The following is a 121,896-nucleotide window of genomic DNA, read 5'->3' as shown; positions in this document are numbered from 1 at the left end:
ATCACTATGTTGTCCAGTATCCGCCAACTGGTCCAGTATCCAGCAACTGATAACGGATGCTTAAGAGAAGGCACAAGAATCTCCAAAATGGGCAATTATAGAATAAACTAGCTGCTGAGTTTCTTCCTCACTCCAGGGAAATATTGGTTTTTGTCCCATGTAGATTTTAATATACCACACAATGGGCCTTCTAGAGCTTTCCTACAGGAAAGCATTCCATAAGCCTGTAGTTCTTGTTAGAAATATTTTTGTGATATTTATAGCCTAAATACTGCAGTAACACTAAGTTTACTCCTGGGGAATTCTGCAACAAAAAATTAAAAATTCTGCACACAATATTTTCGAATTCTGCAAAATTCTGCATATTTTATTTGTCAAAATAACAATATAACAACAACTGTTTCAATTATTTTTGGTCATTTATTTCAAAATACTTGGCAGCAAGTATGTCTAACAATGCAGACAACAAAAAAGATTCAGAAAATGTTTTTAGATGAATAGATTCCTTACTAGGCATATTAATACAGAACTTTGAGTAATAATTAATTTAAACTATAATACAGAACCATATTTACCACATCCTACAGAAGCAGTGCAAAGGCTGGGGAGAGTCAGGAGGAGAAGAGGAGCCTGGGTGTGAACTTGGAGGGCTGTTAGGTATGGGTGGGGAAAAAGTATGGAACAGGTTTTTTGGGGGGAGGTGGGAGGAAGGGACAGGACTGTTAGGAAGCTTCTCTCATGCAGACCCAGGCTGACTCCCATCCTCTCCCATTCAGTCAAGCACGTGTGTCCCTCCACCCCCAGTCAGACACTCACTACCCCCATCCCCTTGTGTCTCTGTGCCCCCACTCAGTCACTCCCCCATCACAATGTGGTCCTGCGCCTCCACTCCCATTCAGTCCCTGCCCCACTCTATCCTCCCCCACTAGCCCTTATGAGCCAGTCTGACCCCCCAGCACCCCACACTGTCTGTCTCCCAATAGCTCGTCTCCTGACCTGGCCCTAAAGGTACTGTGAAGAAGGCTCTGCAGGCTCTCTCTCTTCCTTAGCTGGCTGAGAGAGACTGCTGTGTTCTATTGCCACAGCACCCTCTGGTGGACAAAAAGCAGAACTGCAGCAACATTTCAGCAGAAGTTTTTTTGTGCAAAAAATTAAAAGTATGCGCAGTTCATTAATTATGCATGTGCACAGTGGTGCAGAATTCCCCCAGGGGTAACTGAGGAGTCTTCTATACAGCAGTTTAAGTGCATGGCAAGCTGGGGTGTAAAGCTATGGCACTCTAGCCTGCTGTGTACTAGCTAGCTGTTTGGACCCTACTGCCTCACACTGGAAGTTCTGTAGTATGCACTGACTTACTGCTGACAGGAGTACGTCAAAGCACAGCAGGTGACTTCTACTGCATGTCAGTAAGCCAGAGCAGTGGTTCTCAACCTTTCTAGACTACTGTACCCCTTTCAGGAGTCTGATTTATCTTGCGTACCCCAAAACTACTTGCTTACGAAATCAGAGATAAAAATACAAAAAAAGTGTCACAGCGCACTTACTGAAAAATTGCTTACTTTCTCATTTTTACCATCTAATTATGAAATAAACTGCAAGAGGTGCAAGAGGGCCTGCAAGAGGGTGCTTGTGCTCATAGCCCCTCCCTTAGCTACATGAGGTAGTGCTGCCTTGACCCCCCTCAGTTCCTTTGCACTGAACGCCCAAAGACTAGACTCCTTTGCACAGGGGATGGAGGATGGGTTGTGGAATACACGTCTTCACAGGGGATAGAGAGTGGGTTGTGGAATAGATATCTGCATCACATCTCAAAGAACCATAGTTACAGCAAGTAACCATTTCTTCTTCTTCAAGTAGATGCAGCAGTGTATTCCACTTAGGTAACTCACAAGCAGTACTCACAGGTGGCGAGGCTCAAAGTCTATCTAAACAAGGATTGCAGGGCTGCCATCCCAAAGCTTGCATCAGCTCTGGATGATGCAGTAATGGCATAATGGTTTGTAAATATATGTACTCACGACCACATGGCAACCTTGCAAATGTCCAATGTTGGGATGTCCAATGTTGGGATGTCATTGAAGAATGCTATTAATCTAACTTACTCCCTCGTAGGATGAGCTCACACCCGCTGACAGGGCGTAGTCTAAGCTATTTCATTTGCAGCTTTGATACAGGATATTATCCACTTAAGAGATTATTTGTGAAGAGACCTCTTGCCACTTCATATGATCAGCATATGACCTAAACAGATGAGGCAAAGCGTGGAACGTTTTAGTGCTGACATCTATGGAGAAGCAGCTCCTCTGGAGATAAATGAGGCTTAGGTAAATATATCACTTGGTTCAAAAGAAACAGACCACTTTAGACAAAAATTTGGGGTGCAGTCATAAAGTCATTTGGTCTTTGGAAAAGTGTGTGTAAGGAGGCTCTGCCATCAGAGGCTGCAACTCACAGACTCCCCCTGCAGATGTTATCACCACAAATGCAGTTTTCTGACACAAAAGCAGAAAGGAACAATACCAGAGGCTCAAACGGAAGTTCCTTCAAGGCCCCTAGGACTGTGTTAAGGTCCTACAGAAGAACAAGCTCTCGGACCAGAGTATCGAGACAAGCCCTTTGAAAAATCTTGCTACCATGGCATTATGAAAAAAAGACATCTTCTAAGAGCGCGGGGAATGAAAAGCTGAAATCACTGCCAGATGCACCCTCAATGATTCAAGTGCAGGGCCCAACGACTGAAGATGCAGCAAGTATTCCAACATGTCCTGGATAGAAGCCAGGTTCAGTTAAACTCTGTGGGCCAACCACCACACTGAAAACCACTTCCATTTCACCAAATAGGCCTTTCTCATAGAGGGCTTTCTACTATGGAGTTGCACCTGTTGAACAGACGCCAAACAATGCTCTTCCTCATTCAATCACAAAGCAGCCACGCAGTGACATGCAGGGAGCCAAATGCGGGATGCAAGGTGTGATTCCGTGAGAGTAGGCTGGGATGGAGAGGAAGGGATATAGGAGACTGAATCAACAGTGTCAGAAGATCGGAGAACCAACACTGCCTCGGCATGCTGGGGCAATGAGCCCAATCCACTTTCAGCTTGAGGATGACCTGTGAATAATTGGGATTGAAGGAAAAGTGTACAGGAGAGTCAAATGCCAGCTGATACAGAAGGCATCTGTCAGGGAGCCTGGACTGAAGCTCCCTCAAGAGCAGAACAGACATTTCCTGTTGTCTCTTGTAGCCAACAAGTTGATTATTGGAATGTCTCGACTTGCAAAGATGACCCACAGGACACTTGCCTTTAGGAACCACTCCTGACTCAGGAGAAAATTCCTGCTTAGATGGTCCACGAGATGATTCTGGAGCCTGCGCAAGTGACTGGCTATCCGAGTGATACTCTCCTCAAAGCAGAACTGCCAGAACCTGATTGCCTCCTGGCAAAGCACTCTGGAGTATGTTCCCACTTGCCTGTTCACATAATACATTACAGAAGTATTGTTGGTAAGTATGTGAACCACTGAGCCCGACACAGTCCAGAAAGGTGCAATAGGCATCGTAGATGGCCTGAAGCTCCAGCACACTGATATGCAGTCAGGCCTCCTGCTCCAACCACAGAACCTGAACTTTCAGTGACCCCAGATGCACTCCCCAACCCATAAGGGAGGTGTCAGTGACAACAGACCTGGTTGGTAAGGGCCAGATGAATATACATCCTCTGGAAGCGTCCATCACTGCAAGGAGTCCAGGATCAGCAGAGAGAGACCACCAATCTGTCTAAGGGGTTAAGAGTCAGATGGTAAACTGTCTTGAGTCACATCTGAAGGGGGCGAAGACTCAAACTGGACCACCTGCATGCAAGTGGACATGTGGCCCAAGAAACTCAGGCATATCTGAACTGTTGTGGAAGGCTGAGACTGCAGACCCAAGGAAAGGTGATGAACTGCCAGAAAACGCACCCTCAAACTTAGAGTATTAGGTCCAAATTAACTCAATTTTCTGAGTGAGAACCAAAGTTGACTTCCTAGTGTTTAGTAGAATACCTAGACAGTCAAGTGCAGTGTAGTGTAGTGTGTATGTGAGAAAACTTCCTCCCCGGACCTGCCCCTTGTTGTCTAGATATGGATTCCCTTCTTTCTGAGGAACGCTGTCACTACAAACATGCATAGTGTAAAAACCTGGGGGGCAGAAGAGAGGACGAAAGGAAGCACCATATACTGAAAACGGTGCTCGGCCACAATGAACTAGAGGAATTTTCTGTGGCTCAGCAAAACTGCCACATGAAAATAGGCTTCCTGAAAGCCCTTAGCAGCAAACCAGTTCTTCTGAGACAATGCGGGGAGGATAATCGATAGGGCGACTACTTGGAACCTCAGGTACCTGATACGTTTGTTGAGGCTGTGAAGGTCGAGAATAGGTCTTACCACTCCTTTAGATATGGGAACCAGAAAGTACCAGAATAGAAGACTTGACCCCAGTGTTCTGGAGGAACTTCCTCCTCAGCTCCCAAAGCCAGTAGAGAGCAGACCTGCCTGAGGAGCAGTATCTTCTGAGAGGGGTGCCTGAAGAGGAACGGGGAGGGTGGGGTGGAGAGGAACTGGATCGCACAGCCCGATCTAATGGTGCTTAGGACCTAGGTGTCGGTGGCAATCAAGCCCCAAGCATTGTGAAAACTAGCCAGTCTGTCCCTGAACTGAAGGGCTGGAGTAAAGGGTGTGGCGACTGAACCACTGCTCTGGACAAAGGAGTCAAAATGGGCACTTGGGGATACAGTAGAAGGGTGTGTTGAATGGTTGAACCCCAGACCTGAATGTCTCCTCCTCTGGGACCTAAGCCCCTTTCTGGGGTAGTCTTGCTGTCTCAGCGGAGGGAAAGGCTGCCCAAAGGTGCACTACGAACAGTATTGCTGCTGCTGCTGACTAGCATAGTGGCGCCTTTGCACTGCTGGTGTATAAACCCCCAAGGAACGTAAAGTAGCCCTAGAATCCTAGGAATGCAGAGTCTCACCTGTCTTGTCCAAAGAGAACGCTCGGCTGCCGAAGGGCAAATCCTCTACAGCCTGCTGCATATCAGTTGCAATGCATCCAGGATGTCCTTCTCATGGTCAGTCAGCACCAAGGCCATTGCTCTGGTCGAAGTGTCCATGACATCTAGCATGGACTTCAATCGTGTCTTTGCCACCAAGCAGCATTTGGTGATGAATGCCCAAAATTCCACCCTGGAGGCTTCAGGTCTTAGACAAACTTAGACAAACGTCCTATTCACAAAATCATCTTTGGACAATGCCTGCTGGTTCACAATATGCATTTGCAAGAAAGAGGAGGTATAGATCTTTCTACCCATTAAGTGCATCCTCTTAGAGTGCCTGTCCTTAGCAGTGGACTTAAATCTGCCTTGCCTCATTCACCACAGTTACAACCAGGGAATTTGGCACTGGATGGGAGTAAAAGTCCTTCGATCTTTGCACGGAGACAAAACGTTTCTTCAAACACCATGCAGTAGAGGACACCAAAGCCAGCATGTTCTAAAAGAACCTTTGTTGGTTCTAGGAACACATCATTAATAGGGAGGTTGACTCTCCCAAGGGGAGATGGCTGAAGAATATCCAACAACTTAGGGGAATACTTCTGCAGAGACTCTGACTGAAGGTCCAAGGAAGTAACCACATACCATAAAAGGTCCTGGTAGGCCTTTAAGTCCTCAGGCACTGAAGGAGAGGAAGAACCAGGCTCTGCTGAATCATCTGGAGGTGAAGAGGCGGCAGTTAACTGTGCCAGGGCCAGATACCACTCCTAGACTGGCAGACCTGGACAGAACAACTCCAGAGGCTCTGAAAAGGCAAGGCTCAATGATGCCTGAACCTGCACTGGATCAACTGTCCCTACCACTGACCTGCCCGGTGATCTCACCTTAGAGCACTCTGAAGAGAGCAACCTCTGTGACCGAGGAGCATGCCATGGATTCCATGGGGGCTATTGGGCATATGGATAGAGCATTGGTGGCGAATAGGCGCTAGGCCAGGGGCCCCCATTCTGACTGTGAGACGAGTACCAATCTTGGACCCATGGTGCTCCATTAACGGCCCGTGATGTGGACCAGGCTATGGAGAGCAGGAGAAGGAGGATCCCAACCTCAACCCCAAGGAGTCTCGAGTTTCCAGGAATAAAAGTGAAGCGAGCTCTAAGTGGTGCAAGTAAACAGTGTGGCTCACAACACCCAAAACAAGGGAGGAAGTGGTGCCAAATGGTGGAAATGGTGCCAACAGCACAGAGTATAATTCTGTTGTTCCCAGTGGCAGGAGCAGCATTGACCCCAAGGTCCGCAGAAGTACCAAAGTAGCTGACGGTGCTGAAGTGGAGAGTGATGAGCTCTGGGAGCGCAGAATGCAACAGCACCTGCCCCACTTCCACTGACTGTGGAAGGGAAACACCAGCGTGCAGTGCTGAGGACCCAAACATTCAGCAGCTCGGCCAGCCAAAAGGGCTATAAATGACACTGTTAGAGAAGCTGTCAGCCTAGAGTAGGTTTCTTGAACAAAGGCTTCCCAATAGCTTCCTTAAAAATGCTGATAACCTGCTCTTCCCTCCCTCTCCAATAGGAAAGTATTTACAATCTCAACCAACAACGGAACCACTGCCTCACTGCTAGCCTTCACCAGCCAAGGGCATGCTATGGTGGAGTCAAAGAAACCTCTCTGGTTGTTAGAGGTGCACAGAAGAAGACTTCAAAAATTGTTCATTCATAATCAGTACAACTGTACAAGACTTCTGCCATCTATGGTTCTAACCATCTTCTCCCTCCCTCATCATCTGTCAATGGTCATTTATAAATTATGGTGGGCCTTTTGAACTTGTACAGGATCTTTATCAAAGGCTCTAACAGAACTTTATAAAGGTAAGTACCTTCCTCCTGTAGTAACAGATGGGGAAACTGGGATGTATGAGGGTCCATGAGTTACTGAAATTCACACTGTAGGTCAGCAGCACAATTCAGATAACAACATGATTGTACAAGCCACTAGACACACTGACTCCTTGGGAATTTCTGCCTCCAAGCTCCAAGGAATTATTAAATCACCACTTCCACCCACCTACATTTAACACATGACTTAAATGAAGAAGTCAAAGTAACCTTTATTTGAACTGCTTGGGGGCGGAGGGAGAGACTTCCTTCAAATCTTGGGTACTTGTAACACGCAGTAAGTAAATACAGAACATAGTGTATTTATTAATGCTTTATCTTTTCCTGTAACACATTAGTAAAAATTATAGATCTTGTTTCTAAAAGAAGATTTGGTTCCTAACCTCACTCCAATGTACACTTGTCAGCAGTTGGATTCCCTGCATTCCAGTCAAAGTGGATTATTCATCACCATCAAAATCCTCAAAGCTCTGTTTATTTTTACATTTGTTCATATGGTTAAAAATTTAATTCTTTGAAAATCCCTTTCAAAATTCAGCATCTTAACAGGTTTTATAATGGGAGATGATGTGGGGTCCCAAGGGGTTGCTCTGTAAATACAGCACATATACAAATGATTTGTGGAGCCACTACATAAAGTGGGCAGTATTCATTGGCCTGACAACATTGTACATTTTGTCATTACATTTTAAAATTATATAGATTTCAAATGCTAAGTAAAACTGTGGTGTCAATGGGAATGTTTTATTTGAATATACTTTTCAAGCCCAAATACCAAAAAAAAAAAAAAAGCAGCTACAGGAAAGAGCATCTTCCCCTAATTTTGCAGTATAAAGGAAGGATTTTGGGAAATGGGAAGCAACAACACATCTAAAGATGAACATCATCAAAATGCAAAAAAATACATTTCAAATTATTTGCGAAGCTTTATATTGTACTTGTGGATTTAAAAAATGAAAGACTGTAAATCCCACTCACTTAATACAAAATAATCCAATGAACGAAGTATAAGTGCCAAACTTTGAGAAAACTGGCATTGTGAAAAAAAATCTGATGAGCATTTCCCCATCCCCAATACATTTAGTAAAATAAAACCCAACACCTTTAAAACCAAAATGAAACTTGATAGATCGTTACAACACTGTACAGTTTACTCAGAATTAAGATTGTAAATTGTGGGGCGAGGATGGGTCTAGCAGAATAAATCACGCTCCAAAAGGGATTGTTAACACAATATGTGGACTGTAAGTAAAGTGCATGAAAGGAAGCCTGCTCAGCTAAATGAAGTAGACTGAAAGATCAGAAGTCAAGGGTCATTCACCAGAGCGGCAGCAGGCCCGAAAACCACACTGCAAGTTCTGGCATCCACTGGCGGTTTCAGCATGAGGACCTGCATAAAAACAGAACAAATGTGAAAGGAGGAAAATAGGGTTTGTTCATCTTTAGGACTGTCCTGGCAACCTAGTTATTTATGAATTAGCTAATTTTGCACCAAGGAATGTAGATTTAGAATTGAAGAATTCTCAAAAAAATCTTCATCAGTATCCTTGTTTAAATGCATCTCACTGAATACTTCGGATTTTGCACTGGAAAAATCTTCACACAATGCCTTGGCCGGTGCCTTAGTCCCACCCAAACAACATACATTCGGAGATCACAAAATGCAGGCTGAAATGTGCAACATTTTCGGGTCAGCAAATTTAATAATATCCATTCTGCCAAAAATGAGCAGCCAGGAGTGGGATATTTTCAGAATACACATTTAACCTCCATTTTTAAATCACTCAAGCAGCTTTGTTAACCTTGTGGCACTATATAAATACACATTCTTCAAAACCTGTTCTGTTTATGTGGATGCAGATTTTAGCCTGGAACTTTTTCTGGGAAATGCTTCCATAATTAGCTAGACCTCTGAATTCTCACTTGACATTCAAGACCATACAGAAAGCATCCTCACCCTTTAGAATGCTTTTAGATCATGATTTCTTTTCCAAACATATTAAAGTATACAGAAGATTATTTGCAAGTTACATTTAATTTTTTTAGAAGAAAAAAACTAGGGCACTGTCAGAATGCAAAAATAAATTGAAAATGTAACCCTGGTCAACTTCAATAAACTTAAAAAACCTGAAATGTAACTTTACTCAACCTTGCAAGAAAATAACCTTACAGCTAACATATAAACATATGTAGTCATACAAAAACTGTAGAATAAAAAAATGCAAACTAGTAGTACTGTTGATCTTAATGGATTTTCAGATCTACCCAAACTAAAGAATCTGTCATTTGTTCATAAGTTATACATTTGTATTTCTCTCATGCAGACGTTGCATGAATTCAGATAGGAAACACTAGTATTGAAATTCTACCCCAGCATCACTTACTTTCACTTACCGTTACACCTTTAAATTAAAATATCAAAAATAGCATACAACACAGAAAGCAATCTGACTGCATTACCTTTCACACTACAGGATTTCATCTGAGATGGCTGTATTATTTTATTTTACCCTTTCAGAGACATGTACAATTTTTTTTTCCATTGAGATTCACTTAAGTCTGGCTTCCAACATAACGCAACCACACACGTTCAGTTTAAATAGTGTGAGATTGTGCAAAGCTCTCCAGAAAAACCCACCTCTTCCCCTCAATACACTGAAAATATAAACAAAAACACGAGATATCATATATTTTTAATACATTTTAGAATGTGATTACAGTCAGAAAAGTTATGCACTGACAGCAGCATTTGAGTGTCTTTGACACCATTTGTTCTCAAACAGTAACTTAAGTTAAAAGTAACAAGCTTCCAAGTAAAATGATTTTTGTAGGTTCCAGCACTGAAAGCAAAACCTGGTGTCTAGAAATCTGTTTTCTGCTTCATACTGTACGCCAACAAGCAAGAATATGGAGTAAAGAGTTTAGCTAGCAATTTTATTCATGCATAAGGCAGAATAAAATCCACCTGACATGTCTGCAGGATACTGGCTCCACGGTGCTGAAAACAAAAACTTGTGTTCATCAACAAACAACAGGTATCACTGGGAAGACAATGACCTGAAAAGGTAAAATGACAAAGAGCCATTTTACAGTAAATGTAAACTTCCTAATCACTGTGCCATATCTTGACCTTTGAATCTTAAGCACTTACTGTGAGGGACCCTCTAGCTTTTAGCAGTGGAGGAGGGAAACAGTGCATTTTGTATAGTTGGTTGGGGGAAGAAGAAAACATACTCTGGGCAGCAACACCTTTAAAGTATGTACCCACTGCTTTCCTGCCACTGCCCCGAGGTAAAGTCTGTGGCCACACATCATTTTAGATGATCTCTGAACCCCTACTATTACTGCTAGACCTCGTTTGAGAGAATGTGACCAGAACCACAGGATTCCAGGTGAGACCATACCATTAGTTTATAAAATGACATTAGTATACTTTCAATATTGTTTTCCAGCCTATTCTTCATGCATGTTAACACTGCTTGCTTTTGTCCCCGAGTGGTTACAGTTAATAAAAAACCCAGCAAATATATGAGTAGTTCCAAGTGTTCCTTCCGAAGTACATTATCTTTCACTTGTCAAAACAATTTAATCTGATACTGCACTCCCCCATTCTCCTAGCTTTGTTAGGTCCCTCTGAAGTTCCTCAAAATCTCCTCTATTCTTGATTAACTTAAAGTGTCATCTGAAAATTTTACCACCTCATTATTTTCCAAATCATTAGCAACTATATTAAAAACAAGAATAGTCCCATTCAGTGGTGGATTAGCCCCTGGGGCAACAGGGCCCGTGCCTGGGGCAACAGGGCCCGTGCCTGGGGCAACAGGGCCCGTGCCTGGGGCCCCCGGCCAATTGGGGCACCCCCGCATCCCACCCATAGCTCCTGCCAGGGACCAGGGAAAGCCTCCATGCCCCGATCCCATTTCCCCGGCAGAAGTGCCAGGGGGCCGATGGGGACTGTAGGCGGAAGACGTGGGGAGGAGTCCCCACTTGCCCTGTCCTAGGGCCCCACAAAACCATAATCCACCTCTGGTCCCAGTAACTTTAAGGTACCCTACTAACCTTAAGCCATGCTGAAAACTAACTCTTTTTTCCTTACTCTGTTTCTTAGCCATTTCCTAATCAATGACAGTATTTTCCCTCTAACACTGTAAGTACTTCATAGCCTATTGAAGGTCTTTGACAAAGTGAAACAGCTGAAATTCCAATTAAGTTATATTTAGTCGGTCCTCCTATACTGACTCTTTGCTGACATGGGGCTCCGTGGGTTGTTGACTTGAACTGGGTCCAGACACTGCGCACCGAGGCCAAGCTGCTCAGGGCAGAGTCTGGCCGGGAAGGCTCGGATGCCAGGCAGAGAGCAGCCTCCATGAGGAGGGCCCTCAAATGGATGTCTCACTCTTTGAGTTCCGGGATGAAAAAGTTCTTACAGATATGACACTTCTTCACATGTGATTCCCCCAAGCATTTGAGGCAGCTGTTATGGGGGTCACTAAGCATAAGCCTGTTACAATCAGAGCAGGACTTAAAACCCAGAGACGGGGGCATGCCCCACCTGAGGTGAAGTCCTTGCTGGGACTCTATCCTTAACTACGCTAATTAATTAACTACTGTAAACAAACTATTTAGAAAGCCTTAAGGCTCAAATACTGATAATAGCTCTTGCAAGACAAAGGAAAGGTGCTCCGACTAACCAGCTCGGGCAATAAGAAGGAACTGAGAGGGCGTAAGGCTGGCAGCGCCTAACATACTGACGCATGGGTGTAGCATTCAAGAGGGTGCTACAGCCGACCCTACGGATACTGTAAAGGCAAAAATCTCCAGCGGCCGTGCACATGGTCGCACACACCCCTAGAATGGAATCGACATGAGCAAGCACTGGAAGAACCACCCACAGATTCTCTCCCATTCTTCCTGGTTCTGATATACTTAAAGAATTTCTTGTTTGTTTCTTTAATTAGGATCACTGTATCTGAGTACCATTTATGTGTGCTACTTGCTCTTCATATTACCTCTTTACCTTCCTAATTTCAATCTTACATTTTATCTTCCATAGTTTATGTTCCTTTCTGTTGGCTTAATTTAGGTTGGATTTCCAGTTTCTGAAGGATCTCTGTTTGGCTCAAATAGCTTCTTGAATCTTGCCATTTAACCATACAATTTTTTTCCTGGTGGTATAAGCCCCAAGGGCTAGCGTGGATGCAATTATACCAATACAAAACCTGCGTGTAGACCAGGCCTTAAAGTGAGAATCTGAAAACTCCAAATGCGCCTACATAACTGACCCACCAGGCCCTCTATTAAGAGTCCCCAAATCAAGTGAGTGGAACTCTCCTGCAGTGGACAGGCAGCATCATTTATGAAAAAAGATCTGAAAATTGGTTGTGGTTGAAAGTAAAGCCCTCTGAATGCCATAAATGACAAAGAGAAGTCTGCATCATTCACAATGTGCTAAATACCATACTTCAGAGTCCATTTTGTGTGTTGAAAGAGACTGAGAATGAGGATTTTTCCCCAATACGATTCCAGAACACATCTTCCCCAAAATAATCCACGATAAAAAGTGATGAGAAGAGAAAGTATGAAATACTTAAGTTATTTTAAACAAACAGTTTAGTTTATTGCCAAGTATTAATTTTCCTGCAGTTACTTTGAGAAACACTGAAGTGATATAAGAATAACTTCAGCAATCACAGAATGCAACTGCCTCTGGAGTGGAATGTAGGACACTGCAACACCGCTAACGAGTTTTCAATAAGCAATGAAGAATATCCAACTGAAACTGCAGATCAGATTTAATGAAAGAGAATGTATTATCCAAATGAGAATGCTGCTGGGACACAATAGCTAGCTCTTTAAGCCCTTACACCAGCTAAAAAGGTTGTGGTCTTGATTATGCTCAGCTTAGGACTGTGGTTCTTAACCAGGTGTACAACGCAGAGGTCTTCCAGGAGGTACATCAACATAAATGACTAATCTAATTGCCTTCTATGACAAGATAACTGGCTCTGTGGATGAGGGGAAAGCGGTGGACGTGTTGTTCCTTGACTTTAGCAAAGCTTTTGACACGGTCTCCCACAGTATTCTTGCCAGCAAGTTAAAGAAGTATGGGCTGGATGAATGGACTATAAGGTGGATAGAAAGTTGGCTAGATTGTCGGGCTCAACGGGTAGTGATCAATGGCTCCATGTCTAGTTGGCAGCCGGTATCAAGTGGAGTGCCCCAAGGATCGGTCCTCAGGCCGGTTTTGTTCAATATCTTCATAAATGATCTGGAGGATGGTGTGGATTGCACCCTCAGCAAGTTTGCAGAGGACACTAAACTGGGAGGAGAGGTAGATACGCTGGAGGGTAGGGATAGGATACAGAGGGCCCTAGACAAATTAGAGGATTGGGCCAAAAGAAATCTGATGAGGTTCAACAAGGACAAGTGCAGAGTCCTGCACTTAGGACGGAAGAATCCAATGCAGCGCTACAGACTAGGGACCGAATGGCTAGGCAGCAGTTCTGCAGAAAAGGACCTAGTGGTTACAGTGGATGAGAAGCTGGATATGAGTCAACAGTGTGCCGTTGTTGCCAAGGCGGCCAATGGCATTTTGGGATGTATAAGTAGGGGCACTGCCAGCAGACTGAGGGAAGTGATCGTTCCCCTCTATTCAACATTGGTGAGGCCTCATCTGGAGTACTGTGTCCAATTTTGGGCCCCACACTACAAGAAGGATGTGGAAAAATTGGAAAGAGTCCAGCGGAGGGCAACAAAAATGATTAGGGGACTGGAACACATGACTTATGAGGAGAGGCTGAGGGAACTGGGGATGTTTAGCCTTCAGAAGAGAAGAATGAGGGGGGATTTGATAGCTGCTTTCAATTACCTGAAAGGGGGCTCCAAAGAGGATGGATCTAGACTATTCTCAGTGGTAGCAGATGACAGGACAAGGAGTAATGGTCTCAAGTTGCAGTGGGGGGAGATTTAGGTTGGATATTAGGAAAAACTTTTTCACTAGGAGGGTGGTGAAACACTGCAATGCATTACCTAGGGAGTGGTGGAATCTCCCTCCTTAGATATTTTTAAGCTCAGGCTTGACAAAGCCCTGGCTAGGATGATTTAGTTGGGGATTGGTCCTGCTTTGAGCAGGGGGTTGGACTAGATGACCTCCTGAGGACCCTTCCAACCCTGATATTCTATGATTCTATAAAAAGCACTAGCGAAGTCAGTACAAACTAAAATTTCATACCGACAATGACTTGTTTATACTGATCTATATATTGAAATGCAAGTACAATATTTATATTCCAATTGATTTTATAATTATATGGTAAAAGTGAGAAAAAGCAAGCAATTTTTCAGTAATAAAGTGTGACATTTTGTACTTTTATGTCAGATTTTGTAAGCAAGTAGTTTTTAAGTGAGGTGAAACTTGGGGGTATGCAAGACAAATCAGACTCCTGAAAGGGGTACAGTCGTCAGTAAAGGTTGAGAACCACTGGTATAGGAGATCATGACATCTCTCCTAAGAGTAAGAGCAATTTAGGCAATTACATTTTGTCTCCCTAAATTACCCCTGATGTAGTAATTGTTTACACAGCCTCCAAAAACGTGCTGGATGCTTTACAGAACAAACAGAAGGACATAGTCTCTGCCCTGAAGATTTTATAATCTAATTTTAGGTATGATGCAGTAAGTGAGAGTAAGGACCAGTACTAGAGCAGTAGGATTGCAAAATTACTCAAGCTTGGGCATGTACATACATCTCTGTCACAATAAGCAGCACTTTTTGGTTTTCAGGTGTTATTTTTTGTTGTTTGTTTCTTTTTTAAATAAGACGACTCATTTCTTGTGAGCATCATAAAAGAACCAAGACTTAATGGGCTGGGAGGAGTTGAAGAGACTGTTGTGTCTTGGTAGACTAGATTTAGGAAGGTGTTCCATGCATTGGGGTGGAAGTGGAAGACGACATGGAAACAGTGGCAGGTAAAGCACATGAACAGGTCATCAAGGCTGGCATCACTGGCAGAATGGAGGAAGAGAGGGGAATGACATAAGCAACTAGAGATGTAGGAGCCAGGTTTGCACAGGCCTTTGAAAAAGACATTGTGCAGAACAGGAAATCACTTAGGAATTTAAACGGGGGAGGCTGACATGATCAGATTAACCGACAAGGAAGATCATTTGAGCAGCTGCATCCTGGATCCAATGGAGGGAAGCAATGAGAGCACTGAGGAAGCCTGCAAAAAGAGGGTGCAGTAGCCGAGATGCAGGGCATAAGTAAGTATTGGAATAGTGAGCAAGGGTGGGTTTTCTTAAAATATTTACCTTCATCTCCAGCATTAGGGCCCAATCCAACTCCAGCTGAGGTCAATGCAAGTCTTTCCATCAACTTCAATGACAGTTGGATTAGAACCTCAACTTGTCAGTTGAGCTTTGCTTCTACTGTTAAAGCTCTGCCAAGTTCCAACTCAGAACTAAAGTAACATGCCTTCAGGATGAAAAGCACTATACAGATGAAGTTACATATACAAAAGAGACAGCGAGCCAGTGGGGATTGTTGATTTTTAAAGAATATTTAAATAATTCAGAACCATCAAATCATGCACAGTTAGCTTATATAACTCTGATCTCATCAATATTACCCTCATTCTCCTCTCCTGCCCTCCTCTTTTGTTACACTTACTTGTTGCAACTTGACTATATCAGAATACAGGTCGTTAGGAGCAGGAACTTCATGTAAATTTGTACTGCATCATGTACAGTGGGACTCAATTCTGAGTGAAGTTTTTGGGGATTACCAAAATATAAATAATATAGTATATACACTCACTAGTTCATCTAACCATCAAGATTTCCCCCCCAGTTTAGCCCCATCAATCAAGGTAGTACAAAGAGAAGGGTTAGAGGATTGGGCAAGTATATATCTATCATTCTGAGACAATAACTGCTCACATTTTAGAGAAGTGAAACACTCCTCTATGTCAGGTTTCAGAGTAACAGCCGTGTTAGTCTGTATTCGCAAAAAGAAAAGGAGTACTTGTGGCACCTTAGAGATTAACCAATTTATTTGAGCATAAGCTTTCGTGAGCTACAGCTCACTTCATCGGATGCATACTGTGGAAACTGCAGAAGACATTATATACACAGAAACCATGAAACAATACCTCCTCCCACCCCACTCTCCTGCTGGTAATAGCCCATCCAAAGTGACCACTCTCTTTACAATGTGTATGATAATCAAGGTGGGCCATTTCCAGCACAAATCCAGGTTTTCTCACCCCCCCCCCCAACACATACTCACTCTCCTGCTCGTAATAGCTCATCCAAACTGACCACTCTCCTTACAATGTGTATGATAATCAAGGTGGGCCATCTCCAGCATAAATCCAAGTTTAACCAGAACGTCAGGGGGTGGGGGAGGGAGGAAAAAACAAGAGGAAATAGGCTACCTTGCATAATGACTTAGCCACTCCCAGTCTCTATTTAAGCTTAAATTAATAGTATCCAATTTGCAAATGAATTCCAATTCAGCAGTTTCTCGCTGGAGTCTGGATTTGAAGTTTTTTTGTTTTAAGATAGCGACCTTCATGTCTGTAATTGTGTGACCAGAGAGATTGAAGTGTTCTCCGACTGGTTTATGAATCTTATAATTCTTGACATCTGATTTGTGTCCATTTATTCTTTTACGTAGAGACTGTCCAGTTTGCCCAGAAGTCACCTACTACAGGACAGGCCTAACAAAGAAAATAACAGAACGCCACTAGCCGTCACCTTCAGCCCCCAACTAAAACCCCTCCAACGCATTATTAAGGATCTACAACCTATCCTGAAGGATGACCCAATACTCTCACAAATCTTGGGAGACAGGCCATTCCTTGCCTACAGACAGCCCCCCAACCTGAAGCAAATACTCACCAACAACCACATACCACACAACAGAACCACTAACCCAGGAACCTATCCTTGCAACAAAACTCGTTGCCAACTGTGCCCACATATCTATTAAGGGGACACCATCACAGGGCCTAATAACATCAGCCACACTATCAGAGGCTCGTTCACCTGCACATCCACCAATGTGATATATGCCATCATGTGCCAGCAATGCCCCTCTGCCATGTACCTTGGTCAAACTGGACAGTCTCTACGTAAAAGAATAAATGGACACAAATCAGATGTCAAGAATTATAACATTCATAAACCAGTCGGAGAACACTTCAATCTCTCTGGTCACGCAATTATGGACATGAAGGTCGCTATCTTAAAACAAAAAAACTTCAAATCCAGACTCCAGCGAGAAACTGCTGAATTGGAATTCATTTGCAAATTGGATACTATTAATTTAGGCTTAAATAGAGACTGGGAGTGGCTAAGTCATTATGCAAGGTAGCCTATTTCCCCTTGCTTTTTCCTACCTCCCCCACCAGACGTTCTGGTTAAACTTGGATTTATGCTGGAAATGGCCCACCTTGATTATCGTACACATTGTAAAGAGAGTGGTCACTTTGGATGGGCTATTACCAGCAGGAGAGTGGGGTGGGAAGAGGTATTGTTTCATGGTCTCTGTGTATATAATGTCTTCTGCAGTTTCCACAGTATGCATCCGATGAAGTGAGCTGTAGCTCACGAAAGCTTATGCTCAAATAAATTGGTTAATCTTTAAGGTGCCACAAGTACTCCTTTTCTTTTTACTCCTCTATGTATTATCTAAGGACCTGTCCTTTATAGCATGTCCTCAGAATCCACATTTAACAAAGACAGTAGTGATGAAGAAATCTTTACAAGGTATATTTGTAAACAGTCCAGGGAAGATGACAAAAGCTTTTTTTTTTTTTTTTAAATGGTCATAAGACACTCATTCTACTACACTAAATGCATAACAATAGCTGCATCTGTTCTCCTAGGCAATACACCTCTCAATGCTATCGAAGTGGGCATATAGGGTCATTGAAGGTAGCCTACATCTATTCAATGTGCCTTCTCTGCCTCCTCATTAGCATAAAGAGGGTAGAAGTAGATGCAGAGGAGTCAGCATTGAGAACAGGCAAGGGGGATAACTAAAGTAAAAATGGGAAAGTCAAACATTCCCCTCAGAGAAACCCAAACCCTTCAATTATACTCAGTTACAAACCAACCATCCAGTTTCTCTGATGTGAAGCTGGAACCTAATTCTCTGTACAAAGCCTAATTCATGATCTTGGTACCGCTGTGAGCTTGTAAGGGGCAAAGAGCACCACATCTTCCACAAAGGAGGAAGTGCGACGTACAAAGGATCTCAGCATTAGCAACATTAGCACTGACCACAAGGGAAGGAGATGCCCTGTGTGAACACATGTACATCAATGCTCTAGTATTATGGACTGTTCTGCACATTGACCAACATGATCTCTCTCCTCCGTGCTACTAGCACTTAGCCTTATTCTCATGGGCCCACATGACTACAGTCACTACCATAAGAAAGCAATCCCACTGAGGGTTTGGGGTTTATTTGTGGTTGTTCATTGTGCTGAGGATAACTGATAAACCTGAGAGGTATTTCCATCCTTTGTTACTTACATTTAATTTAGATGCAAGATACAAGGAATCACAAATACTCACCTATACAATATATATGCTCACAAACGATTTGAAATTTTTAAAAATCCAGTGTAACACAGAAGAAACTGAGGCAAAGGCTAACCTGATAAACCACAGAACTCACTGTTATACAAAAAAAAAGTTTAAAAATTCCCTAAATCAAACAACTTTGAGCCCCCAAAAGTTATCATGTACTTTACAAAATGACATTACCGTTAATGTTGTCACAGTAGTAAAAGTGTTCATCGTTTAAAGAAGGGCATGCAGCAACCAAATCCTGCAGGCCCACACCAGTTATAGTAAGACAACCCGAGAGATTAAGGTGTTCCAAATGTGGCAGTCCTCCTCCCAGGGTCAACGCCCTATGATCAAAGAGAAAGTCAAAACGTGTTAAGACAGAACAAAGAACTGGATTGCCGTCAACGCAGATGCTTCAGCTGCGTTGCCAAGTTCATGGATTTTCTAAAATCAAGCAATGTTAGCATTGACACAAAGGAAGGTGATGCCCTATGTCAACACTCCTACGTCAATGCTCAAGTATTCTTTTTATAAAAATCAAAGGAGTCACTAATGCAGTGGTCAGCCTTGAACTTGCCAATTTTGTATTCAATAATTAGATGCGCTTACTTTAGCATTTATATTATTACCTGAGTGTCTACTGCAGATGCTAAAGCAAAGTTATTATGTAAGGCAATTAGAAAAACAAGAAACTAGAGCTTCTTCTTTCTCCTCCTTACATCAGGTCCCATTTTTGCCACTCTTTTCCTTTGAAAGGGAAGCTCCAGACTGCCCAAGTAACTAGACTGAGTCGGTTGGAGTTCTGCCTGTTATAAGATTAGAGCCAGCACAGACCGGAACAAAATTCCTCCCTCAGCTCTGCACGAACATCTGAACTCCGACCAGGGCTCAATCCAGATAGTAACTGTCCATTGCCCAGTTGGGGCTAGAAGTCAGACTTACTTTTTCAGAAAACCCAGAGCCAAACGATGTCTCCCAAACACATATTACTTTAGCCAGAGATGCTCAATTCCCTAACTTGTGGAACTGTTCCCAATTTCTTATCTCCAGAGAGTAACTTCCAGAAGTTTAACTTAGATTGTGTCCAGGTCCTCTCGCTACACAAGAGAAAGGTGCAGTTCCTCTACAGAGCCCACTGATCTGCACACAGAACCTTCATTTAACATTGGTGTAGTCTCTCGTTTTTACAGAGGAGAACAACTTTAAAGCTAGGTTTCAGAGTAGCAGCCATGTTAGTCTGTATCCGTAAAAAGAACAGGAGTATTTGTGGCACCTTAGAGACTAACAAATTTATTTGAGCATAAGCTTTCATGGGCTTCAGCCCACTTCATCGGATGTATAAAATGAAACATATAGTAAGAAGGGGGGCGTGTGTACACACACACACACTCTTCTTACTTTGTGTTCCATTCTATGCATCCGATGAAGTGGGCTGTAGCCCAAGAAAGCTTATGCTCAAATAAGTTTGTTAGTTTCAAAGATGCCACAAGTACTCCTGTTCTTTTTAACTTTAAAGTTGCAAGTCTGAACTTAACTCAAGTACTGTTTTTTGTAATACAATGTGGCACTATTCCCTAATAAGCACACCTTTTTGATTTTAAGAACAGGTGATTCCACATTTTATAACAAAGTTGATCTTTGTGCTATTTTATACTTCGTTATTGGATGACAGGCATTTAAGAAGTGAACTCAACGGATGTTTTGCAGAATAAGTACCACAAAACTAGCCACTGTGAATTAGATTCACCTCAGCATCTGTTGGTGCAGAAATAGTACCACACTGCAAAGTTCAGGGCCAGATTTGAACTTGTCCTAAATCCAGGCACAATAAGATCAAGAGTTTTGATTCAGTGCCTTCTCTAGGTATTGTGTAAATGTTTCATTCAATATATATACATTTATGGTGTTATGGTCAAAGATAGCTAGAGCAAATGATAGGTGCTCCTTTTAATTTAAGTAAAAACTGAAATTTTACGTATGTTTTTAAACAAGAATAGAAATTATTACACATACGCAGTCAGACTAAATTAAAGTGGCTATTGCAACCCCAACTTTTAATTATTTTAAACAATGCATTCTTAATGCTACATTCATTTAGGTTGTAGTGTTTAATTATCTGCTTAATGCGAGCCTTTATACACTCAGATTTAAAACCTGGATTCCTAAACCTGTATTTAAGAGTCTATATGCAAACTGAAACCAATGAGAGGAATGCGTTGCTTACACCTCTGAAAATCAGGCCAATGGGAAAATTTTCAAACTCGACAGACACTTTATAATAAATATTTAAATGTGCAGTATGTTGTAGACAAAACAAAAATTGCAGAAACCTTATAAAAAAATGACTAATCTACAGTCTTCTGCCACATCAGTCGTTTTCTGTCTTCTCCAAAGCAAGGAGTGTTTGTTTTTAAATAATATTATGTGTTTTGATGTTCCTCATGAAAACAGAGAAAGAGCTCCTTTCCCTACCCTGTCCTCTGCTCAGAGAGAACAGCAGCTCATGAGTCTGGAAATATGTACTGTGATGCCACAGAGAGCAAGCCTTGTTTGACTGAAAGTCTTAGGAGACTGCTATGCTGCATGTTCAGAAATGATTTTTTTAAGTCTTCGCTAAACTATTGGCACCAAGTCCTTAATGTCCATGTCAAGCTTCATTTGCTATGCACTATATATCATCTCATATACAACTTGTTCTTGTTTACATACAGAATTATGCCCAATACTATACATGAATATTTTTAAAGGAGACACTACTCTAGCTTTTCAGGTTTTCACACAGTAAGCCAATGAACCAGCCATTAATCTCTTGCTGAAGATATGTATACTTCTAAGGATTGATTCCAAAACCCACCTAAAACTGCTGTGCATAAAATGCTGATGCACCTTCAGACAGATAAAATTACATATCTTCTGAGGATTCAAAAATTCTTTCTTCCAGTGAAAAGCTACCGCTTAGATCAAGTGCCACGAAGCCAAAATTATATTAAGTCATAAAACTTGAAAAGTAACTACATAAAAGCTAAGCTTTAAACCTCTCCCACAATCACTACCAGGAAAATATTATGTACATCAGGCTATTAAAATTCAGTCATCATGTAACTATTGCTATGTATCTCTGAACAGGGAGCACTTTGAATTAATACATTTCATAATGTTTCTTATTTTTATAAGAATAACATACGATCTCATCTTGCACGCCTAATTTGACCCTGCTGCCTTCCTCATCACATTTGATAGCTTTTTCTTCCTTGAAAGCTAGGAAATTCTCTTTGATGACTGCAGTAGCTCAAAAATGGCTACTTACCTGAGACCGTGGTCTGTGATCTGATAACATCCAGACAGACTGAGGAACTGAAGAACTCGTGCAGTCTCTTGGTCTGATTTTTCACTCCCAGAGTATGCAAAGTCTTTTCCCTCTGACTGTCTAGTCCTTGTTGTTTTTTTACACAGTGCAGAGGACTCTGGAAGTGCTTGTATAGTTCTTAGTGCCATCCGAGCACAACAAAATGAGTGACTGCAATAAGTAAAGGCAGTAGAAGCACAATGCTGCTGCCAACAGACACTAGTCCTTAGTCCAACAATGTCTTTATTGTAACAAGATGCTGAACAACTAAGACTGGATGCTGGTTCCACCACACAAAGTCCCTCAATATTTCTGCGTCGCCCCACAGCAGCATCTTCAATATCAGCCAGATCATCTGCATCTAGCATCCACACATAGGCAGAGCTGAAACTTTCTGAGCTGACAGGTTTAGTCCAATAGTGCTCATTACCTTCTTCCTTGATAAGAGGTTCATTAGTTATATCATGCAAACTGTACTTCCTGTTGGACTGCATGGTAATGTCTTTATTTCTCCATACAGTCTTTGCACTTCGGTTTCTGCAACTTTTCAGAACTCCTTTGTTGTTGTGGGCTGATAAGATTCCCAAAGCTCTGGAAATCTTCTCCATGGCCACATCTGTGATTTTTTCACAACCAGACAGATCAAGATGGCGAAGACTCTGACAACAACCAACCCACGACCAACTGAAATCAGAAAAGGATTAATTGAACATACAGTTCTATGTATGTTTGTAAAGGCTCTTAATGAACAAACAAAGGCAGGTAAGTAGTTTCCTGACTTTTGTAGAGAAATTCGATACTGAAATTAATTCATTAAGTGTTTATACTACACGTGCCTCAGCTCTGAAGGGAAAGAAGAAAACAGTTGAATTAAAAAATATGATTTGGCACTCATCCTACAATGAGAAGTACTTTTATAAATGCCCAAAAAGAGTAAGGATATCTAAAGAAACATGGAATGAAACATGCACAGTAATGTTATTTAAAACACTAAGTAAGAGGTCCACAACAACAGTTTAATAATCTCCAAAATGATTTGTAAGACGAAGTGAAGCTACTGGAAATCTCTGTGGTTGAACAATTCTCAAAAGCAGTTCTTGTTGACATAGTTTCCAAAAGAGCTGTCCTAATCTACTGGAAATTCGCAAGCAACTTGAACACTGCAAGATCACGCAATGGCTTGAGCGAGCTGGCGAACATGGAAGAGATATTATACTCTGACATCGGAAAATATGAGATTGGGCTCTTGTTTTTAAGTCTTTAGCACTAATAGTTCTTGGTTATAATTCCTACAGTTACAGTTTTTCAAGCTTGGCTGTTGTTTGTATTAGTGTATTTAATATATATCCTCCTCTCGATTCCCTTGCATTCCACTTTAGTAAAGTATTTAAAACAGAGGATATTTGGATTCCAGAAGCTCTAGGAGCATATTAGCGTCACAATACGACTCCATAATTGAAGCTGAAAGATTAGACCTTGCACTGGAAACAATTTGGTCTTTTGACAACAAAAAAAAAATCTCACACCTTTTAGCCTGAAATTTCTCAACTTTAGTCTTAAACAAAAAAGATCTTTTTTTTTTTTTTTTTTTTTTTACATTAATGAAGGAAGTCATTTTTGAATTATGGACTTCTAAAAATGTGCTTATTTTTTCCATTGTTGGAGTAAAGATGTTCTTTTTTGCCTACCCATAACTAAAAATAAATTGCCCTGAAAGCTCAAATTTATTTAGATGTACTAAATCACATTTAGGACTAGTACAAATATAGTTTCCTAATTAAAAATTAGGAAAGGTAAAAAACGTAAGTTGAAACCTTCCAAGTACCTTGGCAAGGACTAACTTTCATCAAACGCTTGACAAATTTCATAGGAGTTACAAGCTCTGCAAGTGAATAACTTCCAGAGGGTCAGCATCCCTCATGGAAGTTCTATATGGCCGTGAAGAAGCAATGACATATTTTAGCACGTGACAGAGTATTGCCACCAGCTTGACATTTGAAACAGACTTTAAATGTTGTGCTAAAGAATCTTTCGCTCAGATGTTACATGTTCCACCAGCATAACTCTCAGAGCTTGTAACCTTCATTAGCCCCTCACTTATGACATATATGCTGTTAGAACATGCAATTTTAGCCCGATACTGTAGCAGGATCTATTAGTGCAGGCCCCGCATCCAAACAAAGCCGCAATGACGCCAATGGAACTTCTATAGCCTCATCTGTAAAACTGAAATCAACAGAACTCCACCCAAGCAAAGGGGTCCATGATACCTGATCATAATGCAGTATTTGAACCCTCTTACAATTAGTGCTCTAAGCATTACAAACTATGTCAGCTCTAGAGCTACAGGGAAAAAACCCGAGACACTCTTGACTACTACATGAAAGGAAAGATACTTACCTTATAATAACCAGAGTTCTTTGAGATGTATAGGCCCTATGTGTATTCAGTGTGGGTGCAAATGTGCTCTATGCACCCAGAAGTTCTTCAATAGCCATGTCCATTGGTCCACACCTGCACACTATGCCTCCTCATCCTCCCAACGAGGACATGAGGGGCGGAGTGGACCAACCACCTCTCTAATGCTTTCTCAACCGCGAATCACAAGAAAATAAAGCAGAAGGGAAGGAGGGCAGGTTGTGAATACCAATAGGGAACACACATCTCAAAGAACTCCAGTTACTATAAGGTAAGTAACCTTCCTTTCTTCTTTAAATGCTGGTGCTTATGGTTATTCACTGGGGTGACTCCCAAGAAGTGCTCATTGAGGAGGAGGGTTGCAGGAAACGTTCTGAACCACAGACTGAAGGATTGCTGAACCAAAAGGAAATATCTTCAGCCAAAGCTTAAATTAGGACATAATGCCTGGTGAAAGTGTGAATGGAGCCCTTGCTCTACATATTTCTGAGAGAGGAATTCCCAGTAGGGAAGCCACTAAAGCTGCTTGGGGTCTAGATGAGTGGCTCCTGACAGCCTGAAGTTGAAGGGCTTCCATAGGACTGTAAAAACGGGAGGCTGCAGTTTTGAAAGTCTTTGGGAAAAGAAAATTTCCCCTTTCTTTCTTTCAGCAATAGTGACGAACAATCTTGAAGACTTCAAAGAAAGGGTCTTGTCCCATGCGAGGATAAGACTAGAGTCCTGCATATATCCAGTGAGTGGAGCTATCTGTCCCCTGTGCTATGCTGAGGCTTGGGATAGAACACCAGAAGATGAGGTGAAATTCAGAAGGCAATTTAGGGATGAACTTGGGATGCAAACTCAAAGATACTTTATCTCTGTGAAAGACCATGTACGGATGATCCAGCAGAAGGGCCCCAAGCTCACCTATTCTCCTAGCAAAGGTAATCACCATCAGGAAGGCAACCTTCATAGAAATGTAGGACTGGGTGGGACCTTGATCGATCTAGTCCAGTCCCCTGCACTGAGACAGGACTAAGTACTATCTAGACCATCTCTGACAGATGTTTGTCCAACCTGTTCTTAAAAACCTCTAATGACAGACTCCACAACCTCCCTAGTAATTTGCTCCACTGCTTAATTATCCTGACAGTTAGGAAGTTTTCCTAATGTCTAACCTAAATCTCCCCTTGCTGCAATTTAAGCCCATTACTTCTTGCCCTGTCCTCAGTGGTTAAAAACAATTTATCACCTGTCTCTTTATAATAACCTTTTACGTACTTATGTCTCCACCTCAGTTCTCTCTTCTCCACGCTAAACACACACAATTTTTTCAATCTTTCCACATAGGTCATGTTTTCTAGACCTTTAATCATTTTTGTTGCTCTTCTCTGGACTTTCTCCAATTTGTCTACATCTTTCCTGAAGTGTGGTGTCTATAACTGGACAAAATACTTCAGTTGAGGCCTTATCAGTGCTGAGTAGAGAAGAAGAATTATTTCTCATGTCTTGCTTATAACACTCCTGCTAATACATCCCAGAATGATGTTTGCTTTTTTTGTTTGGAAAAGTATTATATTGTTGACCCATATTTAGTTTGTGACCCACTAACACACCTCTTTCCCCTCCCCACCCCCACAGATCCTATTCTGCAGTATGCCTTCCTAGATAGTCATTTCACGTTTTGTATTTGTGGGGACTGATTATGCCCTCCTAAAGTAATACTTAACATTTGCTCTTTTTTAATTTCATCCTACTTAAATCAGACCATTTATCCAGTTTGTCAAGATCATTTTGAATTCTAATCCTGTCCTCCTAGTACAGAGCAGGAGTCAAATGAGGACTCGTAAGTGAGGATGAGGTTCAGGTCCCAGGTATGAGGAGATTTAGATACTAGAGAGAATGTCCTTATGATACCCTACAGGAACTTCACAGTAGTAAACACTAAAGAATAGAAAGTATATATAAATAACCACCAAACATACACTTATGGAACTGATGCATAGGCCAGCTGTCTTCATCGAGAGAAGATATTCCACGATTACATGGATTCCTGATTCCTCAAGATTTTAAGTGGTGCTGATCACTCCACAGGGAGAATCACTTCTCTGTAGATAGTCTCCTGCTATTGTTAAGGACAGACTGGACATCCTATGAATTGTCCATCCAAGAACTATGCCACCAGATAGAGAGAGGCCAAGGTGCAGGTGGAAGTGGCTGATCTTGCCTTTTTTCTGAGACAGTAGGTCCGAGAACAGTTGTATGTGAATGCATGGGCATGAGGCCAACTGCAGGATGGTGGTGAACCAGAACGGCCTCAGGCACCAGGGAGATATCAGGATCACTGCAGCCCTGTCCAGCTTGATTCTTCTGAGGACACAGAGTTGTAAGAGGATGGGAGGGAAGCAGTACATCAGCAGGTCCAACCCCCACACTAGGAAGCCATCCCCTCTGGAGCTGAGGCCCAGAGCCACTCTGTAAAGCCCTTTTCATTCCACTGAATTGCAAAAAGCTCCCAGGATGGGACACCTCATAGATGAAAGATGTACTGCGCTACTGATGGGTGGAGCTCCCACTACTGCTGAGAGGGTAATCTGATGAGGTATACATCAGTTCCAGAGCTGGACCGCCTGTTTGCAGACTGGGATGGATCTTGAGCCTCCCTGTTTGTTTATGTAATAGACAATGGCCATGTCTGAGCTTACCTGTATATGAGAAAACCAAATAAGGGGTAGGAACATCTTGCATGTTTTGTGTACCGCCTGAAGCTCAAGAAGATTGAGATGTAGCCTGGATTCCTACAGGGACCAGGAATGCCAAGCTGTCTGGCTGAATAAGTGTGCTTCCCATCCCAGAAGGCAGACAGCCATGATGAGTGTTTTTGTAGGTGGTTTAGAAATAAAGAGGACCCCAACACACACTTTGTTCTTGGTCCCCCATTAAATAAGTAATGGCAACACGTTCTGGAGGAGCAAGACCTTCTTGTCCAAAGAGTCCCTGCTTGGTACATAGACCAACCTCAGCCAAACCCGTAGGCCTAAGCAGGAACAGACCACCCTCTGAGGGCTGAGATGAAGCTGGGCAACCAGGTCCGTCATTGTGAGGAATCAGTCTTGAGGCCCTTGCCATGATCAAGTTCAGTTTCACTCCACTAAGTTGTGTAATTTGTGAGGGCAGGGGAGGGGTAAGGTGGTTTTTCTGAATTTACCTGAAGCCCAAAAGCATAAGATAGTTCAAGTGAGGTGACTTTTGCTTGCACTTCCTGATACAATCATCCAGGTGGAGAAATATTGGGCCACCTTGTTTGTGGAGGTACACACCCACCACTCTAAGTACCTTCACAAAAACTCTCAGGACCATCAATAGGCAAAAGGGGAACACACTGTACTGAAAGTGCTCTGGACCTACAGTGAAATGAAGAAATCTCCTTCAAGCTAGGCGACTGTCCAAATGAAAATATGCATCTTTCAGATAGAGAGCAACAATCTAGTCACCTTTGTTTGTGGAGGAGATTACTGAGGCCAGGGAATATCACTGAATGAAGCAGACACTCAGCTGTTTGGTCCAGGATGGGTCTCCAGCCCCCGTTCTTTTGGGAGGTGAGGAAGTATCTTGAGTAAAAGCCCTTCATCTTGTGAGGAGAGGGCACAGGCTGTCTTGACCCCAACTGGATTAGGGAGTCCTCCTCCAGTTTGAGAATCCTCTCATGAGAGGAGTCCCTGAAAAGGGATGAGGAGGGAGGGCCAGGAGCAGGGGGTCAGACAAGACCTCTAGGATGCAGCCAGTTGAGGTGATGTCGAAAATCCATTTGTCCTATGTGATAAGGTGCCACATCAGGAGGAAACAGGCCAGGCATCCACCAAAAGGAGTGGAGATAACAGGTGGTATGGAGACTAGTTGATGGCTCTCGAGTATCCCAACAAAATGCCTCTTGGTAGGCAGTTAGGAACTGAAGAGGGGAGGGCGGTGGTGTGGAGTGCCTGCCCACGATGCACCCTCTGTCATTTTCTAAGGGGCTCCTAGATCCCTTGATGGAAAAATGACTGAGGTGGTGTGTGCTAACCAGAGGCAGCAGCCTGGAGTATTTCCTCAGGGGTACCAGGGTACATATCCCCAAATAGCAGAGGGTAGAGACGGGGCGGGCAAACTTTTTGGCCTGAGGGCCACATCAGGTTTCCAAAATTGTATGGATAGCTAGTTAGGGGAGGCTGTGTGGATGGTTGCGTGGCCCAGCTCCCGCCTCCTATCCAACGCCGCTCCCCCCTTCTCGCCCCCAGGACTCCTACCCCATCCACCAGCCCCTGCTCTCCATCCCCTCCTGGACCTCCCACCCCGACTGACCCCTGCCGCCCCACCCAACCCCCCACTTCATGACTGCCCCCACCCCCAGACCCACGCCCCATCCAAGCTCCCTGTTCCCCGCCCTCTGACCGCCCGGCCCCTATCAACACCCCCAACTCCCCTGCCCTCTATCCAACCCCCATGCCCCCCTGACTGCGCTGCCTGGAGCACTGGTGGCTGGCAGCACTACAGCCGCGCCGCCCAGAGCACCAGGTCAGGCTGTGCCTCTGAAACTGTGCTGCCGAGCTGCCCAGAGCGTGGCGCGGCGCGCTGAGGCTGCGGGGGAGGGGGGAAAGCAGGGGAGAGGCTGAGAGCTAGCCTCCCGGGCCAGGAGCCTAGGGGCCGGGCAGGAGGATCCTGCGGGCTGGATGTGGCCCGCAGGCTGTAGTTTGCCCACCTCTGGGGTAGAGCAGAAGTCTTTGTGAGTGTGCAGTGACTCCTATCTTTTCACTCAAAAAACTGTTACCACAAAGGAGAAATCCTGTACCATCACTGAACATTCTAGGGAAGCCCCAAGGACTGCAACCTGAAACCCATCTCATAACTACTGAGGCAGGCATGCAACATGATGCTGCGTCCACTGCATTCAGAAGTGCTTGGAAGGTCAACCCCCATCCAGGATGGCCCGAAATTGGGACCTAAATTCCTTCAGCAACTTAGAGAATTCTAACAGCTTATTGCAATTCATGAAGTCGTACTTGGACATCAATGCCTAGTAATTTGCTACGTGAAACAGTAGGCTAGCCAATTAAAAGTTCTGTTAAAGAGATATCTCTTGGTGTCTTTGTCAGGAGGGATGGAACCAGGCTGACACTCCATGACAGCTTGTCCCACTAAGGAGTTGGGATTAAAGGTGGGAAAACAAATATTCTGCTCCCTTGGGAACGAACAAAATATTTCTTTTAAGCCCTCCTCAGGGGCAGGGCACAAGTAGCAGGAATGTGCCAAATTGTTTTACAAAGCTTCAATAGGACCCTGTTCATGGGGCACACCACTTTAGAGGAAGCCATAGCTTGGAGAAAATCCAGAAATTTTTGGGTAAGATCCTGAATCAACTGTAGTGGGACTTGAAGAGATTAAGCCATCCTCCTCAGGAGGCCACAGCACTGCCTGTAATCATCTGGTGGTGAGGGAGAAGCTACTGTCACTGCCTCATCTGGAAGGATGAAGAAAGCACTGCCAGGGGATCCAGTGGTTCCCACTGTTCCTCCTTAACAAGTGCTTCTGTGGGGACTTCGGCTATTATTGGCAGTGATATCCGGGATCCTCATACGCTGGCACATGAAGATATTAATCCCAAGGGCCCAAGCAAGGTCAGTGGACGGTATCATAAGAGCGTGAAGGTGGGCCCCATGTGGGGTACTGTTGATCCCTTAGCAACACTGTGGTTCATGAAGACATTTGGAAGACTTTAGAAGCCCTGTTAGGGATAGCTCTTAACTATATTGTCAGAAGAACCCTGAGTACTGAGTCATTTTCATCCGACAAGTACGAATGGTCAGGCTCTCGTGGACAAACCAATGGGTGTGTATCCTGACCCTGACCAACCACAGATATGAGCTGATGAATCGTACATTGACAGTGCTGGAGCCTCCGCCTTATGGCTTGAGCTTGGGATTGGCAAATGTTGAGTTGGTAGTGTTGGAACATCTCTCAGCAGAATCGGTCCAAGAGGATCAGAAATTCTGGATACACACAAAATGCCAGATCTTCAAGCAGAGCATACAGAGATCTCACCAGAGGAGAGCTGGCAGGCATCCTGGTTGGATCTGTCAATGCTCTCTTTGAAGCAGCAGACTTCTGCTGGATTGGTGTTAACAGTGCAGAGGGCAAACAGTCCCTTCTGCCTCTGTGTGGTGTTGGATTGGTCCTGCCCGTTCAGCAGACAATTTCAGGACGCTGGTACCTCTCATAACCGTTGATAATGGCCCCTGCTCCCTGCAAGGTCTGGATGTACCCTTCCTGGGGCATCCGGTGGTGCCTGAGGAAGGGGAGAAATAAACCTCTTTTTGGAGGATTTCTGAGGTGATTTATCCCTCTTTTTGCGAGGGTGTTTACCCTGGCCTTCTTCATACCTCCATTTAGTTGTTGGATCATATTAAAGAAGTTCTGTATTAAAAATCACAAATGAGTTTGATTCCCCATAGTTTCAATTCCAGGGTATTACTAATTAAGAGGTCTCTTGGTTTTTGGTACTGTTTCTCTCCCTCTCTGTGTGAAACTTGCAAGCTGCTAATTGTGTTAGTACATTCTAAGACAGAGTCTGTTCTCAAAGCAATTCACAGAGAGAGAGACTCAAAGCAATACTCTAACAACAGAAACAGCACCCAGAGACTCCCCGCCCTTTTGTTGTATTAACAATTGTGATTAAAATAGAGATAGAGGATGTATGTGGATGGATGCTTGGTGTGGATAATAACTGAATGATCAGGGAGGTGCCAGCCTAAGAATCCAGTGTCCATCTGCTGAAGAAGGCGTCAAGTGGAAATAACCAGAGGACCCCCCCCCCCCCCGGAGGGCAGACTGGAATCCACCCAACAGCCTCAAGGATGGGAGAACCAAAGAACAAGATAACATCTTGGAGCCGTCAGGAATGTGCTATCTGCTGATTGATTCAGCAACAGCATGATGAAGCAATTCCCATAGACTGGCATAGGAAGAAATTCCTATAAAAATAGACTCTAAAAAGTGAGAACTTTGGGGTCTGATTCTGCAAACCAACTTCCAGGAGCATCAGATGAGCATCTGACAAGGCCCTGCTCCCTCCTCATGTCCAGGCCACCTGGCCAGTGGCTTGGCATGAGCAACTCTAAGGCTGGTAACTATGATAACAACCTTGCAGAACCTGTGTGTGTGGGTGTGTTTGTATGAATGAATGTGAGAATAAATATGAGATTGAATGGAATGTTATAGCTATAACTAACTGCTTACTATGATTCTTTCTGTATTCACAATAAATGTGGTATTTTGCCTTTTTCCCTTTAATAAGATCCTGCTGGTTTTTATTTTATTGGTATAACATAGTGGTGTGCTTAGATTTCTTGAAAGACTCAACTGAATGGCTGCGGTTCTGGAGGGATGACACCGGGAGGCTCAGATCCGGTAGATGTGGAGCAGGAGAGCCCCAGGTCCAAACAGGGCCTCAAAGAGAACTCCATAAGACACCTACAAGTCTGAATTCCTGAAACTGCCAAGTACACTGAGGAAAGGCATGGCAGACGTCATACCTGAGGGGGTCTGTGCTTCCCCAAGGCAGTACAGACAGCTCTCATGCAAGTCACTCAGAGGGAACCTCTGTGGGCAGGCCAGCCAGGCTTTGAAATCTGGAACTTTGGGCATAACAAGGTGCCCTAAAATGATAGGGGAAATGAATGGAGAGGAACCCACTACCCTCAGATTAATGAATATAAAACACCTAAAAAATTTATTTAAGGAACCGATCATCAAGCAGGGAAGTTGGAAAGGCTAGACAGAGAATAGTTCCATTCCAGACTGGAAGTGGTAGAATGGAACCGGAGAGGCTGTTGGCCTGCACAGCCCCCGAAGTTCTTGGTGGGGATCATGGAAGCAGCGAGGGCGCATTCACAAACAGCTGCTATTTTTGAAGAATTTCCAGTTACTGGCACACGGAGCGCATCCGCACCCAAAGCAAATGCCCAATAAAGTCTAGCGCTCAAGTAGTATGCATTACATTCATTAAGTGTTAACATTACACCCATAAGATTATTATGCAAGGGTTGCAACTCACTGGGGTTATGTGCAATGCTGAAACAGTTGAAACCTTTTCAAAATGTTCCACTCCATAGTTATAAGCTTTGCCTGCCATATTAAGTAGAATATTAATGCTGCTTTAGTTTGATTGTTGGTTATGGTTGAATGCACATTCTATGTATAATTACTATACTAGTCACAGTATGCTCTAGGTTTGGTTTTGTTTTTTACTGGAAAAGCTATAGATACCAAGTTTTTAAAAGCAAATAACTAACCTTTCAAATGCAGAGTCTGAAATATCAGTTTGAGTGAGATCCAGATGTTCCAAGTTAGGACAAAGTTCCAAGAACTGTCTAACCTAGGAAAGGAATGAAAAAAAGAAAATGCAAAAACCAGACAATTAAAGAGTCTCACAGCCAAGATGCAAATGAATGCTCATTTGAGTTGCAATTCAACTTCACTGACAATACAGACTCAAGCACACCAATTATATATTATTACTAATTATAGCCTACACACTCAAACATATTAGTGCTGACAATACATACCATTTTGTTAGAAACTGCAGAACTGTAGGCCAGTACTAGTGTTTTCACTGAAGTGCCTACATGTGGGAGAACATTATGAATTAAGCCATGGAGTAAATGCTTTTCCATCTGCGCTATGTTAATTGCAAGTGATTCTTCTGCAGCCTCTTCTGTAAAATAAATCAAAGAGAAAGTAAGATTTTACCATGTATTTAGAGAGATTTTTAAAGTTCATCTCCTCATATCACATTAAATACAAGATTTACAAAAAAAGCTATCCACCTTATGCAGTAACGATGGTTCTTCGAGATGTCTCCTACTATGGGTGCTCCACTGAAGGTGTGTCTGCATCCCTATGCTGCTGATTGGAGAACTTCATAGCAGTGTCTGTTAGGCCAGCATATGCGTGGTCTCTCCTTGTGCTGTGTCATAAGGCTAGTCAGCACGTGGGGCTAACCATCCCCAGTTCCTTCTCTACCACAGAGTCATAAACGAGAATTCCAAAGTAGAGGGGAAGAGGGTGGGTTGTGGACAACCATAGGGACACACATCTTGAAGAACCATCGTTACTGCACAAGGTGAGTAACAACTTCTTCAAGTAGTGTCCATATGGATGCTCCACTGTACTCCCAAGTAGTATCTCTTCTGGAGGACTGGGACTTCAGAGTCAGGTCAATTACAGATGACAGTACTGTGGAGCAGAGTATGGCATCAGAGACAGTCTCTCCAGCAATGGCATAGTGTTCTGCAAAAGCGTGGACTGATGCCCCTGTCAATGCTCTGCAGATCTCTGAGATAGGGACATCCTTGAAGAAGGTGACAGATGAGGAGATTGATCTTATGGAATGTGTACAGATCAAGTCTAGGAGGTGGGGGTCACGTTATGAATTTGGTAGCACTGTCTGACGCAATTCAAGACCCACACAGAGAGTCTCTTTGGGCTGATATTCCTGAGCCCTTGGATCTTCCCGTCACAGAGAGGAAAGTCTAGGGGACTTCCCGAAGGCATTTGTCTTATCAAGGTAGAAGGCCAGGGCTCTCCTAGCATCTGGGATATGTACTATAGCCTCCCTATTGTCTTGGTGAGGCTTGGAGTAGAAAATTCAATGGTGAATTGATTCATGTGAAATGGGGAGATTACCTGGGGAATGAATTTTGGATGCGGCCTGACTGTAACCTTGTTTGGAAAGGATACTGTGTAAGGAGGATGTGCCATCAGACCTGCTATCTCTGCTATCCTTTTGGGCAAGGTAATTGCTATCGGGTAGGCTGTTTTCACTGATAGGTAGTTAGCGAACACGTGGCCATGGATTCAAAAGGGGGCCTAGTCAGCCCTTTCAGTACCAGGTTTAGTTCCACATGGAGGAAGGGAGTTGAGGTTGAGGGAAGAGGTTTATTATACTCTTAAATGAATCTTTTAGTGGTAGGGTATGACAGCACAGAATATCCCTCTACGGGATGGTGAAAGGCTGTAATAGCTGCTAGATGGACCCTAAGAGAGTTTAGGGATAATTCTGACTTTTTCAGGGTCAGAGCATATTCGAGAATATGTGGAAGAGTTGCTGATATTGGAGAGATCTGTTGGGATCTGAAACCTAGACCATTTTTGCAGGTAAGTACATCGGGCAGAGGACTTTATACTGTGTAACTGAACCTCTTGTACTACCTTTGCGCATGAAATTTCTAGGTGCTGGAACCAAGCAGAGGCCATGCTTTGAGACAAAGAATCCCCCTGTTGGCATGTTGGGTACACCCTTAGGCTTGCGAGAGGTGGTGTGGAAAGGTCAGGAGAGAGCGGGCATGTCATGAGCCGTGTCAGATAAGGGCACCAGATCTGTCTCGGCCAAGTAGGAGCAATCAGGATGATGTGAGCTCCATCCCTTTTTATTTTTAGCAGGACCTTCAGCAGAAGAGGAAATGGAGGAGAGGCGTAAAAAAAGGTTCTTGTCCCAGTGGAGAAGAAGAGCACCACGCAGAGAGTGCAGTTCCATCCCTGCCCTGGAGCAGTAGCATGGGCACTTCTTGTTCTGGTAAGTGGTGCACAGGTCTATGGATAGTGTTCCTCATTGTATAACAAGTTGTGGAGTGCTGACGAGTGCATCACCCGCTTGTAATCGTGCAGGAATTTGTCCACTATCAAATTCTGCATACCCAGGAAGTAAGTTACGAGCAAAGCGACTTTGTGAGATACGCACCAGTTCCATAGTCTCATTGCCTCCATGCACAGAGAGGGTGAGCTGCCCCTCAGCCCTCCCAGCTGCTATGGGTATGTTGTCTGTTATGATCTTTGTATGTGATCCTGCGATCAGCAGGAGGAAATGGGCACAGACATGCTGACAGCTCTCAGTTTGAGGAGACTGATGTGTAGAGACATCTCTGAAGATGACCATTTGTCTTGCGTCATGAGGCCATTTAAATGTGCTACCTTCCCTATGAGTGATGATTTGTGGTAAGGACCAAAAATGGTGACATGTATGAGAAGGGGACCCCTGTCACATTTGTCAGGTCCTTCCACCAGTTTAAGGAATTTTTAATTCTGGTGGGGTTTGACCAAACTGAACCATAGCTGAAGGCATGGCATGTGGAATCTGGCATGTGGTATCACTGTCGTGCCTACTGCCACGTGTCCCAAGTTGGAGGCAGAGTCCGGCCGGAATTTGGACTGTATTGAATCGTGTCTATGAGCAAAGCCAGGGATAGGAACCAGTGGTGAGGCAGAAGGGCTTTGGCCTGTATGGCATCTAGGATGTCCCCAATGAATTCCAGGCATTGCACTGGGGGTAAGGGCTGACTTCTGGGTGTTGACCTGTAAACCCAGTTCTGTGAACAAGTGTATTGTAGTGTTGACAGCTTTGTGGGCCTCCTGGAGAGATCAGGCTCTGAGGAGACAATCATCTAGGTATGGGTAAATCATTATCCCTTGAGAGGATCAGTGAGTGGCTACCACTGAGAGAACTTTGGAAAATACTCTCAGGGTTAATGACAGCACGAAGGGGAGGACTCTGCATTGATAATGGTCATGTCCCAGAGTGAACCTGAGAAATCATCTATGAGCTGATAGGATCAAGATGTGAAAATAGGTGTCTTGGAGGTTGAGGGCATAAAAACAGTCTCCCTGTTCCAAACTTGGAATGATAGTCAATAAGGTGACCACCTTGAACTTCTGAGCCTTGACAAACTTGTTGAGAGCTCTGAGGTCCAGTAGGGGTCTCTAACTTCCCTTTCTTTTGGGAATTAGGACATAATGAGAGTAGAACTCCTTGCCTCACAGACGCTGAGGTACCAGTTCTATGGCTCCTAACTGGAGGAGATGATTTATCTCCTGTCATCGTAAACTCTCATGGGAAGGGTCCCTGATGAGGGACAGAAAGGGGGTTGTGGAGGGGCTATGGAGGTGAAGTCAATGGAGTTCCCAGATTGGACAATCTCTAAAACTCATCAGTCCGACATTTTATGTTCCCAGGCAGTACAGAATATTGCCAATCGGTGGCTGAATGGGTATATAATCACAGTCAGTTGTGGGGAGTGGTCTCATGGTGCCTCGACCTGCCTGTCAAATGTGGTGTTTAGATGCAGGGAGTTGGGACGAGACCAGACAGTTTGCACTTCAGGAATTTCCCTTTCTTCCTCTGCGTTTCGTAATGATGTTGAAGCTGATATTGAGCCACATATGGTCTGTGTTGAGATTGGAGACTAAAACACCTCTTTTGCCCCAGCGTATAGATTCCCAGTGACTCGAGGGTAGCCCTGGAATACTTCAAGATATGAAGAGAGGCGTCGGTCTTTTCGGCGAAGAGCTTCATCCCCTCAAAAGGAAGATCTTCCACCATGGACTGTGCCTCTTTTGGGAATACCGACAAGTGGAGTCATGGATGTCCATCACATCACCACTGTGGAGATGGACCTAGCTGCTGTGTCTCTGGCACTACAGGCCAATTGTAGCTTTGATTTTGCTACTAATTGTCCCTCTTGTATGATGCCTTTAAAGGATTCCCGATGTGCCAATACAGTCACTGAGTTCGTTATAATATATATAGTTACATTTGGTCGTGAGCGCCTGGTAGTTGGTGACATAGAACTGCAAGGTGGCAGAGGAATATGCCATCTGCCAAAGGGATCAAGGCTTTACTAGTCCCTGTCATATGGTGTAGCCCTGCACTGGTGCTGAGGATACTGAGCAAGAGAGAGATCATTTGTGGCTATCCATACACTCACTTATGACTTACGACTTCCCCACCTTCTTCTTGAAGAACTTAAGAGAGGACTCCCCAGCTTGTTTCTCTGACCCATTTCCCTTAGAAGTCGAAAGTTATGGGAAAGACCCACGTCCACCAGGAGATTGAGGTCACAGAGCTGCCTCCAGGAAGATAATTTTCTGGTGGAGCTCTGTCCTTGCGGGATCTCAGTCAGGGCTGCACAGGGACGCATACACATCTACAATGGAGCACCCACAGGGACACTACTGAAAGAACCACTAAGGTTTAAACTAAGATTTAAAACATCTACATATCTTGTGCCTAAAAAAATATGGATGTAAATGAAAAGTTTAACACAACACATGTTTAATGATGCACTTCAAAATTTGCTCGGCTCTGAGAAGTAGATTCTAGAGGTGTGGTTTTCTACTTGTCTATCTTGCTAGCTGTCCTATAGAGATAAACCCCAGAAACCAACAGAGCAACCAACCCAATAGAAAGCTATTACAACATTGCTCAAGAAGAAGGTTTCTTTCAGATTCTGCACCATTTAGGGTTTTACAGGTTGCTACCAAAAATTCAAAACGTACACAGACACGAACGGGTGAAATTCAGAATACAGAGTGTTATTTGGTCATAATGATCACCTCATTCCAAAGAGCAACACAGCATTCTGTACTAGCTGAAGCTGCCAATTACTTTTTCCACTGGTAACTGCGTAGAAGACGTTACAGGAATCAGTTACAGGTTACAACGGCAAGGATCCTGGATGTGGTTTACAAAGAGATAAATTTGCAGACTCTGGGCCAATAGTAGAGAAAGGAAAACTATTGTGTGTTACTGAAGTCAACTGGGCATCCAAGAGCACCTTTATATCTAACAGGATTCTAAGACTAAAAATTTGAAAATAGCAACATATTTTTAAAGTCAGTTTTATCTTGGAACTCACATACCAATTGGACACACTCTACTGAATGTGTCTTCAAGATGGGGAATTTCTGACCAACAGACCATATTAAAAAAAAACATGGTCTTGCCCTTCCCCAATGTTCAGCTCATGCTGAACTGAGTACAGAGCTGGAAATGGGATAGCCAAAACAGAGATAGGAGCATAATTCATCCAAGCCTTAGTAACACAAATAAGGTAAGATGTTGTCGCTATCATTAAATTGTGGACAAAGGAAGTTTGCGTGTGCTGTGTTTTGCATACCTCACAGAGATTGAACATTATGGGACATTGGTTAGGATGACTACTTGCCACTACTTTGCTTTAGTAAAAAAAAGTGTGGTTGCCTAACAAAAAAAAGTACCATATCTGGAAACATTTTATATCCATGTAATATGTAGATGACATCGACTAACTGCTCAAGAGCCAGTGCGCCTGTGTTCCTTTAATTGTAAGTATATTAGTTTAATCTTAATTCTACAGTTGTTAGTTGAAACTGTCCAAATTCAAAATATTTTCTGCTAGCCCAAGGTAAAAGTACATATTCCAGATTAAATGTTTCTTCATTTATTCATAATTGTAATATGTGTACTAAAATCAATTAAGAGAAAAACTGTTTTTAAAAAGTAGCTACATTTGCCTCTGTATAAAATTATAGCTATACGATTACATCTAAAGGGGGGTTTTGTATCTTCTTCATGAAAAGCTGAAAAGGAATTCTGCATAGCAATTTATTCTAGATTAGATTTTGCCTACCAGATTCATCTATGTCAGCATCTTCATCCCATTCCTGAAAAGCACGACTTTCATCTTTTCTATTTTTCACCCACTCCTCATCAGGTTCAGTATCAAGGTCAGTTGCAGGACCACTGTACCAGTCACCTACTCAGCCAAAAAAAGGAAATAAATGAAAAAGCACTCCAGGAAACATTTGATCTTTATAACTGAAAACTCCAGAAATTACTTGTTATATATTGGGATCCAATCCAATGATATAAGTAAAAGATTTTCTATTTTCTTCAACTGAAGTTGGATTGGGCTGTTACATATACATTTCTTGATGTTTATAATATATTTAAAGTGAATATTCAAAAGCTTTTAGAATTCCCTAAGACAATTTCAATATCTCCATTAGGTTAATTATTGTTATATTTCTTAATGAGGACTCTCTTTTTCATATTTCCCCACTAGGGTCCAGTATGAAAATGCAAAGTAGGACTGAAATAATGGTGCGTCTCATTGAAAAATTTTGATTTCCCGTTTCTAAAATTCTGTAACAAAATAAGTATATTTATATATACACAGTTCATTTAACAATTGGTGTAACCAACTATCGATTTACTAAGCAAAAAAACCTGCATGAAATAAACAAATTTCCTTTCTAATATGAAATCCTCACGATTTACTGGTCATGTCACCTAGTCAGGAGTTGATCAGTTTAGAATAAAAACACTTCCAACAGCTATAGATCATGAGTTTACAATTACACACTGCACACGTGACTCAGTGGTGTAGAAAACAAGCTTTTTCCAATGGACCAGTTGGATATGAAGTTTCTCTTACTAATTGTGGGGAAACAGTGAAATGCCAACTAGCCGAATGTAGCTAACTGCAAAGGAACAGGGGTTTTGTTGCTGCTGTGGCTTGTACGCTTTATTGGAGTCTTACAATATGTAAAGAGCCTCTAAAGGCTTTGTCTGTATACGAAAAGCCTGCAACGTAACAAAAATATGAAATATTTCACTTTTACTAACCAATTTCTCTGAATCCGCTGCAATAAGACTACTAATGCAGCCACATTATCACCATTTAGAACACAAGGATAGAGAATACTATATACTAACCTTACTTCCAATTACAAAGATGTAGTACCAATTAACATAATTGTTAGATCACATACGTGTTCGCATATTACTGTTTCACTTAACTTGGGTCCGTTCTTGTATATACTGTCTTTTCAAGACTACCAAAAAATAAAACATTAAACTAAGCTTGTAGTTGTTCCCTCTATCAAAATCAACTTCTATCACATCAAATTAAGCTGTGTAATGCCACCATGACCAAATGGAGCACCTACACTCAGTTAATCTAGATTAGTCACACAAAATACTAATTTATTATATTTTGCAATCTCCAAAGTCAGATCCTTGAAACGTTTTTAAAAACAGATGAAAAATTCAATCACCTACCTCTGGCCCACTGAACAGGGTAGAGGTGTTTCCAAAGAGATCCCGTTTTAACCAGTTGAGACCACTTAGTGCTTACTTGACTACACCGACACAACTCCTGAGGGCTAAGGTAACTGAAAATGGTCAGCATTACTTCAGGAGGAAGATGAGTAACATTTGTGGTATGCCCTGTCACTTCAGTTTCTGAAATATAAAACATGTGTGTTAATAAAGGGGTATGCGTGTATACTTCTGCAGTTAAGTGATAATGGTTGGACTCATTTTCCCCAAGGTGATGCAATGATAAAATGCATTAAAGCGAACATAAGAAAACATTCGATTTGTTTGGTAATAAGACCTAAAAGAATATTTCACATAAAAGTATTTGGGAGGGTGGAGGGAAGTGTTAAACGTTCTATATTATAAATGCCACTGAAGATCACAATAACTCAGTTCAATCCCTATCATTTCCTTTACCGAGTATACAGTCTAATTTCCTTTCCGAAGTCTGGCCAAGAAAGGAATCTGGATGCTACTCAAGCCAGGTGGAATGGAAGTAATATTTTGTGGTAGTGAACACTTATCGAAATGGGCAGAAGCAGCATTTGCACCTTTTAACAACATGTACGCCTGCCTTTGCCAAAACACAAACCATGGCTGCTCCTGGATTCTCAGGGTACTGTACTAAGCCACAGGGACTTTTCTCATCTGCAGCTAGCAAGGAAGCTGCAACTAGTCCTGTCCAATGAGGATCGTGTTTTTATTACCTCCAAGCACTCAGCTTTCTTGACTGGGGAAAGCCAACATAAGCACATCCTCTTTGCTTTAAGAATCAAATCTTTGCACTTGGCTCCCCATTCTCTTCTGGGTGCAATTAACTTGTATAGGTAATACCTTTTTAAACTTCTGAATGGTCAAGACTAACAAACAAAACCAAGTAAGTGTCTTACACAGTGCTCTGAAGCACATGTATCATATTTCGTTTTTAGTTTCTGTTCATGCCTAGTAAACAAGCAGTAGCTTTAACAAGCCTCACTGTGGGTGAATTTACGTAAAAAGTGTGTTTAAAATAATTTGTACATAACCATTAGCTGTTACAAAATAAATATATAGTAGTGGTGTGAAAAATTCAATCAGTAAGGAATCAGATTTTTAAAATGAACATTCATTACAAAAAAAGACCATGAGAAGTGGTACAAATGATTTGGAGGCTAAATATTTGTCTTTTTTTCTTCTATTCATTAACTTTAGTCAGAAAGGGAAAGCGATACTCACCTTAAAATAGATCTTTCAGACACCAGACCCATAGAGGCAATGCTATTATTTCCCATTACATCAAAAGAATAAGATTTTCTCCAACGGTAAGTGTGTTATAATGGATTCCCATTTTTACATGTGTGCTTCCAGAATGTGAGAAGACTGATTCTCATAGACCAAATTTCAAAAACAGTTCAACTACCTTACCATTCTGGAGTATCAGAGACACTAGTTTGTTATGAAAGAAAAAGTCAAAGTGATTTTTCCAGTAGTCGGTGACTTGCTTCCAGAGACTGGAAGCAGGCTACAACTTCTGAACCTTATGGATTCTTACACATCAGGATCAAGCCCAGTCTCAGGTTGTATCCCAGATTTCTAATTAAGTAAGCACAGAAATAGTACCCTCAATTCATGATGTTGGCTTGCAAACATTTAGCAACTGTTTGAATATACTATATTTCATTTAATACTGAATAGGAATGCATGTGTTTTCTTATCTGGACAACTGGTCAACCAAAGATATTACTAGGGAAGGGATCCACGAAACTGATCAATTCACCACAGGAATTGCTGGTGTCAAAGTTAGGCCTTTCTAACTTGGCATTCATATTCTGCAAGCTACCCAAATTTCCAACTTGCTCCCATAAAACAATTTGTGTATCTAGAAGACATACTAGATGTGGCTAAGATCAGAGCCTCCCATAATGACTGCACAATAAGGGAGATCACCTTGCAGGGTTCCACATTTAGTATCTTGGTCCCTTTAGGAATACCAATTTATTTGTATGCCAGGAGCTGAACTTCAAACCTGAAGTGCATACAAGACTTCAGACAAATGGTATCCCAGAAAACTGACAAAATGAAAATGAAGCCATGAGGTTTTATATGACTGTTCGGAGAGGGGCAAAGTCTCTTTTCCTGTGTCAAGAAGCCTCCGAAGTAAGTGCCGGATAAGACAAGGAATTTGTCCAACAAAATGTCCTGCTTGCCATTTCTCTGGCAGGAAAGGAAAATGCAATCATGCACAGGTTCACTTGATTGCCTAATTTAAGGTGTTTGTTATTCAGCAAAATCTTCCTCAGATGAAATATTTATATTTTGCTTTCTCTCAAAAGTAGCAGCAGTGCACAAGAAATAGACATCAGCGATGGATACTTCCTCCATTTTTTAAAATGGTTGGAATTTATATGTTTCCTTCAAAAAAATCACATACCTTCACATATGCTTCCCCCACAAATCCACTCTGATACCAAAGCAAACTAAACTCAAGACAGAAAAGTTGTAGAAGTCTTACTATCCCCAAATTCCCACTCAGAGATGGCAGGAGCTAATTCCAGCAGGCTATGTGTCTGCCATATTGGATTGGTCAGAGACCAAGATGTATTTTGCATTCTGACCCACTATCTTATTTTCTGTCAGCTTGGCCTATAAAAGTAGAAATTGATCAGTTTAGTGGTTCAAAGGAAGTCTCAAATCTTGTCACTGTTTGGATTACAGTCTTCAATTCAAGTTTGTTAGATTTTCATGAACAGATTCAAGTTGGAACAGTACCTTCTTTACCCTTAGTAGTCAGTTTCATGAGTATGTGCTGTATTTACTATCCCATTACAATATTCCTGATGTTGTGGAACAACAAAAGCCTCCTACCAAGCTGACTAGGCCACCTTCTCAGCTATGAGTATTTTTTACATTGAAAATTGTATTGATGCTCTAACATTCAAATTAAATGGGCAACAGGCCCTTATCAAGTGAACCATCCTATACTAAGTTTCATAAAGAAAAAGCAAGGTTGTGTTTCAGAATTGTCCGAATTTCATTCTAAAAGTGACGAAGTTTCACTTTGTTCGGTCATTCATCTTGCAGAAACGTTTTTCCGACCCTCTCCTTCCCTGCTTATCCTCCCATTTTGGCTCCTTGGACAAGGAAGGCCAAGGGGGAGTTCTATTACCTGGGATACTGTCAGCTGACTTAACTTCTGCTCTGTTGAGGATATACACTGAGAAACCTCCAGACCCCTGCCCTCAACCAGGCAATGAAAGCAGGGTCTGGAAAAAGAAAATACAATCTGAAATTGAAGCGTGAAAATAAAAGTTAAACACCAGACTGTGCATGTTTGCTATAATTTGGACAAAGCATCGCCAGGGGAAGAACGAGATATGCTTGAGTACACACCCACATTGAAACTTCTAAAAATCTACAACAGCAATATTCTTCCCAAAATATCACTGCAATTTTGAAGAAAGACACCGTTTTCTAACAACTACGCATGTAAAAGCACTCAGCAAATGTACAGTGACAACTCTTCACTGGAGTGATTTTAGTGGATTATACTTGCAAATTTAAAATTGCATTCAGTTTAATTAAAAATGGTTCACCTTGATCTGTTTTCTCATCCACAGAGCTCTTCAGCTGATTCCAAAGGCTAAGACCTCTAACAAGTTCTGCAGCTTCCTTCTGTGAGCAGTGTTGATCAATAACTTTCTTTTTAATGTCCTTCAATTCTTCATAAGTAAAATATTCCATCAACATGGGCTGAAAAACCTAAACCAATAAATGCCAGTTATCCACAACCAAACAAAAACCACACTGCTGCCACAATGTATTCAAAATGATACATATAAAACTTTTCTTATTTAAGGTTTACAACAGGAATTACAAAAGGAGCAACATGATGCACAGTAATGAATGCCAGGTGAGGAATCTGAAATTCCCAAATTCTAATCCCAAATCTGCAAACAGCTGATTGCATGACCTTGGGCAACTAAAATTGTGGGCTTGTCTAAATTTAAAATGCTACAGTGGTGCCATTGTAATACTTCAGTGTAGACAACTACCTACTTCCACAGGAGGGGTTCTCCCATCAGTGTAGGTAATCCTTCTCCCCAAGAGGCAGCAGCTAGGTCGATGGAAGAATTCTTCTGTGGATCTTGTGCTGTCTACATGGGGACTTAGGCCAGTTTAACTACGTTGCTCAAGGGTGTGAATTTTTCACACTCGTGAGTGACATATCTGGGTTGGCCTATATTTCTAGTGTACACCTGTCTTGTTTCTTCAGTTTCCCCATATATTAAATGGAGCTAAGAGTATGTGTTTAACTCAGAAGATATTATTAAGATCCTCATGTAGAAGACACTAAAGTATTATTATTAATAATACATGAGAGGTCTACTCTCTTGAGCAGATTTGGGAGGTTTAGTCTCTCCAGAGGATGTTTCCCAATTTTTGGATACACATAAAACAGAATCAGACTGGCAATACCAGTCTGTATATGTCAAATATATACGGCAGCTTGAGAGAAGCTGCTTAATTCATGGGCCACTGGTTTACTGCATCAAACATTTTTTGGTTTTGCTTTTAACATTGTAGATCTTTGGCCTGTTTTACTGGATCTTCTTTTAGAGAAGCTATTTTAAAATAATTGGACATTATGTTTAAAATTAAAGAAAAATACACACTGTACGAAATAATATTCTCATTACACTTAAGGTATTCCTTAAGAAAAAATAGTTATATTTTTTAACACACAAAGAATGCATTCCTAAGATACCAGTCATAGTATGAATACCTAGCAAAACTGTCAAATTGAAATGGTCCATATACATTACTCACTATTCCCATAATTTTATACAGAAAGTTTAAATTATAGAAACTGTTCAAATATCTTTAAAATTCCATGTTCCATTTACTAGTGAGGCTAAGAGGCAACCTATATATCAAATCAGCCATAAAATAAAAAGTAAGCATGCCTTGAACTTCCATAGTAGATGCCATGTATTCTTCATTTCTAATCCAAAATTAGGGTGAAATCCTGTACAATTTACTCAGTGTAAATACTTCTTATCAGAAAGACTCGTCATGCCAAAACCACTTGACTTCCACTATACATGGAATTTTAAATTATTTAATAAATATTAGAGACAAAATGGGTGAAGTAATATCCTTTATTCAACCAACTTCAACTGGTAAAAGGGACAAGCTTTCAAGCTTACACAGACCTCTTCTTCAGTTCTCAGGACCTGAAGACCAGCAGTTCCAAACATTCAGATAAGAAAACTGGTTTAGCTTTAAGAGATGAGTTCTACCTACCTCCTCCTCCTCTTTCATGTGAGGAAGGAAATCCCTGGTGAAGGCTTCCAACCTCTCTTTCAGCTGTTTAGCATAGTTTAGCTGTTCATATTCATTCTGAAAAGAAAAAGTATGATTTAACCAAAAAAGCTCTCCATAGGGTTTAAGAACTGAAACGTAGATCCATATCTCCCATAGCTCTCAAGATACAACCACTTCTGGAAAGGCAGAGTTAATTTTTAGAACATACTAAAAATGGTTAAACTTTTAGTATAGAGATCATTTGCGTATTTCTTACTCTCGTAGATGTCTTCTGCACTAGAAAAATTGTAATTTATTTCTGCTGTTGCAATCTAAAACGCATTATGTCATTAATCAGAAATAGCAGAACCTTGCTAACCCAAGGTCTACGAATCCTGAAGAACAGATAACATAAAATTTTCAGAGACGCTATATGTTCGTATTAACAATTTCATTATTTAAAAAACATAGTACACTGTGCAATGAAGTACCACAACTAAAACAAAACTACATTAGTCAACATAATAAAAGTACATTCTGTGATGAAGCATCCTTGATATTTTTAACCTTGTTTGTTCACTTCTTTGCTATTTCACATCAATAATTCATAAGAAGTCAATAATCCATCGTTAGTCAAATTAACAAATACTGTATTATTGTAATTCTAATCTACTTTGTCATCACATGAATTATCTGACTTCTACTCTGAAGTAATTGCAAGGTTTACATGAAAGTATTAAGATTGTTGTAGATTAAAGCCTACCAATCAGCCACAACAAAAAAGTTTAAAGTAATAAATTTAATCTAAAAATTTACATGTTCTATGGGAAATTCTGCATAAGTTATATACTAGCTTAGCTTTGTATTTTAAATTATATAAACTCTACATGAATTAACCAAATATCCCAGTTAAATCATAACTTGCAGTTTATAACTAACTAAATGTGCCATATAGAAACTTACTTTGAAACAGTCAGTTTTTAAAATACATACTTTACTTTAACCATTGTGGCTTATTTGCTAACAGACCTTTCTCATCTATGAATGTTACCCTTTCTGTATTCCGGTAATAAGAATCTGGCCCTGGAGTCTGTCCAGATTGTGACAGAAGGAAATTCTTTGCAGTGCATTTCGCAATAGTACGGGAAGGAGGCAGTAACCCAATCTTGCATCATCAAAAAATTTTTATTTATTTTTTATTTATTTTTTTACCAGTTCGGTGTTTTTTTCCCTCTGTTGGAAATGAAAAGTAAACAATGCAAGGCTAATATTCTTGTTCTGTTGAGCTACAATACCTAATAAGTGGACTGAGAAATTTTCAGTAGTGTATGATAGCCAATATCAGTAATGTGGTCATGGACTCAAATACAAAAAAACTAACACAGGAGAGAAAACATGCTGAAATCTTAATTTTTACATTTTTCTTAAAACTGATTTCTACAAATAAATGCATCTATTCAAAGTTAACATAACAATACTTCAGAGAAAAACATAAGTGCAGTCCAACCTGTTTAATTCAAACCAGATCAAATAGCTCTAGGAAAGTATTTACCAAAATTGTCCCAAAAAATCCCGTTTCTCCTTTTAGGTTAGTTTTCTACATGAGAAGCTAGTAAAAATTGATGACAATATCTGAGAAGCAAGAAGATGAAGATGGGGGTTGGTTGTTAAATGGTTATTTCCTTACTTTGTCATGTCAATTTCAGTAAATTGTTTCGGAAATGTCAGGCTAGATTCATAGCTCTCAGATTCAGTGGTTAGGACACTCGCCTGGGATGTGGGATATGCAAGTTTAAATCCCCATTCTGAAGCAGAGAGATTTGAAGCCAGATTTACAACATCCCAGGTTAATTCCCTAGCCACTAGACTATGGGTAGGTCCTTCTCAGTCTCCCCTGTAGAAGCCACTCCACTCTGTATAAACAAACATTCACTGGAGCAGGGACTGGAACCTGGGTGTCCCCCGTCCTAGGTGAGTGCCCTAACCACCAGGTTACACAGCCATTTTCTTGCTCTCTCTGGACCAGTTCATGATTAATTATTGATTTGAAGTGGAACTGTTTTCACAAGAGAATGAGCTAATAGCCTGGTGGGTATAGAACTCACTTGGGATGTGAAAGACCTGGGTTCATGTCCTTGTTTCAGAGCAGGGTTTCAAATGTAGGTCTCCCACATCCCATGTGAATGACCTAAACACCAGGATACTGGGTATAGTGGGGATATTCCCACTTCTGTTTTTTTGTTTTGTTTTGTTTTTTGGTAAATCCAGCCATTCATTACATATGTTTTTATTGAAAAATAGTTAAAACTGCCCAAAATTTAAACAAAATGTTTCATTTGGGATCAAAGGGGCTTTTTGTTTTGTTTTTACATAAATTGAAGTTTTCCAACTTTTTGATTAATTGAAAACTCAGAAAAAAAGAAGAATTTTGGGTTCATCTGAAAAAAAATTTCCTTCGATTTTTGAGACCTGTCACTGATCCCCCTCCCACTCCCCCCAAAAAAAACAAATGTTTTTTTCCCAGCTCTAGTCAGTAGTACAAAACATGTAGGTTACGTATGTCTGACAACAACTTCCTATATGGGCAAAACTCAGAAGTAAGAGATGAAACTTTGTTTAATCTGAGCTTGGTTTAACAGCATCAAACAACTAGGGTCACTTAGGACAGGCTGCACTGAGTTTCCACTGTCAGCCCAATTCTACCCTTCCCCACCCCAACTTCACAGTGACATGTACTGTCCTCCACTGGCAGGTTACACCAGGGGCCAAAGTAAACTATTTCTACACAATGCGAGGTGAATTGGACAAGGAGTTCCCAAAGTATGACAACCTTAGAAATACTGTTCAGAGTTCTAAAAGTCTACCTTTTTGACACACTGTAGCAACAAAAACACAAAAGTAGAGAAAAATGTAGTCTACTTGACTCCTTTTACTGAGACCGAGTATCCAGACTGACATTTAGTGACTATGATCAACAGCGATAAGTTAACATTTTTAACATAACTACAGAGCATCTGCTTTGGCAAGTTTAATATAGGATGTCAAATGATGGAATGGAGACCCAAGTTTTCATTCCAAAAAGTGAGTTGAAGGAAAAGAAGAATGGGAAGTGCGCAGCAGGGGAAATTCCACATTTGGAATGAAAAAAAAAATGTATCAAAAGGTTGATTTGAAAACAAACCAAAAAGATGGCATTTACAGCTACTCAGCATTTGAATGTTAGTAGCAGTCCTGTGCAAAATGGATTAGAGGGCCAAGTACAGGAGAAGTAAAAGATCATAACAAATGTAATTACCTACATACAAGAGATGTGTATATATGTTTAGAAAACAAAGAATTAGAGTACTCAGGCTTTTGGGGCATGATATGAAAAGATTTATGGTGTCAGTAAGCAGAAACTGAAGTGTATATTTAATCAAGTAACATAGCTGTTAAATTAATCTCATTTTAAATTTTCAAGTTTGAATTTTGTGATTTCAAAGAAAGGCTCCAAAATTTCTCCTAGATAATACTTACTAGTAATCTTCTAGGCTTTCCTCTGTGTTCATAACTATTCTCTTTACAACAAAAATATCATGCCAGTAGCGTTTTGCTTTGTAGCATTTTAATCTTTTATCTGTCTAATATATAGATATCTTCCTTTATATTTAATTCTAACAATCTTTATAATTTATGTTCAAGTTATATATATAAAATCAGAGAGAGAAAAAGATTCATTTAACAGCTATACTAAATGATGAAACTTGCACTGCAGTTTCTGCTTACTGAGACCATAAAGTTGTAGTAACATGCTAAGAAAGCCTGAGTATAATCTAATTCTTTGTTTTCTAAAGTTTCTCATCAAATAAATGAAGTAGCAGACTAATGACTACTCTTAGCAAGTTTCCCTTATTACACAATCAAAAGTTAAAGAAGTACTTCTTTTAGCCTATTTTTGGAAGCTTACCTTCACATTCTTCAGCCCTTTCTCAAAGAGACTAAGCATCTCAGAGAGTTTGTTGTCCGAGTGAACGTTATACACAGTCCGACTGCGCTGCTGAAGTAAGCCAATGATGTATTCATTTTCGATCTGCTCGTGCATTTTAAATTCCTTGAACGTGGCATACAGTGATTGCAGAAGAGCCCGAAAATCATTGTTGTTGGCAAAGTTGGTCTTGGAAAGCTAGAAGAAAGAGAGGCTAATTTTCCCTCTGGATTTTTTTTTTTTTTTTAATCCTTGCAAGTCAAGTTAGCATCTAAAGTAGTATATGCAACTCCCACTTCTCATATGTAGGGCCCTACCAAATTCATGGCCATGAAAAATGCATCTCCGACTGTGAAATCTGGTCTCCCCCGTGAAATCTGGTCTTTTGTGTGCTTTTGCCCTATACTATACAGATTTCGGGGGCAGGGGGGAATCAGTGTTTCTCAAATTGGGGGTCCTGACCCAAAAGGGAGTTGCAGGGGGATTGCAATGTTATTTGGGGAGGGGGGGCATAGTATTGCCACCCTCATTTCTGCACTACCTTCAGAGCTAGGCAACCGGAAAACAGTGACTGTTGGTCAGCACCCAGCTCTGAAGGCAACGCCCTGCCAGTAGCAGCATAGAAGTAAGGGTGGGGTAATACCATACCATTCCACCCTTACTTCTGTGCTGCTGCCTTCAGAGCTGGGCAGCCGGAGAGTGGCAGCTGCTGACTGAGGGCCCAGGTCTGGAGGCAGCAGAGCAGAAGTAAAGGTAGCACTACTGTATCATGCCATCCTTACTTCTGCACTGCTGCTGGCAGCAGCTCTGCCTTCAGGGCTGGAAGCCCAGCCAGCAGCTGCTGCTCTCCAGCTGCCCAGCTCTGAAGGCAGCACCGCCGCCAGCAGCAGTGCAGAAGTAAGAGTAGCAGTATTGCAACACCCTCCCCTGTCAAAATAATCTTGTGACCCGACCCCCCCCCACACACACACCATCTTTTTGGGTCAGGAGCCAACCCGTGAATTTGGTAGGGCTCTACTCATATGCACTGTTTGTTCCTCATCCCAGCTTTAAATTCAGCGGGTAAATAACCCATTACATAATATGATACTGATAGACCAAAACCAGGAGTGGCCAACCTGAGCCTGAGAAGGAGCCAGAATTTACCAATGTACATTACCAAAGAGTCACAGTAATAAGTCAGTAGCCCCCCTGCCCCCACATCAGCTCTTCCCTGCCCACTCCCAGAGCCTCCCACTGGCTGCCAGCCCTGCCAACCAGCGCCTTCCCCTCCCTCCCAATCAGCTATTTCATGGCGTGCAGCAGGCTCGGGGGTGGGGGAGCCAAGGAATGGCGGCTCAGGGGAGGGTGCGGGAAGGGATGGAGTGGGGGCAGAGCCTGTGGCAGAGCCAGGAGTTGAGCAGTGAGCACCCCCTGGCACCTTGGAAAATTGGCGCCTGTAGCTCCAACCCCGGAGTCACTGCCTATACAAGGAGCCACATATTAAACTTCTGAATAGCTGCATGTGGCTCCGGAGCCACAGGTTGGCCACCCCTGACCTAAACTAAAGAAGCTGAACCATATAATGGAGCAAATAATTAAACAATCAATTTGCAAACACCTAGAAGATAATAAGGTGATAAATGAAAAGGAGTACTTGTGGCACCTTAGAGACTAACCACTTTATTTGAGCATAAGCTTTCGTGAGCCACAGCTCACTTCATCGGATGCATACTGTGGAAAGTGTAGAAGATCTTATTATATACACACAAAGCATGAAAAAATACCTCCCCCCACCCCACTCTCCTGCTGGTAATAGCTTATCTAAAGTGATCACTCTCCTTACAATGTGTATGATAATCAAGGTGGGCCATTTCCCGCACAAATCCAGGGTTTAACAAGAACGTCGGGGGGGGGGGGGGTAGGAAAAAACAAGGGGAAATAGGTTACCTTGCAAAATGACTTAGCCACTCCCAGTCTATATTCAAGCCTAAGTTAATTGTATCCAATTTGCAAATGAATTCCAATTCAACAGTCTCTTGCTGGAGTCTGGATTTGAAGTTTTTTTGTTGTAATATCACAACTTTCATGTCTGTAATCGCGTGACCAGAGAGACTGAAGTGTTCTCTGACTGATTTATGAATGTTATAATTCTTGACATCTGATTTGTGTCCATTTATTCCTTTACGTAGAGACTGTCCAGTTTGACCAATGTAAATGGCAGAGGGGCATTGCTGGCACATGATGGCATATATCACATTGGTGGATGAGCAGGTGAACGAGCCTCTGATAGTGTGGCTGATGTTATTAGGCCCTGTGATGGTGTCCCCTGAATAGATATTTGGGCACAGTTGGCAACGGGATTGTTGCAAGGATAGGTTCCTGGGTTAGTGGTTCTGCTGTGTGGTATGTGGTTGCTGGTGAGTATTTGCTTCAGGTTGGGGGGCTGTCTGTAGGCAAGGACTGGCCTGTCTCCCAAGACAGCCGGGGGGGTTCTACTTTCCCCGCTGTAGCCCTGGGGCCACCTGCACCCCAAAGCCCCGATCCCCGGCTCCACTCCAGGGCCCGCACCCCCAGCCGGAGTCCTCACCCCCCCACATTCCAACCCTCTGCCCCAGCCCTGAGTCCCCTACCACACTCCAAACCCCTCGGCCCCACCCCCCCACTTGAATTTTATTATGTGCACCAATATGGAGGTGATGTATGACACATGATCTCCATATTGATGCACAAAACAAAATTTATTCCGCACGTGCGAGGGAAAAATTAGAGGGAACACTGCACATTCATGTGAGTCCATCTACCTGGACTGGGAGGATTGCTCCTAGCTGCAGTATAGACATATCCCAGTTGTCCAGTTCAAAAACTGACAGTAGACAGGATAGGAGACAAAAACCCTAGAAACCTTTGGATTTCTCCAAACCAGTCATCAGAAAGACATCTAGTTCATTTAGATGTCAACGTCAATCTCAGGATAAGGTTGGGAGAAGATGGGCATAATCCAAAGACTATCTAAATACAACAGACAAAAAGGCAAGACCAAACAAAGACCCTTAGCACACAAACTTTTGTAAGAAAACTGCTACGTTTCTCTTTACAATATAGTCACCACACCTTTTTTTGGAACTTGGAAGGAGGATGACTCAATGCAAAACAATGCCGGTAAGATCAATAATTAAAATGCATGTAGCACTCTATATATCAAGACTCTGGACAATTAGGAAGATAATCCTAGTAGCATCCCAGCGTAAAGAATTATTATCCCTGTTTTACAGAGGGGAAGGTGTGAGATCAAGTACAAGGCTACACAGCAAGTCAGTGGCAGAGGCCAGGATTAGAATTTAGCAGTTCCTGTCTCTCCTTCTTGAGCTCTCTCTAATAACCACACTTCTCCTAGATAAAGGAGTAGAGCACTCCAAGCTGAAAAAGCACTGAACTCATTTTAAAATTTTCCCTTATCTCATCCTCTAGCACCACCTGAATTTATTAAGTGGATTCTTAAATAATGAGGATTTTCCTTACACTTTCAACATTTCATTCATCTTGGATGACGAAGACAGACTAGTCAATTTCATACTCTGGGTGTCATGTGTTAGTAAAAGGTAGTAGTGATGGCATAAGCTCACCAGAGAGGAAGGATGGCCCTGTGGTTGAGGCACTGGACTAGAACGGTAGCTGAGGAAATCTAGGTTCAATTTCTGACTCTGCCACAGAATTCCTTTGAGCAAGTCATTTACTATTTCTGTGCCTCAGTTCCCTCATCTGTAAAACAGGAAGAGCAGCACTTCCCTACCCTACAAGGATGTTGATAAGGATAAATACCATGTACACATCTAAGATTTGAGAGGCATTCAGATACAGTGATGGAGGCCAGATAAGTACACAGGTCGATTCACAATGCTGTAAGGGTGTTAGGTAGTACAGCGGCATAGCTGCAACTTTAACTAGTAGTGCCCATGGTGTAAATACTTCCTGCACTGACAGAAAGATTTCCTTCCAACAATGTAGGTAATCAACGTCCCTGAGCAGTGGTAACCAGAGGTATGTCCACACTTAAACCCCAAGAGCAGCACAGCTGCTATACTGCAGTTGTGCCACTGTAACGCCTCAATGTAGACACTCACTGCAACAACAGGAGAGATTCTACTCCCGGGGGAATTCTGTGCCACTGCATATGCGCAGAATTCATGTCCCACACAGATTCTCTGCCCTCCCACCCCGGCAGAAAATACATTCAGCTGGAGAAGTGCTGTAGTTATGCCTTTCACCGACCAGGGGCTGCTCTGGCACCAGAACAGAGAGCAGCTGCTCCCTGGCAAGAACAGCCCTAACTGCAGATAGGGAAGAGAAGAGGCTGCATTCCTCACAGCGCTCTACCTATGGGGCCATATCAGGAGGCACAGGATATGAGGGGACAGACAGCATGGGGCCCATGAGGCTGCTGGGGGGGGGGGGGTCACAGACTGGAGTTCAGACAGGCTGGGGGGGGGGGGGCAGACTGGAGTGCAGACTGAATGAGCAAGGGTGGAAGGCCACATGGGGACAGGGATGGGAGTGCAGGGCCAGAGAGCGGGAAGGGGGAGGAGTGCTTAAGTGCAGGGACACATGGGGCCGTGGGCAGGAGAGGCAGCTGAATGGGGTGCAGGGACGTGTCTGACTGAATGAGAGGGCCTACTGGTCGGCCGGGGTCTGCATGGGGGAGGCTCTCTAACAATCCCCCCCCCACTTCTCCCTCCAACCCAACAACCCTCCAAGTTCACACCCAGACTCCCAGCAATTACTTCCCTCTCCTTCAGCTCCTCGGTTAGCCCTGACTCCCCCAAATCTCTGCACTGCTGCTGAGGGGGTGAATGAAACGTGTTTCTGTATTGTAGTTTAAATGAATTATTTCTCAAAGTTCTGTATTAATATGCCTAATAAGGAATGTGTGTCAAAAATCATTTCCGGAATCTTTTTTGTCGTCTATATTGTTACAAACATACCTGGAGAGGTATTTTGAAATAAATTACCAAATAATTGAAACTGGTGTGATTATATTGTGTTATTCTGACAAAATATGCAGAATTTTAAAATACTGTGCACAGAATTTTTAATTTTTTTGGCACAGAATTCCTCCAGGATTAAGATTCGCCCATTGCTGTAGCTAATCCACCTCCCCAAGAGGTGTTACTAGGTCAACAGAACAATTCGTCCATTGACCTAGCACAGTCTATACCAGGGGTTAGGTGGACATAGCTACGTCTCTGAGGGGGCGTAGATTTTTCATAGCCCAGAGACACATGCTATGCTGATGTAAGTTTTCAGCATAGACCAGCCCTTCTGTCGACCTAGCCACATCTACACTGGAGGTTACATCAGCCTAACCATGGCATTCAAGAGCGTGAATTTTTCACACACCTAAATGACATAACTAGGTCGATCTAAAGTTTAAGCATAAACCAAGCCTACTGTACCCTTGAAAATTACATCTGCACAGCTACATCAGTCGGGGAGTGAAAAAAACCCACCCCAATCAACATAATTATGCCAGTATACTCCCAAGTGCTTCTGTCAACGTAGCTAACTTTTGGAGAGGTGACGTTCCCACAACAACAGAAAAACCGCTTCTGTAGGCAGAGGCTGCATCTACACTACAGGGCTATGCAAGCATTGCTTTGCCAGTACAGTCTCCATAACGCAGACATATCCTTAGAGCTATTATTTCCAATCCCAACAGCAGGAAGGGGAGGGGAAGAAGAAAAAGCTTGCTTTTCTATCACCAAATAATATTGTCATGCAATTTATTACAACACTCCCAAAGCCTCAATTGGGTAGGTCATATTATCTAGACACAGGCACATTGCTCTGATCTTAAAAAGAAAAGTTCTTCTTCTAGTTGGTAGTTGACCAGTTCAGGTAAAACAGTAAAAATATGAAGAAAAGAGATGGGCAGATTACTTTATTCTCCCATAAATTTTGTTTTACCCCAGAATAGAATTATATAAAGTGCAGCTGAAGTGTGAAAAGTGACTAAAGATTGCATCATAAGACACTGTTTTCTTGTCTGAATTTTCATATGAAGTAGATTTTTTTTCTCAAAACTTTTTACTTCTGAACTAAGCAGAAGACAGGCAAACTCAGCCTGGAATCTGAAAGTCAAGGCTCTGTTCTTTCCTTCGCACATATCACCACAATTAAAAGTTTTCAATAGACCAAATAATGCCCCTATTGACACCCATGGAGCTCAATACATTTGCTCTTAGTAATTTTTACAGATATAACTGATTGGCCCCGCAACTGAAACTTAGTAAATAACTATACTGCCAATGACTGAGAAAGAATGGATTCCAACTACTCTGACTACGCTTGTTGGCTCAGAAAACTTAACATGATTTAAAAAAACAGTAAAAGCGTATTTTAGCCACCATAGGTAGATACAGCTTTGATACAACCAGCAAGCAGTTATGAATAAACTAGAATTCTGTCTTGGCAGAACTTGATTTTTTTTCTAATTTAGATTATTTTTATCAATTTATATTTAAGGGTTTTGGTTTTTTTTCCTGTTTTTAACTATATTTATTTTTACAGTTGTGCAGGGTAGAGCTGGGATCAGGGTTAGGGCAGTGCTGACAATGCTGCAGCAGGGGACTCCCTGTACAGCCAAGGGGCCCAAGACACCAGGGCACAAGGTGCAGGGGAGGCTGCAGTTGTTCTGGCCTTGAGTACAGACCCCCCAATCAGGACTTGAAGGAGGATGACGAGTACTGGCCAGGGGGAGGCCATACCAATGGTAAACTCTTCCTGCCCAGGGACAGCTCCCACACTCATGGCGAATGAATGAGTGGGGCCATGACAGTGGAACTGCAGCGGGGTGCCTGCAAGGCCACAGAGCTGGTGATACAGGTTCCCTCCAGGGACAAGGTGTGAGGAAGGCTGGGGTCTTGGCAGGCCACAGCTGAATGAGTGAATAGGAAGACAAATCCTCAGCTGCATGGAAGCCACCCTGCTACTGAATGACTCCTGCCGATGGCCAAAACTATTCAGCAGCGAGGTGGTCTCTGCGGCCAGGGATAACAAGGACTCTTCCTTGCACAGTCCTGGCCAGAAGCCTCTGCCCCGCTAGGCCAGAAGAACTGCAGCCTCCCCAGTACCTTGTGCCTGCCCCACAGCAGTGCAGGGAGCCCTCTGCCACTCCACTGTAATGGCGCTGTTTCCTCACTCCTGTGACAGCAAGGCAGAGGGCTCCTTCCACGGCCAACGCCACCCAATCCATAGGTACGCCCACCGTTATCAACTGTTTGGGGGGGTTGTTTGTGTCAGCTGAAATTGATGTTTACCAACAGCTATACATTAAAATCAAATTCTACCAAGCCTAATTTTAACATACTGTTCTACTATGAGAAGAAGTATCTTAAATCTTAGAAGTCATTAGACTATCAACTAGCCTTTTAACATATTCAATAATTCTCAATGTTCTAATTTTATGAAACACTAGAATGTGTGTGTAATTCAAAGCACTTTACAGGCATTAGTGAATTTATCATCATAACTCCCTTGTGCAGTGACTAAATACTATTATTTCCATTTTACAGATGAAGAAACTGAGGAACAGAATAAGGACAAGGCTCGAGGTCACACATAAAGGGCCTGATTCTGGGCTCCATGGTGGAATCTTTACAGTAGCTCAACTTCTAGGGGCTGCAAAGCCACTTTAACCAGTTATCAGAAATAACTGGAGCACTAAGACAGCATATTACCTCCCCATCCCCAAGCACATTGGTGCCAGATGAATGGTAAGAGAAACAGCTAATGCACCTAACACTCCCAACTATTCAGATGCAACAAGCCACCATAAATCAAAGCAGCCCATCCTACACTATGCATGCTGTGATATGCAGGACAGGATTTGTTCCAAGTCCATGACAGAACTCTAAATAGAACTCACAATCTCACAGCCTGTAACTCAGTAGATACAAGGCTATCATCTCTTGCACATAAAATTATCAATTGCTCTGCGATTCCATTAAAGGCTTTAGTAAAGTTTAATAAAAAGCCACTACATTTGAACAAATAAAGATTAAGGCAAACAACATTTTTGTTTTAGAAGGGCTGATGATCATGAAGATAATTGCAAAGGTTGGGTGGAGCACAGCAGAGATGGAAAAAAACATTTCAGTAAGTCTGCTGATTTTCTAGGAGGATATTTTGCATCATATAACCAATACAGCTGTTGGGCAGAATTAACCAAAGCAAAGTAACTATCAACTGGGTGCAGACTTGCATTGAAAATCCAGCACAGCAACTCATTTTGGTTTCATGTTTGAACCTCTCTCAGTAGCATGAGAGACTATTAGGATGTGTCTACACAAGGATTTTGCAAAGGCCTAATTCTCAATAGGTGCCGCTCTAACAGCGGAAACTATAGTGAACATATGGCTCAGCTATTTTTACCACTGTGATGCCTTAGCTTTGTCTACACTAGTTTCACTGGGGGAACTACACTAGTAACTAACAGATCTAATAATTTATAGACAAAGCTTTTAGTCTCTATATCAAATGTGTATGAAGGATGAGGATCAGGGGTGAAAAGAAAGCAGTACCAGGGCATGTTTCCACTGCTATGGTGACTCACCATTACAGAAGCCGCAGGAATGTTTCTTTCAGAGTAACAGCCGTGTTAGTCTGTATTCGCAAAAAGAAAAGGAGTACTTGTGGCACCTTAGAGACTAACCAATTTATTTGAGCATAAGCTTTCGTGAGCTACAGCTTACGAAAGCTTATGCTCAAATAAATTGGTTAGTCTCTAAGGTGCCACAAGTACTCCTTTTCTTTTAGGAATGTTTCTGTCTCCCCTTTGTCAGACAATTCCCTAATGTAGGTCTCCAAGATAGTCAGTCATATTGAAGGGGACACTGAGAAAATACCCCACTTTTGCTTAATCCCCCATTTTGGGAGACACTAACTGCAAAAACATACTGAAAACAAAGATACTCTAACAAATTGAAATAACTCATTAAAGTCAGGGTTTACTTTGCAGAGATTATGCAGGTGCTGTGGGATAATTGCATAATACCTGAATAAATACTGCAAGACACTAATTATACCCTCCGACTTTTAGAGGACTGCAGCTTCTCTTCTCTCCTCTTACTACTACTGGGGGCAGAAGCAGAGATTGCGATGAGACCATTACTACTGGAAGTAGCGTGGTTATGGAGGCAGGGAGGCCCTGCTAAAGCTATAACTGCTGGGAATGAAGCTGGGCGAAGGAGAAGCTGTTGAGGCTAGAGCCAGGGAAGGCAAAAGGCAGGGGGAAAATGAAATGTTGAGTGACTATAGGAGAAAACAAGAGACTGCTATGGCTAGGATGAGGACAATCTAGAGCTGCAGGTGGGCTGGAAGGATAGAAAATGATAGAGTGGGGAGGAAAAAAGGATCTAAAGAGGTGAGAACATTTTGTGCTGCTAGACAGCTTTGGAGGGAGGGGGAGAAGAGAGCTGAGGTACCAGTTGCTGCTTAGGAGGATTTGAGGGTGGAAGGAGACAGGGTTGTGAGGAGACAGGGAAGGGGATGATTCTGAAACACTGATTACAGTAAAAAGAAAAGGAGGACTTGTGGCACCTTAGAGCCACAAGTCCTTTTCTTTTTGTGGAAATAGACTAACACGGCTGCTACTCTGAAACACTGGATTACAGCAGGTTTGCTGGTTTCTCCCCTGTTCTAGACCTCTGACTTACAGGGGAACACAACACATTTGAAAGGTTTTTATATAAGAAACTGGCTGCAATTTTCATGTGTGAATGAAAATATTCTAAAGAGATCAAAGAGAAATGATGAAATCAGTGTTATTTTCTAACAAGCATAATAAGAAGTTTTAGAATGGTCCAGAAAGCAAGATGGGAAAAGGAATGAATGTAGTCACTGAGAATGGTAAGGGACATGGCTAGTGAGTGGATTCAACAGTCTTGGGATGTTGAAGAAGGGATAACAAATGAAGTTGTGAATTGTAAGGAGGCCTGACTTACTTAAAGCTAGAATCTTCTGTAAGGACTGCAGGACACCTAATAATGTGGTTTTATATAAACATCGCTCTATATAGTTAACTCATCCTATTTTTCTGTCTTAGTTGAATTGAATTTGCTTGGCGGTTGTTTCTCATTCTAAAACCAGTTAAGTGTGAAAGCTCCTGATCAACACTGTATTCTGTTGCTTAGAGTTTAGTTATTACCAAACATCACTGCATGAGTTTCTGACTCAACATGCCTACAGTTGAATGAAATGAAAAGAAGTGATTGAGAACTAAAATAATGGAAAGAATTTTTCTAAAGTAAAATGCAAATATTGTGAAGAGGTGTTACGCAGCAAGATAGAAATGATTTGGGCTCATCTTAAGTGCAGAAAAAAAATCAGTTTCTTCACAATCAAGGTGTGTCATTCAACAAAATTTTGTCTTTTGAAAGAGAAGATCAGAATGTTGATTATTTTGAAAACCTTAATAGTGAAATATTTTCAATGCTTCTGTTGCCACAAAAACGTAGCCACAATTTAATCATGAAAATCCCTGATCCAAGCCTTCCAGCAGCATTTCAGTTTCAGTCAGGAGCATTTTTCACCTCAAAATTTGGCAAAGATTAACCTCTGATTATGTTGTAAGAACTAAAAGTAAAGACACTAACTTAATAAATTGCCTCAATGTAAAGAAATGATCAAAGCATCTTTCCTCTAATGTGCTCCTCCAGACAGATTTTAAAATGTACAGGTTAATATATAATGTAAACAAATATTAGTGAAAGAACTAAAAGAATCAAAATTGACATGATTGGTAGAACATGAAAGACAACCTGAGAATAATTATGAATAATCCATACAGCAAAGCCTTATTTGATCTGATTAACAAAGATCTCTAACCTCATAAGAGCAGAAGTCAAAAAACAATTCTGAGCAGCTAGGAACTTTTCCACTATCTAGCCAACATGACTGATCACAAATACAAAGGTCAGAGGTTGAGTTCAGATAAAGAAGCAGCTGAAATGTGGCTAGCAGGACACAATCTTACATATCTTCCTTCTCTTCTATCACTTAAAATGGTAAATCCAGATTTGCCCTCCATATGTATTTTGTAAAAGTTGGGCCACGGTTTATTGCATGAAAATGTTGGAAAATTAGAAAGTAAACTCACAAAACAGGACAGTTGAATTCAAGATTCTGTCAATATTTGACAACCTACACTCCTGTCCAACCAGTTCAGCATCACTACAGCTTGCTTTTAGGACAGTCTGATTAATTTAGTAAAAACTTTGTAGAAATCTTGAAAAACAAATACATGAATAAGATTGTGTGAACATTCCAAGAACAACAGAAAAGAGTGTCAAGGCCTACTACGTCAACAGTACTCAAAGGCCGTGTTTCCCAGTAGGAAGTTCTCGAACTTTTTCATAGCATGGAGAACATTTTAGAGATTGTCTCACAAACCCCCTCCCTCCACACGGTCTGTACCTGAAATAGTACAGACCACCAGACTGGCCTCTCACAACAGGCAGATCAATTGTGACCATATAACACGGCCGTGGAAACTACAGAGGTTACTTACACGGGGAAACAACATTAAGAAAGTACTTAATGTATTCTTAAAATGACCATGAATGGAGTTTTGCAGCGTCAAATGAAAAAAGTCAACATCACCAGCAAGCGATGCCAGCAGCTGCTCTGCAGGCCACACCACACTGTTGGCACACCACAGTTTGGGAACCTCAGATTTATAAAATTGCAAGCTTTTCAGTGTAAACAGTGAGCCTCTTTATCCTTGAGAAATTCACTTCATAGGCGTGTCACAAATAGACCCTAATCCTGCAGTGGGTCCTCGCGTGGGACACGGATACCTGCACAGGGCCCTGTAACCCCAACAACAAAATTGGAACCCGGGTACGTGTGTCGCCCCCTCTTATAAAGCGAGAGGGTGGGAGGCGCCAGGAAAAGCTCCGTTCCTCCCGGCTGGGAAAAACCAGCGGAGTCTTGCCGGGGGCTTTCGAGGAGCGGGAAGCGCACACTGGGCAGGAGAGAGCTGATGCGGGGGCGGGGGGGGGGGGGAGGAAGGGGACACCCCCCCCCGCGGGCAGGACAGCCCTGCTGCCGGGAGGAGGAGGAGGAGCGGGCGGGAAGCAGACGCAGTTACTTCTGCTGGGGCAGGCGGAAGTTGCCGTGCTCGCGGGGCTGGCGCAAGAAGCGGCCGCCGCCTGGGGACCGAGCCGGAGCGAGGGGCTCGGCAGCCCGCGAGGGCCGCGTGCCCCTGCCCTATCCCGGGGGGAGGGGCGGTGACAGCTGCGCAGTCAGTAAATCCTCCCCAGGGGGCGTGTAGGTCCCACCCCACTCCGGCCGCCGACTGCCCGCTCCTCCCGCCCGGTACCTTGTCGCAGTAGAGCCCGACCAGCTGCTTCATCCGCCAGTGCGGAGCCGTGAAGACATCCACCTCGTCGGGGAAGGGAGCCATGTTCTCCCCATAGAGACTCGCCGTGCCCAGCGCCAGCAGCAGCTCTCGCCGCGGCAGCGACAACCGCTCTGCGCATGCCCCAACCCGCCGAGGCCGCGCTGGGAGCAGCCCTGGCCCCCCCGGCACGTGACAGGGGCCCGCTGAACGGCGGCCTGCCGCGGCGGCCGTGCTCGCGCTTCGCAGCGTGCGCCGCCTGTTTGCTGACGGGCCGCTTCCCAGGAGCCCGGGGGGGGGGGGCGGCGCTAAGCCCTGAGGGCAACACCGGGGGCGCCCCGCTGGCTTCCCTGGTCCCGGCTCGGGCCCCGTCCGCACCAGGCTCCGCGAAGAGCTAACGCTGGGGGGGTAACGCCCGTGGGCGGGCGGGGCCGGCTGCAGCCTGCGCCCCTTGGCGGGGCCGGCTGCAGCCTGCGCCCCTTGGCGGGGCCGCCTCGCCGGGCTGCGGGCCCCATCTCCGGCCAGCCCCTACCCCCGCGGAGGGTTGGAGGGGAGGGGGAATCCCACTTGTTCCCACCCCATGGGTCCCCTGGCGTGACATGCAAGGGTTGCTGCCCTGGCTCGCCCCACAGTCCGTGCAGGAGAGCCTCAGGCTCCGGGGAACCGCCCCGCAGGCATTGAACGGGCAACAGCTGGCCCTCAATTAAGTACAGGCGTGTTAGTAAGTTTTGCTGACATTGGGAACAGCAGCCCCCATCTGTGCACTGCTGACATCAAGGAGGCCACCCGGCCTTGGAGTTTATGCAGAACCAGTTGCAGGAGTCAAGTGTACTATCTATGTTAACGGGCCACTTCTGAAACGTTTTGCGAGATACTCAAGGGGAGCGGAAGGCACTCATCATACCGCGAATCCAGTCCTTCAGGTCCTAGTACAGGAGCCTGCCTCCGCCACCCCACCCCCCTTTTTTTTTTACATTTTTTCTCATCAGTTGGAGGAGACGTTGTTTTGTAAAGTCTCATTCAACTGGGTGAAAGCTTAGAAGTTGCATTATTAAATTGGGTGCAATACCATGGTTACCAATACCTGAATACAAGAGATGGATGTAGAGGACATACACAGGATGATTGATTGGAAGGGACAATCCTTTTTCCTCAACTGGAATGAGGGATCCAATGCAGATCACAGCCCCACAGCTTTTCAGTATTTCTATACCACATAAGACTGGATAAAGTAAGGTGAATGCTAATCATATTTAATACCCACGAGAGGAGGTACAGATGCAATAGCTTACCCTTTGGGAACTGTGTTGACATAATAGACTTCTTTAAAGACATCTGACTTAGTACTGTCCACCACTGACTGAAAAAATCAATGCAGCATATATTAAATGTATTAAAAATGGCTGACAGATCTCAAAAAGTAACTAAATGTGGAGTCATCATCCAACTGGGGTGTTTCGAGTGAGATCCCAGTGCTAGCCAACATCTTTTTCAACGAATTGGAAGAAAATATAAAATTGTTGGCAAATGAGCAGATAACACAAAAAAAATATGGTAGAGAGATTAATAAGGACGGGTCAGTAGTACAAAGTGATCTAGATCAGTGTTTCTCAACGACTGGTCCATGGACTGGCAATGGTCCCTGAGATGTCCCTGATACAGTTTAGGGCAGTGGTCACCAATTGGTCGACCGCGATCAACTGGTTGATCCTGGAGACTGTCCCAGTCGGTCGCAATCTCTGGCGGCGCACTCCCACGGCACTGCCAGAAGTGGCCAGCAGAGCTCTCCACGTACTGCTCCTGCCTGCAAGCACTGCCCTCACAGCTCCCATTGACTGGGAACGGGAAACGGCAGCCAATGGGAGCTGCAGGAGTAGTGCTTGCAGGCAGGAGCAGCACGCGGAGCCAGGTGCCCCCCCACACACACAGGGGCCGCAGGGGTGCATTGGCCCCTTCTGGGAGTGGCATGGGCAGGGGCAGGGGCAGGCAGGGAGCCTGCCTTAGCAGCAGCCCCGCTGCACCACAAACTGGGAGCTGCCGGAGGTAAGTGCCACCTGGCAGGAGCCTGCACCCCATACCTCCTCCTGCACCCCAAGTCCCTGCCCCAGCCCTGAGCCCCCTCCCAGAGCTTGCACCCCTCACTCCCTCCTGCACCTCAACCCCCTGTCCCACACTCAGCCCCAAGCCCCCTCCCACATTCCGAACCCCTCGGCCCCAGCCCCGAGCCCTCACCCCCTCCTGAACCCCAACCCCTGCCACAGCCTGGTGAAAGTGAGCGAGGGTGGGGGAGAGCGAGCGATGGAGAGAGGGAGGATGGAGTGAGCGGGGAAAGGACAGGGTAGATCCTGGGTTGCACTTAAATTCAAAAAGTGATCTTGTGCATAAAAAGATTAGAAACCACTGGTTTAGGAAGACAGCAAGCTGATCCCTGATATCAAAAAAGTTGAGAAACACTGCTGTAGATCACTTGGTAAGTTGTACTTCATAGAATATCAGGGTTGGAAGGGACCTCAGAAGGTCATCTAGTCCAACCTCCTGCTCAAAGCAGGACCAATCCCCAATTTTTGCCCCAGATCCCTAAATGGCCCCCTCAAGGATTGAACTCACAACCCTGGGTTTAGCAGGCCAATGCTCAAACCACTGAGCTATCTGTCCCTCCAACAATATACTTTTTAATACAGTCAAATGCAAGGTCATACTTCTGGAAACAATGAATATATAGCACTCTTACAGGATGGGGACTGTATTTTACAAAGGGGCTTAGGAGTCCTAGTGGATAACCAGCTCAACATGAACTTCCAGTGTAATGCAGTGGCTACAAGAGCAAATACCTAACAGTGAGAACCTAAAAAAGCTCAATCTATTAAATTGTTTAAAGAAAGGATTCAGAGGTAACTTAAATCTCACAGAAAAAGGCATAATTAGATCTGGTGGCTGAAGGCTGAAGCTAGATAGACTAGAAATAGGACACAATTTCTTTAACAGGGAGGGTAATTAACCATTCGAGCAACATGCAGGGATTTGGTAGCATCACCATCACTTGAAGTCTTTACATCAAGATTGGATGTCTGTCCAAAAGATATGGTTATGGGTATGATACAAGAATCATTTAGTGAAGTTTTATGGCCTGTGTTATGCAGGAGGTCACACCAGATGATCACAATGGTTCATTCTGGCCTTAAAATCTGTTTGTGAAATCCTGGTTCCACTGAAGTAAATAGCAGAATTCCCATTGACTTCAATGGAGCCAGGATTTCACCCTATGAGTCTAAGCCAGGCTTGGCGCACTTGCAGACATTGTGGATAATACATTGATGTTTGAAGTCAATCTTCATGCCGTGCTCCAGAGATCTAGGGAAAAGGGGTCAAGTGAAATCTGAATAAATGCATCATAAGACCTGCAGAAGTACAGTATATTGACTACTTTGTCTCAGGAGTTTATCAAGACCAACAGTGCAAAAAAGTGGCATGAATTTCTGAGGTGAAACTACCTGAAAATCATGCTTACCTGGGAATATATTGGAGATGGCAAATCACCTTGCCAAGTTTCTACCACTATTTGTGGAAAATCTTGGTCCCACCAAGAGTTCTCCTACAGAAAGATGATTAACAGGAATTATCTTCATCAAAATGAATCAGTTAACCTACTAGTGCAAGCATATTGGCATACTGTGATATAACTAGACGGTTAACAGTTCAGGTGTTCAGTGAGGATTTAGGGATGTGCTACTACAAGAAAGGAGACCAATGGTATACATCCCAGGCGCTCACATCCACAGGCAAACTACACAGTTGTGAGCATTTCTATCAATATGTACAGGAAAGAAAATTGACAGTGGAGCTACATTGATTTACATCAGCTGAGGATCTGGCCAAGATCTTATCCAGGGCAGACAGACAGTTGGCGGAGAATATATATATAAATTAATTTGTTCAATACATGCGAAGTTAAGTTTAATCCATTTGATTCTGAGTACAATTGATTCCAGACCACAAGGCAGTTTTCTTCAGCAGGAAGACTTTATAATCTGTTTTATCACAACACAAGTTTTGTTGCCAGACTCCATAGAGAAATGAAAAGATATGGACAATACTTATGTCACCTATACTGATTGTGTTGTGAGAGTTATGATGTGTGAACTCTTGTTATAAAGTTAGTGCTTTAATTGTTGTGTATTCCTTCACAGTTTATGCTTTGTAGTGTTGTTGCAGGCATGTGGGTCCCACGATATTAGAGACAAGGTAAGTGAGGTAATATCTTTTATTGGTCCAACTTCTGTTGGTGAAAGACACAAGCTTTTAAGCTACACGGAACACTTCTTCAGGTCAGAAGTTTGTCTCGTTCACCAACAGAAGTTGGACCAATAAAAGGCATTTCCTCAATCATCTTGTCTCTTGATTTATTCTTGACATTGCTATTTCAGCAAATTGTGCAGTTAGTAGAAAAAGTTATGTAAGAAGTGTAACACTGTTTGAAATAAAATGGTATTAAAATATTTTCATTAATTCATGGCAAATTGCCATGTTCAGTATATTGTAGCATTCCAGTGAGTATTCAGCAAATCTGAATTTTTGTTAATGGTACATCAGTGATATGTTTTCTTTAGAGGGGGTGTAATATTATCTAATAGTCACAAGATGGCAATAGTACAAATAGTTTTACAAGCTGGATTTTTCTAATGACTTTTAGCTCTGCAGTAGTCCCAGGAAGCTGTTGCATTTCACAATATAGTTCATTTTCTATCGGACTCTGCACCTAGAATCATTTAAGTGCAGGGCCACAGCCTATATTGATACACAAATATAAACTGCAGTCTTCTCTTTTCCGTTTGGACATTTGATTATTTTATTTCTTTATGACTTTGGTTCTCACAATTTCATGATGAACAGCTTCTTCTTGTCTCTGTTAGTAGGTCTTCTTTTCAGTAAAGACTATGTTAAACCCACAGAAATAGATGGGAAGAAGAAATGGAAAGGTGAAGGTACCACACCTAATCTGGAGAGCATTGTAATTGGAAGATGTTATGAATATATTAGAATTGTGAATCCAAGTGTTGGGTAAGTAATTTTCTCTTTCTGAATCAGTCTCCACACTTTAATGGTTTTACAAATCATAGGCCTGATACGACAGTCTTAATCATAGGAGTAGTCCTGTTGAAACCAACATATTTGTAATTGTTGAGAAATCCAAAATTCATCTTTAAAATAAATATATTAAAAGGGATCGGGGGCGGAGGGGGCGCAATTGTTATACCAATAAATTAAAAACCAGCAGGATCTTATTAAAGGAAAAAAGGCAAAATACCACATTTATTGTGAACACAGAAAGATTCATAGTAAGCAGTTAGTTACAGCTATAACGTTCCATTCAATCTCATATTTATTCACACACACACACACACACACGTTCTGCAAGGTTGTTATCATAGTTACCAGCCTTAGAGTTGCTCATGCCAAGCCACTGGCCAGGTGGCCTGGACATGAGGTGGGAGCAGGGCCTTGTCAGATGCTCATCTGATGCTCCTGGAAGTTGGTTTGTAGAATCAGACCCCAAAGTTCTCACTTTTTAGAGTCTATTTTTATAGGAATTTCTTCCTATGCCAGTCTATGGGAATTGCTTCATCATGCTGTTGCTGAATCAATCAGCAGATAGCACATTCCTCCGTGCTGCTAGATGTTATCTTGTTCTTTGGTTCTCCCATTCTTGAGGCTGTTGGGTGGATTCCAGTCTGCCCTCCGGGGGGGTCCTCTGGTTATTTCCACTTGACGCCTTCTTCAGCAGATGGACACTGGATTCTTAGGCTGGCAGCTCCCTGATCATTCAGTTATTATCCACACCAAGCATCCATCCACATACATCCTCTATCTCTATTTTAATCACAATTGTTAATACAACAAAAGGGCGGGGAGTTTCTGGGTGCTGTTTCTGTTGTTAGAGTATTGCTTTGAGTCTCTCTCTCTGTGAATTGCTTTGAGAACAGACTCTGTCTTAGAATGTACTAACACAATTAGCAGCTTGCAAGTTTCACACAGAGAGGGAGAGAAACAGTACCAAAAACCAAGAGACCTCTTAATTAGTAATACCCTGGAATTTAAACTCTGGGGAATCAAACTCATTTGTGATTTTAATACAGAACTTCTTTAATATGATCCAACATAATATTGTCAGGAGTTCTTCAGATTTTAGCTGATCTTTTCTTTTATACTTCAGGAACCTTAATGAAAAAAGCTGAAGGGACAGGATATCTAATTTAACCCTCTTGTGCTTTATGTTGTAATGTATGAATTTCTGAGAGCCAAAACCTGGCCATATTGACATGTTTCTTATAGTAACTTTAACTGTATTACTTTAACCCTAAATTCTAGTTCCAATGAATGATACAACAGACTTGTGGACCCATATGAATAACAATGGTGAAAACATGTTGAAACGGGTGAGATGAGAATTAAATAAGATTTTGGCTGAAATTGATGTGACCCAGGGTTTCATTAGAACATATTTTAACAAAGACTAAGATTCTGAGCTCATCCTGCAACAAATTAGGGTTTGACTGGAATGTTTAGATTAAAACAAGGCTTATGCACTGTGACGCAGCAGGGATGGGGAGTGTTGACCTGGGAATGTGGCAGGGGAGTTTCACTGGGGATGGGGTACCTGAGAGCCTCTAACCTGAGCCAGGAGGGGAGGGGTAGGTAACACCTCTGCCCGGAAATGTGGACAAAGGCTGCAGGAGAGAGCCTGCTGGGGTGGGGTGGGGGATGGGAGGGTTAGTTTCAGTTTGGTGCTGGGTGGTGGAACGCAGGGAACCCCAGGGCTGGGGTCTAAGCTCCCTGCTCCCCCAGAAGGACTTGACTGAGGGGTCCTGGTTGTACCCACAAGCTCCGTCGTAGACTGTGTTCCTATTGTCCAATAAACCTTCTGTTTTACTGGCTGGCTGAGAGTCACAGTGAATCCCAGGAAGAGGGGTGCAGGCCCCGGACTCCCCCACACTCCGTGACATCTGGTAGTAGCGGTGGGATCTACTGCACCCCATGAACGGCGCTTTCTGCAGTAAGTGACTAGGGAACAGTAAAACGAAAGGGGATTGATGGGGACCAGGCATGCTGAAGATTCAGAGAGATGGTTTCAGGGGGCATTTAACCCCTGGGAGTGTGTGACCAGAGAGAAGGACTTTTGCAGTAACAGGGTCCCCCGGGGGATTGCAGCAAGCAGTCCCAGGGGCAGAGGAGTCTGCAGCTTGACCCTGGCAAAGAGGTGGTGACCTCAGGAAGGACTGGCACCCTAGGGTTTCTTCCTGGAAACCGTGGAAAGCTGCACAGGCCTGCGAGTGGCCAGCAGGGAGATGTATGATAAACGCCTTAAGAGCGACCTAGTGGAGCTGTGCAGGCAGAGGGGGCTGCGCATTGGGAGGTTCATCAAGGAACAGCTGATTGCCCAGTTGGAGGAGTGGGATCGCTTGGATGACCCGATCCCTGTCCCTGAGGGAAGCTGCCCAGTGGATGCAGTGTGGGCCCTGGGGCCTGACCGGCTGGGAGGGGTCAGACTGGTGCCGAGGACATCCCGAGACCCTTCCTACCTATGCCTGGGGGAGGGGTTGGAGGAAGCCCAGCGAATACCGAGGGCACCCTGACCCCGGCAGCCAGCAGGGGATCCTCCCGGCGGAACTCCCCATTCCTGGAGCGGAGGCAGCTGGAATGGGAGAGGGAGATGAAAATGAGGGAGCTGGAAGATCATGAAAAGCAGCGTCAGCATGAGTGGGAAGAGGAGGAGAGGCAACGCCAGCATGAACAGGAGGAGAAGGAGAAGCAGAGACAGCATGAACTGGAGCTGGCCAGGCTGAGGAGCAGTGAGGCCCCGGCTGCAGTGAGTGAGGGGAGACCCAAGACTGCAAGGAGCTTTGATAAGTGCTTCCTGGCCCAGCGTAAGGAGTGGGAGGACATAGATAGCTTCCTGACAGCCTTTGAGAATGCCTGCAAGATACACAGGGTTGACATTGCAGACAGGCTCCAGTTTCTCACCCCCTTACTGGGCCCCAAAGCCGTGGAGGTGTACAGCTGAATGGCAGGGGACTACGAACTGTTCAAAAAGGCCCTGCTCCGTGAGTTTGGGCTGACCCCCGAGATGTACCGGAAAAGGTTCCAGAGTCAGCGTAAAATGCCTGAGGTCACATACCTACAACAGGTCAACCGAATGCAGGGATATGCCCGCAAGTGGGCAGCTGGGGCCCAAGCTAAAGAGGATCTGCTTGACCTAATTGTACTGGTACAACTGTATGAACAGTGTCGTTCTAACCTGATACTGTGGTTGGTGGACAAAAAGCTAGAGAACCCACAGCATGCAGGGCAGCTGGCCGATGAGTTTGTGAACAGTCAGTCAGGGCGTAGCAGGGAGGAGTCCCAAAAGAACAGGCCCCCCACGATGCAGATAGAGAGAGAGAGAGAGAGAGAGAGTCACCATGGGACCTCCCAGCAGGGAAATATGGAGAACCCCCTCCCAAGGGGAACACCTGGCGTCGGGACCCTCCGACCCGCTCAAGGGGACCAATGTGACCTGAGCTGCTATCACTGTGGCCAGAGAGGCCACGTACGGACCCAGTGCCCCAGGCTCAGGAACAGATTGAGCAGACCCAACCTACCCAGTGTTAACTGGGTAGGGACCCAGCTGGACGAGGGGCAGACGGCCCAGGCAAGGGGGGCTGCCAGCTTACCATCTGCTCAGGAGGGAAGAATACCCCCGGCTAGCTCTGCCAGGGGGCTGGAGGCTCTGGACTCAGGGTTCTCGGTTTACAGGGTGGGCGCGGGGCTGTCCCTCCAGAGAGAGTGCCTTGTTCCCCTGGAGGTAGGTGGGAGAAAGGTCAATGGATACTGGGATATGGGCGTGGAGGTGATGCTGGCCCGGCCCGGCCCGAGGTGGTGGCCCCAGATCGGGTGGTGCCCAACACCTACCTGACCCTAACAGGGGTGGGTGGGACCCCATTCAAGGTGTCCGTGGCAAGGGTACACCTGAAATGGGGGGCCAAGGACGTGGGGGTGCACCACCATTTGCCCACTGAGATTTTGATGTGCGGGGGGACCTAGAGGACTGGCCAAGCAACCCCCAGACCGCTCTGGTTGTGACCCATAGCCAGAGCCTGCGAGGGGCACTGCGCCCTGACCTTGGGGAGGGTACCACACCGTAGGTGCAGGACCCTAACATGGTGGGGTGGGAACACCGAAGGGCATGGCTCAGAGAGGCTGTGGCCTCAGACCCGGCCAATGAGAGGGAGCTGGTCTCCATCCCTTCCCCAGCCGCTGAGTTCCAGACTGAGTTGAGGAAAGATCCCTCCTTGCGGAAGCTCGGGGACTTGGCCGACCTCAGTGTGGTACAGACCATGAGGAGAGGTTGCCAGGAGAGGTTCCTGTGGGAGAAGGGGTTCCTGTACCGAGAATGGGTCCCCTAAGGGAAGTGGAGTCCTGTGGGATCAGGAGGCAGCTGGTGGTACCCCAGAAGTATCGCCGCAAGCTACTGTACCTGGCCCATGACATCCCCCTATCAGGGCACCAGGGAATCCGGCGCACCCGGCAGAGGTTGCTACAGAACTTTTACTGGCCTGAGGTCTTTACCACTGTCCGGCAGTATTGCCGATCCTGTGACCCCTGTCAGAGGGTGGGGAAGGCCCGGGACAAGGGGAAAGTGGCTTTGAGACCTTTGCCCATCATAGAGGAGCTTTTCCAGAAGGTGGCCATAGACATAGTGGGACCTCTCAGCAAGACGACCCAGTCGGGGAAGAAATACATTCTGGTGGTGGTAGATTTTGCCACCCGCTACCCTGAGGCAGTGCCCTTGCCTTCCATTGAAGCAGACACCGTGGCAGATGCGCTCCTGACCATTTTCAGCCGAGTGGGGTTCCCCAAGGAAGTCTTGACAGACCAAGGATCCAACTTCATGTCGTCCCTGCTCCGGTGCTCGTGGGAGAAATGTGGGGTCCGGCACAACTGGGCCTCAGCTTATCACCCCCAGTCCAATGGACTAGTGGAGAGGTTCAATGGGACACTAAAGATGATGCTGAAAACCTTTATGAACCAGCACCCACATGATTGGGACAAGTACTTACCTCACCTGCTGTTCATGTACAGGGAGGTACCCCAGGAGTCTACCGGATTTTCACCTTTCGAACTGTTATATGGAAGGAGGGTAAGGGGCCCCTTGGACCTAATGAGAGACGAATGGGAGGGGAAGGCCACTCCCAGTGGAGAGTCAGTGGTGGAGTATGTCCTGATCTTCTGAGAGAGACTTGCTGAACTCATGGGCCTGGCCAGGGAGAATCTGGCCAGAGCCCAGAAGAAGCAGAAGGTCTGGTATGACTGCATGGCGTGGGCCCGTGCCTATGCCACCGGGGATCCGGTGATGGTTCTCATCCCCGTGAGAAAGAACAAACTACAGGCTGCATGGGAAGGCCCTTTCAAGGTTGTCAAGCAGCTAAATGAGGTAAACTAGGTGGTGGAGCTGTCTAAACGGGCGCACCACCGCCAGGTGTACCATGTGAATATGATGAAGCCATATTATGCCAGGGGGAATGTGGTGTTGGCCGTGTGTGGACATTGGGAGGAGCAGGGAGATGACCCTCTAGTAAATCTATTCAACTGGGACCAGAGCTGGTTCACCCCTGGAAACAGTTCCCCTCTTGGATCAGCTAACCCCTGCCCAGCAAGCTGAGATCAGGGGGGTGCTGCATCCGTACCGACAGCTGTTTTCCAACCAGCCTGGACGCACTAATCTGACTGTCCACCAGGTGCAGACAGGATCGCACCCACCGATAAGATGCTCCCCCTTCCGAGTCACAGGGAAAACTGCTCAGGACCTGGAAAGAGAGGTCAGGGACATGCTGGCTTTGGGGGTGATCCAGCCATCTGCCAGTCCTTGGGCCTCACCGGTGGTGCTGGTCCCCAAAAAGGACGGGTCGATCCGGTTCTGTGTGGACTATCGGAAGCTCAATGCCATCACTGTATCAGATGCCTACCCCATGCCCAGGCCTGATGAGCTCCTAGACAAATTGGGAGGAGCTCGATACCTTACCACCATGGACTTTACAAAGGACTACTGGCAAGTGCCGCTGTTCCTGTCCCTGCCTTTCGGCCTCAAGGGAGCGCTGGCCACCTTCCAGTGCCTGGTGGATCAGCTACTGAGGGGGACGGAGAGTTTTGCCGTGGCGTATATTGATGACATCTGTGTCTTTAGCCAGACCTGGGAGGACCATGTGTCCCAGGTTAGACAAGTGCTGGACCAACTCCAGGAGGCTGGGCTGACTGTAAAAGCGGAGAAGTGCAAGGTGGGGATGGCTGAAGTATCTTACCTGGGCCATCAGGTGGGGAGCGGCCGCCTAAAGCCGGAACCAGCTAAGGTGGAGGCGATCAGAGACTGGACCGCTCCCCACACCAAAAAGCAGGTCCAAGCCTTTATTGGGTTGGCAGGATACTACCGAAGGTTTGTGCCCCCTTTAGTGCCATAGCCACCCCCATCACCGAGCTATGCAAGAAGGGGAAGCCAGACAAGGTGGTCTGGACCGAGCCGTGCCAGGAGGCTTTCTGGGCAACTGAAGGAGACTCTGGTCAGTGGCCCAGTTCTGGCAAACCCAGACTTTGACAAGCCCTTTATGGTGTTCACTGATGCCTCAGACATGGGACTGGGAGCAGTGTTAATGCAGGAGGATGAAAAGGGGGAGAGACACCCCATCGTGTACCCGAGCAAGAAGTTGCTACCCCAGAAGCAATACTACGCGGCCATCGAGAAGGAGTGCCTGGCCATGGTGTGGGCCCTCAAGAAACTAGAGCCATATCTCTTCGGGCGACACTTCACTGTGTACACGACCACTCTCCCCTGACCTGGCTGCACCAGATGAAAGAAGCCAACGCCAAACTCCTGAGGTGGAGCCTGCTCCTGCAGGATTATGATATGGACGTGGTCCATGTAAAGGGAAGTACCAACATGATAGCAGATGCGCTGTCCTGGAGAGGGGGCCCTGAACTTCCCCAGGTCACTGGTCAGAGTGACCCCGCTCAGTTCAGTCTCGAAGCGGGGAGAGATGTGACGCAGCAGGGAGGGGGGAGTGTTGACCTGGGAATGTGGCAGGGGAGTTACACTGGGGATGGGATACCTGAGAGCCTCTAACCTGAGCCAGGATGGGGAGGGAGAGGTAACACCTCTGCCCGGGAATGTGGACAAAGGCTGCAGGAGAGAGCCTGCTGGGGGGGAGGGGGGGAGTAGTTTCAGTTTGGTGCTGGGTGGTGGAACGCAGGGAACCCCAGGGCTGGGGTCTAAGCTCCCGGCTCCCCAAGAAGGGCTTGACTGAGGGGTCCTGGTTGTACCCACAAGCTCCGTTGTAGACTGTGTTCCTATTGTCCAGTAAACCTTCTGTTTTACTGGCTGGCTGAGAGTCACAGTGAATCCCAGGAAGAGGGGTGGAGGCCCCGGACTCCCCCACACTCCGTGACATGCACCTTTCTGACAAAAAACAAGTGTCTTGTTATAAGACACTCATCTGTTCTGAATAATGTAACATTTTGTAGGAAGCGGAGGGAACAAAAAGCTAGTTCCAAGGAGATTAGAGCAGAAGGCTTCTGGAAAGAGACTAAGAAAGATTTCTAGAAGAAAGAAACAAGGAGAAATAGAATGTGACAAAGAGTATTGGGATGAAAGTAATAGATATATATCTAGTAACTGGACCAGCAGTCTGCATCTACAAAAGATTATTCCAGGCTGGAAGTTAAATATTCTTCTCAGACCTTGTTCAGCAGAAGCTGAGAAGTAATAATGCAGTTTAGCAAGAGGTAGAATTACCCCTGAGTCAGAGAAAATTCTTTGTACCTTAAGAGAACCTTTGTATTCTTTGTACCTTAAGTGCAACACAAAGGTCATTTTAAACAAGTCAAGAAATGCAAAAGGTAAGGATCTCATAATACCTTTATGTTGCTCACATTTATATAAGATCTAAGGCTCTGATCTTGCATTGTGACTCAGATAGGCAGACTGCCTAAGATGAGTCCCACTGAAGTAGGAATGATTGAAATAAGGATGGAAATTAACACATGCTCAAGTTCTTTCCTGAATTGGAACCTAAACTAGCATTATAAAAAGCACAGCTACAGAATTACTGTCAATATTATGTATTTTTGTGTTTTCCCATAGGCCCATAGGTAAAGATAAAATTTTGTCATAGATTCTGTGACTTTCAGACTTCCGGGGCCTTTGCTGAAGATGTCATGGAGCTATCAACCACTGTGGGTGGTGGGGGCCCCACAGTTGTCAGGTGCTGGCCCCAGAACTCTGAGCTTCCACGGGCTGCAGTAGCCCCAGAGCTCTGAGCCGCTGGCCCTGCAGCTGTCAACCACTGTCGTGGGAAGCAGGGGCGGAGGGGCAAAATTGTCAGTTCCCCCCCACCCCAAATTATTTTTAGTAAAAGTCCCAGACAGATCACAGGCGTCCGTGAATTTTTGTTTATTTCCCCAAACCTGTCTGTGACTTTTACTAAAAGTAACTGTGGCAAAATCTTAACCTAACCTATAAGTGAATACTGTAAATCTAAACAAAGTGGAAATTTCATACTGCAAGTACAAAACAGATATTTATTCTTTATAACTGTAAATTATTTCTTGTTTATTTGCAAATTGGCCCAAAACTAGTTCTTACTGAGGAGGAGTCACCTGGACAGTTTCTGCTTGTAAAGTCCTGTGCATATGCAAAAACCCTTAACAAAAAAATTTAAATGGATAAAGGATTTTTTTCCATTCTCACATAACTCATAAATGGATGTATAGAGTTTGTTCAAACATTTACACAAATTACCTTCAGATTAAGACCAAGCATGGAAAAATTTCAGACAAAAAAGGAGAATTTTTCAGAATGTTATCAACATGTGAAAATAAAGTCTCACTGTCACTATAATGGAGGTTTCTAACAAGCAAATGCTATATTCATGCATACACACGCTTCTGTAATACATATACAATGGTTCTATAAATTCCATTGGTTGGCAGTGTAGATTACTTCTCATTCTTTAGCTGACTACTACAAAACAAATCCTGTATAACTTGTTGCTGTCTGTATTAAGTTTGCCAGGAATCACCCTTATATATGTGCCTTCCCTACCCCCACCCCATAGTTTTGTAGTTGCTAATTAAAATATCTTCAGTAGGGGAGCAGAATAATACTTTTGATTTTGTATTACATGCTGCTCAAACAGGAGATGACGAGCGATGAAAAGAAAAATATGCAGTAAATGAATTGTTCAATGGGAATTTAAGTAAATACCTGAAGTCAGTGAAGATGTTAAGTGGTGACCTGATCACAGTCTACAAGTATCTACATAGGGAAGAGATTTCTTATAGTAGATGGGTCTTTGATCTAGCAGGAAAAGGGATAATGAGATCCCTGAATCCTATGTTTCAGTTGTAATCTAGGGTCACTTAGAGCTTTGATCGCTGTGGCCAAACTCTGCTACAAATGGTTCTTTTGGGGTTAGAACATTTCTAAGTAATAAATCCCATTTTCACTACTTCTACAGTACTGCATAGCAAGCCTCGTTATGAATACTATGCCATCCATGTTTTTTGCTGAATTACTATAAGAGTCTAGCTGAATAACCCTAGTGCAAACCCTCATGTCTTAGCTACTAGTTGATGAGCTAATGATTTTATTAATTTATCACAAACTTTCCCCCCCTTAATAATCTTAGTTTTATTTTCTTTTGGGGATTGTGGGAGGTTGTGAACAAAACACATATTGCAGGTCTGCTATGGAAAAATAATATTACTATTTGTTTTAATTATTATAGTGAGAAGAACTGTACAAAGATATGGGAAGCTTTCAAAAAGGCTTTCATGAATAAGGATCCTTGCAACATTTTACCATCGGACTATGAGTTATTTATTAACCTGTCACTGCATACAATTCCACCTAACAAGGTACTGATTATCAATGGTGTGTTAATGATCATCTATCATCTCTCCCCTGATCTGGCAGTCCAGAATTGACCAGATTTGATATGGTGGGCCATGCAATGATTTTCTGCCCACTTTGTGGGTTGCAGACCAAAAGGTTGAGAACCAGTGTTCTAGTCCTTGACCCCACAGCAATGAAGTGTCAGAGAGATGTAACATGGTTTAGAATTCGTTGCTACAATACTGAACTTGCAGCCAAATAATTATGATTTTAAGCTGGTCAGCACTATTACAGATAAGTATGTGTCCAGTTAAACAGCTGAAAGTGTATAAAAGCCCTCAAAGCACCTTAATTAAACCAACCTCAAAACCCATCTTATGCATGTTTAAGAGTAAATATCTTCATTCAACTCTGTCAAGTGAGCTCTCTAATTTCAATGTCACCGTTGTGAAGGATATGTTTATACTAGAAACCCTACAGTGGCACACCTGTGCCACTGTGGTGTAGACACTACAGGGACAGGAGAGGTTCTTCCATCACTGTAGTAAATCCATCTCTCTGAGAAGCAGTAACTAGGTCGACAGAAGAATTTTTCCACCATCTAGCAGAGTCTGCACCAGGGCTTAGGTTGACAATTACATTGCACAAGGTAAGTAGTTAAGCCAACCTAAGTTTGTAGTGTAGATCAGACCTTAGTTTTGTTTTACTTGTATTTAGGGCTTGTCTATATGGAGACTTAGTGTGCAGCAAGTTGGTGTGTAAATCTACAGCCTGCCAGCCTGCCACACACAAAGTGGTCATGTGGACCCTGCTGCCACACACTAAAAGTTCCATAGTGCTACTTTCAGTGCATGGCAGCAGCGTCCACATGGTCACTTAGTGCACTGTAGTTTCACACCCTGGCTTGCTGCACACTAAGTCTCCATATAGACAAGTCCTTAGTGTCTATATACCTAGCTTTTCCTGAACCTGTCAGCTTAAGACAGGCAAATTCTAGAAGGCTTGAGTCTTTCTATAGTTCAAGTTCTGTTCTCACAGTGGTGTAAATCCCCCCCAAAAATCCACTGTCAAGTAATGCCAGATTTACACTATTGTGAGGGCAAACTTTGTCCCTATAACTTTTAGTTGAAGTATAGAATTGTTTTTAAAGTATTTAATGGACAGTAGTTTGATTAGAACAAGCCATCTGTGAGATTCTGAAGTATTTAGAAATCATTTCAAAACATGATTTAAAATGTTTTCCCGGCCACGCAGAAGTGACGGCATCATGCACACACATCCAAAAGATGGTTTGTTTTTTGTTTTCTTTTCTTTCCTTAGTCTCTTTTCTGGGAAAATAACCATCTGCTGGTCACTAGCTATTCTGATAGAACTCGTCGCTACATGCCTCTTTGTGATACTTTAATTGGTTCATTTGGAGATTTCCTGAACTGGTGTGGACAAGCAAACGATACTGGTCAGAAAAGAACTGATATAATAAAAAGTTGGTTATAAATTCATGGTGGGGCTAAAAAGATAGACTGATTGCTTTGTACTGGAGCTATGGGTCGGATTCTGCTCTCATACTCCCGGTTTATGTGGGTAACTCCCCTGAACTGAGTGTCCTGATTCTCCCCTGGCTTGTACTGTATAGACATTTACACTTCAACTGCGGCTGAAGCATACACTGAAATTTTGAGGGAGGTGTTGTGATGGTGGATTTAAGTCACCTTTTCATTTCCTGGATTCTGGGGCTTTCTGTGCACCAGACCAGTTTTATGACATGAGTTAGAGCAGTTTCCACAGACACAGGGGTCTATGCTTTGAGACCACAGCATGTCATGGTTTGTACAAAATGTAAGGGCTGGTGAAAAGGAGGAGAGAAATGGTGCAGTACTGTCATGGATGGATATCCTATCAGATCTCCAACCATGCAGAACCTAGAACAAAAAACACATACAATATATATTGTAAAGCCACTTTGGATTTTCTATTTCCACCTGTCATGATATCTTTAATAATGAGCACTATGTTTCTTCCCACAGGATTTAATTATGATTCCTGTCCTACCACAGAAGAGTGTGAAAATAATGCAGTAGAAACTTTCTGGAAGATCGCATCAATCACTGTAAATCATACTGTTTACGTTCATTAAGCATGTCTATGGAGATAGTTCAGAAAGCTTTAGTAGGGCCAAAAGATTTTTTTTTCTGGAGTTCTTACCTCTAGCGTAGGCATATCCTTAAGATCTTGTATAGACTATAACTTAAAGGTATGATGTAAGGAGGAAAAGCATAAGGTTGACTACCTTATGTGTTAAAAATGCCATCCACTCACCTCAGTGGTTGGAGGAAGATGACTGGGCAGGCAGCAAAAGAGGACAGCTCCAGCAGCAACAGAGGGAGACATTCAATGAGGGACACTGGGTAGCTCCTCCCCTTCCCCTCCTCCCCCCCCCCCCCCACTTATAATCTGTGGTACCTATTGGCCAGCTGGAGGGAAGGGTGCTGATTGACCTGCATCCCCCAGCTCAGAGATTTGACTTTGAGCACAGACCATGTGAAGCCTCTTGCACCTGTGTTCCAAGTGGGGCTGGGGAGTTTTTTCACCTTTTTCGCAGCACCCTCAGTCCACAGTAGGTTAATTAAGAATGTGCTTAGTACCTAACTGAGGTACTTGCTTGAGTTGTTAATTTGTCACAATTTGTGGACTGTTTTCAGTGCCGTTAAAAGGATACAATGAACAGTTCCCCTAGATAAAAGACCTGGGATTTTAGTGATGGACCTTGGGCTCAGGGGATAGAGTCAGACCTTGTGGCCCTTGCAGGCTGGGGTTCCCACCCTTTTGCACCCTCTGTTTCCCTCATGGGGGTGTGGGAGTGGGTAGGACTTAGAGTGAGCTGAGTCCAGGGCAGGTAGGCTGAGGAGAGCCGCCACCCTGAGTTATGGGTTACATGGTAAAAGCTGACTAAGGCTGACTAAGCAGATGATCTAAGTTGTAACCCCTGCACTGGAACCACTTACATGACTGGTATATGAGAGTATGGGTTCTGCAGTTAGTGCCCTTTCCATGTGTTCAAATTAACAAAAGGTGTGGCCTGTAGTTTAAAATCCATCCATGTCCTCATTTCACCACTGTGTCCAGATCAACCACAGATTGCCTAGGATTTTAATGTGTTAGTGAACGTGTTAAAATAGACCTTTTTCTAGTGAAAACAAGGCCTAGGAGATCTTAATGCTGACGAAAGGTGCCAGATTGACAGTCTTGAAGATGAAAATACAGCAAGTACAATACAGAGTTGCAGTGCAAAACTTCTCATAGTGATCTGTTAAAGTGCCCCAACCTTGCCCTGGAGGAACCACTTCTAGGGTTGAGAAGACAGATCACCTTTTATAGCCATAAAGTTCTAATCCTCTCTACTGCAACTGCCAGCTAGGGAACCAGTTTTGATGGTGGTTTTGCAACTTGGACATTTTCACTTATAGCCCCCTCCACTGGCCATGAGTATTTAGTTATAGTTTATAATCAGTATATAAAAATCTATAGGGGATGTTCTGAAGAATAATCTTCCGTTATCTATTGCAGTATGCAAAGCAGAGCTCGGGGGCAATATACGTTATGCTGAATGGTTCTGCGATAGGGGGCGCCTATCCAGTCAAAGGGTAAGAGAAATAAAGTAATATTGTGTTAATATTTTAGGGTTTGATTGAGAAAAATCAAACATTTGGCTATTGTACCACACAAAGCTGTGGAAGTAATAATTTTCAGAAGTCTGTGGCATCAAAGCCAATCTTTTTATTTATTTATTTTTTTAAAACTAGACCTGGAGTAAAATTTTAGAAAGCACTTGGGTACCTGTTCTGCAGCGTCCTGTATTCTAATTTGTCAAAGGCAACAGAAGTAAAACTTGACTGTTACACAACATTGTTTATAAAAGCAAAAACACTGAATTTGTCCAGACAAAAAGGTCTATTGCTACCACCCAAGGACTGTGTTGAGATTATGACTAGTAAACAAGAGAAGAATAGAATCAGAAATTAATGGATCAAAATTGCTGTGTTAGAAAGTAGGCCTAATTGGAGGACAAAATAATGACAGGGAAGGGTGATTCCATCCATCACCCCCTTTTAGGGTCCTTAAAAGAGACTTTGGGAGAGAGAGATCAAAATGCAAGAGGACAGGTGGACTGAAAGGAGAGAGTTCAACCATCATGGCTGCTACCCCCTTGTCTCATGAGACCCCACGAATCAACTATTACACTATTGGACCTGCATCATCCTGATCCAGAAAGCACTGTGCTGACCTGACCAGGCCAGAGAGGGACCCAGATTACATACTTCAGCAACTTCATTGACTTCAGATAAATCCTGAACACCACATGGAATGTGAAACTTGGTTTCCCGCTCTCCTCTCCTCCCTCAAGTGTCTTTTTTTCTTCCTTGCCTCCTCTTTCCTGTTTCTCTCTTTTTGCCTTCTGTTTAAAAAGAGTCTGGGTTAGCAAGCAACATCTTCTGCAACATTGTTCTGAAGCTGTGGCCATCAAGGCAGCTAAAAGCAATGTCTTAAACAGCCCTACTCTGGTACAAGTTTGCCAGGTCTCCCAGTGGCTGATAAGATAGTATGCTATGTGTATATATATATATAGTATGCTATGTGTATATATAAAGTCTGCTGTAGTTTCCACGGTATGCATCCGATGAAGTGAGCTGTAGCTCACGAAAGCTCATGCTCAAATAAATTGGTTAGTCTCTAAGGTGCCACAAGTACTCCTTTTCTTTTTGCGAATACAGACTAACACGGCTGTTACTCTGAAACCTATGCTATGTTTGTATTTCTCCAGCAGTGAGATGGCTAGTAAGAGTCAGCATCAAAGACAGGAGCTGCATTTTCTATCTTTACTCTTTTTTTCTCCCCTTTTGTGTTAAAAGGGTTTTTAAAGGTGACTGTTGCTATGAGACTAAGCAGGCTGAGATCTCTATAGTTGGAAGCCCAAATCCTATTTAGAACTCTTGATGTTGTAAAGTAACAGAGTCATGTTAACAGCTTTGACTCTCTGGGCCCATGTATTCCATGGAGATGGAATACCTCACTTGTCAAGATGTCTGTTCAGCAAAGCACATGCTTAGGGTTACCATATTTGAACATTCAAAAAAGAGGACACTCCATGGGGCGGGGGGGGGAGGAGAGGTATTTGCTCACACCTCTCTTCCCCGGCCCCACCCCAACTCCATCACTTCCCCGCCCCCATTCCAACCCTTTCCCCAAAGTCCCTGCCCCATTGGACCCCTTCCCCAAATCCCCGCCCCGACCCTGCCTCCTCCCCTGCGTGGGCCACATTCCCCCTCCTCCTCCTTCCCTCCCAGCCACGCGAAACAGCTGTTTCGTGGCGCAAGTGCTGGGAGCTAGGGGGAAAAAAGCGGGCACTCTCTCGAGTGATCGACATTCACTCTCTTTCTTGAATGATCAACTCTTCTTGGGGGAAAAATAATAATGGCAAAATCCCGGATGTTTTTAGATATTTAAACATTCCTCTCAGACAGTGATTTAAGAACCAAAAAGCCAGACATGTCCGGGAAAATACAGACGTATGGTTACCCTACACATGCTTGACTTTAAGCACTTGTTTATTTTTCACTGAAGTGGAACTTGACAAAACTTAAGTTCTTTCCTTAATTAAGCCCAAATGAGAAAACAAAACACAGGGAGACTCCAAAAACAATAGGTCCCAAGTGGTTGCTTGTGTTGCTGTACACAAGGCCTGATTCATTTGCTCTCCAATATTAGGTAATTCACAAATCACAAGGAAAAGGAATAGAGAGACTTTTGATAAAGAACAGAGACACGTTTTAACAAATTCTAAGGTCCAAGTGACAATCTGATTATATAAGTCAGGGCACAGGGAATACAGCTCCTGTTTGAATGATGATTAGAGCAGGTGACTTCCCTTGTTGGCACAAAGAAAATCTATTTCTTTTTTAAACAATAGGCTGTGGTTAATTTAACAGTGGTTAAAACAGCCATTCTTGTCCAACATAATACTCTCAGTTTAACCTTTGGAACAGATTATCAAGGCCAGTAAGCAAATTCAACATTGCTTGGAGTCTTTAATCAAGATTGAATGTCTCTCTAAAAGATATGCAGGAGTTCAACCACAGGTTATTGGGTGTGATAGTGTTCACTTATGTAGTATGTAAAAATACTTCTCTCCACTGCAGGAATTACTATATGAAATTCTGTGATCTGTGTTCTGCAGGGCTTCAGATAAGATAATCAGAGTGGTCCACTCTGGCCTAAAATTTCTTCTGTTCTAGGCCACATAGCTGGTACAGTACAGAAATCAAAACACTTCAAATAATTCCTGTAGAATCCTTGCTCTCTTCTGTCAAGACAAACTATATTTCAAAAAAGACAGCAGGCCAGATTTTCAAAAAAACAATTGTAGATGCAAATAATCACAGGTAACTTTTTTTTTTTTTAAAGAGTTACACAGGCACAACAGATATCATGCAGCTGCCTTTATATCAAGCAATTAGACATCTAACTTAGATGATCTAAGTTACATCAAGAAAAGGAGTACTTGTGGCACCTTAGAGACTAACCAATTTATCTGAGCATAAGCTTTCATGAGCTACAGCTCACTTCATCGGATGCATTCAGTGGAAAATACAGAAGATGTTTGTTTTTATACACACAAATCATGAAAAAATGGGTGTTTATCACTACAAAAGGTTTTCTCCCCCCCCCCCCCCACTCTCCTGCTGGTAATAGCTTATCTAAAGTGATCACTCTCCTTACAATGTGTATGATAATCAAGGTGGGCCATTTCCAGCACAAATCCAGGGTTTAACAAGAACGTGGGGGGGCGGGGGGGTAGGAAAACAAGGGGAAATAGGCTTGAATAGAGACTGGGAGTGGCTAAGTCATTATGCAAGGTAACCTAGGTTAATTTTATCCAATTTGCAAATGAATTCCAATTCAGCAGTCTCTTGCTGGAGTCTGGATTTGAAGTTTTTCTGTTGTAAATATCGCAACTTTCATATCTGTAATCGTGTGACCAGAGAGATTGAAGTGTTCTCCGTCTGGTTTATGAATGTTATAATTCTTGACATCTGATTTGTGTCCATTTATTCTTTTACGTAGAGACTGTCCAGTTTGACCAATGTACATGGCAGAGGGGCATTGCTGGCACATGATGGCATATATCACATTGGTAGATGTGCAGGTGAACGAGCCTCTGATAGTGTGGCTGATGTTATTAGGCCCTGTGATGGTGTCCTCTGAATAGATATGTGGGCACAGTTGGCAACGGGCTTTGTTGCAAGGATAGCCACTCCTAGTCTCTACTGAAGCCTATTTCCCCTTGTTTTCCTAACCCCCCAGACGTTCTTGTTAAACCCTGGATTTGTGCTGGAAATGGCCCACCTTGATTATCATACACATTGTAAGGAGAATGATCACTTTACATAAGCTATTACCAGCAGGAGTGTGGGGTGGGGGGAGAGAAAACCTTTTGTAGTGATAAACATCCATTTTTTCATGATTTGTGTATATAAAAACAAACATCTTCTGTATTTTCCACAGTATGTATCCGATGAAGTGAGCTGTAGCTCACGAAAGCTTATGCACAAATAAATTGGTTAGTCTCTAAGGTGCCACAAGTACTCCTTTTCTTTCCGTGAATACAGACTAGCACGGCTGTTACTCTGAAACCTAAGTTACATCAGTTTCTCCTGCACATAACTGCACCCATCATTATTTGCCATAGCATAATTACATGGATGAACAGGAAAGCTGGGATGAGACTTCATTCAAAATCAGGCCCAAATCTTAATTTATACATTTTTGTTTTATTTTTGTTTTTTAAAGACTGATGCTTTAGAACACATTTTAATGCAATATGTTAAACTGTTCCTTTTGATTTGGCACCCTCCATTTGATTTGGAGAACTCTCAACTCACACTTTGTGCTTTTATTATTCTATTTAAAGACATTTTTTCCATTAGGCCATCATCAGATTTAATTGAAATTATTTTTGGATGTGCCTTGGATAGTACAACTAGCAGTCACACAGACTTAGACACAGGAATATAGAAGACCTTTTTTCTGATACAAAAGTTCTCAGAATTTATGACAGGAAAGTCACACAACATAAATACAGATAACTTCCTCTACTCTTTGCAAGTAAAAATGATCCCATCTTAATGACTCAATTTGCTCTGATAAATCACTCCCTAAAACCATAGACCTTAACCTTGCAGCAGTAAGGCTGATTGTATGTAAAAGGAAAAATGTGGTTTAATATTTTACTATTTACATACTCCTGGTCAGATGTGAGATCAGTTGGTGTAACTCCATTGACTTCAGTGGAATTATTCCAGTAGAGAATTTGTCCCTCCTATACCTGGACTTCTGAATATTACAGTATTTAACAAACAGCAAACCTGCCTATGGAGGATTCTTCCCGGGTCAGAATGGACAGATTTTTTTTTAAAAAACACTCTTTTATGGTCCTACTTGTTCCCATGCTAGGTATTTTATACCCTTTTGACTTACTGCTGTGATTTTATATCTACAAATATATTTGTCTTGTGGTTAAAAGAAGAAAAGGAGTACTTGTGGCACCTTATAGACTAACCAATTTATTTGAGCATAAGCTTTCGTGAGCTACAGCTCACTTCATCGGATGCATACTGTGGAAAGTGTAGAAGATCTTATTATATACACACAAAGCATGAAAAAATACCTCCTCCCACCCCACTCTCCTGCTGCTAATAGCTTATCTAAAGTGATCACTCTCCTTACAATGTGTATGATAATCAAGTTGGGCCATTTCCAGCACAAATCCAGGTTTTCTCACTCCCCCCCCCCCCGAAACTCACTCTCCTGCTGGTAATAGCTTATCTAAAGTGACCACTCAGGAGAGTGGTCACTTTAGATAAGCTATTACCAGCAGGAGAGTGAGGTGGGAGGAGGTATTTTTTCATGCTTTGTGTGTATATGATAAGATCTTCTACACTTTCCACAGTATGCATCCGATGAAGTGATCTGTAGCTCACGAAAGCTTATGCTCAAATAAATTGGTTAGTCTATAAGGTGCCACAAGTACTCCTTTTCTTTTTGCGAATACAGACTAACACGGCTGTTACTCTTACTTCTATTTTAAAAAAACAAATCCCATGTTGTGCCTGAAGAAAGGCTGCTCTTGTAGGATTTTTTTTTTTTATTTTTTACTAAATACCGAGTGGTTTGTTATAAGTGCTGCATTTTAAACACTTATTCCACTCACATCTTTATTAATAGAGTCTTATTCCTGCTCCACCCTGCTAAGATCATCAATCAATAAAACAACAAACTTAGGATCCATACACCCCATAAACTCTGTTAATACTCAAAATTGGAATCAGAATTTTGTATCTTGGGTTCTGCCTCTGATAATGAGCCCAGAAGAAACCATAGGTACAAATGACCTGGACCCAGATATCCCATTGAAATCAGTGGGAACAGACTCAGAGCCCTAGTTACTGAGAAGGCGAAAGATCTTTTCTGTTCTATGTAATTTTAAAGATTTGTTTTCTTTAACCAGTTTTTTTGCAGACTATGAAGTGCCTAACTTCCAAAAAGACAGAATTTCACAAATTGAAATCTGGGTCATGGATGACATTGGGGGACCTGACTTGTAAGTTATAGGTCTTAAAAAAAACAGAACCTAATCTTGTTTTTCCTCTTTTGAATCTGTTTTTACAGTTTTCACTTTATTTTTCTCTATTATTAGATTGCAGTAACACTCAAAATGTTTGATGTATTCCAAACACAAAAGAAACCACAGTGCCTTCCTTGGAGGGTGTACAGTCTTTTTAAAAATATACAGTTGATGTGACCAGAACTAGGCACAATCAAAAATAATGTAAGGCCCTAAATCTGCTGAGTCAGTAGGTCTGTCAAGTTCCTTCCCCACTCTGAACTCCAGGGTACAGATGTGGGGACCTGCATGAAAAGCTCCTAAGCTTACTTTTACTAGCTTAGGTTCAAACTTCCCCAAGATACAAACTATTTTACCTTTTGCCCTTGGACTTTATCGCTGCCACCACCAAACGTCTAACAGGTATATAACTGGGAAAGAGCCCGTTTGGAAATGTCTTTCTGCAAAAAATCCTCACCAAAACCTTGCACCTCGCTTCCTGGGGAGGGTTTGATAAAAATCCTCACCAATTTGCATAGGTGAACACAGACCCAAACCATTGGATCTTAAGAACAATGAAAAAGCAATCAGATCCTTAAAAGAAGAATTTTAATAGAAGTAAAAAGAATCACCTCTGTGAAATCAGGATGGTAAATACCTTACAGGATAATTAGATTCAAAACATAGAGAATCCCTCTAGGCAAAACCTTAAGTTACAAAAAGACACAAAAACAGGAATCTACATTCCATTCAGCACAGCTCATTTTCTCAGCCATTTAAAGGAATCAGAATCTAACGCATATCTAGCTAGATTACTAACTAAGTTCTAAGACTCCATTCCTGTTCTGTCCCTGGCAAAAGCATCACACAGACAGAGAGAGAGGGGCTTTGTTTCTCCCTCCCCCCAGCTCTTGAAAGTACCTTGTCTCCTCATTGGTCATTTTGGTCAGGTGCCAGCGAGGTTATCCTAGCGTCTTAACCCTTTACAGGTGAAAGGGTTTTTCCTCTGGCCAGGAGGGATTTTAAAGGTGTTTACCCTTCCCTTTATATTTATGACAAGAAGCAGGCCTTAAGTCAGGGCAAGGCAAGTACAGGTTAGATTAAATAAGAACCATCTGAATCCCAAATCAAACTCTGAGGTTTAAAAAAGTCTTTTCACTGTCCCCAGTGCACTATTTTTCAGGTTTACACTTCTCTGCAGTTCATGGTTCTGGAAATTAGTAGAAGTGGTGAAATGCCATAAGAAGGTCTCTTCTCATGGTACTTGTGACCAATCCAACAACAAGAACTACTAGTAGTTTTGAGAGCCTGAATTTGGGAGATTGCCAGCCCAATTCTGCAATCCTTGGAGATTTAAATATTCATCGGCACTTTTAAGATGCTTATTTGGGCCAAAACTCTTGATCAGCCATTACTATTTTATTCAGTTAATTTAAGTAAATTTTTACCCAGCCACAGGAGCTGAGGTGGTGAGGGAAGCACTCCATTATTGGAGTTTAAGTCTGAATGCTCATGTCCAACAGCAGGAGTTCTAAGTGATTGAGGAAGGACTCAAGCATGGTTTGTGGAGTCTAGGCCAAAGTTCCAGTTGTTGCAAAGTAAATATAAAACACTGTCACTGATGCAAGTGTATGGTGAATTCTGATTTGGTAGCATTTTACATCAACTTTGCACGGGTGTAAATGAGTGCACAACATACAAAGTAGTGGAGAATCAGGCCCCCTAAATTTGTATTAGTCCAACAGGCAGCTGCCCTCTGGTAGTAGATTTGTTTTTCTAGGTAATTGCTGTTTGGTTGCAAGATACCAGAGTCTGGCCAGCTTGCTGAAATTGTCCTATAACCTACTATTAAATTCCCTAAAAAAATCTGCTCTAATTGTGGAACATTAAGGTTCTGCAATTAAAGCCCTAGCTGCCATAGCAATTGACACTATGGAAATTAGCAAAATAAACAGTTAACTAATAAAAGACTTTGTTAACTAATCTCTTTTTACAGGGATTCCTGTGGGAGAGGCAGTGTACAAATATTAGAAGAGAGACTCAAAACCATGGGTTATGACATCACCTGCATTGACAATTACAAGTAAGTGGAATTTCTTTAATAAATATGAGGTATTTGCTACGGTTTTTCAGAAATTTTAACCTACTTCTACCCATGAGTATTCCCATACCAGGGGACCCACTAATCTACTATACTGTAGCTTTAGTAAGAAATTGACATCTGGAAGTGATAATGCCACTTTCCTCAGCCATCTGAGCACACTTCCACTGATATGGCAATTGTACAGTTTGTAATTTTATTATTAAATGCAACCGTGTCCTCACTCAGTATCAGACACAGAAGATGGCGTGGTCCCTTCCACTTAGAGCTATCAGTTCAAATAGGAAATTAAAATCTGAACAAGAGTTATACATTAACATTCCCTTCTCATGTCCGCAGAATTACTTATGGTAGCTGTACTTACTGTGATACCAAGAGCTTCATGCTAAATTAAATACCATTAAGAAGGGAAGGTCTAGGCATCCAAATTGTGCATCTCTTCATTTTATAACATCGTTCAATTTGTTTCACTTCCTCTTTTGTTTTGCTTAGTTTTCTTACTGAGTGATACTAAATAAAATAATTTCATTACAGATCTGTACTGCTGTTAAAGTGCCTGGATTATCTTAATCACCCTGATTGTTCCATTGTTTCGTAAGTAAACATGGTAAATAAAATCAATCCAACTTCTATGCCATTAGAGCCAAATGAATAATTCACAGCTAATAATTTATTCAACAGATTTCATCTGTTCTACTGATTGCAATTTGTCCATGACAGCTGTATCGAAATATATTATTTTGAAATTATTCAGGAAACAATTCCTGCTCTATAAATTGTGCACAAGCACTTAGTTGCAAGTATCTGATATTCATAATTAAAGCAGTGTTGATTAGTTTTGATTGAACACACAGACCACATGGTATATTGCTGTCCACTGATTGCCTGAGCATAACTCTTAGAATCAAGGTTTCAGAGGAACAGCCGTGTTAGTCTGTATTCACAAAAAGAAAAGGAGGACTTGTGGCACCTTGGTTAGTCTCTAAGGTGCCGCAAGTCCTCCTTTTCTTCTTAGAATCAAGTATCTCTTGCATATACTCAGTTAGAAATGCAAAATTTGCTTTTCACAAACATTCTCCAATAAAATTGAGATCATAAATCAACCATAAGACTGCAAATCTAAATAACAGCACCTGTCCAATTATGTGCAATGTAACTTTCAATTCCCAATTTCAAGGAGGTACAGTATTCCTATCCAAACATTCAGAGATCCAATATTTCACCAATACACTTTTATGAGAAACATATGGAAACTTAAACACAAGTGGACACATTCATCTTTGCTGTAAGTCCAGCAAAGTACATCATGGGTAAATTAAACCCAAGGGGTGGGTGGAAAAATTCTTTGTATTAACTGCAAAAATGTTTCCCAACACAGAAACACCTGAGGTTGAAAGGAAAAATGCCAATATCTAGTGCTGAATTTGAGCTCAGGTGATTAAGAAGGCCATATCTCCTAAGTGACCTGTATTTTTCAGTGATAATCCATTGGCCTAGGACAAGTATATAATATACAGAAATTAGGTTTGTGCATCAAGCACAGAGTACATAGGACTGTCTATTGTTCAACATCACATGGCTCTCCCACGCTCAGGCGGCAGAGGAATGCTATTGCTGCTGGGTTGGGCACACTCTACCCTCTCCTGCACTAAGCAGGTGTTCGAAGAGCACTTCACTCAGCACAGAGAAGAGAAGAATATGCACGAGAGTGCAGCGATAGTGCTTCAACAGTCTTCCACAGGCCTTTGATAGAAGATTCATCTTTAAAGCTCCTGTATCTTAGAGAAACTGGTAGTGGTGTTCTGACCCAGCAGCGTTCTCTGTTGGATAGCTTTTCCCTATCTTGGCATATGACAGTCACAAGAGCGTTCCCTTTGGTTCCATCACCCAAAATTATGCCCTGGCACCAACCACTGAACATGTGAAAACAGCATTTGAGAGACAACAAATGCTCACATCAATATGAGCAGATTGTGTTGAGGTAACAGATCATCAACCTTACCAAGCTTACAGAGACATTTCTTTATTGCTGTGTGTATACCATGTACAGGGTTGTAATACTGTATGAGCCGATGTGATTTAAAAGAAATTGATGTCTTATTCTCTGAGTGATTGACAAAGTTTTTGCTCCTAAGTAGAAAAGAAATTGTGATTGCCAGTCTTTATCCAACTTGTGAAACCCACAGCCCCAAAAAACCAGTAATTTTCTGAACAAACTGACAATATTAGCTAGCTAGAGAAATCTGAGCTTAATGGGGCTCTTCTTTTGGATGCTCTGAGTTCTTAATGGATGATTTAAGAATATAAGAACGGCTAGACTAGGTCAGACCAGTGGTCGATCTAGCCCAGCATCCTGTCTTTCAACAGTGGCCAGTGCCAGGTGCTTCAGAGGGAATGAACAGAACAGGTTCAAGCAATCCATCCCGTCGCCCATTCCTAGCTTCTGGCAAACAAAGGCTAGGGACACTTCACAGCATGGTTTTGCATCCCTGCCCCTGCTGACTAATTGCCATTGATGGACTTATCCTCCATGAACTTATCTAGTTCTTTTTTGAACCCTGTTATAGTCTTGGCCTTCACAACCTCTTCTGGCAAAGAGTTCCACAGGTTGACTATAGGTTGTGTGAGCAAATACATCCTTTTGTTTGTTTTAAACCTGCTGTCTATTAATTTCATTTGGTGACCTCTAGTTCTTGTGTTAAGAGAAGGAGTAAATAACACTTCCTTATTTAATTTCTCCACACCAGTCATGATTTTATAGAACTCTGTCATATCCCCTCTTAGTTGTCTCTTTTCTAAAAGTCCCGGTCTTATTAATCTCTCCTCATATGGAAGCTGTTCCATATCCCTAATAATTTTTGTTGCCCTTTTTTTGTACCTTTTCCAATTCGAATACATCTTTTTTGAGATGGAGAGACCACATCTGCACGCAGTATTCAAGATGTGGGTGTATCATGGATTTATATAGAGGCAATATGATATTTTCTGTCTTATTATCTAGCCCTTTCCTAATGATTCCAACATTCTGTTTGCTTTTTTACTGCCGCTGCATATTGAGTGGATGTTTTTAAGAGAACTATCCACAATGACTCCAGGATCTCTTTCTTGACTGGTAACAGCTAATTTAGACTCCATCATTTATATGTATAATTGGGATTATGTTTTTCAATGTGCATGACTTTGCATTTATCAATAATGAATTTTATCTGTCATTTTGTTGCCCAGTCCCTTTGTAACTCTTCGCAGTCTGCTTTGGACTTAACTATCTTGAGTAGTTTTGTATTATCTGCAGATTTTGCCATCTCACTGTTTACCCCTTTTTCCAGATCATTTATAAATATTTTGAACAGTATGGGTCCCAGTAGAGACCCATGGGGTACACCACTGTTTACCTCTCTCCATTCTGAAAACTGACCATTTATTCCTATTCTTTGTTTCCTATCTTTTAACCAGGTACTGATCTGTGAGAGGACCTTCTGTTTTAACCCATGACTGCTTACTTTGCTTAAGAGCCTTTGGTGAAGGACCTTGTCAAAGGCTTTCTGAAAGTCTTAAGTACACTATATCCCCTGGATCACCCTTGACCACATACTTGTTGACCCCCACAAAAAATTGTAGTAGATTGGTGAGGCATGATTTCTCTTTACAAAAACCATGTTGACTCTTCCCCATCATATCAAGTTCATCTATGTGTCTGATAATTCTGTTTTTCACTATAATTTCAACCAGTTTGCCTGGTACTGAAGTTAGGCTCACTGGTCTGTAATTGCTGGGATCGCCTCTGGAGCCTTTTATAAAAATTGGCATCACATTAGCTATCCACCAGTCATTTCTCTCTTCTCCACGGATTTAGACCATATTACTCAAAGTCTTGTGTTGTGGGCAGTTTCCTTAACTGAGGAAATCTGGATAGGAAACCTTTTGGAAACAGTTAGTGTCTTGTTCTTTTCACCTAAGTGCTGAACATATCATCTCTTCAGTACTACCCGTCACTGCAAGCATGGGACCCGCCTGTTCCCTTCTATCTGTCTCAGTACTTCTATAACCACAATCACCACAGTGTCTGAGCAGGTCTGTAATAACAGAGCACCTTCCTTGTGCTGGCCCTGACTCTGCATGTTACTGAATGCCTCAACTCCCACTAACCTGCCTTGCACGAATGGGTCTTACTTCCCTTCCTTGGCACATCCCTCCTAAGCTTTCTACACCTTCTTTTATATTCAGCTGTGTGTGATCATTCTGAAATCCTGACCCATGTTCAACTGCTGTTCACATGGAACCCTTTTCCACTTTGGCCTTTAAAGTGCCCTTTTGAATATTTGCTACTACCACTGAGTTCTGCACCATGGCCTGTGCCCTTGGCTTCAGGGCCCACCACGACGGCCTTCCTCCACATCATTGCATAGCCCCCACAGCTCTCACCACTGGTGATGACTAGGAATAAGGGCATCCCGTAGGACACGCTGAGGGGTGATGGCTGCTCAGTCACTGCTCCACCTGAGATATGAGTAGGCTAAAATGAGAAATCAAAGCAAAAAGATACTCCCATGTAGCAATAGCTTAAAAATCTGCAACAAATGACCTCCTTGGTAATCTTAGCTTCTTCTCTCCCCTGCAGAAGATCCACCAAGCAAACTGTGATTTGTTCGAATGCCTAAGCTGTTAGAACTTTTTCTGAGTACACTTCCAGATTTTGTTAACTCCATGAATAGATCCCAATTATTAAATATGCTGATAATTTAATTTATTGACAAATAGCTTTTACAGAAATTGTTGTTTCACTATTGAAGACACATTCCAGTCAAGAGCACAACTAACATTTTTACACTTAAAGAATAAACATTGAAGCTAGATATTCAGGTCTTTATTACAAGCTCTCCTGCAGCCTCTTTTACAGTGGCTCAGTGCCATAAAGCAGCTGAACAGCTGGCTTAAGTGGTGTCTAGGCAACAACCTCAGCACATCGGTCAGGTAAAGTGATTTAGGTGGCTTTATTCTGCACTTAAAACCCTTGTCACATAGGCATACTGAGGGAAGTGGCCATGTCAGAGCAGGAATGGCAGTGACCAGAGGCTGCTGTGTGGCACTGCTCCAACTTACACTGAGGGCCATGCTCAACCTCAGAATCCTGGAAGTCCAAAAGGTGGATAAATGCCCTATTACTGCCTCCACACTTAGGCTGTGCCTCTTGTGAGGAGACTCGGGCTGTAATCATCATCTGTGACACTGTGACATGGAAATTGACTAGTAGGTGGCGTACAAACATCAACAGAAAGTACTCCAAATGCAGTCTGGTACTAAGGACATACAGTTAATGCAGGATTCTGTGCACAGATTTCCTGTTTATAAAACCATGACAGCTGAGCAGTATTGAGAGTCATTTCAAGAGTCATTGTACAAAGATTTCTGAAGCTGAATTTTCTGCTTAATTTTTGGACTTCAGACTTCAGCAAAGCTCTGGTATTTCAAAGGATATGTACTTAAAATCCTGTTTTTTTCTTTAGGTCTGCACCTTCAACACAAAAAGGACTTGTATCTTCAGACAGAGACGGCAGCTGGAGCAGGCTCATTTACACTATTTTTGTAGTATTTGTTTTTGAGATCTGCTTTAACCTACAGAATTAATCTACATAATTCAATCCTTCTGTTTTTCTCCATTGTCTGTAAATTTGGCATTATCCTGTCTCAATGTAATTCCTCCCTTAATTCCTGGGATTGCAAGAATGCCTATTAAACCTCATCATAGGCCACCCACAGGTTTCACTAAGTCTCCTAGCTTGCTGCCCAGCAGTGCATGCATGTACTGTTTAGATAATGTCATTCTGTACCAAAAATCACACATTTGTTTCTTTGTGTTTGTAACAACTTACATCCAATAAAGTGACTTGTTTCAAAAATAAAAATAAATAAAAAAAATAACCTATGTAACATTGCCTTTGACTCTTCTGCTGCTGGAATCCTCATCCATGCCTTCATCTCTCCTTATCTGGGTAACTCCCTCTTTGTTTGTGGCCTCACCCTATTCCAGTTCTCCAGAATCCCATGATGAATGGTACTGCCCCTTTATTCACATATCAGGAACCAGGGCCACACCACCCCTATTCACAAATAGCTTCACTGTCTCCCCCACCCATTTCTGAATCTATTTTAAAACTGCCTTCTTGTTTTTAAAAGGCTTCCTTCTGCCTTAGGACCTTGGGCTTCATTCTCCCCTGCCATGCACCTTATGTTATCTGCACCTCTGTGAAGTGAGTGCAGACTGAATGTAAAATGCTATCCCTTGTGTGAATGGGTGTTTTGGGTAGCATCTTATTTACACTTGTAAAAAGTGAGTTTAACAAAACAAGGAGTAAGGCAATGGAGAATTTGGCCCATTGTTTTCACATGGGGTATATCCATCACTATCAAAGTTCCTCAGATGGTTGCTTCCTGCTGTTTGGATTACCAACAGCCAGTTGACTTGCCCAAGGCCTGTCACATCAGCAGAGTTTTTCTTGAACGCTTTTAAATGAAAAATTAAAATGTTTCCAGTTCAAAACAACCTTGTTTTGAAATGCAAGATTATTAGGGGGGGGGGAGTAAATTAAAAATGCTCAAAATTAAAATGCAATGTTTCAACTGACCCAACCCCCTTTTTTTTTCCTCCCTCCTCTCTCTCTCTTTCTCTCTCATATATCTTCTGTTCATAAACATTTTCATGATTTTGAGGTTTTTGTCCTGATTTGAGACAGGAAATTTTCTTGAAATCTCTATTTTTTTTTTGCAGGACTGAAAAACTGTTTTCAATCCAGCTGCAATGAGGAGACACCAAACGCAGTCTTGACTGTCTGCTGAGCCAGCGCCACTTACAATCTGAAGGTCCAGGGTGTCTGTCTATCCCCAACCACTGAAACCTCCAGACTGAGGCTGTACAATGTGGGATATATCTAAGAAAATTAAAATACTTGCATTTTTCTAAGAGAATTTTACACATTTATTACTTTTTGCATATTCACTACTAATTTCTATGTATGTTTGTTAGCAATGAAGCTGATTGTGAGCTATTGTGTTGTACCAATAAAATAAAAACCAGCAGGATCTTATTAAAGGGAAAAAGGCAAAATACCACATTTATTGTGAATACAGAAAGAATCATAGTAAGCAGTTAGTTATAGCTATAACATTCCATTCAATCTCAAATTTATTCACACATTCATTCATACAAACACATACGCACACGGAGGTTCTGCAAGGTTGTTATCATAGTTACCAGCCTTAGAGTTGCTCATGCCAAGCCACTGGCCAGGTGGCCTGGACATGAGGAGAGAGCAGGGCCTTGTCAGATGCTCATCTGATGCTCCTGGAAGTTGGTTTGCAGAATCAGACCCCAAAGTTCTCACTTTTTAGAGTCTATTTTTATAGGAATTTCTTCCTATGCCAGTCTATGGGAATTGCTTCATCATGCTGTTGCTGAATCAATCAGCAGATAGCACATTCCTGACGGCTCCAAGATGTTATCTTGTTCTCTGGTTCTCCCATTCTTGAGGCTGTTGGGTGGATTCCAGTCTGCCCTCCCGGGGCGGGGGGCGGGGTCCTCTGGTTATTTCCACTTGACGCCTTCTTCAGCCGATGGACACTGGATTCTTAGGCTGGCAGCTCCCTGATCATTCAGTTATTATCCACACCAAGCATCCATCCACATACATCCTCTATCTCTATTTTAATCACAATTGTTAATACAACAAAAGGGCGGGGAGTCTCTGGGTGCTGTTTCTGTTGTTAGAGTATTGCTTTGAGTCTCTCTCTCTCTGTGAATTGCTTTGAGAACAGACTCTGTCTTAGAATGTACTAACACAATTAGCAGCTTGCAAGTTTCACACATAGAGGGAGAGAAACAGAACCAAAAACCAAGAGACCTCTTAATTAGTAATACCCTGGAATTTAAACTCTGGGGAATCAAACTCATTTGTGATTTTAATACAGAACTTCTTTAATATGATCCAACAATTGGAATGTTCATGTTCTCATTTAGCTTAGCAAGAAGTTTCCTTCCTCCCACTCTGATATTATTTAACTCTCCTACTCTGTCATATGGTGTGCATGAAAGATTCAATAGCAAGCAAAGTTACATTGTAATTTATTTTTCTGGTCTTGATTCTTGTAGTAATCAAGTCAATTCCATCTCAGGGGCCTTGGTGTTTACACACTTCAAATATTTATAGCTGTACCAGCTTGTATTTTTCAAATACCCTGCATGGGCTCATGCATTAAGGTTTTGTGCACGTAATTCAGACACTTGCAAAAGTGTAGACCGCAAAAGGCATGTATATGTTTGAAAATTTGGGCTGTCATGTGCACCTTAGATAGCCCTTTGAAACATTCTTTCTGCACCCTGCTCATTTTTGTTGCTTTTCTCTAAACTGTCTCCCTAACAATAGCCAGTAGAGTCACAGGGGTATTCACATTCTATAACCGTGACACATCTCATATGACCAGAGCAAGGACATGAAGGTCAGTCTCTTACTAGCACACTTGCATGTTGCATCATATTACACTGGGAGCTGTGAGGAACAGATATTGTCTCCTTTTCCTCCTCTAATGACAATCACATATCCAAACTATCCTTTAGTCAGAAATTCTCATGCCCCACTGCTTTGTGTGTTCTGCCATGGAACCGATCCAGAGATTAGCTAAACACCACCAATATCAGGCCCAGGACTCGTAAGCAACCTACACTACCTAAGCATTCTAACTAGCCACCTTTTGGTTTTAAGAATCTGAATAGGCAGCAGGTTTAAAACAAACAGAAGAAAGTACTTCTTCACACAATACACAGTGAACCTATGGAACTCATTGTGAAGGCCAAAACTATAACAGGGTTCAAAACAGAATTAAATAAGTTCATGGAGGATAGGTCCATCAGTGGCTATTAGCCAAGATGGTCAGGAATGCAAACCTATGCTCTGACAGGTTTCAGAGTAGCAACCGTGTTAGTCTGTATTCGCAAAAAGAAGAGGAGTACTTGTGGCACCTTAGAGACTAACAAATTTATTTGAGCATAAGCTGACGTGAGCTACAGCTCACTTCATCGGATGCTCAAATAAATTTGTTAGTCTCTAAGGTGCCACAAGTCCTCCTTTTCTCTATGCTCTGAGTGTTCCTAGCCTCTGATTGCCAGAAGCTGGGAATGGATGATGGATCACTTGATGATTGCCTGTTCTGTTCATTCCCACTCAAGCACCTGGCACTGACCACTGTCGGAAGACAGGATACTGGGCTAGACGGACCATTGGTTAGACCCAGTATGGCCGTTTCGTATGTTCATGTGAATACACTTGTACATTTTACCTAGAAGTGCAGCCATTACTGCCAGTCCCACATGACATCAGATGCATTGTAGGAAGTGCTGAGAAGTTCTATATGAATAATATGTGTTCAAGTGTAAAAATGTAGTTTTAGTTCAACTAATCTAAGGAAATGTTAATACTGAAAACTTACTGTATAGCATCAAGAAGATTCCACTATACTGAGAATCATGTTGCATCAGGTTACTATTTCCAATGAGTTCCCCACACGTTTCCTCAAATAAGTAGTAGAGATAGATGTGATTTATTACAAAACTTCTTAGATAAGGGTAAAGCGCTTGATAAATTTGTTGAAAAAAGCTCCCCAGAAGCCTAATTCTGAGAGGTGCAGAGTACCCTCCATCCCAATACCAAGTGGACTGTTCAAAATCTCTGGGAGTGGTGTGGATTCAGCATTTTTTAGGATTAGAATCCAGTTGCACAAATCACACAAAGATACCGCCCATATAGCAAATTCACAAACAGTGGAAAACTGAACCCAAGAGGCAGACAATGCCAGCAGACCAGCAATGCAAGTAAAAGACATTTGGGTACTGCAGTTTCTTCAGGGAATCACTGATTGTTGTTCTCTATAATTTGAAATTAAACCATCACTCAAGTCACCAGCAATTATGGTACTCAAGCTTCATAAGAAACTCTTTACCTGGACCACATTTATATTTATAAATAGGCACCACAATGACCCATGGTCTGCTACCCTACTAGCAAAAGACAATGTATGCAGATGTACAATAAAGACACTTGTGAAAAAAGAAGAAAACATGAAAAATGAGAATTTTAAGCTGCATCCAGCAGCAAGGGCTACTTTAAAAGCAACTCCCTTAGAGGAGCCAGTGGGTCTGGAAGCAATAAGCAGAGGGCTGGAGTAAGGCAGTCCTGAGTTATAATCTTGACTTGGCCAGTGACATGTTGCTGTGTGGCCTTGGACAAGTCATCTCTTTGTGCCTCAAGTTTCCCAGTCTAAAAAGTTGGGATAATAATGCTTATATACTTATCTCCCAAGAAGGTGGAGAGGATCCATTAGTTAATGTCTTACTGTGTTTTAAGTGTTTAGAGTGCTGTATAAATACTAACTGTCATAGTTTCAGGTAATTGTACCTGTATCCTCCCCTCTGTGGTCCACTCCAGGAGTTCCCAGTCAGGTCTCAGGTCTCCAGGTATCATCTGTCTCTGGACAGAGACCCTTGCCCCACTCCCTTCTGACCAAGAGTGAACAGCTCCTGGTCTTACTCTGTGATATCCCAGCAAGCAGTCTACTTAAACGTCAGAGGCTGTGCTTTCCTCTCTCTCTTTCTGAGAGCTATCAACTGTATATTGTCAGCAGTTACAAGGTACCACACAACTCTTTCTAAGCAAGCATCTTTATTCTCAAAGGTAAAAGCATTACAGAGAAAACAATAAACAGATTTAAATACACACTGAACATACCTCAGGTCACCCATCAGTCTTATGGGGCCGTAGTAGCCCAAAGTCTTTCCAAGCTTCAGCAATCATTGGGGCTGCCCATGGATAGGATGTCCTTTCCCTTTGCTGGATCAGAAAGTTCTTAGTCAGTTTAAATGCAACCTTTTAATATCAAAAGCCCTTGCTTTGTCTGTTGGTTTCCAGAAAACCCAGTTTGAATTGGTATATTCATACCACGCTAGCGGGAAGTACCTCTCTGGAGGTCTTTACTATCTGCATGATTAAGAACATAAGAATGGCCACTGTCTTCTGACAGTGGATACTGGGATAGATGGACCATCAGTCTGACCCAGTATGGCCATTCTTATGTTCTTAATCAGTCGGGTAGTAAACAACCCCCAAAAGATGCCATCACCCTCTCTCTTAACCCTACATATTTTTCTATTTAATATGTTACTAAATTACTACTTTCATATGTAATAAAAGTGGAACGAATTCTTCTACCACACACATTTCTGTCTCCTGTTAAGTATAACCAATAAGATGAGGAAACCATACAAGCAGGAGGCCAAAAAGCAAGGACAGTTTATTAACCTTCTTGTACTTTATATGCAGCTAAAGTTTATTGTCATCACATTGGCTTTAGAGAGATGTACAGTCAGTGAAGTGACACGTGGGTGTCTCAACCTCCAAAGCACTGAAACTTGCAGCTGAACTGAGCAAGAAGGGATAGGATAGACACTGTTAGAATAAAAGGCATTTTTTATTGAGGTGGCTTGCCAAAAATAATTCAGATTTGTTGTGCTTTAGTCATAGACGGTGTAAGCTGAGATAAGGGTGCTGCATCTTAGTTTAGGCAGATTCCAGGGTGGTTCTATCAGTTTACAAGTTTTTCTGGTTTACAGGTGGTTCCTAATTCGTTTTTGTGCAGCCTCAGTTTGAGAGAGAAACTCCCATTCCTAAACCTGGCCTTTCTTCTAAGAGCAGGACTAATTTGATCCATCAGATTCCTCCCTCAATTACGCTCATGCAATCCCCACTGAAACCAGTTGTAAAGGAAAGCCTATATGGCTTTCCTTTACAAAGCTTCTCCTCTCACATCAGTTCTACACTGATGTAATACTATTCACTTCAATCCAGTTCCTCAACGTTTACACCAGCATAATGAAAGTTGGAATTTTACAGAAGGGAAAACACACAGTAGGTTATATTTAATAATATACACTGAATTTAAAAAACAGACTTTGAAGTATAGTAGTTATCCTGATCTCTGGAGACTGAGATTATTTGTACTATGCCAAAGACTATCTAGGCATCTCACAGTACATATAGACAGCATGGTCCCAGTCACCAGTTCTGTGGGATGGTGTGTTTTTCCGAGGTACAGCAAACCAGTAGCAGTAGTTAATGAAATACAGAGTGCCCCATACTGTCTATTATAGAGAGAGACGGTGACATGAACTGCAGCTGGCTGCGTAACTTCCAACATGTCAGCTAAAGACTGACAAGAAAACATGCAGAGAATCACTATTCTGGGGGACTTCAATCTCAAAAAATCCAAACCCTTGAATGTGCTGCTGTTTGCTTAGTTCTTGGAATATTCCCATATTGACGTCATGGGCCGCCTTTCTCCAAGAGTTTTATTTTTCCTAACTTTTAGTGAAAAGTGGCAACAGCCAAGCATCCCTTTCACTCCAGGCAGCTGCCTTCCCTCCTTGAATCCTCAATGCATTCTGCTCTCTGACTGATGCTGATATTTCCAGAAAGAAAGATGAATTCTCTGGACTCCCATTGTGAGCTTGCTTTCAAAGCCCTCTCAGTACCACTCACCTGCATTGGGTTGAATAAGCAAATAGCTGCTAGGATGTTTTTTTAAGAAAAGCAAAGACAAGTAGACTATATGAAGTGTCATATGGAAGAGAGGTTAAGAGTAAGTGCGACTCAGAGCAGCAGACTGTGCGCAAATATTCAAACATACACACAAAGGTTTATTTTATGCAGGTGAAGATGGGAAATCTCCTTTGCCAGGTGTCATGGGTTACATAAGCTGTATTATAACCCTTCACTCAGTTTTCCTGTGGGCACCCCTTCCAAGTGTCAGGACTTGTACTTCTCTCAGGGTGGAATCCTGCAATTCATCCCGACTCTTAGACTGGGTCTCCAGCTTACAGAGCCTTTGTTTACCAACTATGTTGCCTTAGCAAGCCTGAGTTTGGGACCTGCCAGATACTTTCCTTTGTGGCCTGTGAACAGTATGAAGATGCAGTGACTCAGAACAACTTCTTCCAAACAAAGTATTATTTAATTTATCCATAGACACATAAACAGAGGGAAAGGGTTAAAACAGAAGGGCCTACATGCATATTATTTCACATAAAATGTAGCCTTTCCTTCAAGACTTACATAGGCCCAGCTTATGCCAGGTACCCTGACATCTGAGATGGGAGGGTCATTGTCTCCCCAGAAGTCACTATCCCCTTCTGTTTCCCTCTTACATTTTACGGACATGGATTTTAACCCCTCAACCTTTATTTCCCTTTTTCCCTGTTTGGATTTCCCCCTTCTCTCTCCTCCGGGTCATCAGCCAGATGATCAGAGCTTGGTGTGGGGCATTAACAGGAACCGACAATTGTATTGTCAGTTAAGCACCAGTAATTGGTCTATCTACAACTGACTTTGCTTCCTGTGGACCTGTAAAACACACCCAAGACTGAGTCAATTCTTTGCACCATGAAGAAAAGGAGTACTTGTGGCACCTTAGAGACTAACCAATTTATTTGAGCATGAGCTTTCGTGTAGCTCACGAAAGCTTATGCTCAAATAAATTGGTTAGTCTCTAAGGTGCCACAAGTACTCCTTTTCTTTTTGCGAATACAGACTAACACGGCTGTTACTCTGAAACCTGTCTTTGCACCATATGGCAGACAGAATGATCATAGTCAAATAAAGATAGGTATCCACAGTATTTATTAAAAAAATACAGATCTCCCGTTTTCTTTATACCACGTTTTTGCTAACAGTGTTTCCACAGCCATTGGGGGATGGAGTTCTTCTGGAAGATCTAACCTTAAAAACCATTTTCTGTCTGTTTCTCCATAACCAGGACCAATCTGCCAGACACTAGACATTGTTTTGGAGCAAACAACAAGCTATAACTTTATAGCCATGACACCTCAAGATGCCTCAGGGCAGAGAAATCAGATTCCCAAGCCTGTGCGCTTCAAGTTATACCCGCTGAAGCTTCTCCATGAGTCTGCTTAAAAATCCTACAATACATTCAGATACGCCAGGCCCAAACCCCACCCCTGTGCCTGGGTTTGAAGAGAAAGCATTTTCATACACATATCAAACCATTTGAAATCTCAATGACTACTGCAATAGGAACAATTACTCATGTGATCTGTAACTCCTGAGTAAACAGCGGTCTGAAGTCCAACACTTGGATCCTTCAAAACACAGCAAAAATAACTGAAGAAAATCCTTTTTGTATTGCCTTTGTCACTATATTCTGAAATATGGGCAAAATTCTCAATGGCTGTAAGTTGGCATAGCTCCACTGAAATCAAGTTACACTGGCTGAGGAGCTGGCCCATAACATCTCACAGTCATAGTGGATCACAAGCTAAATATGAGTCAACAGTGTAACACTGTTGCAAAAAAAGCAAACATCATTCTGGGATGTATTTGCAGGAGAGTTGTAAGCAAGACACAAGTAGTAATTCTTCTGCTCTACTCCACACTGATTAGGCCTCAACGGGAGTATTGTGTCCAGTTCTGGACACCACATTTTTGGAAAGATGTGGACAAACTGGAGAAAGTCCAGAGAAGAGCAACAAAAATGAGTAAAAAGGTCTAGAAAACATGACCTATGAGGGAAGATGGAAAAAATTGGGTTAGTTTAGTCTGGAGAAGAGAAGACTGAGAGGGGGGACATGATAACGGTTTTCAAGTACATAAAAGGTTACAAGGAGGAGAGAGAAAAATTGTTCTTAACCTCTGAGGATAGGACAAGAAGCAATGGGCTTAAATTTCAGCAAGGGAAGTTTAGGTTGGACATTAGGAAAAACTTCCTAACTGTCAGGGTGGTTAAGCACTGGAATAAAATGCCCAGGAAGGTTGTGGAATCTCCATCATTGGAGATTTTTAAGAGCAGGTTAGACATACACCTGTCAGGGATAGTCTAGAGAATACTTAGTCCTTGCTATGAGTCCAGGGGACTGGACTAGATGACCTCTCGAGGTCCCCTCCAGTCTTGCCTTATATGATTTGGCTTATATTTTCAAGAATAAAGCAAGTATACAATCTATGTAACAATATATGGTAAAAAGTTAGAGCTGGGAAGAGACCTGTTAGGTCCTCTAGTCTATAATTTTTCTAGTGCAGGATTCTGTTTCAGTAGCACCCAGAAACACCACAGTGCTAAGTATCATACAGACTTAAAGGTAGACACTGGCACGGCTCTGAGACACTTATACGCTTCATTCTTTGCCTAATCTAGTCTTTAAAATTACTCCAGGGATGGGACTGATCTGAAAAACAAACACACACTTTCCAAGGGCTGTTGTCTAGTTTTACACTTATCATAGAATCATAGAATATCAGGGTTGGAAGGGACCCCAGAAGGTCATCTAGTCCAACCCCCTGCTCAAAGCAGGACCAATTCCCAGTTAAATCATCCCAGCCAGGGCTTTGTCAAGCCTGACCTTAAAAACCTCTAAGGAAGGAGATTCTACCACCTCCCTAGGTAACGCATTCCAGTGTTTCACCACCCTCTTAGTGAAAAAGTTTTTCCTAATATCCAATCTAAACCTCCCCCACTGCAACTTGAGACCATTACTCCTCGTTCTGTCATCTGCTACCATTGAGAACAGTCTAGAGCCATCCTCTTTGGAACCCCCTTTCAGGTAGTTGAAAGCAGCTATCAAATCCCCCCTCATTCTTCTCTTCTGCAGGCTAAACAATCCCAGCTCCCTCAGCCTCTCCTCATAACTCATGTGTTCCAGTCCCCTAATCATTTTTGTTGCCCTTCGCTGGACTCTCTCCAATTTATCCACATCCTTCTTGAAGTGTGGGGCCCAAAACTGGACACAATACTCCAGATGAGGCTTCACCAATGTCGAATAGAGGGGAACGATCACGTCCCTCGATCTGCTCGCTATGCCCCTACTTATACATCCCAAAATGCCATTGGCCTTCTTGGCAACAAGGGCACACTGCTGACTCATATCCAGCTTCTCGTCCACTGTCACCCCTAGGTCCTTTTCCGCAGAACTGCTGCCTAGCCATTCGGTCCCTAGTCTGTAGCTGTGCATTGGGTTCTTCCGTCCTAAGTGCAGGACCCTGCACTTATCCTTATTGAACCTCATCAGATTCCTTTTGGCCCAATCTTCCAATTGGTCTAGGTCCTTCTGTATCCTATCCCTCCCCTCCAGCGTATCTACCACTCCTCCCAGTTTAGTATCATCTGCAAATTTGCTGAGAGTGCAATCCACACCATCCTCCAGATCATTTATGAAGATATTGAATAAAACCGGCCCCAGGACCGACCCTTGGGGCACTCCACTTGATACCGGCTGCCAACTAGACATGGAGCCATTGATCACTACCCGTTGAGCCCGACAATCTAGCCAGCTTTCTACCCATCTTATAGTGCATTCATCCAGCCCATACTTCCTTAACTTGGTGACAAGAATACTATGGGAGACCGTGTCAAAAGCTTTGCTAAAGTCAAGAAACAATACATCCACTGCTTTCCCTTCATCCACAGAACCAGTAATCTCATCATAAAAGGTGATTAGATTAGTCAGGCATGACCTTCCCTTGGTGAATCCATGCTGGCTGTTCCTGATCACTTTCCTCTCATGCAAGTGCTTCAGGATTGATTCTTTGAGGACCTGCTCCATGATTTTTCCAGGAACTGAGGTGAGGCTGACTGGCCTGTAGTTCCCAGGATCTTCCTTCTTCCCTTTTTTAAAGATTGGCACTACATTAGCCTTTTTCCAGTCATCCGGGACTTCCCCGGTTCGCCACGAGTTTTCAAAGATATCGTTCATGACCATTCCATCTGCTCTTAGGACTAAACCTTCCACCCTGCACTGAACCTGAAAAAATGCTCTTGACATGGGGAGGTATCAGGGAATGGCATGGTCAGGTGACAGGGAGAAATGGAATCCTCCCTCCACCTGTTTCAAGGCTCCTGCTCAGCCTCTATGTACTGACTAGCTCCCACCCCCAAGCTTCCCTCATTTTTATATGCGGCAAGCCCCCCACCCCCACCCCAAGAGCTATGCACAGTGGTACACAAGGTGTGCAGACCCCTGCCAGGACTCCATTGTCTCACACATGTTCCAGTTGTGCTGCAGCCAGTATCTTGTGCAGGGGAGGAGATAGCATTTGTCCCTTACACAGGACAGGAAGGAACATATGAAAGGTACAGAGGGCTAGCAGTGACAGCAGTGAATTCAGTAAGCAGCACAAAGGATTCTAGACACCTCTCTAAGTGTCTGGTTGCACATTGCTGAACTGGACACAGCAAAGGCCATTTCTGACACTCCAGAGGACCAGCTAGGGAACTGGGCAGGAAAGAGGGAAACGGATATCTGCAACTCTGGAAAGTTTGTTCAGTCCCTTGGGGTTTTGGTTGCAGACTTATGTAAAAGTCAGTCTGTCACCCTTGCTCACATTTAGAAGTACATCAGGCTTCCAGTAAAATGGGACTGCTCTCTCAGTGAGGTGCTATCAGTGTCAGCAAGGGTGACAAAATCAGGCCCTACATAAGCACAGAGCTGGGCAGAAACTAGCAAAAAGATGTCTTGTGGATGGTTGGGACATATGAGCCGCAGAATAGGTCACATGACTTCTAACAAAAATCAGAATATTTGGCATGTATCTAGTTAGCAAATTTCATCTGATGCTCATTACGGTCACGTTAACCTGACCAGTTTATGAAATCATTTTCCCTAAATGTATAATTTAAAGTCTGAAGCTACCCCAGTGCCCTTTCAGGAACATAGCACAAGAAAAAGACAGGGCACTCCTTTAAGCCTATCAAGTGAGCGCATTAATTAAAGTTTTGGGTTATCAATCCCATCGCACCATCTGCAATCCATTGTGAAACACAGAAATGTAAACAGTAGTATTGTGCACAGGATTTGGTAAGATGTCCCTGATCAAGCAGGCTCAGAGAAAAGGTGATAAATACCACTTTTACCAAGGAGAAGTATTTCAAAATATCACTGCAGACATTGCTGTGCAGTGCTGTCATGGTTCTTAAGTCAAATATGTGGACAGCAATATTCTTCCATAAAAAACACAACGCTGAACAACCTACCAACAACGTAAGGAGTAGGAAGGCTCTAGATCAGCCAGGAAAGTTCAGCAACTGATGATGAAAATGAAATTGTGTCCCTGGGCATCAAGCAAAAATCTTGATGAGAAGGAAAGACACTTTTCATCTAACTTTAGTTTCTCTGCTTTTGACCTCCCATTTGAGGTTGAAGTAAAGACATGGGGGGTGGAGGGGAAGATCTCAGTTCTGATCATTTAGGACTCAAAGGGCACCGAATATTCCAGCCTGTTCTGCTTCTGCTAAGTCCTAGGTGGAAGAGACCTAATAAAGCAGACAAGTTAACAGGCTGCCCAGTGCTTGCAGCAGATTTTCAAGTATGTCATAATTATGTTCAGCACAGCTAGGATGGCAGGAACGGTGGTTCTAAGCCACCTTTGCACTTCCTTGATCCTTAGGGCTAGGCCACAGTGATTCTCAACCTGCGGCCCAATCAGCAGAGAGCTGTGGCCGATGTGACATCCTCAGGGCCACAGAGGTAGTATTGGATGCGGCCCATATATGTGGCCCACAATGGTAAATAGGTTGAGAATCACTGGGAGCCAGTTCGATTCCCAGCATGATTTAGAGCAGTGTCAGACCTATTCCAAACTATACCCAACTGTAGTGGCCCTTCACCAAGGGGCCATTCCTCAGCCAAAGATTGCCAGCATATATCACTGCATCAGTACATACCATTCCCCCCTTCAGCCACAACCCCTATGCCAGGAGAATCACCGTAGAGCCAGTTCTGCCAGCTTTAAGGCTTCTTTGCACTGCTAGAGGCACAAAGCAACCTGGTTAGTGACCAGAAACTTCCCCTTCTGTAGAAAAAACATGCTGAACTGCATTATGTTATTCTTCTCCTTAGGAGAAAATCCTCCTACTTTCTTCAGAAGTATTTATGTCTGGAGAAGCTTAAATCATTTTTGAATGTTTTGGAGATGGCTGGTGGGACAGCTTCAGAAACCCTGATATAAAAGATGCATCAGAGCACTTTGAAACAGGCCTTTTTGTGCAATAATGACATGTCTCCCAAAAAGCTCTGGCTCATCCAAAGGCTCAATAGCTGTTCTGTGGAGCAGTCAATCAAACCAGAGAGGTCATTATGCTCCAAAGGTCCAAAAGAATGGAAATACTGGATGCAGCTGCCTCCATGCAGGTGGTTGGCAGGCATGTGTCATAGATGCCAGTGAACAGTTTTTGGTTTCATAAATGAAATGCTTAATATGGGAGGGGTGGCAAAATAGCTTTGTTCTTCTTTGAGGGTTTTTATTATACACACTATTAGATATCTACATCTAGCTGCACATGGTGTGCTAGCAAACGTTAATACTGGGTATGTATATTTTAACATGTTAACACACACATTTTAACTCAGATGTTTTAAAGCCCTAGTGTAGACAAGGCAAATTGTATTCTACAACATGTTGGCTGGCCATGGAGATGTGCTCATGTACAGCAGGACTGATTTGGCCCATTGCTTTAAGAGATAATGACCAGATTCTGGTCCTCCTCCTGCTCCCCAAGTTTAGCTTGCCTTGCTGACATCTTTGGACACTTACATAAGCTCAGCTCTTCAATTCCAGAGGCTGAATATGAACTTCCATGTCAGGGTAGTTAGATTCATTAGAAAGCTTAGAAATTGGTCTTCCCAGCCCAAGGAGGAAACTCGGAGTCATTTTCTTTTGCTTCAGACTTCATAGAAAGAAAACGATATATTTGTCAGCAACCTACTGAAATTCAACCACCAATATCTGAGAGGACTCTAGTCCAGAGTGAGGAGGATGACCAACTGCTTCATCCAAGATTTGTTGTTTCAACAACACTGGTTGAGTCATTGTCAGATAAAGCAAGAGACCTCTCCAGTGACAGGATCCTATCACTGACTTTTCTAGGCAGGAACTCAGAGTATGGATCTCTCTGAAGAATGAATACCCAATCCTTAGTTAAGAAAGACCTGTCACTTTTCATCTCATTTTCATCCTTGTATTTCTGAGAGTCAGGTTTCTCTTCAAATGGTGGCACTAAATTGTTTGAAAATAACTCAGGATCTTGTGTTTTCCAGGGCTGCCTTATGTAAAACATGATTCATCAGCATAACAGATTCATTCATCACATTAAATTGGGTGTATTTCAAAATTCTACATTTCCTTCCTTATTAAAGTTCACTTTTCACCTATTCATAGCTGGTAATTCCATCTGTTCATGATTAGGGGTAGAGGTCTTGGGGAGCAGCAAACAAAACATGTCAATCTATAAGAGGGGCACTAACTCTGAAAGTTTGGGGAACCCTGTACAGGCCAAAGTCACGCTAAAATAACTCAATAAAAGGTCAATGGCTGTGACACTCAGGGTCCAGATACCCCAGGGGGAAAAAACAGGAGATCTAAACCCCAAAGAATAAGCAACTGAATCAATTGGTGGTATACAGTGTTCTTGTGTATAAAGATACGTCAAGTAAGGTCTTTTATGAAAGCTCGTAATGTTCTGAACCTGATGGTCATTCAGAGATGTATAGAGTCTGTGGTTATACATTGATGTATTTGTATAAATATAAAACTATGCTCATAATTTGTGCTGCCACATTCAGCTGCTCCATCTCATAACAGGAAGGTGGTCAGCCAGGCAGGGAGGAGCTGCCTTTCCTCCCAGAGGAGACTAACTGTAAGTACCTAGCATTGCACAACCCAGGAAAAGAAATGATAGGCCATTAAAGATAATGGGAGAACACCCAACAACTTCAAAGAGAAAACCTCTGTCATGGAAAACTAAGAAATGAAGGAATTTCCCCCACCATGAATCACCACAGTCGAGAGAAAGAAAAAGAAAGAAACACCACTGCAAATCTTTTTAAAAGGAAAGGGGTTTGAAGTGAAGGCTACCCAGAACTGAAGGACAGTCTCAAAGGCAAGGGGCTGCTGGTGAACACTAACTCAGTGGTCTCCAAACTTTTTATGCACAAGATCACTTTTTGAATTGAAGATCAACCCAGAATCTACCCAGCCCCTCCCTGAGGCCCCGCCCTGCTCACTCCATTCCCCTCCTTCCATTGCTCGCTCTGCTCTCCCGCATCCTCACTCACTTTCACCAAGCTGGGGTGGGAGTGCAGGCTCTGGACTGGGGCCGAGGGGTTCAGAGTGTGGGAGGGGGCTCTGGGCAGGAATTTGGGTGCAGGGGTCATATGGTCACACTACACCTAGTTTCACAGAATCCACTGGACATTTAATGAGTTTTACTTTTTGTTAGTGTCATTTGTGGTTTATAGATGCAAAATCCTTCAGGGATTGTCACAAATCAGTGTGTGGAGTGTGCACTGGCTGAGCCTGGGGCAGGGGTGCAGGAGTGAGAGGTGCAAGCTCTGGGAGGGAGTTTGGGTGCACGAGGGGGCTCCAGGCTGGGGCAGAGTGTTGGGGTGGAGGAGAGGGTGAGGAGTGTAGGCTGTGGGAGGGTGTTTGGTGTAGAACGGGGCTCTGGGAGGGAGTTTGGGTGCAGGAGGGGGCTCTGGGCTGGAGCAGAGTGTTGGGGTCCCGGAGGGATTGAGGGGTGCAGGCTCTGGGAGGGAGTTTGGGTGCAGGAGGGGGCTCCAGGCTGGGGCAGGGATGCATGGGGGGTGTGAGGTGCAGGCTCCAGCCGGGAGGCGCTAACCACAGGCGGCTCCCACTCGGTGGCACAGCAGGGCTCAGGTAGGCTGCCTGCCTTCCCTGGCCCCACTCCGCTCCTAGAAGCGGCTGGCTGCAGGCAAGTCTCTGTGGCCCCTGGAGGTGACAGGGGGCAGTGGGTCTCTGTGCACTGCCCATGCCCTCAAGTGCCGCCCCCTCAGCCAATGGGAGCTGCGGGGATGGTGCTGGGGTCGGGAGCAGTGTGCAGAGTCACCTTCCCCCCAGGGGCCACAGAGACGTGCCAGCAGCCAGCCACTTCTGGGAGCGGCATGGGGCCAGGGCAGGCAGGCAACCTGCACCGCTGGACTTTTAGCAGCTGGAGATTGCGATCAACTGGCAGAGGCTCCAGGATTGACCAGTCAATTGCGATTGATCGGTTAGTTACCACTGCTGTAACTCTTCTTAGGGCTACAGGCTATGCTGGGAAACTGAGCAAAGGTAGTAGGCAACTTGTATTAGAAAAGGGATTTTGATCTAATGTACAAGTGCAAAGCCTGCAGTTGTCTATGTTTATTTTCTGTGTAACCCCCTGTATGTGTTTGCTTTCCCACACTATTTCATCTTTGAATCTGTGGCTTTTCTATTAAAGAAACCTTTTTTTTTTATTTTTACCCCAAGCAGGTCCCTATTGTGCAAACTGTGTGCAGTGTTTGTCCCAATGTGAATTGATAACTGGGGAGCAGGTTTCACTTCTACGGAGGTGATGAACCAGAGTGGGAAAGTCCAAGTGTCTGGTATTCAAAAACGTGGGATAGATGGATTTGGGGGAGGCTCAAGACCAGAAGGGTTGTGGAGGTTATCCTCTAAGGAGTAACTAGGCTGGTGGTAACCAGGGTGAGATCTTTCTGCTTATAGGCTGGCTACTGGTGTCAAGGCTTTGAGCCATAGCAGCATAGCATTGAGGTACCCAAGATTACAGGCAGATGATGGCAGAACCCCTTACTGGTGTGAGTGATCTCCACAACATTACCAATGTAATTCACCAGTTGGGCCTATGAATGCAGTGACCTTTCCTTTCATGCGCTGGTAATGGGCTACACCGAAATGAAGACTGGACAATGGGATAGAAGACAACTTGTATTAAGAGTACTGCAGTGTCTATAATGAAAAATTCCAAACCCTATTGTTCTGTATTTTCCTCCCTACAAACTATATCTAATAGGGATGCCAACTGTCTAACCACACAAACCCAAATACCCTTCCCCACCCCCTTTCCCGAGGTCCTGCCCCGCTCACTCCATCCCCACTCCCTCCGTTGCTCGCTCTCCCCCACCCTCACTCACTTTCACCAGGCTGGGATGGGGGTTGGGGTACAGGGTGCAAGCTCTGGGAGGGAATTTGGGTGCTGGAGGGGGCTCAGCGCTGGGGCAGGGGGTTGGGATGCAGGAGTGGGTGCAGGTTCTGGGAGGGAGTTTGAGCGCAGAAGGGGCTCAGGGAGCCTGCCTTAGCCCCACTGTGGTGCCAGACTTTTAGCAGCCTAAAATCTCCTGCCAGGAGATAGGGTCTTATCCCAGGAGACTCCCAGCAAAACCAGGATGGTTGGCAGCCCTATCTAATAAACATTTTTCTATGCCTTAAAAATGCCTGGATTTTTCAGGGGCTTTACCCTAAGAAGATCATCTTAGTGTTCCTGGCAGACTAACCAGAGTAATAATAGTACTATGTGCAATGTAAAAATACACCACTCTCTTGTAAGTGACACAATAACTTTTTTTCTTATAAAGTGTTTTCTTCCCCAAATAATTACACATTCAAAAACATTGTCAATGTAAACACTCAGGAGTAGATTCTGCGCTCAGGACATCAATGTAAATCAGGAGTAGCTCCTCTGAAGCCAATGGAATTACACATGTATAAAATTAACAATATTGAAATCAGAGCTAGGCCCTCAGAACATGCATGGCTGACAATTATTTACGCAACAGAAACACTGCTCTATTTAATTTAATAGACTTTACCCAAATTATTTTTTTCAACCATTTGTTCTCTCACGTGACACTGCTAAAGAAAGAGGTTAGGTTAGGTTCTCTTTTCCCCACCCACACGCCCCATCTAAGAACGTATGCAGGACAATGAAAAGGTCGCTGCCACCATAAGAGGAAAATGGTAACATTATTTGTCTTGGCTCCTTTCACGCTTTCCCCACAATGTGGCAGAATGCATAGAAAAGGGTAGCATACTGCAATCAAAATAGTCAACATTTTACTGAAAAAAGGTAGGCTTCCTGCTTGTCTACATTCTCAAACCACCTCCTCTGTCTTAAACACTGGCAGCGCACGAATGAGTATGTAGATCTTTCATATCTAAGGTCAGGCTTCTCAAAAGGAACCAGGATGAATGGGGGAAAAAATTGCGTAACTATCTCAGAAGCAAATATTATGGCTTGTACTGTGGGAAGTGCAAATAATAAGTTTGTGCTGCCATTTTACAATTTAATTATATTTGTGACATCTGGGGATTGTAGCCTTCTGAACATAGACTTAGATCAGGCTTTAGTCTGGCAAGCTAAAGCTGAGGTCAGCATAGCTATTGGGCTCAGGGGTGTGAAAAATCCACTCCCCTGAGCTCCATAGCTGTGCTGACCTAAGCTTTAAGTGTAGACACTGTCACTCAGGGAGGTGGAGTTCCTACAGTGATGGAAAAAACTCCTTCCATCACCACAGTCTGTGTACTGTCTACACTATAGGCTTACACTGGCATAGCTACGGTGCCACAGCTAAGCTATGCTGTGTAGTACTATAGCGTAGACATGGCCTAAGACCTAAGCTACACCAGTTTTTGCCTCACCACTCAAGCACATTCTAACCTACATTCTAACAATTCTGTCTCAAGACTGGGGCTTGGAGCAGTCTGCATGACATTGCCAGCACGCTGCAGTACAAAGAATTATCATCACTGAGTAATGGTGGCGTGTACGGCTGGGAACCTTGTATTTTATCATGTTGCTGATGGAACGTACCCTATATTCAAACATCATGTCTTATTCTCCTCTCACTTATTGCAATCTAAATCAGGAATAACTTATGAAAATATTAATTGAAAAAAAAAAAAAAGCAAGCTGAGATTTGTGTATAATATGATTCCAGGAGCTGGAGATTGGAGCAAAACACCAGATATTGTGGAACTCATGATAAAATCACAAGTGTTGGCATCACAGTTATTTAATAGGTTCATAACTCTGTCAAATCAAAGACTTACCATTTTTACTACAACATTCCAAGGCATCTCTTCAGCGGGTACTATTTCTATATGAAGCTATAGCTTAATACTCCTCACTCTTTCCGCTGTAGCACTGTCCGAGATTTTTTTGAGTGGGGAACACTATTTCTTCTTCCCGCCGCCCCTCTACACCCCACCATCTTCCTACTCCAAAACACTGCTGCTGAACTGATTTTGCACAACCTTTCCACAATAAGTCACCTGAAAGCATAGACCCCCCCCACCCCCCCAAACCTGAAATGTGACAGTTATAGAAAGTTGAAGGTGGCTCAAAAACAGAAGGTTACAATGGAAACACTCACAAAACCTTAACTACTATAGTAGCCACTGTTGTTTCATAAATAATTAATGAGATATAAATCAGACACAAAACAAGTTACTCTCCAAAGAGCACAGCAAAAGCTGAAATCAAGGTTCTAAGATAAAGGCACAGTTTCAAGAACCTCAGCTGCAAAGGAAGCAAAGTTGATTTCTATTCCTGGCGTGTGATTTAACAAATACTGTTTTTGTCGTTTGTTGCCAATAACAACAAGTATCACTTATTTAGTATTCAAACCTTGCTAAAAAAGCTAGGCCAGATTTGCAATTACCCAACCAGCTTCTTCATACAATCAAGCAAATAGGTAAAATGCTTAAGTATGTTTTCCAAGAATTAAAAACAAAACAAATTACATGACAAAGGCATAAAGTGATGAAACACTGCAATGCCCGATTAGTGGACAAGGCCATCAAACCCAACTGCCTTGTTAAACATTTATATATTTTACTTCACAAGGAATCTTTTGTTTCAAGTAAATAGAGATAGCATAACCTTACTGTATGTGCTTTTATTTACACAACATAGCATTTTGCTTCAGCATTGCAATATTTGGTATCCTGTTCTCTCTTAGTAGGGAGTGGAAAATTGCTCTTTTAGATTTCATTTTTATTTAAATGAGCATTTTAAAGAAAAAACCATGAAGAGGTTAATATATAGGACTATCAAAATAAGAGGGGGTGGAAGAGTATTGGGTTTATTATTTGTTCAGTCAGCATTGTGCTTATGTGTAACCCAAAGTAGAACACAGTATGTCTTTGTCCCCTTCTAGCGGCTAATCCACATATGGGGATAAAAATTTATTATAGCTTTCAGCTAATGGAGTTACTCTTTTGGTTCAAGCAGCTCACACCCTTAGCACTGAAGGACCTAAATTCAAACTCGGCTGACAACCAAAGTCCTGGGCCCTATCCCAAGGAGCTTTCAAATGAGGTTAGACACAGACAAAGCAGGTCAGACCCAAGTGATGGTGCCCACTCTAAGCAGGTCATGACAGTGAGACCAGAGAGATGAGAATTATCAAAGACAAATTCAATAATGGAAACCAAAATGATAGTGTTGCACCGTAACCTCCATCAGCCCCCGTGGTGGCACCTCTCTCTCACTGGAACTGAAGATTCTGGCCTGGATTTTCAAAGATGAATAGGTATGTAAACACAGAAATATCTTAAGCCCCGTACCAGGGCCAACACTCTCCTGAGCACCCCCTCATGGGCAGAGATCACTCTGCAGCACTCTTGCCCCCATTTCCTTCTCTTCAAGGCCCCTTAAGAACTGCACTATGGTTGATTAGCCACAGGCCCTCCAGTCTTTGTTAGAGGCACAAATCAGAAGTCAGGAAAATCATCAGCACATGCAATGTTATATTTGTCATAGTACCACCTGTTTATAAAATAAAAAGCATTGTAGCACTGAAACGTCCATGAGAAGTGCAGGAACCTTACCTACATATAACAACAAGACTGATACAAGACTGCACAAAAGCATTTCAAAGGTGCACACAACATCCACAAACCCTTCTGAAACCCCAGTAAAGCATACACACAGACAGGTGTGCACACGTGTACTCTGTGGTCAGATTCTGACCCCACCCATACACCAGTGTCTGTGCACCTATCTGTCTGATCAGATATTCAGAACCAATACCCAAATAAAATGACCTTTGAAAATGCCTCTGAAAATATAGAGACAAGGTGGATGAGCATTACACCAACTTCTGCTGGTGAAAGAGACAAGCTTTCAAAAACTGTTTTAAAGTTGTGAGTGCCTTGCACCTTCCCCGACCAGCCCACATTGGTGTCAGTGAAGCGTCCCTGGTGATCTACCAATGCTTGCATAACCACAGAAAAGTAGTCTTTTCTGTTGATGTACTCTGGTGCAAAAATAGAGATATGCATGCCATCTATCACTCCACTACAGTTCGGGAACTGTGCTGCTACAAATCCATCCATTACATTGCTGAAGGTTAAGGACCCTGCAAACTTGCATTATAATGGCCCCCACAGTGGATTTTCTGACTTGAAACTGATTTCTGACTGACTGGTAGCAATCTAGTGTTGCAAGTTTCCACAGTGTGATCTCCATTAACTTCTCCACTGTCAGTGTGTCACAACGCAATGGCCCCCTCAGGTAGATTGGTAACATAAATCTGTCACAAGTGCAGCTCTCATTTTGGTGTCCCTGCACTCAAGGGCTGGGGCAAGCTCAGCACACAGATCCAGGAATGGGCCTTGAGCATCCAAAAGTTCTGCAACCACTGCTCATCATCCCAAACCTGCATTACAATGTGACCTGACCAGTCAGTGCTTGTTTCTCTCCATCTGCAGCTGCTCCTTGAGTGCCACCAACAACCTTGATTGGTTCTCACTATGTCCCACAGCGATCTCTTCTCCAAAGAATCATCATGTTCTCCACTGATTCAGTTCTTCTTGTGGCTCTGCAAATACTCCAGGATTGTGTGCTCTGTGCTTACAAGGCTCATGACACTAGTGCAGAACTGTGCATGATCCATGCTTCTGTCAGAGATGGTGGACAGCGAGGAGGGCCACACAGGTTTGTGGGATTTTGAAAAAAGGTGCAAAAATTATGGGACACAGATAACATGTGATGGAGACGGCTGAAAACTGGAAACCCCATGCTCCCAGTCACCCCACGCAACTCATTTCAACCCTGGACGTACACTGGATGATGGCAAGTTGCACAGTGGGATCTCTCTCCATGATGAGCTGCACTCTATCGATACAAGAACTCCTGGTGAGTGCATGCTCTGCCGACAAAAGGAGCCACATATGCATGCACACAAGTGATGTACTAACTGCGACAGTGGTATGCTGTCGTAATTTGTGTTGACATAAGTTTGCAGTGTAGACACCGCCTGTATAGATAAGAGAAACGAAGGGATGGGGGAGAAGGGATACAGCAACCAAACAAGTGAACTATGTGGTGGTTGGTAAACACAATTTTCGTGTCATAAATTTTTTCATTGGTTTCTTTTTACTTTTACAGTTTGGGGTGAGGTTTTATTGGGAGGGGAGTCGCTAAATAGAGAGAAAGTAGGGACAAGAGGAACTTGGCGCATGGAAGGCTGGTGACGTGAGACTGACATGGAGAGACCATGAAGGAAGGGACAGGAGTGAGTGGAAGGGAACAGGGGAAGGAAAGCAGTTGGGCACAGATGATACACCCAGTCCATGCTGCAGCTGCTCCTCCTGGCTGCATATCTGGATGAGGCCTGGCCTCCCAGCGGTTTCTCTCTTTCTTGAGGTCACATGGTGGGGAGCAGCCACCACATGGCCTTGGTGTCCCCAGAGTGGGGCTCTCCCCTGCAGAGCTCTGGATCCGGGATGCTCGAGGGGAGGGGTAACTCTGTTTGGGTCTCAGCTCCCTGCTTCCTTGTAGCTGCTACAGTTGCCTGTTTCTGTTCCAACCAGTTGAGTTTCTGGTTGGCCCCTCCCAGGAGTTTCGTTATCAGGAAGTAGATAATCTGAAAATGCAACACTCTACTCTTGTGTTTGAGTTGTTTGACCTTGCCCAATATTTTATTTATTTTTTGTTTTGTTTTGTTTAGAAAAGGGGCAGGGAATACCTAGGTATCCACAAGTTATTCTACTATCTGTGAGCCTTACAAGAAAAACCACAATTAACCCCTCTTTATTTTTTTGTCCCGCTTCCTTGAATCTGACCACAGAGTACATGTGTGCACACCTATCTGTGTGTATGCTTTACTGGGGTTTCAGAAGGGTTTGTGGATGTTGTGTGCACCTTTGAAATGCTTTTGTGCAGTCTTGTATCAGTCTTGTTGTTATATGTAGGTAAGGTTCCATGCTTTTCCTGCCCATGAAATACTTGCCTCTCCCTGCTTGCTGATTCTGACCCACTATCTTCTCCTTATTCAGTTCCCTCCTAAAATTCCCTTCTGCCAGAGCACTCACTTCAAGAAGTGGTGAGTATGTGTGAATTAAATCAAAAGCAGAATCATCACATTCTTAAACAGAGAATCCCTTTGATCTAAGTGATACCTTCATCACCCTCTGCCACAACCCCCTTTTCTTATCCTTACTCATGTGTCACATTTAAGATTAGACTGTAGACTCTTGGGGGCAGGAGTCTTATCAGTTGTTTTGAAAAGCACCTAGCACAATGCTAAGGTACTACAGAATTAACTATTCACTGGTGAACAGGCACAACAAACAAGGGAGTTTTATGAGGAACTTCTCCAGGTGAGGGAGGAGTCAGGAGAAAATATGTGATCCTTGGGGTGAGGCTGTCTGTTTGTTGTAACTGTGTATGTCCCAGGATCCTAGGGAGACACAGTGGGTGAGTTAATATATTTTATTGGACCAAGTTCTGTTGGTGAAAGAGACAAGGTTTTAAGTTACACAGAATTGTATGGTATAGTGTTTTACTTCACTCACCTTGTCTTTTAACTTTATTTGCCTGTTAGTTTGTTTGTTGTGTGCTGGTTTGCTTGCTGTATGCCTGCTTGACTGAAGATTGCAGTGTGCTCTGGTTTAGGGGCTGTGTGCTTAGCCAGGTGGTTGGCTAGGCTGAGTTTACACTAGCCAGGCTCTAGCCTGCTATCCCTTGATCCATAACCCCTTTAGGGTCCCTTGACAAGGAGGCCAGGCTAACTCTGGGAGAACAGGGGTTTAAAAATCCAGCTCCTAAGTGACCAGCAGCAGCAAACAGGGGAGTTTAGAGAGGGAGTGAGAAAGGCATTCCTTCCAGGTCCAGTTATCGAGCAGAGGGAGCCCCATGACCGAGGGGGAGAGCACTCGACTGAGTGAGCTACCAAGGTTAGGAGAGTTTGGCTGCACTGAGGGTTCAGTGGCAGGGGGAGAAGGTGGCTGAGGAACTATAACCTAATTACTGGAAGGGCACCAGAAAAGTCCCTACCAAAAACAAAAAAGAAGAGGGAGAGAGATAGCGAGAGAAAGAAAACAAAAGCAACCCCCCCCCCCAAATACCCCCAAACAACAACAAACCCTGCAAGAGTAAAAATAATGCAGACAGTCTAGCAGCAGAGTGGGGCTATCCAGTTTGTTGCACTGAATGTAGCATGTATGATTACTGGTTTGTGGACAGGTGGAGAATGTGCGCATATGGTACAAGCAGCTCAGTGGCTCTCAGAGACACAATACAGGCTCCTGAGGGCAGAGTGGCTGAACTGGAGAAGCTAAAGAAGACAGAGGTACATGGAGAAGACTTTCAGGGACACAATAGAGCGGTCCCACTCCCAGTCTGACAGTTTCTGTGCTGTTAAGGAGAATGACAATCTTACAGAAGGAGAACATCAAGCTGGAGCAGAAGGAAACAGTCCCATAGTTGGGACCCTCCTTCCAGATGAGGTCATGGTATCCTCTTGCATTGAATATACCCTTGTGGGAAGGGGGACCCCAGTTATTAGGAAGACACAGATAATAGTAATGGGTGATCTGATTATTAGAAAGAAAGATAGTTGGGTTTATGATGACCAGGAGAACCACATGGTATATTGCCTGATGGGCGTAAAGGTGGCAGATCTCATGAGACATCTAGACAGACTTATGTGCACTGCTGGAGGAGCCAGGGATTGTGATACATGTAGGTATCAATGACATAGGAAAAGGTAAGAGAGATGCCAAAGTTAGGCTGCTAGGTAAGAAATGAAAGTCCAGGAGCTCCATGGTAGCATTTTCTGAAATGCTCCCAGTTCCACATGCAGGGCCAGAAAGACAGTCAGAACTGCAGGGTCTCAATGCATGGATAAGACTACGGCATAAGAAGGAGGGTTTTAGGTTTTATTAGGAACTGGGGAATCTTTTGGGAAAGGAGGAGCCTATAGAGGAAGGATGAGCTCTACCTAAACAAATAAGGAACCAGATTGGTGGCATGTAAAATTTAAAAGATTGTGGAGGAGTTTTTAAACTAAGGGCTGGGGAAAAGCTGACAGGTGTGGAAGAGCACATGATTCAGGTGAACACATCCCTTAGGGATGAATTCATTAAAGGGGGAACTCTACATCCTAGCAAAGAGAATAGGAAAGAAGTTGGTAAAATACAGGTAGGAGCTAATGAGGAACAGTCAAACATAAGAGTGTCCCATTTAAATATAACATATGCAGGCAAACAACTGAATATTGACAAAATGTACAAATCATGCTAGATGTCTAAAAACTAAGATGGGTGAATGAGAGTGCCTACCATCAAATGAGGATACTGACATACAAGGCGTTACGGAAACTTAGTGAAAAGAGGATAATCAATAGGACATGATAATACCAGGATACAAAATATATAATAATGTCAGAGTGGGTCATTGGTGGGAGAATGACACTATATGTGAAAGAAAGCAAAGTCAAAGTAAAAATCTTAAATGAATCAAACTGTGCCATAGAATCACTATGGATAGAAATTCCATATTTGAACAATAAGAGTGTAGCGGTAGGAATATACTACTGACCAGGATGTTGACAGTGATTGTGACATGCTCAGGAAGATTAGAGAGGCTACAAAAGCAGAAAGCCCAACAACAATGGGGATTTCAACTATCCTCATATTGACTGGGTACATGTCACCTCAGGAATGGATGTAGAGAGAAAATTTCTAGATATCATAAATGACTGCTTCTTGGAGCAGATTGTCTTGGGGAGAGGCAATTCTTGATTTACTCCTAAATGGTGTACATCATCACAAGAGGTAATAGCTGAACTGCTTGGCAATAGTGACCATAATGTAATTAAATTTACCATCTTTGTATGGGGAAAATGCCAAAAAAACCCATCACAGTAGCAGTTCACTTCAAAAAGGGGAACTACACAAAATGAGGAAGCTAGTTAAATGGAAATTAAAAGGAATAGTCACAAATTAAAATACCTGCAAGCTGCATGGAGACTATTTTAAAAAGACCATCATAGAGGTTCAAACTAAATGTGTACCCTATCAAGCTGTCCTCCAGTGGCTCAAGAGCATGGGTATCAAATTCAGGCCAGACTGTTAGGAAACAGAGCACAGACCCCAAATTGGCTGTGAGTTCTATCCTTCAATTTCACTAGCCAGTTATTAAACTCCTCAGGCACTGGAACATCTTGAACATGGAGTCACAGACAGTCCCCTGAGGTACTCCAATCTGTCTTGCCACCCAGGTAAGCTTGCCGTTGTGATAGATGGTTGCTTCCACCAAAGATCACAGCAATATTCAGGTTACTCCTAGTCCCAAAGGACCAGTCACTTACCCTAGGTCAATTGCACCTTAAATCTCATATCAAAGATAATGCTTGCAGTCAATCCTATAATAAACTATTTTAAGATTTATTATATAGGAAAAGGAAACGAGAGTTGTTGACAAGGTTAACACAGGTGGACGTATATACACACAAATGAGTTCCAATCTAAGTTTCAAAAAGTAATAGAAGCTTCTATGACTTAAGCCTAGTGTGAACAGCACTACGTCAGCGGGAGAGCTTCTCCCGCCGACATAGCTACCCCTATTCGCAGGGACTAAAGTAATTAAGGCAATGGGAGAGCTCTCTCACATCAGCTTAGAGTGGCTACACAGAGCGCTTATAGCAGCACAGTTGCATCAGTACAGCTGCACCACTAAGTTCTCTCGTGTAGTCATAGCCGTATAATACAAACCATTAAATGTTGCCTTACAACAGTGATTCTCAACCTGTGGTCCACAGACCCCTGGGAGTCCACGGACTATGTTTAAGGGGTCAATGAAAGACAGATTGAAAACTGACTGAACAGAATTCAACTATATATACAGACAACAGATTTCCAAAGCAGGCTGCACCTCCATTCAAAAATTTTTAGGGGTCCTCAATGAGTAAAGGTTGAGAACCACTGCCTTACAATATGGGATATAGATGTTATAAGCGAGATTAATGCATGCAACAACTTACAGGCGTTTAATGAAGTCTAAACACTAAGCCCATTTTTATAATTCTAATATCTATTTTAACAATACTAAACACACAAGTGAACCAGACTGATTCCAGCTATGTGTTTGTCAATATTCACAGGAGGCACAGGCACCTTGGCCTAAGCTGGCCCTTCGTTTGCCAACATCACATACTCCAAATAAAACAAAACAGTAAGAGGACCAAACAGTGCCACCATGGCTAAACAGCAAAGTAAAAGAGGCAAGTTAGAGG

The 121,896-nt window shown here is 43.1% G+C and overlaps 2 protein-coding genes across 4 annotated transcripts; one reads left to right on the top strand and one right to left on the bottom strand.

Annotated features, from left to right (window-relative positions):
- Positions 1-7,111: 7,111 nt before the first annotated feature.
- Positions 7,112-61,977, bottom strand: FBXL5 (F-box and leucine rich repeat protein 5). 2 transcript variants are annotated; one of them, XM_073342470.1, is made up of 11 exons: positions 61,797-61,977; positions 49,421-49,636; positions 45,475-45,570; positions 43,764-43,929; positions 40,153-40,335; positions 38,720-38,845; positions 32,843-32,991; positions 32,570-32,652; positions 21,807-22,529; positions 18,695-18,843; positions 7,112-8,309 (listed from the first exon to the last, which is right to left on the bottom strand). In XM_073342470.1, exons 1-11 carry the CDS (start codon positions 61,878-61,880, stop codon positions 8,233-8,235), a joined length of 2,052 nt encoding a protein of 683 aa, XP_073198571.1. In that variant the 5' UTR covers positions 61,881-61,977; the 3' UTR covers positions 7,112-8,232. The 2 variants fall into 2 exon arrangements, with proteins under 2 accessions (XP_073198571.1, XP_073198570.1); XM_073342469.1 differs by lacking the exon at positions 61,797-61,977 and adding an exon at positions 51,368-51,483.
- Positions 61,978-63,997: 2,020 nt separating this feature from the next.
- Positions 63,998-94,370, top strand: BST1 (bone marrow stromal cell antigen 1). 2 transcript variants are annotated; one of them, XM_073342467.1, is made up of 9 exons: positions 63,998-66,872; positions 76,625-76,754; positions 78,052-78,187; positions 78,756-78,838; positions 80,296-80,372; positions 86,294-86,386; positions 88,386-88,472; positions 89,025-89,084; positions 93,995-94,370. In XM_073342467.1, exons 1-9 carry the CDS (start codon positions 66,694-66,696, stop codon positions 94,113-94,115), a joined length of 966 nt encoding a protein of 321 aa, XP_073198568.1. In that variant the 5' UTR covers positions 63,998-66,693; the 3' UTR covers positions 94,116-94,370. The 2 variants fall into 2 exon arrangements, with proteins under 2 accessions (XP_073198568.1, XP_073198569.1); XM_073342468.1 differs by having other exon boundaries at positions 64,000-66,872; positions 89,025-89,097; positions 93,995-94,084.
- Positions 94,371-121,896: the final 27,526 nt, after the last annotated feature.

This window comes from Lepidochelys kempii, chromosome 4, assembly GCF_965140265.1.
Source record: "Lepidochelys kempii isolate rLepKem1 chromosome 4, rLepKem1.hap2, whole genome shotgun sequence".
Classification (NCBI taxonomy): Eukaryota; Metazoa; Chordata; order Testudines; family Cheloniidae; genus Lepidochelys; species Lepidochelys kempii.
The sequence above is the reverse complement of the archived record's forward strand: the minus strand, read 5'-3'. Positions and strand labels throughout refer to the sequence as shown.

Bases quoted from the DNA above. Each gene is read 5' to 3' on its own strand.
- FBXL5 (XM_073342470.1), bottom strand. From the start codon at position 61,880: ATGGCTCCCTTCCCCGACGAGGTGGATGTCTTCACGGCTCCGCACTGG. The intron at 38,846-40,152 runs GTAGGTGATTGA...TTGGCTGAGTAG, and splicing joins CCCTGTTCAGTGGGCCAGAG to GTGACTGGTACAGTGGTCCT. The intron at 32,653-32,842 runs GTATGTATTGTC...TTCCTTTCCTAG, and splicing joins CTGCAGTTTCTAACAAAATG to GTTAGACAGTTCTTGGAACT.
- BST1 (XM_073342467.1), top strand. From the start codon at position 66,694: ATGATGAACAGCTTCTTCTTGTCTCTGTTAGTAGGTCTTCTTTTCAGT. The intron at 76,755-78,051 runs GTACTGATTATC...TTCTTTCCTTAG, and splicing joins ATACAATTCCACCTAACAAG to TCTCTTTTCTGGGAAAATAA. The intron at 89,085-93,994 runs GTAAGTAAACAT...TTTTTTCTTTAG, and splicing joins CCTGATTGTTCCATTGTTTC to GTCTGCACCTTCAACACAAA.